The sequence below is a fragment of the Dicentrarchus labrax genome, unplaced genomic scaffold, assembly GCF_905237075.1.
Source record: "Dicentrarchus labrax unplaced genomic scaffold, dlabrax2021, whole genome shotgun sequence".
In the NCBI taxonomy this organism is placed as follows: domain Eukaryota; kingdom Metazoa; phylum Chordata; class Actinopteri; family Moronidae; genus Dicentrarchus; species Dicentrarchus labrax.
The window spans coordinates 30,615,585-30,745,067 of NW_026136718.1; the positions used below are offsets into that span (position 1 = coordinate 30,615,585).

Here is a 129,483-nt window from a genome sequence, read left to right on the forward strand (position 1 = left end):
GTCAATCTAGTTTTAAAAAATGTTCACACTAACTATATCGTAATAAGATCAAAACCGGGAGACTAACCAGATTAACCAGAGTACTTACTACATTAGCACTACATGAACATGCACAGGTCTGACAGAGCAGTGTCAGAACTGACCTGTAGAGGGGGTTGAGTGCGATGATGTCCCTGATGGTCTTCACTATCTCTGCTGTCAATGCCTGTAGAACCGACAGACAGGAAGACAGACAGGAAGACACACACACACACACACACACACACACACACACACACACACACACACACACACACACACACACACACACACACACACAAGTTAGTTTTTAGGTTCTGCCAGGTTCTATTTCGTTTCTACACCTGTATATCCGTCGCACGCATATGCAGGTCGAGTGTTTTTATCATCAAAGTCACCTGTGACCTGGGTGACGTATGCCCTGTGCCCCGGCACAAAAGGCAGGTGCACCCAGGAAGTGACCTCTTGCAACATTTTCACGAGTTTTCAAACAGACTTTGGCGTAGCTGGAAGTCTTGTTACCCAAACGGGTTGGAGCTGTGAATTTACACCCTCCAAAAGATTGCGACTAGCCGCCTTAAAACGATTGCACTCATTACATAAGGTAAGACTGTTTTTTTTTTAAGAAAAGAGTTAACGTTGTGTTACAGCCACGCCGCATGGCCAACTTATAGTCAGCTGTGTCGGTGTTCAATTCAATTCAATTCAATTTTATTTGTATAGCGCCAATTCATTCGTGTTCAGAAGAGAGGTAGGCGACGATACGGCGGAGATTCCCTCCCACAAACTTTCTTTTCTTGTAACAGAACGCAGTAGTGGTCTCGCTTTAAATGCGTTTGTCCAAATTCTCCCAGTGAGTCATCGGAGACTATTTCAGTTGTTTGGTACGCGCTCATAGGTTTATGGAGCGGTGAGTATCATTTACTTGTTATTGTTATTATTGTAGTTGTTAGCGCTGTTAGGCTGCAGGCCAATTAGGCTCAGCTTTTTTTTCTTTGAGAAGACGCTAATAGTGAGAGATAAAGTTGGCATTGGCGGCAGTCGCTCGTGAGCCAAGCCACCCCGTAACTGAGTTGATTAAGAAGCAACCTTTTGTCACTCCCCTGGTTTAATAGATCCTTCTTTGTTTGACAATCGTGGTGCATAATGTGCTCGCTCAGACACCTCACGATCGCTCCGCATATTCCGTTACACGGGAGAAGGAGGTATTCAGTCTTGAAATTCATTGCTGTACAGGAGTGTGTTCGCTCCAGGCGGCGCTACGTTAGGCTATATAGTAGCAATAAGTTATTTCGCGTTAAGCTAGAAGTGATTATCTACATCATATTGTTAGCATCACTGTCAACAATAACAGCACCTGGGACAGTGTGACACACTGGTAACCACGGTGTAGGCTACCTACTTGCAGCATGAGGGAAGGCACGTTCAGTGACAATGTTTATGACATGTGTTGACTGCCGGGCCCCTCTTGAGCCAGATGATGGCCACGACAGATGTCCTTCCTGCCTTGGTATTGGCCACCTTAGACAGGGGCTAATGGAGCTGGCGTGCATGAATTGCACTTGCCTAAGCCGGCGCGGTCAGCCAGACTGGCTCAGCTAGAGAGGACCACTGGGGCTCAGCGGCCTCCGCCACACAGGGACAGTCCTCCACCTCCAAGTCCTCACAAGCGTCGAAGGACTGAGAAATGTCCCTAGTACAGGTAAACCTAAAAAGGTTGCCCTATCACGAAAGGTGGACAGTTTAACGTCTGAATTTGCACAGATTAAGGCTCTCCTTCAGAAATTACAGCCATTAGGTGCAGGGGCAGGTAGTGGTCTCGCTACAGCCCAACGACTGTCGCCACCACCTCCATCAGTCAGGCCCATTTTAAAGGTGGCACTGGTGCGTCTGGGGTTAGATAGGGCACCAGTCGTAGTAACTCCTCAGAGTGCATTTTTTAAGACGCCTCCTCAGTCAACAGCTCTCTGTGTCCCACCATCAGCTCCATACATTGAGGAGCTCCAAAGGTGCTGGGCAGACCCCAGACGTCTCTCTCACCATCCGAGTGACTGTAGGGCTTTAGCGAACATGGAGGATGCGTCCAGCTACGGACTAGGCAATATGCCCAATATAGAGCCGGCTGTTGCTACCCTTGTGCTGTCACTTGACGAAGCACTCAGACCAGACGCTCGCTGTCCCCGACTGCAGTGCCGCTTGACTGATGATTCCATCGTCAGGAGCTATGACACAGCAGCACCCATGGGACGTATTGGAAACTTTATGTCCCACCTCATCCTAGCCCTGTCCCAGTCACTACAGGACTCAGATGCGTACCCGTCTATCGAGAAGTTAAGCGATACCTCCGTGCAGGCATTTGCCTACATGAGCAGGGAGCTAGGAAGGCTTATTTCCTCACTAACCCTCGCTCGACGCCAGATATTGCTGGCCCAGTCTCCGCTTTTGGAGCCATGCAGAAGGGCACTCTGTTCCCTTCCGGTTGTTTCAGGGGAACTGTTTGGCCCTGCAGCACAACAGGCTTTGGAGCGCCGTGTACAGGTAACACAAGCGAGACGGCAGTTCGCAAGTCTGGGCCGTAAATACCCCAGTAGATAGAGGCCCTACTCGTCCAGGGTTACAGTGATACCACAGCCAGCTGTCCAGCAGGTGACGCAACGCTACGCTCTGGACGATTTCAGCAGGCCAGTCCAGTACGGCCCTCTCGCATTCCACAACGAGGCCAGACCTCTGCCCGTCGCCCCTCCAGGCATCAGAGGGGGAGAGGGGGTAGACAATGATCATGCAGTCATGGCGGTCGGACGCTTCACCAGCCAGCAGCTCAGATGCTGGGAAGTGTTAACGTCAGACCCCTCGGTTGTGGCGACCCTGTCCCAGGGTTACACCATACAATTCCGACGCCAACCGCCAAGATTCCGTGGGGTCAAGATGGATCCGACCATGGTCAAGGATCCGACCAAGGCCCTGGCCCTACGCCAGGAGATCTGGGCTCTCCTGGAGAAAGAAGCCATCGAGTCGTTAGACGTGCATACACAGAACAGTGGCTTCTATTCCACGTACTTCACCATACCAAAAAAAGATGGGGGCCCCCGCCCTATACTGGACTTGATGCCTCTCAACGACCATCTCAAGGTACTAAGGTTTCACATGTTGCACACTATAGAGGTCTTACAGGGCATTCGACAGAACGACTGGTTCACAACCATCGATCTGAAGGATGCGTATTTTCATGGCAGTTTCTTCGTTTCGCGTTCGAGGGAAGAGCATATCAGTTCCGTGTACTCCCATTTGGGATTTTGCTGGCACCCAGGGTTTTCACCCGGTGTGTAGTGGCAGCACTAGCTCCACTCCAAGCTCAGGGAATGTGTATTTTCCCTTACCTGGACAACTGGCTTGTATGCTCCCAGTCAGAGCCAGACGCCCTCAGAGAGTCCGCATTGCTGATATCCCATATTACCAGGTCGGCGGCTGACTGTAAATTACAAAAAGAGTTCCCTGTTCCCAGTCGGCAGATAGAATTCCTCGGTATCGAGCTAGACTCCCAGGCGATGAAGGCTGTTCCCTCTCAGCGATGGGCCAGCAGTATCTGCCAGGAAGTCAGGCACTTCAGGGGAGGCAGAGCCCTGACGTTTCAGAGACTGCTGGGGATGCTCGCATCAGTCTCATCTGTGGTCCCACATCCCATTCACCACAGACACAAGCTGGTCAGGGTCACTGCCAGCTGTCTGAGACATTTACAACCCTGGAGGAAGGAAACATATCTCATTCAGGGTGTCCCTTTAGGATCTATACCTTCCTGCAGAGAAGTGGTAACTACAGACGCTTCTCTAGAGGGGTGGGGTGCTGTATGGCAATGTCGGACAGTCAGAGGCCAATGGAATCTTTGGCAGTAAGGGCAACACATAAATGTGTTGGAGTTACATGCGGTTCTGCTTGCCCTGAAGCATTTCCTCCCAGTGCTGGTAGGGAGGCATGTACTTGTCAGAACAGACAATATGTCAGTAGTCTACCACATCAACCACCAGGGGAGCACCAAGGCCAGGCAGTCCATGAGATTGATTCAGCAGCTTTTGTAGTGGGCTCACCCTCGCCTGCTGAGCCTGAGGGCAATATACTAACCAGGCGCCCAGAACAAAGCTGCAGATCTCCTGTCCCGCCAGCGTCCCCATCCGGGAGAATGGAGACTTCACCCACAGGTTGTACAAGCCATCTGGCACAGATACGGCGAGGCGGAAGTGGATCTTTTTGCCTCCCAGGCAATGACACACTGTCCCCTCTGGTTTTCTTTCGGGGAACCAAGTCCCCTAGGCCAAGATGCTCTGGCACACGCATGGACCAGGCAACTGCTGTACGCTTTCCCGCCTCTGCCATTAATATTGCCAACACTGGACAGGGTGTCTGCAGCGGGTCACAAGATACTGCTAATAGCCCCCAGATGGCCAGGAAGAATATGGTTTCCAGTGTTACACCAACTTCTACATGGAGAGCCTTGGTGCCTTCCGGTGAGAATGGATCTCCTCTCACAGTTGGGCGGCCAAATCTGGCACCCGAATCCATCTCAGCTGAAACTTTGGGTCTGGCCTCTGAATTTCTACATAACAATTGTTTATTTGAGGATTTTCAATCAGGATTTAGAGTTCATCATAGCACAGAGACAGCTCTGGTTAAAGTTAATAATGACCTTCTGACTGCTTCTGACAATGGACTTGTCTCTGTACTTGTATTATTAGATCTTAGTGCTGCATTTGACACCATTGACCATAATATTCTTTTAGAGAGACTTGAGCATCAAATTGGCATTAAAGGAACCGCACTAAGCTGGTTTAAGTCATATTTATCAGATCGCTCGCAGTTTGTACATGTTAACGATTAATCTTCAATAAATACTACAGTTAGTCATGGAGTTCCACAAGGTTCTGTACTTGGACCAATACTATTTACTTTATATATGCTCCCTTTAGGCAACATTATTAGGAATCACTCCATTAACTTTCACTGTTATGCAGATGATACGCAGTTATATCTATCAATCAAACCCAATGAAATTAATCAATTATCTAAATTACAAACATGTCTTACGGACATAAAATCCTGGATGACCTGCAATTTTCTGAAGTTAAACTCAGAAAAAAACGAAATTCTTGTTCTTGGCCCCAAAAACCTTAGAGACTCACTGTCTAAAGATATAGTTACTCTAGATGGCATTAACTTGGCCTCTAGCACCACTGTCAGGAATCTTGGAGTTATCTTTGATCAGGATTTGTCATTTAACTCCCACATAAAGCAGACCTCTAGGACCGCCTTCTTTCATTTACGTAATATTAGAAAAATTAGACACATCCTATCACAGACAGATGCAGAAAAACTAATCCATGCATTTGTTACTTCAAGGCTGGATTACTGCAACTCTTTATTATCAGGTTGCCCCAATAAGTCCATTAAAACGCTCTCATTAATTCAGAACGCTGCAGCACGAGTACTGACAGGAACTAGAAAAAGAGATCACATCTCTCCTGTACTAGCTTCTCTGCATTGGCTCCCTGTAAAATGTAGAATTGAATTTAAAATCCTCCTCCTCACCTATAAAGCTCTTCATGGTCAGGCCCCTTCATATCTTAAAGAGCTCATAGTACCCTATTACCCCTCTAGAACACTACGTTCTCTGAATGCTGGGCTACTTGTGGTTCCTATAGTCTCTAAAAGTAGAACAGGAGCCAGAGCCTTCAGTTACCAAGCTCCTCTCTTGTGGAACCAGCTTCCAGTTGTGGTTCGGGAGGCAGACACCCTCACCACATTCAAGAGTGGGCTTAAGACATTCCTCTTTGATAAAGCTTATAGTTAGGGCTGGATCAGGTGAGTCCTGAACCATCCCTTAGTTATGCTGCTATAGGCCTAGACTATCGGGGGATTTCCCATGGTGCACTGAGCTCCTCCCTTCCTCTCTCTTTCTGCACTCATTCATGTCCCATTAATGCATGTTGCTAACTTCACTTCTTCCCCGGAGTTCTTGGGCTTTCTCGTCTCGCAGGTTCTCATGGATCCTGGTGGAGCCTCCTGCCATGGTACTGCTTGACTGCCATTGCCAATACTGTTGTTGCTGTGCACCTGTCTGTTTGTCTGTCTGTCTCTCGCTCTCTCTCTCTCTCTGCCTCTCTCTCTCTCACCCCAACTGGTCGAGACAGACGACCAACCACCTAGAGCCGGAGGATCTGTCCTAGGTTTCTGCCTTTTAACAGGCAGTTTTTCCTTGCCCTTGTCGCCAAGTGCTTGCTCATGGTGGTACTGTTGGGTCTCTGTAATTAATGTTGAAGAGTTCGGTCTAGACCTGCTCTATTTGAAAAGTGTCCTGAGATAACTTCTGTTATGAATTGGCGCTATACAAATAAAATTTTATTGAATTGAATTGAATAGGATATCCAGGTGCTGAAATCACCGCCTCTGGCAGTCATCTGAAACTCATAGAACCGCGGTTACATACGTAACCATCGTTTTGTACTGTGATGCCTATTTTAGTGAGTGTTTTGTACCTTGACCTCTTCAGTTACAGTGAACTGTTCATGTTGAACATTGTCCACTTCCACCATCAGGATGTCGGAGGAGGGCAGAGGCTGAAGCTCTGGACTCAGGTCTGCTTCTGAAATCTGGGCAACAACAGAGTTTAAATCACTACAAACACATCAATGTGGAAAATAATATAAACAGCAAACACTTCTACCACCACCACTAATGAACTACAGGCTAGAGGGAAGACCCCCTAAAGTGCTGTAGTCTTTTAGATACCCTTACCAGAGGCAGAACAATGCCTTGCATGTATTACAAGTATTGAAATATTGTATTATATTTAAATGGAAAAGTCTTTAAACTGACAGCCTATGTCAAAATTTAGCTTGAAGCTGATTCTTATTCTAATTTATATTCTGATCACATGGTGCATATTTCTAACATAATGGTGTTATAGGAGCATTTAAAGTGAAGTACTAATGGTAATAATTGTTGGAATAACAAAATAAACATGCACAGTGGTGCGAATGTGGAAGATGACAGACCAAACATCATTTCAAGTTTCCATTTAGTACACACAGAGCACAATTATTGAGCACACAGTTTTCTTAAGTTTGTTGCAATTTGATTATACACAACTATAACTTTTAAATATGCACTATGTGAGCACAATATAAATAAAATTAATACTTGGCTTAAAAGTAAATTTTAAAAGTTATATATATGAGATAGCAGCAAACAACTGTTAGCTATGTAAAGAAACAATGGAGTCATGGTGTCACACTGCTGTGTGCAGCTGAGCTGAGTAGAGTGACTGAAACTGCTGTTTTTATCATCTGCATCTGTACAGGAGGATTTAAGGATTTATTTCCACCAAACCAGTTTCACTCATGACTCTCAATGTTTCACTAGAGTCGAGGTCTCGCCTATTTTTTTCCGCTAGCTTCCAAGATTCCCAGCAAAAATAGACAGTGAAAAGGGTCTATTTTCTGTTCCAGTTATATCATCATTATTATACCAGCCACATATACACCTTTCACTACAGTTTCAATGTCTGACAGAATCCATTCACATGTTAACAAGGCTTTTATTGTATGGTATTTATCAAAGGCAAACTCAGTATAGAAAGATAGGGCTGTCGGAAGCAGCAGCCACACAACTTGGGCCCAAAACTGCTTCTGTGGTTCAGACTAGAGTTGGGCTCTCACAGATATTTTTGGGCTCGGGTAGAGTCAGGCCTGACTTTTTGGACCCAATCAATTATCATCATCATTATAATAATAATAATAATAATAATAATAATATTATTATTATTATTTGCAAACAGTACCTGACAAATCCTATTCATGCTGCCTTTAAAGACTGAAGGTGTTGATTGGTTGCATATCCTTTTTTAGTGTTTGTCTGAGATAATGACTGACAGCATGTGTAGAGGATTACAGATGTGGGTCACGTTACAGACCTTGTCCTCCAACTGCTCTGTCAGAGCTCCTGGTTGGTCCTTGCGGCTACGTTTTGCTTTCCGTCTCTGAGGTTTTGGTTGGGACTCCGCCTCAGACTCTGACCACTCAGGGGAAGTCGCAGTTTCCTCAGGCTCCACCTCCAGCTGTTTTGTGATGCGGATCCTGACAGACAAAAAGCACTAGTATGCATATAGCAGAGGTCTACTAAAGCTACAGGCAATAGTGTGTCATTGGGAGCAGATTCTACAGATTTTCATTCATCCCCCCACAGCAGTGTTTCTAACCTGCGGTGTCCCATGACAATCATCCTCAGTTTGTCCCCCAGGTCCTGCATCTCATGAATCTGAACAAAAGTTCCTGTAGAGTAGATGGCATCTAGAGACTCCACCACATCTGACTCATTACTGCAAGAGATAGAAAAACTCATTACTAACAAAACACACGCATGGACAACAATGATACACATCAGAAGGATCGCATCAGGTACCAATGATGGCTGAGACATCTAATAGTAATTCGTAGACCACAAAGTCCTTATTCTGTTGGGTAGGCCAATATTTAGAGACAAATAAGACATCTAATAAAGCCCCACTAATCTCAGTGACAAATACATTGGATTCCTGAAGCGGCTTCACAATAAAGGTTTCCTATAGGCACACTGATGGAAAGCTTTTCATGTGAAGCAGCATCAACAAGAAATGTTCAGTTTGCATTACATTAAAAGGAGGCCAGCTATGCTATTTAGACAAAGTTTTCCCAATCAGGTAAACACCAGTGACTGTAAGATTAGTGAAGAGCAAGCACTAAGCACACAGGTGAGTACAGATCTCCTGGTTCTAGTAGAGGATATCTAAATCTTACTTATCGTCTCTCTTCAGGAAGACTCCAGCATACGGCTGAGCCAGACGAACCTTCCTCCTCAACAGCTCCATCAGTGCTTTGTTCTTTACCTGAGAGACAGACAGATACATCACGCACAGCACTTGAATACACATACTGTACCTCAGAGCCTTGGTCTTTGCCTGGAATAGCAGAATTGCGTCTGTATATAATACAGCACCATGGAGTTGGTGCACAGAGTAGCAGATGATGTGGTGATCCGCAGAAGCTGAGGGTTTCCAGGGTTTCTGCTTTTTAAAACCATTATGAAAGCAATTTAAATCTATATATGTCCATACTGACAAAAAAGTAAGGATGACCAATCATCAGGCTTGACAATTATCAAATCGAGTATTCAGTATTTTTTAAATTATTGGAATTCAATTAATCAAAATTCTATTTAAGACATGCTAAGGTTTCAAAACCCTGCAGAGCTGCACAATATCTGGACAGATATTGCACCACGATTCACAATTACTGGAAATTATCATTTCTGCAGTTACATTTGTACGGATTAAAAACGAATAAAATCATGATGTAACATTTGTTGGGTTATGTACAAAACAAATATGAAAATGTTTTTTCTTACATCTGCAGAACAAGATTTGTAGACCAGGGAATCTCTGCAGCACGACAGTACTTCATTAAGATGCTGTTTGTCACACAGTTTACCTTCATCTTTTGCATAGTGCAATTTTGATAATATTGCGATTAATATTCCTAATACACAGCCATACATTTTATTTGCCTATCTTCAATAGCTTTAGCACACAAGTTTCCATATTTAAAGAAACTACTTGTCAAATGTTTAGCACAGAAAGACATTGTGGGAAACACTGATACATCACAGTGACATCATCAGGGTTATTTGATCAGACTTGACCCCGCTCACCCAGAGCCACAGAGCACATTATATAGACCTGTACAACTGAACACCTGAACTTTAACTTAAAACAGGGTTCTATTGAAAAATATGCTCCAGCTGCATGACAGAGGTTTACAGGTTTTTTACAACTTCAAACTAAGAGTCAACGTCTCTGAAGGGACAGTCAGTGAATATATGCGCACAAACCACGTCATTTCCTCCTACATGAACACCAGCAGACCTGCCTGGTGTTAGGGACATATAACAGTGTGCTGAGGTTGCATCATCCGTCGTCCTTGACGCCAACTGAAAGAGCGGACCGGAGGTGGAACGTTACATCATCCTCACCTCTATGATCTTGATGAAGCGGGGGAACACCGGGTTCCTGCTCACAGCGATCAATGGCACATTGGGAAACACCTCTGGGACCATCATGGGGGTGAGAGCCGTCATCTGAGGTCCGTTATACGGCACTCCCCCATCTCCCCCAGACTCTTCTCCCCCTGAGCCTGCACTGTCCCCGCCGTCCTCCCCGGAAAAGCCTGCACCACTGGCCCGATTCCCGAACATTCGGTCCTGTATGATGAAGGGTCTGGAGGTCGGTGTGAGGAGGTCGGTTTGGCCGCGGAGAACGGCCCCCACCCGCATCCAGCGGTGAGACCCGGCGGTCAGCCTACAGCCAGCTGTCATCACTGCGCTGACTCGAATGTTAGGGGAGCGGTGGGGGCATGTTTTCTGGGAGGTCCCGGTGCTGCTGTAGAACCGTGGTGGCTGGAGGCGGCTCGGCGTGGATGTGACGGTCTTAAACGTCCCGGGACGGTTTCGTTTGACAACAAGTGCAGAATTTCTGCTCAGCTGTCTCACAGCGCCGAGCATCTTCAAGCAGACGGCCATGTTGATCTGGAGCTTTCTACAGCATGTGACCGACCTTATTCCGTCAACGTTTGATGACGTAGTACAGACTGCCTTACATTTAAAGCTACAATTTTGATCTGTGTATCGAGAAGGTTCGAGAAAGGTTACTCAACATCCAGTTCTTTTTCTCATTCATTTTCCCCCTTTTTTTGCTGCATGTAAGATTTCCAAAGAAACCTCTTCAACTTTATTACTCAGACAAAGCTGTTGTGCCAATTTCTCCATTGAGCTAAGTTCAAAAGAATCTTCCTGAGGGCAGAGTTACTGTCTGTATGTAATTCCTAATTTTATTTTTATTTGTGCATTTATTCCTGGTAATGTCAACTTCTCCAAAAAATATGTTACTATTAAAGGTCCAGAGTGTATTTAGTGGAATCTGTATTTGATGACCTGGGATTGAGAACAGGCTGTGAAGTGCAGAGGAGAAACTATGGTGGCAGCAAAACTCACTAAAAAGGGCCTATCCAGAGACAGTGTGTGGTTTGTCCCTTCTGGGCTACTGAACCAGAAACATGGAAGTTGACCCATGGCGTCTGTACATAAAACTGCTCATCCTAAGGTAATAGAAACACAACATTTCCTGTATTCAAGGGATTATGCACTAATGAAAACATCCAGGGCCGGCCCAAGGCATAAGCGAACTAAGCAGCTGCTTAGGGCCCCCTGAGTGATTATGATTCATATATTATCAAATGTAGATTCTTGTCCAAACCCCCCCCCAAAAAAAACCAACAACAGTATGATGTTAACAGAGTGTCGTTTCCTACTGCCTCTCTGCTCGAACTGTCAGAGCTCCGTTAGTAACGTGTGCAGAGCTCCCAACCGTGAAGTGCGCACTGAGCATCCAGCAGCTAGGAGCAGCTGAAAGATGTCGCAAAAAAGGACTTAACGTTAACCTTCAGGGGCAGAAAAAAGAAAAAGGAAGAGAGAGGAAGAGGAGAAAAAACGACAAGATAAAAGTATGTCTTGGTAATGTAACATTTGGTGTCAAGGAGATTTTGAAAAGTTCCCTGAAATTAGGAAATTAAGTCTCAAATTATTGTTGATATTTATTTTATTTAGTTCCAAATACGTTAGCCTATAATAGCAAATTTGCTAGCTAACTGTAGTTCAAAATGTCTTACTACTTCTCTCTTATGGGTCAGTTAGATAGCTTACTATTCAAGCTAACGTTGTTGTGTTTGTGTAATACTTCGAATAAGTTGATTCTCAGTGTATATATATTATTCTGGGTCGCTTTTTGGTATCAAAACAACGTTTTTGATAACAACGTTTGATAGCAAATGTTTGATAACTAACGTTAATTACAAACGCGGTGACGTTTGCTAGCAACAGGGTTTTGCATTAATGAATTCATTTAGTTAACTTATAGTTTGAGGTATGTTGTTTGCAATTGTTTGCTGCAGAGCACAGTAGTTTATGTGAGTAAATAAACATATTCCTTTTACATCAACTCCCTATTATGCTAATACGTTATATGAAACTTCCCCAGGAGCACTGTTAAAATATTTTGGAGGAGGCACTGACTCAGCCCAGGGGCAACCCACCTCCTCAGGAGCAGCAAGGCTGATGAATCAGGTGATCAAAAACTGTCACCATATATATTTAATTTCTAGTCAAATGATCTCATTAAGATATACTAATATAAGATATAATCATATGACAAGGGACATGTTTTTCATCTCAGGTCCATCTCTATCCTCTGCTCCATCCACTGTGCCCACTGTCCTCTCTGTAACCTCAGCTGTACCTGGTAAGTTAACAATAAAACAGCCTTTATAATTGCTCAGTGTACTGCAGAATATTCTGAGATGAATAATTTTGTCCAAAAATATTATTTTAATTTCCCAATAGGTCCTTCATCTTTGGTCATGGAGATTGATGTGTCTTCTTCAGCATCCAGTTTGGAGCAGGGATCAGCAGCTCCGCCAGTTGACCCAGCTGAGTGTCCCTGTTTCCTGTCAGACTCAGAAAGGACTGAACAGGTATTAAGAGGGCCGTTGCCTATAAAGGACACATTCACATTCCCAAAAAGACACATGGCAGTAATAGATGGCCCCAAAATCAAATTTTGCTTACGGCCCCATGGAGGCTTGGGCCGGCCCTGACAACAACAATAGTTTTCAACACAAAAATGGATCAGTAATCATATAATAAGATTAAATTGGTTTGTAATCCAGTGAATTATGTTACTAATTACAAAAATTGCCATGTTATTTGTATTCAGTAATTGAGTACTTTTCAAAGTTATCTGACCCAACACTGCATGCATATTATATATTTTACAAACTCGATAAAATTTCATAAAAAGTAAAAGGAGTATTCACATTTAGATATTACTACTATAATACTCCCATACACAAATTAATCTTGTGCTAGTGCTGCAGCGGATGCATTTACTTCAGGAAGTTGTTGTCGCCCTCTTTCTTTGTCTAAATATTACACCAGCGGCAAACTTTAAGGTCAAACCTTACCTGGCTACTGTAATAACCTATATGGAGTTATTTGGTATGTTAGTATTATCTATAAGTGATCGCAAGGGCTCAGAGTCTGTTACTACTACCATAAATATCCTACAGTAAGGCCTGAGTAAAGTCATTATTGTTATTATTATAATTATATCACTATCATCATTATTCTTAGTATTATTATTATTGTAGACATAGGATCTGCTGTCTCCCACGAGATCTGGTTTGTATGCTCCGCTCATTAAAGCATCCATACGCGGCACAGAAGTCCGGCATCTTTTCATTCACAAATCTTCTGTCAGAAGTTCGTCTGCTGATAACATTAAGTAGAATTTGTATATGGGTAGTAAAACCAGCATTTTTAAAATATCCAAGCACCCTGTATCATAACTACATGTGTGACGTTTTCAACAAATCAATATGTTTGGAAATCGGTCCAAAATTCAGCAAATAATTCTACTTTGAGACACAGCCGCCACAATGCTGATTTAATCCAAATATTTGCTGGTAAAAGCCCCCAAATAAAGATATTTGAACACAAAAACATTACATTGTTGCAGCACATAAAGGCTAACGTAAAGCATTAAATACAAATATCTAAGATCTAAGTATTTTATTTCCAAAACAATAAACATTTTTCCAAATAATTTTTTTTCATTGAACTTAAACCTATCAGAGTCTAAAATGTGGCCATAACAGATCATTTAATTAATTTCTTTTTTTTAACATGTTTTTTTTTTTTTTAAATATTCATCATGGAGAAATGAACAAATAAACAATGATACAAAAACAGTTGTCTTTAGTCATTTTTAAAAAACAGGATAATAAAAGAGAGAAGGAAAGGTAGAGAGCTAATCTCTGCATATAACTGGTGGAGCTTGGCACGCTACTAGATGGTGCCGTTTCAGAATCAGAATCTGAATTTCAACAAAGAAAGACATAGACTCATATGTACAGTTTTACATATCTATAAACAAACATTTGTAGACAGTAGGCTAGTGCAATGTTGCAATCTGCCTACACTGCTGAATAGTCCTCTGCGCGATGTGGGGACAGATTTTTTGTGGGCCTCAGCTAATTGATTTGGGATATGGACGGAGGGCCCACAGTTGTCTTACGATAAGATGTTCCTTTATTGATCCCCCTTAGGAGAAATTCAAAATTGACACAGCAGTATGGGGGAATGAACATGAGTACAGAAGTGGAGGTACAACAAGATATCACAAAATAAAATATTACAAAATATAATAAAAAATATAAGACTAAATTAAGGTATATACACTATGCAATATGCAAGTAAGAATGGTGTGCAAATATTTGAGCAGCTTGACTAAAAACTAAACTGTACATGTAGAAATTAAATATAAATAGTTTGTGCGTCTTAGGTTGGAGTTTAAACCAGTCTTTGTCTGCTGGGGTTGGAGGTACTGGGTGCTGTGGCGTTGTGGAGTCTAATGGCAGATGGTACAAACGAGCCTCCAAACCACTTTGAGGCTCGGGGGTGGATCAGTCTGTGGCTGAAGATGCTCCTGAGCTGCCTCAGCTCAGTGTAGAGAGGATGAGAGGGGTTGTCCATGATGGCTTTCAGCTTCCCTTTCATCCTCTTCTCAGTCACAGCCTCCACACTGTCCAGCTCCATCCCCACCACCGAGCTGGCCTTCCTCACCAGCTTGCTCAGCTTGTTGGCACCACTAGTCCAGATGCCTCCTCCCCAACAAACCACCGCAAAGAAGAGGACACTGGCCACTACAGACTGGTAGAACATCTGTAGTATCTGAGTGCACACGTTGAATGACCTGAGCCTCCTCAGAAAGAACAGCCTGCTCTGTCCTTTCCTGTAGAAACATGTCCAGCTCATGTTTGTCTTTGGAGGCTGCTGCCATAGCGAGAAAAACAGCTCTTTCAGCCTCTGCTTTGAGGCATGGTTGTTGACCTTGAAGAAGAATTAGAAGCGCTATCCCCTGGACCAATATTATCATTAATCACAGTTATATTTGGCACAGCATTGTCATCAACTTGATCATCATCTGGTTTGCATTGCTCCCTGGTATTTCTTTATTACTTAAAATGTTTTATCAGTTTTTCTCTAGGCTATGGTCACATTTATCACTGCATTACAGCCCCTAACAACACTACACATTACAAAAAAGAAAAACAGTGACAATGTAACTGAGACAATATTGTCAAATAATTGACAAAATAATTGCCAACACTGCCACAGGAAAAGTTGAATAAAAAGAGGTAATATCCTAACCACAAAGGCATGGATTTATGATTTACAGTCACTCCTTTCTGTTGTGAATATTGTGTAGTAAAATACAGAGGCACCCACACAGAACTTGACTGCAGTAAAACAGCCAGCGCCGACCTCCGTGATTTGTCTCTGTTCTTTGCTGAGTTTCATCCTCTTCAAAACTTTGAATCGCTCAGCTTCTGGATGCCTCTTTCAGTGCCGTTCTTTGTTACATTTAATAACTTTTATTAAAGAAAGACTTAACCCGGAATAGCGCATAAACTCATTATAAAAGAAATCATGGCGATTAAACAAGAACAAGAAAATAAGGCGGCCACGCTCACTGTCCCTCCCACACATTACACTCTGTTGTGTATTACTGAGTGTTACCACCCATATTTTAATAATCACCACCAAGTATTGACAAATATATCAGAAACACAAACTCATGACATATACCAAGAAATATAAACCCATCACAAACCTGATATTGTAAAATTAATTCTTAGTTATTAATTAATGGCTCCTACAGTGTGTTCATATTGTAATACCTATTCTGATCTTCTTAAATCTTGCCACTGACAAATATCCCAATGTTATAATTGAAACTAAACTAAAACTAAACATTTTTAAATAATACAAACTAAACAAATGAACCATCCCACTCTGGAAACTGAAACTACAGTAAAAAAAAATAATTAAATAACTAATTAAAAAACAAAATAAACATAAAAAATCATTAAAAAAATACAAAACTACAATAACTGTGGTTCCTGCGGGTGCTCTGGCTTCCTCCCACAGGCCAAAGACATCCAGGTTAACAAGTTAATTGGTGACTAAATTGGCCGTAGGTCTGAATGGTTGTTGGTCTCTATGTGTCAGCCCTGGGATGAATTGCGGCCTGCCTCTTGCCCACTGTCAGCCTGGATTGGCTCCAGCCCTCTGCAATCCTCCAAAGGATGAGCAATTACAGATAATGGATGGATGACTTACACTGCCTCATCTTTACACTACTGCCCTCTTGAGATATTAAACAATATTTATCTAGATATATAATATATATAATATTTATCAGAGTTTACAATATCAAGCCACGCTGCGTGATAAACTGATTTATTTGGCCAGTGACTTACAAAGAAATACTTGAAAGATCAAACGAAATTTAAAATGTATGACTGTTTTCTCAGTCATCATCTTCCTCCTCCTCTTCGTCTGTGTCCTCCAACTCCTCCTTGGCAGCTTGCTGCTCCTCTAAAGATTCTTTCAGCGCCTGTTCTTCCTCTAGTGATGGGTCCAGGGCCTCTGTAATTTCTGGTCCACTGGGATATTCTTTCTGGGGTGGTGGGGGGACAGGTGGGTTGTACCCTCCCCCTGCATACTTCAGACCCCATCCAACATATATGTTCTCAAACTTCCTAAATAAAGAGCAGCTTACTGTGAGAAATCCAACAGAGAAAGTCAGAATATTCACATTTGTTTCTGACTCTGCACTTACTTTCCACAAGCATATGCATAAGCTCCTGGCCAGAGGTTTGAACGCAGCACAGCTACTGCATGCTGAGAGGTGAGAGTGGAGGACATCTTGGCACTCCAGGGAGGGGTGTTGAACATTTCTGAGAAACACAAAAAAGGTAGCATAGCATCAGAAGTGGAGGCATAATCATGGGATCAACCAGAAAAAAGGGGACTGTACACAGTACTGTACCAGTGCAGTCTGAGTTGATGATGGTTGACCTTTTTTAAACTTGTGTGAGAATAGTAACCACAGAAATGGCATGGAAGAAAACCAGGAGCTTATTTAATCTGAGTTCCTGAATTATAACAGAATGAGGAGATGAAGATAATAAAGAGAAATGATCTTGGAGCAACTTCTGGTTTAAAATTTGATTATCCAGGTAGGGCCAATAAACAATGTATACGATATCATTCAAACTTGCTATATTAATAATATCACATTGATAACCGTTCAGTGTACTAGGGGCAACTGTGGCTCAGGAGGTACAGCGGCTTGTCCACTGATCAGAAGGTCTGGGGTTGGATCACCAGCTCGTCATGTCTGCATGTCAAAGTGGCTTTGGGCAAGATATTTATTATTATTATAATTTTTTATTACACTGTAAAACCTGACACTGAGTAAGTAAATTAACATACATTAATTCTCCAAAAACATTTGAGTCACTCACAACCTAACTCAAAAATCAATTGTTGAATCAACTTACTTGTTTTGAGTTGATGATACAGTATAATTGGACTTTGTTCCATTGACTCATTTTCTTGAAGTAGACTTTATATGATTATAAATCATTATAAGATTCTTAATGATCCCAAGAGTGTTAAGAGTTTATCACATAAAAAAAAAGATTTTGTGTTTTTAAAAAAAAGTGTTAACCTTGTGAGGCAGCAAGATTTATAAGATCACATGAGTATCCATCTAGCATTAGTCACATCAGGTTATGAAAGTTATTTAGATTTTAAAGGTATTTTAAAATTGGAAACAAATCCTCATATCCCCAATGGAAATTACATCCTTTGTTACCTTTGTTATCTTTGGTAGCCTGGTACTGGTTACTGGTTTGACGGGAACATGCCCAAAGCCAAAGACTGACCTGCATCTTGGGACAGGGGAGTGAGCAGAGGGGGACCAACTTCTGGTTCAGGCTCATCAGGCTCCTCTTCCTTCTCCTCAGCCTCTCCTTCCTCATTAGAGTCATCTCCTGGTTTCACAGACAGGTTCACCCAAGTACAACGGCCCTAAAACAGTCCGTATTTACACATTAAATAAGCATACATACATCAGCTGAGAATACTGTCAACTGTGATCAGACTACCTGCTGCAGGATGTGCTGAACATGATGCACCCAGGTGGACAAGGACTCAGCCATCTCAGCAACTGGAACGCCCTCAAAGTCAGGATTTACTTCGTAGCTGTCCCGAGATGCCTCGTCTTCCTCATCACCTTCTTCCTCCCCAGCCTGGAAATAGCCCTGGGGGCTAACCTGTGTGCCAGCAGAGATCCGAGCGATCTTCGCTCTCAGATAGTTGGCTTCATTCCCAGGGAAAGGAGGGTAGCTCACAACTGGGCTGTCCAGCCTCCCAGTGAAGAACTTCCGAATCCTGCGAGCAGCAGTAATCTGTGCAGGACTGACTGAAGGGAGCTTTACCCAGGGAAGACCAGGCTCTTTGCATACATAGTAAAGAAACTTGTTAGCACCTGTTCCTATGGCCTCCTTTGGCACCTCTGGTAGGGGTTTATAGGTCGACTGAGGAAGTGGATACATCTGAAAACAAAGACCAGAAAAACTACTCCCAGATTATTCATTTTTCTTTACCTTGAAAAGATTACATTCACTCTTTTTTTCATTTTCAAAAAAATTATTCATCATGTGTCCTTGTTTTCATGATTTCAAGAGGTTTAGTTAAGATATGTTCACAGTTCATGCACATTTTAATAATAACACCTTAGGCTTAGATATATGGGTACAACTATACAGCAATATTGTAGGGCAGAGTGATATAGATGTGCTATTTCCAGATGATTTATGTGGTTGGGATGTCTTTCTTATATTTAAAGGTTCAGTTCATTTAGGAGGATCAATTGTTAGAATGGAATATAATTAGCGTATAATTGCCTAAAAAAAAGAATTGTTTTTGTTACACACAGGTCCTGTGTACATGCAATATATGCAATATATACAACTGTGTACTGAGAACACTCCAGCCTGGTATTATGAACACTGAAGTTTATGAGAATGGCAATGGTAGTTGATGTACAACCTTATTATTCTATGTGGTTCTTCTCTCTATGTTCCCCTGTAGACCACAATAACTTGAATATTTACCTGAAAAAGAGGTAGGTTACATTGACTTATTTCTGACTTATTATGCAAACCTCAGTTTTGCTTTGTAGTATGATCAAATATATATAAAACAGGAACATACGATCCAAATAAAGGCCTGGTTCTCTCTAGCATGGCTAATTCTCAATTGCAAATTAGTCTGGAACTCCTAAGTTTTATGATTTCCAGGGGATATCAACAGGTGCAGATCAAAATGACTCTGAACTCAACTGTATACATTACAACAAATCAAAGCAACAAAAAGTAGAACATAGCCATGAAAGACGGTGCGGTGAAACAGGAAAAAACTGGTGACCTGGTCACAAACTTAAATTACAGCTATACAGCACACTAAAATATGAAAACATTGGAGGAGAGAAATCGGCAATGCAGTAACAGAATGTTGCTTTATATTTAATCAGCACTGCCTAGCTTTTACAGCTTCAGTTTCGTAAGTCTGTCTTGCCCTGGACGGACCCGCAAACTGGATGCAATTGGACAGACCTACAATCAATCGAAGCAGCAAATCGTGACTTTTCAAATCTGGACTGGTGACACTCGGCTGTCAATCATTGTATAAAGTCCACCCCATATTAAATAAATGGCCGTCATTGGTCTGATTGGATCCATGGTGGAAATCAGTTGGAATGGAAAGGTGGTCAGATGCAAGGTTCTTTCTGCAGCTCAGGCAAATAAAGACCCCGCCATAACTGGAGAATGATTGCAGATTATCTGGTATAATGATTGAGTACTTTTCACTTCCTCACCTCATTCTCCTGAGCCTCAGCCTCTCTCTCCTCTTCCTCAGCATCTTCCTCAGTGCTCTGCTCTTCCTCTTCCTCCCCCTCTCTGTACTCAGCTTCAGCAACGATATAGCTGCTCTCTGTTCCCAGAATCTTGCCCCACAGCCGGCAGCGTGGTAGCGCCTGAGACTCAACGAGCTGCTTAAGTGCAAGGAAGACCCTCTGCATCTCCTCTCTGCCCAGACCCACTCCAGCCTGCTCCAGATAGAAGCCAATCTCACTCACATTGGGAAGAGGTGTTTCCACCTGATGAAGACATTATGCAAATTCAGTTCCACATACTATATAGGAAATACCCATACTTTTATTTACATATTTTCAGGTCAAAAGACATGTATTTCCACAAGGTGATTCATCAAAATAGTTATTCTTTGAAGTGTGATAGGTGTTAAAAATGAAAATGACACTCATTGAAGAATAACTATTTTGATGAATCACCTTGGGTAAATACATTTCTTTTGACTTTGTTATTTTTGAAGCAGGGCCACACACAAAAGTCTGTCCCTGAGTGAGTGAGAAAGTTAATAGAAATAAGTAGGCACAAAGATCCTCAGGACGCTTTTACAATGAGGCGCAGACACAGCTTTTAAGTTGTATTTATGGGCCTCCAGACATGGCGCATTACCTACAAGCGCGCACAGAGACATTTTCATTCTGCTGGCAATAGAATATTTAAGCAAATGTACATTACCTGTTTTTGAAGCATTTAAAAATGACTGGAAGTTATGTGCTATCTATTTGCTTGAACCTACAGTATGTCATGTTCTACAGATGCCTGTTTGACCTTTTGTATTCAACAAAGTGACAACAAAACAAAAAAAACCCAGCAACAACAAAAAACAGCCAACCGACAACCTGCTGGTTCTCAGGTAAGTTCCAATGGACTGAGATACTGCCGTCCCAAACAGTCAATGAAATGCTGTTCAGATAGTGAGTAGTGTACTTTTCCATCAAATGTTACACAGATAAACCAAAATGCCTTTGTGCTCTTTCTCCTACAAATGAAAACAGTGTAGGTGTATAGTACCAATTCCTCCTCCTGCTCAGCCTCCTCTGGCCGAGTGAACAGCAGGCGCTGCTGCTCAGCCAGGAGCTCAGCAGCTGTGGTGTGTGGAAGGTCTTGCAGGGTGCTCTGCTTGTCTTCAAATAAACCCCGCTTCACATCGCAGCTCATGTCCTCAATCACATCCACAGCATTATGTGGGTGCTCATCCATCACCTTTATCAGCAGCCGGGTGAGGTGGTCATAGCTGGAACATTACAGAACAACAACAGTGAAGGATTCTGTTGCTCGTTTTATGGAATGTCAACCCAGAAATATTATTCATACATTAAGCACATGTGTATAATTCAAATTTCCCACAGTACAGAACACAGGTGTTTTCCTTAAAAAGTGTGTTTCATGGTTATCATTATTGTATTATGCCAGCATATGGATAGTAACAGCCATTCTTTCTCTATCAATGTTGGTTGTAAAATTGAATAAAGTCGTGAAAAACTAAGTTTTGGTAGCAATGGTTACCAACCACTATATATACAGCTTTAATTAAACTATTTAGGAGTAATAAAATGTCAACACTAATCAAGGTGTCCAGTGTCAGTAGAAGTATACAGGTTGTCACCACAAACAATTGCCAAGCACCAGGACAAGAAAATACTTTGTAATTTGTAGAATGAAAAGTTAAAATAATATAGGCAGAGAATTTTATAAAAAAGTTCCCTAAATGGGCAATAATCTGCTCAAAATGAATATAACGTTACTAACGTTAATTACTAATCGAATTACTTCTGTTACATAAAGAGTTCACTATTTGGGTTCATTGTACAGTTTTGAAGATAATATTAAATATCCATTAAATGTCACTTTACTACAGTTTACTAAATGATACAAAATTGGTCTGTAAGTATTTATTTGCATTAACAGCTCTTAAGGCTAATCTTGTGTTTTGAGGTTGAGAATGGGTAACTAACGTTAAGTAAGTTAACTCTCGTTCAGTTCACAAAATGTTTTAACCTCCAAGAGAGCTAACTCGACACTGTAGCCCTGAGCTAGCATCATTGTGTCATCCATTGTAACGTTACTTACAGGTTAATGTTGCCCTGTGTGTTATTTTTCAACATGAAAGCCTTGAACGAGGCTGCTGTCTGAAGTCTCTGCTGGCTTCTGTCTGGGTTTCCATCCGCAGGGTCCATCGTTCCTCTCTTCCGTTATTTCCTTTTCCGAATTTTATCTTTCAGTCAGTATGGGAATAGACTGCAGCTACAAGACGTTCAAACTTGTAGTTAGCTAGCATTTAAAAGATTACTCGTGTTACGGGCAAACCGTGGTAGAGTAACATTAGATTAAAATGTCACCGGTTGCCACGGTTACTGTAACAGATCGGTTGCTAGGCTCGCGAGAGTACAACGAGCCCCCAAGAGGAAAGGTAAAGAAAATACGACAACGCGAATACATAACTGTCATTATTATTAACAGCAATGATAATAACTAGTATTACTGTTATCAAGTGTGTCAGGATTATGATTTAACAAGTTGATATCTATCTTGTTCTATTAATGTATGCTTATTCTGTGAATGTACATTGAGTGCAACATAAAAACCAAGTCAAATTCCTTGCGTGTGTGCACGTGCCTGGCCAATGACGTGGTGATTGGGATTCTGATCTATAATATATATATATATATACACATATATATATATATATACACATATATATATATATACACATATATAAACACACACCACACACACACACACACACACTGTTAATGTCCCACATTGATTAAAAGAGACTATAAAAAGTTCCCTCACGGATTCAGACAATAACCACAGATGAATGGTTTCATGAAGGGAAAAGAAAAGATTTGGAGCCATGTGTTAGAAGCTCTCCACCACCATCAACATAATACCAAATTAGAGAATATGTCAAGCTGTGGAGTTTTCTGCAGGAGCATATTATTGCCATTATTTTGACAGTTACTATGATATGATCCATAGCGTGGGAATTATCATTTTTGCACAAATCACGAATGTCATTTTCACTGGAAAAAAATTAAACCAAGTAGATGTGCAATATTGGGTAATCGATTTGTAGGGCAGGGCAACGGCAGTACTTTATTTTAATTCTGTTTGACACCCATTTTACTTTTATCAAACAAAATGTAGCTACTCTGATTTGGATACTGCACTTGGCCACATGGTGATTCAATAATATTTTAATTCATTGTACACTACTCTCCACTGTCCATCATTATCCTACTGTTCTGCTAGTAATACTTTGACAAACCACAGTTAAATACATTGCTTCCATGTTCCTATTCTTCCAAAAGATATTCTCTCATTTGGTATTGTGATGATGGTGGTCCAGAGCTTCTAACACATGGCTCCAAATCTTGTAGAAAGGTAGAAAAAGAATAAGATGGGAGGTCTTCAAATTAAAATCTATATCGCATTACTGTGGAGAACTTGAGTTTAAGGACTAACATAAATTTATATGATGACAGAAAACATAAATGTATACAGCAGTTTTAATTTTACACAATACAGTACACACCTGGCTGTAAATGATAAAACTGATTAAAATGGTTTTCTACAGAAATCTAGTCAAAAAGCAACCAGAGGAGCATGGGTGATTGAGGTCGTACTACAATTTCTCTGTTAATCTGTAGCAGATTACAGATTTACAGTTTTCCCTACAATGAGAGCTGTGTGCATCCCAAAATATTGTATTGTATTTAGTTTGTATTGTAATTAGTTAGAGCAGATGAACATCAGGCCTACTAAACTGTGGTGCAGCCTGGATCAGAAACAATGCTTAAATTTAGAATCAGTATAGTGAACATAGAAATAATTCTGCAAAGGAAAGTTGAAACCATCACATTGGTCAGTAGGGCCTACCTACAACTTCCAAACAAAAGGTGACCAGACAGCGTGAGCAAAGTGGAGGTGTTGTAGTTTTATCTATACTCTAAATGATAGCAGAACAGAAGTATGTGGCCTGGACAAAAATATGAAAATACACTTCCAGGTAAATTGTGAAATCAGTCCTGAGTTACTGCATTCTCCACAAACAAAGATTTGATGTACAGTTAGTTACTTTCTGTTGTCATTGGCTGTAGGGAGAAAAAAGCAAATAATGAATGCACTGGTGTCATGGAGGAGGGAAGAATACAAAAGGACTCTGCTCCTCCTGGTCCCCCTATACAGCAACACCCACACAGCCCAAACCTAAGAGCTCACTGCAGCTCACAAAGTCTTGTTGTTCAAGCTTTAACGGTTTCATTTTTGATTTTATGTGCTGAATACAAACTGTAAAGCTCCATCCCAGAGAGTCCCAGCTGTGTCTGCTGTATAATGTAGTACAATAGTACAGGGAATAGAAAGATCTGAGTGAAAGCTACTTCGGTTTACTTTTAACCCTGTAACCTGACTAGGCCATCTGCATACTGGAACTGGTCACTGTTTTCATACTCCAGCATATCCAGAGCGACCTCACAACTCTCCTTGACAACACGTTCCCTGTCTCCGCGGTAACGCTGCAGCACAGCCAGACACTCCTCTTTGCCGATGGACCCGAGAGCCTCTGCCGCTTCGTGTCGGACCATGGGATTCTCGCCTGAACGTTCCAGAGCTGTGCACAAAGCTGGGACGGCTGCTGGGTGCTGCATCTGACCCAGGACGTAGCCAATCTCATGACGGAACAGAGCACTGGAACATTGTAGGCCTACAGACAAAAAAATTAAAGGTTTATGCCGTGGTCACACCCTGCTCTTATCATTACAGGGCTGCTTTCCAAAAACAGTTTTTACACTTTGAGGTGTTTCACAAATAAAGAGTTAATGCCTTTAAAGCGCCTACACTTTCATTTTGTGTTGATTCTGGCGCACCCTGGGAACAAAACAGACATTTCAGTGATTTCAAGGGGAATCCGACCAAATGCAACCCTATGGCAGTAATTAAGAATCACTATATATAAATAGCCAATCTTCTCATTGATTTACATCGATAAGCTGCATAACACTATCCATGAGCAGCCCCATACCAACAAACTGTGATGCACTGTATGTTCTGACACCTTTCTATCAGAACCAGCATTAACCTTTTCAGCAGTTTGAGCTACAGTAGCTTGTCTGTTCACACCCCACCTGCATCAATGACCCTGTCTCCGGTTCACCTCTTCTCCTTCCTTGAACCACTTTTGATGATAGGTACTGACCTCTGCGGACCTGGAACACCCCACAAGAGCTGCAGTTTTGGAGATGCTCTGACCCAGTCGTCTAGCCATCACAATTCGCTGTTACTGTCATGCACTGTCACTAGCTAAAACCTGATAATACTCCAACCCATATCAGGATTCATATCATACCCTTTCATTTTTACATTTTAAACCCAGACACATACGAACCAAGGAAATAACCAAGGAAATCTACAGTGTAAAAATCATCTCGTCAGCTCTACAGCTAATTCATGATTTAATGATAAACTTTCTAAAGAATTATGAACTGTTTTGAAATATGAATTTCAGGTGAAAACTTCAAGTAAGCTATAGTGTAATATCCTACCGTCTCCAAGTGCCAGCACAGCCTCTTCGTTGCCCAGGTTACGCAGGGCAAACATCGCACGGTAGCGTTCAAAGAGTGGCAGACTCTCATCCAACAGGCTGGAGTGCAGCTCTGACACAGACTTCTTTGCTGCTGGAGGGGCTGGGTCTACAGAGCAGTAGGGGTTCTTATCTGTATTTTCACCATCCGACTGTTTCCCTCCTTCACTCTGCAGCCACTCCAAACGACGAACAGCCAACTGACACGTCTCTGCAACCTGGGAAGCAGATATGAATTTGGCTTTATCGTTGCTACACCAAAGTCAGAAGTCTCCCCACTACTCAGATAATAAAACAGTTCAATAAGTTATGCAAAAGAAACAAAAAAAAATGTTTTTTTATTGGATCGCATGGATTACTACACATCTTTTGATGCAGCCCTATCATGACTGAACTCACTGGTTTGTGGAGTACCATTTTGAAGCCTTGAGTTTGCATTTATAGTCATCGCCATTTGTTTGCAGTCAGCAGCAGTGATGTACAACAAGATAAGATGCTCTTAATGGGTGCATAGATTCGTCTAATTGCAGGATAGAATGGGGGTCACATGTATCTCGTTCTCGTATTCCAGCTAAACAGTACACTTAAATGTGTTTGTGAAAAGATCAGCTCTGCCTAGTTTGACAGTTTGGTGCGTTGAGCTGGATAGACTCTCTGAGAATGACTTGTCAATCACAAGATAGCCACGCCCAAAAGCACTCTCTAAGTAAAACTCTAAGTAAACTCCTCTTTAACGTCTATTTTACTCTAAATTGTATCATAATTTACTAAATGAACATGCTGTATGAACGAGTCTAGAAAATAGAGATTGAGACTATAAATAATTCATTAGGAATCCGTTTACTACGCTAATAAATCAAGTGAGAAGTCAGCTCACAGCTACGGCCATGTGGTTTCCCATCAGTTGAAGGTATGAAGTTAATCCAAAACAAATAGTTTTCACAGCCTTCATATTTGTTCCAATATTCATCCAATATTTCGCATTAAAAGTCTGGACTCACATAAGTTATACCTTGTCGTTATGAGAGGCTGTTTTTGCAATTCATATTCAAAGTTGTGACAATGCAGACTAAACCCTGATTAATCAAGTTTGCTTTGAGCTGTCTGAACCAAATTTGGTGCACGTGTTCTAAAGGTAAAATGGGGTAAAAAGTGTTGAAATATGTCCAACATTGACGACGCAGTGACAATAATTGCTATTTCAGGCTTTATTGCTGAAGACATCATTGAATGATGTCTGATTGGTTTCATTTTTAAAGGCTAAGCCAAAAATGTTCAAGTCGATGCGATTATCAGGTGGCTTTCGTCAGCTGAGGTGTCGCTGGCTAATTTAATCATTTGTTTCTAATTACTGTCTGTGAGCTGGCAAAAATACAAAATCAAACTCTTTGCTACTGTCTGGCTAAGGAGGCATCCCAGTAGCTGATCAAGCTGTGTGTCCAGAGGCAAGTAGCCATGTCTCACACATCACATCTCATTACCATCCAACTGTTCTGAGAGACAGAACTATGGATAATGACATTTCAGCATTTCAACAGCGCACAAAATCTACTGTAAGGCCTCTACCTGAGAGTTAAGAGTTTTTATTCAATAAAAGTGGCTACAATGAAATACCAGGGAACTCACTGCTAACATTTACTCTTAGTGACAGTTAAGGACAGATAATATATAACATTTCTGCATTTAGAATCTCTATAAACATTAGAGCTATGTTCTATATGTAGTTGTGTACTTACATTATCCCAAATGTTTCCAACAATGTTCAAACTCAGAGAAATCTTTCACTTTATTCAGGTAACGCTGTGTTTCACCTGTCAATGGCGTCATATCCCTCTTGTGCGTCAGCATTGTGGTTGTCTGCCAGAAGCTGTTTTTATCTAGTTTGAAGCCACATTTTTAGTATCCACTGTTTAGATCTTGGTGCTTTGTTTTTTTTTGGTTAATTTTAGAGAGGAAGAGACCTCTGTGGATAATTGGGCTCCCACTAGAAACCCCCTGAACAATTTACACTGCAGGAATCCTAACCGTGAGAAGTTGACAATCTTATTCAGTGTTCTTGGTATTTACTGGCCTGATACTACTGCATTTGTGGTTACAGGCTCAGTGTTATGTTCCTACCTCTATCACAGGATCCTGACTGTACTCTTTCAGTAAGTCCAGAACCGTAGGATCACCAATTGCTCCCAGAGCCTCCCCTAAAGAAAGACACAGTCAGAGTGGCAGACAGACAGACACAGAAGTGTTGCTTCTAGTTCTTATGCAGCTCCAGTAATTGTATCCTGTTAAGTAAATACATGTGTTTGTGATCATGTGCTGTTATATCCACACACATTGTCTACATTACTGTAATCATCTGTACATTTTCTGCTGCTAACAAAGGCTGTCTGGCTTATGCCAAGAAAGCAATTTGAGTAATTTGCTGCTTTTCTGTGATCCAATTAATTCCTGATAATGGACCCACTGTCAGTAGGGCTGGGTGATATAGTCTAAAAATAAAATGTTTCACACCACACCTGTTTTAATTGATTTTTTTAAACAAACTACAAAAGACACCATATCTTTTGCAATATAAAACACCACCAATGTCTTATCACTGGAACCCTACCTCTCATATAGGATACCATGGGAAATTGAGTCTACATCTCAGCCATGTCTTGCATTGTACATTTGAATTAATCAATTGATCACCCAGCTCTACTTGTCTGGCATTATCCGTTACATAGTTATTCATGCACAGAGTTCAAAATGTCGACAGTTTGGTTGGTTCACAGTAGCACATCAGCCTTTTTGTAATGGTTGGCTGTGTCTCAGGCAGTAGAGCAGGTCTTCCACTAATAAGAAGGTTGGAGGTTTGCTCCTGATGCTGATGCTGCACATCAATGTTTGTGATGTCCTCTGCCATTCACTGTATGAAATGTGTTCATGTGGCATGTAGTGTAGAAGTGTTTTGAGCAGTTGGAAGACTAGAAAGTAGAGTATATAAGTACAGTCTATTTATGATTCACCATTTAATGTCCCACCACATCCAGATAATGAGTGTGACATTAAAGAGCAGAGAAACTTTATGAAAACTTGAACATGTGTCAACAAAGGCTCCTGCTATTGCTAAATAGCCTGCTAGCCAAACCCAAACATTATTTTATCCCTATTGTGTTCTGTCTTACTGTATCATCTGCAAAACCTTGACAGCTGAACTAGTATCACTGAGCTCAATGGGCTGCTCTCTCTCCTCTCTGCTGCCAGTGCCATCAGGATGACTAAACTGTAATGACTGACTAGTAATGTCACCACATTTTATAATAACAACAACAACAACAATAATAATAATAATAATAATAATAATAATACATTTGTTATTTGAATTTTTGTTTTTTAGCACCACCTTTATTTTTATTTTTCCTTTTTTTTCTATCTTGGGCCACTATTTATGCAAATGTTTCAAATTTAAACACCAAGCAGAGATAAAAAGGGGTGGGGCATAAAGTTAAAATGAACTGGACCAAAAGCAATTGGCTGGGAGAGACAGGGTGGCAGACTGCATCAGCCCTAACTGATGGAAATCCATGAGAGCCATGTGTGCGTTTGTACGTGTTTTTGCATTATGTTCAAAGAATCATAAGCATGTACATGTAAAAAGACAAATATGCATACAAACATACGTGTGTGCGATGTGGTAGGGGTAATGCACAAAGCATGAGCGTGTACATGCATGTGTACCTTTAGTACATGCACTAAAGAACTGTGTTTGGTAGCTGACTCATTTCATTCATCATAGTGCAAGTTCACCTGCTTCATGCCTGACCATTGGCTCCTGCTGTGTATCTTTGAGTACAGCAGTCAGTGAGGGTATGGCCCGTCTGTCCTGCATCTGTCCCAGGCAGTAGGCCAGCTCGTGCTTCAGTAGGGCAGACTCATCAGTGAAGGCCATACTGATCCACTCTATAGCTTCAGCACCTGACACAAACAGGTTACAGCTTAAATAAGCTCAGATAATACATTACATACAAAACATAATACATAAAAGACATTACACATATTTCCTGTTTGAAGTGTTCATCCATTGTTTTAGTAGTTAGGTAAAGTAGGAATGGGCAGATAATAGTTGAAAAGTGGGAAAGGGATGAAAGATGCAAAATACAGTAAGCTGAGAGATGAATTGCATTGCTCCACTAATGGCTGTATGCTAGGGACGTCCCGATCCAGGTTTTTTAGCCCCAGATCCGACTCAAGTAATTTAATATCCAGTATCTGCTGATCCAATATTGTTGTATTCTGTTCATCGTTTATTTCTGTTATATCTACATTTTATGTGCAGATTACATTTAGTAATTACTCTTATTGGCTTTTTGTTCACAAGACTTTTGTTCTAACAGTTGTGAAAAGTGCAAGGGTCCCACTTAACAAACTTGACACAAACACTGGACATTTTGAAAGTTTATCCTAGTAGTGACAGACCGATTAATCGGGCCAATTATTTGGCATTTTGAGGTCTGCGCTCACGAGGCAGACGGACAAAAAAATGTCTTCAGGCAGCATCCTGCTGTAAATATTTGCATGAATTTCTTGTAGAACAAAATAATTTTTCTTCTTTTTTTTATATGGGCATTCTATCAGCCATCGGCAGCCTTGCTCTCTAAATATTGGCATCGGCCAGCCACAACAAAAAAATATCTGGCTTCTTCTTCCAGGGAGACTTCCTCTAACAGACTGAAGGTCAGGTTTTTGGAGTAGAGGAATAAAATATATAAAATAGGTTTTCATCCATCTGGCCTAAAAGTCAATTTGTCAACACTGAGCACTTGAAGAGCGCATTGGCATTTGGTTTGCTGTGACTTGGGCTAAAATCTATTTGTTCTAGAATCTATGGATGTTTAACTGTTTTGTGGACATGTTTTACCTCCCAGGTTCTTCAGGGTGAATAGGGCTCTGAACCGCCGGGTCAGGTCCACTCCTGGGTCCACCAAAACTTGTCCAACTGCTGCCACCTGTCCAACTGCTGCCACCTGCTCGACACTGGCCATACTGCTGCAGAGGGAGACACGTATCCGGTTTGCTGTTGTGAAAACCGCATTACACCTTGAGCTGCAAAGTTTAGCCGATTAATCAACTACTCGATCAAAATAAAACACTTTTGAAACTTTTTGTTTCAAGCACAAATGTCAAACATTTGCTGGTTGCAGCTTAAATGTGAGGATTTTCTGTATTTCTTTGTCATTTATGATAAATGAAGATTCTTCGGGTTTTGAACAAAAGAAGCTGCACTTTGGCCTCTGGGAAATTGTGAAGAGCATTTTTCACAGTTTGTGTAGATTTTACAGACTATATCTGCAGATCAGTTGGAAATGAAAATAATCCTTAGTGTGCAGCCCTAATTACACCCCTGCTGCCTGCTATTATTATCTAACTAGGCCACTTTAGCTGCTCCTTCTTTAAACCACTTCTGCTTTTATATATTGCAAAATTATATGCTGATTATAAAAGTAAAGCTGCAGGGATTGGTCAATTATATGATTGACAGAAAATCAAACAGAAACTATTCTGATAGTCATAGTCATTCTGAAGAAATAAAATCGAAACCTTTTTTTAAAAAAATCCATTTTGTTTTTCCATTTTTCCAGTTAATTAAAAAAACAGAAATCCTCTTGTGTTTCCGGTTTTAGTCTTCAAAATCGGCAGATGGAACAGAAGTTAAACCCAAACAAGGAAACATAAGGTTTTTCGTCTTTATTGTTATATCTATAGTATTTCTACAGAAACACTGTCTTTGGCTATGCATGTTATGGACAGACAGACAGACAGGAAGAGTTAAGCTGATATATTATATTATAGATATATTGGCTTGTGAAAGAAATAATAGAGTATTGGAGTTTATATAATTCTGAAACACTAACCTCACTATCAAAAAGCATTCTTTGACTTCTGTAAAAATGATCTAGGTCTACAGCCTACCTTTGTTGTATACATTAATGCCTAAAGCACACACAGTTGGATGGCGTTTTTCCTTGTTTAAAACAAAAGGAAAAATTAACTGCAGGCTGTGATTGGGCCTGGTCGTCCTTACCAAGCAATCTTGTCAGGGGTGAAAGTCATATCTTAAAGAGCTCATAGTACCCTATTACCACACTAGAACACTGCACTCTCTGAATGCAGGGCTACTTGTGGTTCATATAATCTCTGTAAATAATGTTTTAAAGAGTTCGGTCTAGACCTGCTCTATTTGAAAAGTGTCCTGAGATAACTTCTGTTATGAATTGGCGCTATACAAATAAAATTGAATTGAAATAATCAGCTGCACAGTCAATTGCACTGCTAACCCTTGGGTATCTATAAAAAAAAAAAAAAAAAACACCATTCAGCACAACTTATCCTTATTCCTCACCCCAAGTTCATGTGAACTGGTCTTAGGCCCATAATGGATGTTTTTGTAGGGATGCAGTAGGGGCAGATAATATACAATCAAAGGGGGAAAAAAGTTGTTTTCTGGTTTTGGTTTAAAAACAAAATTTGAATTATATTTTGCTCTGCAAACACAGTTTTGTTATGATGAAAACCACAGTTTAACTCCCAATCAGGACCATATGGCCCCTGATGAAATACTGCAGTAGAAATGTATAGACAATGATAAAGCATGTTATAGTGTAATAGAATCAGATTAAAGGGCTTCATTTGAATTAGTTAATAACATTAATTGAATTCTTAAATTTCTCCAAATTGGTGCAGTATGCTTGATATTAAGTATACTTGTAGTCTTAGATGTGCAGAAGTCAAATATATCATCCATAGCCAGGAATTATTGAGCAAAGTGTTTTTACAGTAGCTCAAATATATGAAAATACCACTTGGAGGTACAAATATGGACTTTTATTGTTGAATTTCTCCAAATTGGTACAGTAAAAATACTTGATATTAAGTATGCTTGTAGTCTCATATGTGTAAAAGTCAGTAGCCAGGAAACACTGAGCAATATGTTTTTACAGTACCTCAAATATGGTCAAATATGCAATCTCTGGAGGCATAAATATGAGACTTTTATTTTGGCATTTCTCCACACTGGTGCAGTAAAGATACTTGATATAAAGTGTTTTTTTATTCATCAGGGGCGCATGAAACACTTTAATGTAACATATTTTATTTTAAATGTAATGTTAGGTTCGAATTATAGCTTACTGTTCTAAATACCTTTATTTTGAAAACCCGAAGTAAATACGCTGTTTCTCCGCATTTACCATAATGCTGAGAATACTTGTACACTCTGAATTTAAGTGCGGCTGATTTGACCACGGAGATCGGACTCACGGCTGGATTGACCGCAGTCTACTAGCCTACTGTTTCTTCTACACAGCACCGTCCTGTTAATGACAACATCCGGTCTCAGAATATGAAAAAACAGGCCTTTTTTCTGTTTCTGTTTTCTAGTGATTTTAATTTTTGTTATATGAAATAGAAAATGAAACTCGAATCATTTTATTAATTTCGCTCATCCCTTTCTGACCATGAAGAAGAAAAACGCCTTGTATTTCAATTTGATTTTTTGTATTTTAAAAGGAAAATCACATAAGCACTCGTTTTCTGTTTTTAATACTCGTTTCTGAAAGGAACATCCAATGACCAAAACATACACGGACCGAAATGGCGCTGAGTTTACCACTTCACTCCTGATGATGAAGTACTAGATTAATCCTTTGAACAGTCCACAGATCCAGCTCCAATAAAAACAGCCAGCCGCCACGTTTCAGGCTGACGTCAGGTTACCAGCTGTGGTTATGAAAGGCTGACTGGACTGAAGCTAACTGTTAGCTTCCTGGATTAATCATTTACCTAAATCCAGATTAACAGTACTCAAACTAATACAGAATTCAAATTCACATAGACTAACACACGGCGGTGGGGCAAGGTTCAAACCTTCAGGGTCTACAGGTTCAATCCCACGGCACTGACCTGGATCTTCCCCGCTGACACACGCCGACTGACTCCTACAACTTCCGCCTCTTCTTCTTTTGTTTTTTTCGGCAGACTAAACGTTGCAAATGCGTATTGCTACCCTCCACAGGTCATTTGTAGACGTGCATTCTTCTTCTTCTTCTTCTTCTTCTTCTTTTTCTTCGGTTTTCTGCTTTAAACCTTCTACAATAGAATCTATCTTTTTCATTATGTATATTAACCTTGTATGACCTAATCTTAACTTTGATATAATTATGTCTTCTTTTCTTCTTTTCAAACTGATTTTTGAATTGTATAATAGTCCCTACCGATGATGTCATTATTCCATATGTTTTTCTATGTTTCAACTATTCCCTGCTGAATTACTGATTTGGTCTCTGACCTTCCAGAACATATTTCTAAAATATCACTATGATTTTTGTTTAATGAACTTTTAGCTAGTTTATCAGCAGCCTCGTTTTCCTCTATTCAAACAAAAATGAACATATACATAGCGGTTCAATAAAATCATGTAAATTTCCAATATTAAATCATTTTTAACTGTTTGTCCTGACTGTATACTTTGAAGTACAGATGCTTAATCTGAACATATTACTACTTTTATAACCTATTACTAATTTATTAAGCAATAGCAAATCGACCCATCTGTAAGTATATTTAAATAGTTTTTAATAATTTTTGGACAAATATTCTTGAGTCAGTCTCTCAATATCAAAGTTCTTAGCCGACCAATCTCTTCTCTTTTCTAATATTTGTAGGTTAACTTTTGGTTGTGGAAATAACCATGATGGAATTGTACTAATGATAACTGCTGGACTCCTTGAATAGTGTCTAGTTTACACTGATTTACTTTCTCATTTATTTCCCATTCAAAACCTCGACCTGAAAAAGTTATATATTCCCAACAGTTCTGTAGAACCGTTGATGCTATATTTCCAGTTCCTCTTCCCTGAATTCTGATCCAATATGTAAGTGATAATGTCGATCTCCTTAACTGTAATGGAAGTTCACTGGATTCCACAAGCAATGCGTTAATGGGTGTGGTTTTAATTTTCAAGTTTCTCTAGACGAATCTATTCTGATATTCATTAAACAGCCTTCTTTTCTCTAAGAAATATGATAACCTATGAACAATAATTTTTTCCATCCATTTACACAGATGAGATGTTAGTGCTATAGGTCTATAATTAATAGAATTAGCTGCATCTTTCCCTGGTTTAACAAATGGTAAAATGAATGCCATCTTCCATTTTATAGGAAGTCTTCCTGCTGTCCATATTTTATTGAAAAGTTTCAAAACTACCTGTATTACATCCTCTGGTAACTGCCTCAAAATGGCATAACATAACTGATCTGGTCCTGGAGAATACCAACTGCCTTCTACTTCTCAATTCCCTCATGGTAAATTCCACATCAATAGCTGAACTGATTTCTACCTTTTTCCCAAGCACCATTTCATTATCTTTTAAAAACTTATCTTTCCTTTGTTTATTGAAATCTGTATGATGATTTCCACTATGAACAATAGCAAATACTCTAAGTAGATGGTTGGCCTTCTCAGTATCTGTAATTGCTACATTATCCCCAGCTGCAAGTACTGGTATCTTATTGGTGCATCTTATTGCCATTCATCTTTTTAATCATATTCCATACTTGACCATCATCTCTCTCTCTTCCAATAGAAGAACAAAACTGTCTCCAGGTATTCCTTTAAGCATTTTTTATTATTTTGCGATAAATGGCACTTTTATATTCTATCAAATTGTCCAAATTCAAATTATTTCTGAGGTTTCTTAGAGCATTATTTCTTTCTTTAACAACCAGGCTACACATTTCATTCCACCATGGCATAATTCTCTTATTCCCGATTATCATTGTCTTACGTATACTTTCTGAGGTTTCTGAGCTTCATATATCATACACGTAACTTCACTAGTACATTAATCCACATTACAATTAATTTTAAGAGGGCCGCTGCCTATAAAGGACACATTCACATTCCCAAAAAGACACATGGCAGTAATAGATGGCCCCAAAATCAAATTTAGCTTAGGGCCCCATGGAGGCTTGGGCCGGCCCTGACTGTTCCCTCCAAGAAATTAAAGGAACAAATGTAATCGTGAAATGCACATTATGCTATTATTTTTATGTTAGATTGAAAGCACCTCATATTGTTACACTGTTCTGTTCAAGTTTTTTTCGTTTTATTTGCACTACAAAGAGTGTATATATTTGTTATTTATTTTTGGTATAGTTCTTAACAAGCATAATTTAATTTTGCCCAGTTGTGGCCTGTTGAGGGGCAATAAATATCAAAGTTTGTATCAATCCACTATATAAACATAATATCTACATACATGGCATTTGATTGGAGGCTAGTCTCACTTTGTCCCAAAGCAACATTAAAATAGTTTAGATTTGTGTACATTGTGTCTGTTAATAATGGACTGTATTAAGTGTCCATCTCATTATAATATTCAGATTTATCATAAATAATTGAACATGCACATGTATTTTAAGTTTCATTAAAGAGAGGTGGAGGTGGGGTCACATTTGAGCATTTAAAAATGTACTTGAGAGTAACGCAATAGTTACTTTCTGAAGTAACTAGTTACTTTTATAATTTGTAACTGAGTAACTAATTTAGTTACTTTTTGGAAGAAGTAACTGTAACTAATTACTTTTTAAAAGTAACTTGCCCAACACTGGTTATGAAGACCTTTGAGAGACTGGTTCTGCAGCATCTCAGACCCCTGGTACGACTACCTGGACCCTCTGCAGTTTGCGTACCAGGCCGACATCAGTGTGGATGATGCCATCATCTACCTGCTTCACAGAGCTTACACCCACCTGGAGAAGTCACAGACCACCGTGAGGATCGTGTTCTTCGACTTTTCCAGTGCCTTTGACACAGGGCCGGCCCAAGGCATAAGCAACTAAGCAGCTGTTTAGGGCCCTGTGACCACTAAGGGGCCCCCAAGAGCAATTAAAAAAAAGTTATTAATTATTTTTTTCCATGTGTGAGTGATGATGATTCATATATTATCAAATGTACATTCTCGTCCAAACCACCCCCCCCCAACCGTGAAGTGCGCACTGAGCATCCAGCAGCTAGGAGCAGCTGAAAGATGTCGCAAAAAAGGACTTAACGTTAACCTTCAGGGGCAGAAAAAAGAAAAAGGAAGAGAGAGGAAGAGGAGAAAAAACGACAAGATAAAGGTATGTCTTGGTAATGTAACATTTGGTGTCAAGGAGATTTTGAAAAGTTCCCTGAAATTAGGAAATGAAGTTCCAAATTATTGTTGATATTTATTTTATTTAGTTCCAAATACGTTAGCCTATAATAGCAAATTTGCTAGCTAACTGTAGTTCAAAATGTCTTACTACTTCTCTCTTATGGGTCAGTTAGATAGCTTACTATTCAAGCTAACGTTGTTGTGTTTGTGTAATACTTCGAATAAGTTGATTCTCAGTGTATATATATTATTCTGGGTCGCTTTTTGGTATCAAAACAACGTTTTTGATAACAACGTTTGATAGCAAATGTTTGATAACTAACGTTAATTACAAACGCGGTGACGTTTGCTAGCAACAGGGTTTTGCATTAATGAATTCATTTAGTTAACTTATAGTTTGAGGTATGTTGTTTGCAATTGTTTGCTGCAGAGCACAGTAGTTTATGTGAGTAAATAAACATATTCCTTTTACATCAACTCCCTATTATGCTAATACGTTATATGAAACTTCCCCAGGGCACTTCATATTTTAAAGTGCCCTATTACCCCTCTAGAACACTGTGTTCTCTGAATGCTGGGCTACTTGTGGTTCCTATAGTCTCTAAAAGTAGAACAGGAGCCAGAGCCTTCAGTTACCAAGCTCCTCTCCTGTGGAACCAGCTTCCAGTTGTGGTTCGGGAGGCAGACACCCTCACCACATTCAAGAGTAGGCTTAAGACATTCCTCTTTGATAAAGCTTATAGTTAGGGATGGTTCAGATGAGTCCTGAACCATCCCTTAGTTATGCTGCTATAGGGTAGACTGCCAGGGGAATTCCCCCTCTCTTCTTCTCACTCTCTTTCTGTGCACATTCATGTCCCATGAATGCATGTTACTTCAGTTCTTGTGCTTTCTTGTCTCACAGGTTATCATGGATCCTGGTTGTGCCTTCTGCCATATCCTGCTTGACCCCCACTGCTAATACTGCTAACACTACTGATATTATTGTCATTATTATTATTCATCCCTTATTGTTGCGGCTATTATCGTCATCATCGTTAGTCATTTCTACTAGTATAGTTGTTGCTATTGTTGTTGCTGTGCACCCTTGTCTCTGTCTCTGTCCTTCTCTCCTTACCACTTATCCCCTCTACCCCCCTACCCCTCCACCCTGCTGTCTCCCCCTCTCTCTCAAACAGCAGAGGCCACCCACTGAGAGCTGGTGTCTGTTGGAGGTCTCTTGGTGACATTGCCTAGTGCTTGCTCATGGTGAAAACTGTTGGGTCTCTGTAAATAATTTTATGTATGATCTAGACCTACTCGAAAAGAGTCATGAGATTGGCGCTATATAAATTAAACTGAATTGAACTGAAATGAACTGCTCAATAACGCAGGCTTAAAAAAACCCTATGGTCACAGTTTAATTCGCACTCTGTGGTTTTGTTGGAACAAGTACAACGATATTAGTTAATAATCAGTGGCATCCACACAAAAGCACCCACACAAAATCAAATGTTCAACAGAATGGACCTTGATAAGCCAACAAAACAAAACAAACAAAAACATCAAAGTCCCCAAAGGATGGCTTGGGTTCATATTTTAGAATATCCTTCCACTTTGACTATTTTGCAGGGTCACTATAAAAACCAGCTGGCCAGTTGTGTTTTTCAGCCTTATGTGTTACAGGCCTCAAGCGTGAGTGACCAGTAAGCTGTTTTGTACAGGAAAAGCAGAGACAGGAGATGTTACTTGTGTTCATATATTAACCCGCTGGAATGACATCTTTTACAAATTATAAATGTACTGTTGAATTAAACAGAAATACTTATTTGTACTATTGTTCACCAACAGTGACTGCTGTTTAGCTCCAAAATCACCTTTACCCTGTAGCATTAATACTGTTAAGCCTTCTTAAACACAAAATATAACAACAATAACAGGCCTCATTATACAAAATACTTTTTAACCTTACCAAAATATTACAGCATCTTTATTCAGTATTATCTGGATGACATGACTTTAATGAACGCGAGACAACCAAACTTTAAATGATCTTACTTTGAAAAGCTTTAGCAAAATAAATACAGGAAAAGGTATGTCAGAGAGCAGTGGACTATTTATTTACTTATTTTGTGGACAGCAAATTGAAAATTAGTTTGAGAAGACTGAAAGCTGTTTTCCACTGATTGTGAACAAAATACCCAATATTTTTTACCCCTCAAATTATAATTGATTTCAACTTGATCTTCCACTACCCATTGGATTAGAGCCACAGACGATAAGCCCTTTAAAGGTTATCCCCAGATGTGATTATGACGGTCTCCAAAGCAGTGTTTGGTGAATACCTCCATGGTTGGAGTAAATTATTATGTTGTGTTTATGTCATGTGTCTTTATGTCAAGTAGTGAAGCAGCAGATATCTTGAGGGGAATGCCAACTGAGGAGGCTTATTCTTGAGAAGCCTGGTAGGGTGTTGCTCATCGCTGTGGCGAGCTGAAGCTCAGTAATCCACCAAGGCGCTACAGTACCAAGTCATAAACAGAATTGGTGACCAGGCCCGACAAGATCCCTCAAAGGATATCCTGAGTGGCACAGTCATAAACCTTCTTCAAGTCCACAAAACAATTGATTTGCAGACTATTCTTGACTCTCAAAATTCCTTGCAAAGGGAAAAAGCTGCTCCACTGTTCTACAACCATGAAGTCTGCATCTCTTCTTGTGAATCTTAAGTCTGACAATTGACTTGAGTCTCCTACCAACACCCCAGCATGAAAACTTTGTTACTTCATTTCCTAGCCAAATTAATATTTTCAGTATGAAATATTACGAAGCTGTTATGAAGCTGATAATTTCTCTTTAAATTAGCTTCAGTAGAACAGTTTGTATAGTGCCAGAAACAGGTCAAGACTATAAAACTATGATGAAACTGATAGTGTTTCAGTTGACATTTTAAAACAAGCTGCACTGTCAAGGTTAAAGTCTAGTGTTTGCTGTTTGACTTGGCCAGCTCTGTGGTTCTGTCCTCATGCTACACCAGTTGTGTGTCTGATCTCATGTCCTTTATCTCTCCTCCTGTTTGCCACTGTCTCCCTCTCTCTATGGATTGTTAACCTTTCCACGTCTATATAATGTCCCTGGCTGCAGTGGACAGATCTAGCTCTTCCTCTACACTATGAAGGCATTACCCATCCTGGTGCTGCTGTCCTCAGCAATGCAGATGTTCAGCGCGGCTCCAGCTTTGGAGCCAGTAACATGCAGTGAGGATAGTAGTGCAACTGCAGCACGTCTGGCAATGCATCACATTGATGAGAACCATGAGCATGGCTATAAGTTCAGACTCAATGAGTTCGAAGGCAACAAAGTGGAAAAGGTATGGGAACCAGAAATAAGTAGTAAATGCATGCATTTACATCTTCTACTAATATGTCCAGCAAAGTGACAATTCAATTTAAATATTATTCAAAGAATAGAACAGATTGTTTTTTCCTTTTTCTCTATGTTAATGGCAAGCCTACAGTACTTTATTTTCTTCAGTTCTTCCTTTTCCATAATTTTCTTCTCTTTATTACTACTGTAAATTATTTTACTATTACTGCAATTCTTTCTTATTTTCTTACTTTCTTCTTTCTCTCTTTCTCTCACTAACTGATCTCAAAGCACAACAATCTCCACAACTGGAAATGTATGAGGAGTAAAACACATTTTAACTGTTAATGACACCATATATAGGACATTTGAGGTTGATTCTGGTGTTAACATTAACAAGTCCCTAAAGATCCATGTTACACATTATTCACATATTTGTCTGACTGCTCTACCCAGGACTGTGTAACACTATTTTTCAAGGGAATAATTCATTTATAAATGGTCCTCTGCTGCCACCCTCAGCAAGAGACTTACACATATTTGAACATACAATCATATGTGTAAATAAATAAATAACCAATTACATTTCTGTCTTCAGCTCTGCCTCATATTCCACCTTTATGAAGCTTATAATAGCCAGTTGTATTTTTTTTTTAAAACCTTCCGAATTCAACTTCAACCTTCTAGGCATGTGCATTGGAATTAGTTGTATATACAGCTATAAATGCTGTGATACGTTGTATTGGATAATTGTAATGCAATTCTCTCAGTAGACTATACTGTATCTGTCCCTATTGAATAAATACATTAGTAAATATGGTGTTGTACTAGATACTGTACTAGATGCAGATGGGAACTGTTGGGTCTCAAAAACACTAATTTTAAATTGCATATCATCAGAACATCTTAATACAAAATAAAGTAAGATAAATAACAATTAAAAACACACTAAAACCATCTTGGTTAGTCTTTCCACTGTTCCAACCAGCACAAAGTCTGGTTTGATGAAAATAAATCTTTAATTCACTGACGTAGATGATAAAACAGGAGTTTCAGTTGCTCTTTTCAGCTGCACACGGAGCAGACCAGCTATGGAAACAAACCACAGAAAGGCTGCAATAGCAACACTGGCTGTAAGGTATTAAAAATTTCAGAAGTTTTGCAGCCACCGCAGTTTCTCCTACATGTTTATTAATGAAAGGAAAAAATGCCTGTTTGGAAAAAACAAGCTACTACATTACCCTATACCTGAATAAATTCTCTGTTGTTTCCAGGTTGATGAAGGCTGTAACATTGAGCTGCAGTTGCACCTTCTGGAGACAACGTGCCACACAGTCAACCCCAAACACTTTGAAGACTGTGAGACCCGTATGGAGACTGATCAGGTAAATGCTTCTTTAATCCAATTCTCCTTTAACAGCCAGTCACATTCACATACATACTGATGTGAAGACTTTGACATCTTTCCCGTAATGGAGATGTGAGCTATCTTCAGTAAAATGTTGTCACTGTCTATGTTCCTGTGCAGGCAGTGGAGGCCAACTGCACCGTGATGATGACTGTAACAAATAATGACGCCAAGGTCACCAAATATGAGTGTGACACAAAGCAAGGTGAACACCTTTTTTTTGTGTATTAAAACCATTTGCAATAGAAGACTGATACTGGACAACAGGCCGGAGCCAGACATTATAAAGATTCTGAGGAAACTGCCTTAAACCATTAATGTTTATTAACAGTTTATCAACAGTTTAAACATGAAACATATTTGATTTGAGTAGGAGTAACTCAAGTATTATTATTAAGGTAAATTAATTGTGCCAATTAAATGGTGAAATGGTAAATGGACCTGTGCTTTTACACTACGTGCCACATTCACCATTTCACACACATTCACTCAGTGATGGCAAAGTCCATCGAACATAAACTAACATTCATACACACTCACACATCGATGCACGGCATCGGGAGCAATTTGGGGTTCAGTATCTTGCTCAAGGACACTTTGACATGTGGCACCAGGAGCCAGGGATCAAACCCACACCCTTCCGATGAAGGAACGACCCGCTCTGCCTCTGAGCCACAGCCGCCCCAATTACATTCATTTAATTGAAGTTACACTCATATGAAGCATTTCTCCAAACGTATTTAAAATATGTTAACAGAATTGATCTGAATAAAGTAACTTATATGGATCTTTATACAAATGTTACCAAGTTTAAATTTACATTTTTTTTTCCATTAAAGCAAATTAATACCTCTCAAAGCAGTTGACGAACAATAACAACAATTTATAAATAACTGATTATCAAAAATGTAGCCAATACATTTTCTCAGTTTTTCTATGTGACTAACATCAAATCTTTACAATTTGGGGGATAATTAAATATTATTTGGATGCATACTTGGGCTTATGATGATTCATAAACTGGAATAAAAACAAAAATTTGAAAATCCTGAGCTATACAGTATTATAATGCTTACATTTTTTTAATGATATAAAGTCAACAAGAAAATGAGTCAATGGAACAAACTCAAATTATATCGCTTATATACTTCACAAATTTAAGTGCACTTAAAACAACTGAGTGGTTTCAACAGTTCATTTTTGAGTTGGGTTTAATTCATGCAGGCCTGGCCCTAACCAATTTGGCGCCCTAGGCAAGATTTTAGGTGGCGCCCCCCTTGTATCGCAGTAAATTCCACTGCCAGTTATATACATACATATACTCACAAACGATACTGAATAGCTTTGTCTTTGACATTTTATTTTATTTTTAGAGAGTTGCTCAATCAAAACGGTTAACAAGAAAATAATAAATTAGAAATAAATAATACAAGAAATGTAATATAAATAGTCTACATAAAGAATAAAATTTAACTACCTACAAAATAAAAACTGTAAACAAGTGATAAAATAAAGGAGGATCACTTGATGCTGTTGAAGCAGCAATGACTGTAGATGGCCCAGGATTAGCAGGAGGTGGATTTAGATATTTCAACAGCGCATCTGAAGAGAGAAGAGGAGTAAGTGACACCGTTGGGTGTTACAGTCTAATAATAAAAGAAATGATTCCAAGAATACAATTCAATAACAAAAATGAAAAACCTAAGAGATGCATTACTTTCACTGTACTGTACATGAATGATATACACTGCAATTTTTTCTGATATGCAAATTAGATTAGATTTAATCTTATTGTCATTACAGTAAATGCTGATTAGCAGAATGCAAAGAAGCAGTAAACTGCAGTATAATATAACATATGGGAATGTATTAATATTAATGATGTGCACTTTAACATGGATGTAAAGTTTAACACTATAAACACACTTTAGACGATACTGAACACAACAAACAAAAAGGCTTACAACTCTAATATATAAAGGTGTGTGAAAGGAATAGCATTTGACTGACTGTTACAAGCAGAGCAAACGTTAGCTAACCAGTAATAAATAAAAATAAAAATGTAAACAAATTTAAACAGCTGCTGAATAGATCTACTCTTTACAAATGTCCCTGAGAAATAGAAGGTGGGAGTATTACTTTTTACCATAACAGCTGTTAGGCCCCATACAAAACATGAACTGACGTTAAAACGAGCTAACGCTATTTATTGATTAGCAACCTGTGTTAGACTAAAGGTTACTATCGTTCTGCAACAGACAAATCATTTCATGACATTATCTTTACTCTATCTCTGTCTTTGTCGCGTTTTTCCTCCTCTTCTTTTCTTTTTTTCCTTCCCTGGGCACCGGAAAGTTTTGGTTGTTTTCACATTGTTAAAGGTTTCTGGGGTGACGTCAGAAAACTCCACCATCTCTCAGAGAGCAGGTAGAGTCTAATCAGTCAGAGGAGGAGGGGGGACGGGGGGCTTAATAAAGTCTTATTATTATGCAGTTAAATTAATGTGGGCTTATTTTTTTCATACTAAGAAATAATAGCACCAAATAGTTTTAGTATAAAAATATTGAAAGTTGCACCTTTTTTTTTTATCTTCCCCCATTGTGGCGCCCGATAGATGGACGGCGCCCTTAGCATTTGCCTATACTGCCTATGCCACGGCCGGCACTGAATTCAGTGACAGAAGGACAGCAATAACATGCATTAATTGGACATGAATGTGTGCAGAAAGAGAGGGCGAGGAATAGATAGCTTGGTAACTGAAGGCTCTGGCTCCTGTTCTACTTTTAGAGACTATAGGAACCACAAGTAGCCCAGCATTCAGAGTGCAGTGTTCTAGTGGGGTAATAGGGTACTATGAGCTCTTTTAGATATGATGGGGCCTGTCCATGAAGAGCTTTGTGGGTGAGGAGGAGGGTTTTAAATTCTATTCTGAATTTTACAGGGAGCCAGTGCAGAGAAGCTAGTACAGGAGACATATGATCTCTTTTCCTAGTTCCTGTCAGTACTCGTGCTGCAGCATTCTGAATTAATTGGAGTGTTTTAATGGACTTATTGGGGCAGCCTGATAATAAGGAGTTGTAGTAATCTAGCCTTGAAGTAACAAATGCATGGACTTGTTTTTCTGCATCCGTCTGTGATAGGATGTGTCTGATTTTTGCAATGTTACGTAAATGAAAAAAGGCAGTCCTAGAGGTCTGCTTTATATAGGAATTAAAGGACATATCCTGATCAAAGATAACTCCAAGATTCCTGACAGTGCTGCTGGAGGCCAAGGTAATACCGTCCAGAGTAACTATATCTTTAGACAGGGAGTCTCGGAGGTGTTTGGGGCCAAGTACAAGAAAATTGCAGCTCATCCAGGTTTTTATGTCCTTAAGACATGTTTGTAATTTAGATAACTGATTAATTTCATCGGGCTTGATTGATAGATATAACTGGGTATCATCTGCATAACAGTTAATGGAGTGATTCCTAATAATGTTGCCTAAGGTAAGTATATATAAAGTGAATAGAATTGGTCCAAGCACAGAACCTTGTGGAACTCCATGACTAATTTTAGTGTTTATGGAGGATTCATCGTTAACATGTACAAACTGAGAACGATCTGATAAATAGGATTTAAACCAGCTTAGTGCAGTTCCTTTAATGCCAATTAGATGCTCAAGTCTCTGTTATAGGACATGATGGTCCTATTACGGGGGGGGGGGGTTAAGATGTGTTGTCAGGTTTTACAGTGAAAGGGGGTTGGGAGATATTCTCCCTCAGAGAAAAAAAATATTTTCCAGTTTTCCTGGATAAAAAAAGAAATCCATGTAGTTGAAGTTATTTCAAAAGCCTGAAAGACAGTTTTGGAAATAAAAATCGTGGGTGGAGCCAGAAGCCTACGAGGATGATTTCACAAATAGATTGGAAGTACGGTGTAAAAACTCAAAGCCACCAGTGCACATAAACTGAGAATGGATGGTATAGTGAAGTAGGAGACATCTTGTGTCCAGCAGGAAAAAAATTAAAATTTACATTTGCCCATTTATAGCTTCTGGAATTTTTAATGAGGTAGGAGGAGTAGATGACTTTTTACAGATTTTGTTGCAGAAAAAATATATCAGACACACATTACTGTTCCCAGGAGACTATTTGTATATATGTCTTAATACATGTCTAGAGGGGGTCTTTAATATTTCCTATTTTTCTCCTATAGGGAAAGTAAGCCTTTTATTTAGCAACACTTAATGCAAATCACTGTGGCTGCATGGGCTCATTTACATTAAGCATTAAAATATATATTTTCTCACTGTTGAACAATGTTCTGGTGTAGAGGTAGACATAATTTAGGTCTACTGAATGTTGTATTTGTTGTTGTGTATGACTATGACTATTATTTTGATGATTATTCACAGACTGTGGAACGTCCACAAAGCAGGCTCACTCATAACAATAACTCTCTGTGTTTAGTGAAGATAATGATGAGGTGCCCTGACTGTCCCATACTGATCCCACTCAACAACACTAATGGTCTCAAGTCTGTTCATGAAGCTGTGACAAAATTCAACCAGAACTCTTCCAACACGCACTACTATGTCCTGCAGGAAGTGGGACGGATACAATCTGGGGTGCAGAGAATCTCACACATACACAAATGCATTTATACCATGTTTCCATTGCATTATACAGCTTGACTCAATTTTGGTACCAGGTACTTTTCTCGATTTTGTTTTTCACAGCAGATAGTACCCCTCAATTTAAGTGGGATTATTTGCTGATCATCACATATTCATGGCATGACATCTGCAATGCAACACAAACACAGCACCTTAATTTGGTCCTTAGGCCTGAGGCATGTCAACAATTATCATTAGGGTTGGCTTTACAAATACTCTGATCCTTCAGAGTATTCTTAGAGTTTCTCTAAGAAGCTGTGTAAGACTGGAAATTAAAGTGTTACTAAGTACTAACAGTGTGACCTTTGCACAATGTACGACAAACAACTATGAATTAATGTTTGCTAAAAATATTGTGTTTTATGTTCCATATCCTAGATAAGACTTAGTTTTCAGTTTAAAAAATGTGTTAAGGCGCGCCACAACATCATGCAGTAGCACATCTGTATTACATCCCTTTAAACCCTGTACCTTTTTCTCAATTTACTTTCTCTTTCTCCTCTTCTCTTCTCTCAGTACATGATGGCGGCAGGGATGGGCTACTGGGCTGAGTTTGTCCTTGTGGAGACTCCTTGCCCATGGGGATCCAGAATAGTTCCTGAGGCATGCAAACCCCTCTGCCATGACAGAGCTGTAAGTACAACTAGAACATACTGACTTTGTGTGGCTCTGTCTCATAACAGCCACTTGGTTATCTTGTCTCACAACCATTTGCTGCTGACAGGCTTGTGTGAGCTTGTGAGCTACTTTAACCACACTTAACACAAGATTAAAAGTCCAATGTGTACGATTTAGGAGTAGAGATTTCATTACTGTATAAGTGCCTGAACATAAGCATTGTCAAGGTTGATGCTAGATGCCACTAAATTCCCACTTACAGGTCCTTTAAAGGGTCAGTCTGGTGTTATTCTGTATTTTTCTTATTGTCACCAAATCCTGTCAAAAGTTTAATGTTTAAAACCATCAAGCATTACTCTCTCAGTACTTCCTGTCCCAATCTCATTGGTTCTTGCTGAAGACATCATTTATTTTAAACTGGTTAACATATACTGTATATTGTTTTACTTTTAAAATGGCCACTCTGCAAACAGCTGGCCGCTGTAGTTTTTTGCAATCATTACTGAAACAGGAGTTGTTGTGGACTATTTTCAGCAGCGAATTAATCCACATTTTAGATAAAATGAAATAATCCCTTACTGCTCCCCAAGAGGCAAAATTTCTGTTCGGTGTTACAGCAGCACAAAGACAGAAATAATTACAGTAGATAGATAACTTATATAAATAAAATCAATCAATCAAAAATCATGAATGCCTGGGTTCCCATTAGACCAGTGGTTCCCTACCTGTTTTTTAAGAGAGCCCTTTTCTATCAAGTAACATATTTCATGGATATTTCATATTATGTTCAATGCCTAACAGTACAGAACAACTAATAAACTGTATGATGAATTGAGCAAATTATATCCTGTGAATATTACATCATGGAGTTTTAACAATCTATTTTTAACAATCAAATATACCTAATAGGCTACTTTTTTTGGACAAATTCAGTGTTTTCTGCTCCATGTTGCTTGCATACTTTTCTAATGCAGGATAAGGCAAAATACAGTCTGTGTTTAGGTCTTCAAAGTTTAGATCTTAAATAAAAATCTAAACTTTCACAATAACAATTCAATCAATTTATGTAAATCTTCCCCACAGAAATGAATGAAATGCTGAGATATAGGCCTCCTATTGCTTAAAATTAAGGCCTCACAACTCCTCGTAAAGCTTTGGCAACTTCTATAGGGGTATCGACCACCAGGTTGGGAACCACCGCATTAGACAGCCAGTATTAGGGACTGTGATCGATCGGTACAGTTTGACAGTCCTAGATCAGAGCTAGGCACTTCATTGTGTTCAAGGATGGTAACAATATGAGTGTGATTTGATTATTTTATTCAATGTTGGTCACTCCACCTCTTACTTGGAACTTCCTACTACTGCTCTCATTCTCTCTCTCTCTCTCTCTCTAAAGCATCATGCTTTCTGTCGTTCATCTTCTACCACTCAAAATGGACTTGGATCCGTTGAGTGCGAGTTCTATCCCCCAACGGTAAGTCCACATTGTAAACATACAGCACAGCGTATGTTCAGCTAATCTGCTTCAAGCTAAAAATCGTATAGTCGTCTCTCCAAAACTCCACTTCTTGTGGAATGTCTTGTTCTACATTATTAATTCACTCTGTAACCATAATTAGGAAATCAGTAATACAGTCACATCATTGAACAATATATTTCAATTAACTTTTTACTCTGTTCTTAACAGAACACTACTGCCCTCGGCCCTGGTGAGCAGGAGCCTGTATGTAGGCCCCATCATGTTCGCCCACATGACCGCCCCGGCGATAGAGGATCCCGTCCCCATAGTCACAGTCATGGGCCCCCTCCCCATAATGGCGATAGAGGATCCCGTCCCCATAGTCATGGGACCCCTCCCCATGCTGGTGATAGAGGATCCCGCCCCCATAGTCATGGGTCCCCTCCCCATGCTGGCGATGGAGGTCGCCCTCCCCATAGTGACAATCAAGATGGCCAGGAAAGACAGCACCATCAGCACCCCTTCAGTTCCCACCACCCCTTCCGACACTTCCATTCCTGCCATAGAATGATGACTGATGCTGACCCAGCTCTCCACCCTATTTGCCCCTGGCCTTTTCCTGAACCCCGCCCCCACCCACACCCAAGAGAGTCCTGAGATACACACAACATGACTGTCACTGTTCAGAAGACTTCTCAAACAGTCTCTTATAGATGTAAGAAATGCTAAAGTCCTTAAGAGAACTTACAGAACACGTCAAATAAACCATCAAGGTGTCAATCAGTGTGATGCTAACTTCTTCTGTTGACCTGCCGTGTGGAGGAATTACAGTCTTTTCCATGTTTAATTGTAATCGATCAATGAATTGATATATCTAAAGAAGCAACTATAAACTTTAGGTATTTAGGTAAATTCCATGTACCTGTGTGACTATATCACGGTTTAGTTTTTGCTCCATTAACATGCAGTTTGCATTTCATGATTGTTTCAATTTAAAGACATGTAATGGATCCAAACGTTTTTCTTTAAGGGAGCCCTTTTCTTGAGTAACATACATATTTCAAGTATATTTCATATTATTTTCAATGCCTAATAATAACAGTACAGAAAAACTGATAAACAAGAAATTTGGAAGAATTTTCTTCTTGGTTGTTTAAACTTTTCTAATGCAGAAAAAGGCTGTTTTTTCAGTGAAGGCTCTGTGAATATAGCTTGTGTTTAGCAGTCTGTTGCAGCAGCTGTTTTAAGTTCAGACTCTACTTAACAAAAATTATTACTAAGTTGTGATTTATGCATTATCAATAAACACGGTTGCATCAAAGAGATGTTACACCTTCACTCCTGGTAAAACCTAAATAGTTACACATGCCTCTAAAGTAGTGAAAATCATAAAAATGTCACAGAATTATACTTACTGATGGTAAAAATGCATTTTTTCTGCCACACAGCATCATTATTTTAAATTAATGGCAGCCATTTTGCAACACATTCATTGAGTAGAGTACAGATGTATTGAGATATTTCAGTATCAATCTAGCTTGCTATGATGTGCTATGAAGTGGCTCATGCCAGCCAGAAAGGCAATGCGCACGGGAACCATGATGGAATATATTGGTCACTGATTGGCCGCTTGCCTTAGTTATGACTGTATGTCCAAACTAGTCATGTTATGCCCAAAGTAATGGTGCAGTTATTGAGCCTCTAGGGTCACCTTAACCCTCACAGAGTTCATGTGAAGTGACTCAGGTCCATTACATGTACGTGGTCAGCGTTAACTGGACACACAAATTATGCAATCCCAGTGAGGGACTAATTTAAAAAAAAAAAAAAAAAAAAGTACAAAGGATATGAAGGAAAACCAGTACTGGTTCAATGTCAGTTTCAATTTGTAGTTGTTACAGCATAGTCAATTCATGTTATTTCCAAAAACATAACACATATTTAAGACAGTTAAAGCCTGCAATTCTGATTGTTGGATTTGAGACATTTTAAGTCTTTTTTAAATTGTAGCATTAAATAACTCTAAAATTAAATCGTAAAGTAGACAAACATTGAACACAACCAATATTTACTGACACGTTTTAAAAAAAATAGTAATAAATCTCAGCAGATATTTATTGACAATGAACACCAATGAGCATGGAATAGCTATTTATTAAAGACTTCATTACTTAAATACAACATGAAACAAAGACACAATATAAACACTTACTATGGCAAATTTAATATACTGTATTAGAATTTTTTTTTTTAATTTGAAGACATATTCACCATGATTGCTGCAATCCACCGAACAGAAAGGTTTAACAGCATTTACTTAAACAACAAATTAGAAAGTAGACATGGAGACATTTAGCACATAAGTTGAAATTCTACTTAAAAACAACTTTATTGAACACAGCAGGTCAGTAACAGTTTCATACGGGAGCTGAAAACATGACATTTGATGAGTTTACTTCCTCCTAGAACTGGAATGAAGACCATTCTGCATCCTGGTCATTATTTGTCTGCTTCATGCAGAGAAGTAAGCAGAAGCCACGGAGGGCTTTGTTAGCTGAGGGAACTCTGAAAAGAAAATCACAATGTCAATTACATTATCCTTAGTCTCATCCCACGTTTATTTTAACAATATGATTAATTAGGGACCAAGCCAGCAACCTGCTGGGAGGTCCCTATTGTTTTTGCTGTTTATTATTATTTTTCAGCACTTCGACTGCATTTTTGCCCCCCTGATCTTATACAAAAAGTAAATTTTATTTGGCAAAGTGGTCAGGCCTGGTGGTGTGGAATTTCAACGACTCGCCATGAAAGACGGATTTGTCATAACTTCTGCGTACATGATCCGATCTCAATGAGTTCACGTTTGATAAGAGTCCCGCCCTGAACACGTCTATGTGATAATATTCAGTAATAGTGAGTGTGCCACCTACTGGTGAAAGTAAATGTCATTTTTTATACTTCCATGTCCTACTACTAGCAGCTTGTCCAAAACTCATGAAACTTTGTACAAAATTCTGTCTTGGCGAAGGCTAAGGTATTGTCTTGGTCCCGCAGATGGGCGTCACATAATGGCTTAGCCACGCCTTCCAGGATCAGCCCCCAAGACACGTACGACCGACATGTACGAAAATTGGTACGCATGTGTATCATGATGGGACAAGCAAAAAAGCCTCTTGGACCCATAACCCAAACCCAACAGGAAGTTGGGCCTTTTGAATTTGGTGTTCATTTTTGGCTAATTTTTCGCCTTGTATTTGAATGAACTACTCCTAGAGAATTTATCGGATCTGCTTCAAAATTGGTCAATACAGTTACAAAATATTGCTAATTAAAAGTTGTGCTATCTGTGACTGTATGTTGAAGCGTGTCTGTGGCATGCTGTCAAAGTTGGCCAGGTTGAATCATATGTCAAACTGTGATGCCATTTCCGGCATTTCAGGGCTTCTATTTTAACTAACTCCTCCTACAGATTTTATCGGCTTGACTTCAAATTCGATCACTGCAATCTAGACCAGTTGGTGATCAAAACGCATAAGTCTTTTGCATGGTGTCTGAAACGCGTGACAATGTAGAGCGGTCTCCCTCGGCTTCCAGCGATAAGGGCTTGGGCGTGGTGTGATGTGGCGTGGCGGGCAACCGCCGTGCAGACCCCAACGTGGGTCGATGGCAAGGTTCTGCCCAAAAGTTTCAGGAATGTTTTATTTTGAGAAGAATCATCCCCCTGCGTGGGTCTCCATAGAGTCACACTTAATTGGCCTACCTCTAAATCTGTACATAAATTCTGCAAACAAAACTAAACTAATTAAAAATATCAAAAACCCTTTTCTAAAAAACACTTTAAAGGGTTTGGCATAACTCACTGGCATACCTGGGAAAAATACAACCTTATCTCTGTTTACTCCGATTTATGGCAATGATGACTTTCAACCTGGTAGAGCAGACCCAGGGTTTAAAGCCTGGGCTTCCCAGGGAATAGCCAAAGTAGCTGACCTTTACCATGAAAACTTGGTTTTTATTTCAGTTGAGGAGCTTAAAACCACAGTCCTGCTCGCCATTATTGGCACCCATGAAGTTTAAGTACTTAATGTGGAATATCTGAAAGAAAAAATGAATCAAGTGAAACATTTCTGTTCTATAGAGAACTTGTGTTTGATACAAAAGAGCAAATGATAAACAACAATTTAAAACAAACAATGGGAAGGAAAAATAGAAAAACTTAAAGCTTGCTGTGTCACTGCTGTATTGGCACCCTTTGCTGTAAATCAGTATGGAAACACATTGTGACTCACCTGTGGTAAATCACAAATGAGAATCACCTGTGATAAATTGTCTGTGCCCATGTGACATGAATTAGCCAGAGAATGATGACTTCCGTGTTTTAAAAAGCCATCTGTTATCCCCGGTTCCTTTGTCACAATGGTGACGACAAAGGAGCTGTCTGAGGACATCAGAAGTGCGATAATTAGCAAACACAAGACCTCCAAAGGGTATAAGGTCATCTCCAAAGACCTTGGTATCCCTGTTTCAACAGTGCGTAATGTTATTAAGAAGTTTGCCAAGCAAGGGAAAGAGAAAACTTGATGAGAGAAGTCTTCAAAGGTTGGTGCGAATGGTGGACAAAACACCACGTCAAACATCCAAAGACCTGAAGGCCAACCTGGAACAGTCTGGGGTCATGGTTTCAACATGTACCATACGCTGCACACTAAACCAAACAGGGCTTCATGGGCGAAGGCCAAGGAAGACACCATTGCTGAGGAAAGACATAAAAAGAAACGACTAATCTTTGCCAAAAAGTACCTGGACAAACCACAATCCTTCTGGGAAAATGTTCTGTGGACGGATGAAACAGCATGGTGGAGGATCCATAATGCTGTGGGGCTGATTTGCTGCATCTGGTACTAGAGGCCTTGACCATATCACAGGAATCATGAAATCAGAATTATCAAGAGATTTTAGAGCGAAATGTCCTACCCAGTGTAAGAGAACTTGGTTTGAGTCGAAAATCATGGGTCCTCCAGCAAGACTGAGACCCAAAGCACTAGAGGTGGGCGATATATATTGTTTGCGATAATATTGTCATTGTTGTTTTGACGATGTGCAAATTTCCATTATCGAGTATTTAAATTACTTCACCAAAAATATTGAAATGCACGCGGAAACTCCTCACATCCACTTAATACAGGGTGCAGCAACACTCTCTACAGCATGGCAGGATTCAGTCACACGACTAGTGTGCCTACGTGATCACATGACATGATCACATGACCTCTCGCTAGCATCCTCCTTGCAACAGTTTAGCAGCGCCTTGTGATGGTAGAGAGAAAGTGCAAGCACCTTCAGTCCCTGAAGCTGCCAGTACTTCAGATGATTTAGTGCCAATACAAATCCTATGAGCTTCAGTGTTCAGAGCGCTAAGTGCCTTCAGCGGTAAAAAGATGTCAGCGGAGACGTTTTTTTAGCGCAGTGCTCAGAGCGCTTCGAGTTGAAATCTGTTCAACTTTTAACACCGCTGGCCGTTGGAAAATGAGTTTTTCAGCGCTCTCAGCGCTAAAAACGCGTTTGGTGGACACAAGCCCTAACTCAGACAATTCCAAACACATTTTAAAGGATATCAACTGATTATCGTTATCGGCAAAATCCCCAAAAATATCGAGATATAATTTTTTGCTCATATCGCCCACCCCTACAAAGCACACATCCAAAAGCACACAGGAATGGTTGAAAAGGAAAAAATGGACTGTTTTAAAATGGCCAGCAATGAGTCCTGATCTCAATCCGATTGAAAATCTTTGGTATGAGCTGAAATCTGCCATTGGGGAAAAGAAACCTGCAAATGTTCAAGAGCTTGAACAATTTGCAAAGAAAGAGTGGGAGAAAATACCAGCTGAGAAGTGCAAGAAGCTTATAGATGGCTACAAGAAACGTTTGGAGGCTGTCATCACTGCCAACGGGTGTGCAACCAAATATTAAAAAGGGGTGCCATTATTGCTGCACATGCTGTTTTTTCTGTTTCTTCTTTGAAATTACAATATGTAAGTTGAAAAAACAATTTTCTTTGTTAAATTACTTTGGACCTCCAATTAAAAGATCCTGATGATATAAATTTGGTACATTTCTATTTATTTCTGAAGATAGTGTAGAGCAGGGGTCAGCAATTAAGTTTGGCCTCGGGCCAGATATTTTCCAAGCCATTACATGGCGGGCCACAACCAAAACAATGGCTAATTTAATGAATTAATAGGGGAGGAGGGGTGATAGTGAAAATGATAGGTGCTCTTTAAATGACAGAGCAGACGCACTGAGACATTCAAGCGGGCTGATGTAGGTTACATTTGTGGACTGACCACTGGGGGGCAGTAGCGCGCCCCAGTGGTATAATTAGTAGCAATTATATGCCTGTTAAAAAAAAACATTTCCTGTTGCTGTTAGCTATCGAAAAATGGCACTATCAAAAAATCTCAAGAGAAAAATTAACAGCGAAAACAGGATCTTTCATGATGAATGGACAGAGAACTATGCCTTCATCCTCCCCAGTTTTATTAATGCAAAGCCCACATGTCTGATCTGTAACGAGGGTGTCTCTGCATGCAAAGAGTACAATATTAGACGGCACCACGAAACGAAGCATGCTAATTTCAAGGTTGCGTTCCCTCAGAAGACAGAGGCACGAAAGCGTAAAATCGAAGGCCTGAAAGGTGCTTATGCACACAGCACCAGGATCCTGGTGCGAGGCCTCACATCCCAACAGAAGGTAACTAGTGCGTCTCTGAAAGCGTCCTGGGTGCTCGCAAAGCACAACAAGCCATTCACTGACGCAGAGGTCTTCAAGGAGATGATGGTGACAGTTTTGGAGGAACTTGATACCAACAAGTCGATGGATGATGTGATCGGGTCAGTGAAACAGATGTCGCTCTCTGCGAGGTCCGCTGCCCGCCGCATAGAAGCGCTGTCTGATGCGGTGCTGGGTGCAATTATCGACGGTGTCAGTCACGCAAACTACTTTTCCTTAGCCATTGATGAGAGCACTGACAACACAGATGTAGCCCAGTTGTGCATTTATGTGAGATACTTTGATGGGAAGGATTTCAAGGAAGAGTTGCTGTCTCTTATTCCATTAGAAGGGCACACCACTGGAGATGCTATATTTGCGAAACTGGAAGAGTTGTTTCAGTTGCATTCATTATCATTTGAGAGGGTTAACCTAATTGTGACAGACGGGGCTCCTGCTATGGTGGGAAAGCACAGAGGTCTGGTGAGCAGGCTGAAAGAACTCGCCCCCCCAAATGCACGGGCTGCACTGCCTCATCCACCAAAGTGTCCTCTGTGCCAGACTGAATGGCGAGCTAAAGAATGTTATGGACAAAGTGATGAAAGTCATTAACTTTGTCAGAGGTACATCAAGCACCCAGCATAGGCTTTTCAGACAACTTGTGGCTGAGTCAGCAGATGCCGCCCACGATGACTTGCTGCTTCACAATGATGTGCGCTGGTTAAGCAAGGGGAAAGCACTGGATCGCTTCTGTGCGCTACTGAATGAGATCAAAGCGTTCCTTGGAATGAGCAAGAGCAAGGCAGCAGCTGACCACCTTATCCTGCTGGAAGATGAAAAGTTCATGTCCAATGTAGCGTTTTTATCTGACATATTTGGCCACCTAAACCTGCTTAACCTTCAGCTACAGGGGAGAGACAAAACCATCGTGGACATGGTTGAAAAACTGGAGTCATTCACGAGGAAGCTTGAGATGCTTGAGGCAGACATATCTACCGGCAGGCTCCTACATTTCAGCACACTGAAGAAGACAGCGGGAGAAGTGACGGAGTTGATGGTTGACTTCATCAAGAGGCTACGAGCCAACTTCACTTCTCGGTTTGATGACTACTCCATCCCAAAAGACATCATTGACTTTATACGTGACCCTGCAGTAAAACCAGCCGACAACTTCTCCTTCCTGGCGAAAGAAATGATCTCCTCTTTGGATCAGGCTGCGCTGGAAATGGAAATTATTGACTTCCAAACCACCTCAGTTGTGCGAGATGCGCTCAGAAGTGCGGAGTCCGTGAGTGCCTTTTGGGTAGGCCTACTATGCTCCGAGGAATACAGCAACCTCAAGAAAGTCGCACTTTACATTCTGACAATGTTCCCTTCCACCTACGTATGTGAGTCGTCCTTCTCAGCTATGAATGCAATAAAAACGCATGAGAGGAATAGACTGACTCACCAAAATCTCGAGAACTGCCTGAGGATTAAAGTGACGTCTATTTCACCAGATATCCAGCAAATAGTGACCAGTGGGAGATGCCACTTTTCACACTAGGTGAGTAATCTAAACCAGTAATTGTGTCTAAAATCTGAACTGTATTTTTAATGAATGTCTCGTTGTAGGCTAGGCATAATTCAGGCAGTAAATGTAGCACGTCTGCTCTGTCGTTTCAGGGGCCGAGCACTCCAGCCCATGGTCGAGTGGATTCAGCTTTTTTGCTTCGTACTTTTTTGCTCTGATTTGCTCCGATTTAACAGTGCAATGCATTGTTATCAGTTTACATTTTTGGTGCCACCACAGTCATATAAAGGCCTAAATAACACGCACGTTTGAAACTCGTGTTTTACATTTCACAGTTCTATGTACGGAAATGCCTATGTTTGATGTCTGGCCTGTTTGAAAGAAGTCGTGTTTTAATTTTCACAATAATATGAAGCCTATGTCCGTTGTTTGAATGACAACTTGTGTTTTAGGGACTAGTTTGGAATTTCAGCACCAGGCGCTGTCCACTGACTTCATTTGTTTTTGCATGTTGAGCGTTCACGCTGCAGCTCGCTGATGTGCGTATTCACTCTGTATCCAGATAAAACAAATAAGCATTTAGATTGAGGAAATTTTTCTGTTCTGGAAAATGAAGGTTCCAATAAAGAGCATTTTTGAGACTGGCAGTCCGATTTTTTAAAAGTATATTTTATATTTTTATTATCATTCTCTAGTTCAAACAATCTCATGGGCCAGATGTTTTTGCTTGCGGGCCACATCTGGCCCGCGGGCCGCCTATTGCCGACCTATGGTGTAGAGGTTAGGCAAAAAATGAAGGGGTGCCAATAATGGTGAGCAGGATTGTAGGTATGGGATTCCTGCAAAACATTTCTTAAAATATTTGCAACTTAGAAGCTTTATCTTGTCCAGACAAAGTAATAGTTTGACAGTCCCCCCCAGATCCACTTTGGAAGATTGAGATTTCTATACTCCAGGGGACAGATTTCCTTACTGTACAAGCTCTTTGAAAGCAAGTCTAAAGAATGATAACTTAACAGAGAAGGAAACAGAAGCATGCTCTCTAGCTCAAACTCAATCAATAAATACAAACTCCATTATTACAATATAAATGGATAAGTAGACTATATATAACACCATCTAAGTTGCACCACTTTAATCCCAACATACCTGATACCTGCCTCAAATGCAAAGACCAAAAGGCTCTTTCACTGTATGTGGGAATGCCCACAGATACTCACATTCTGGAGAAAAATCTTATATTTAGCAAGGCTAAAGGGAATGACATTTTACATGGCTTTGGCAAAGATCAGTTACACTGCAAAAAACAGGCATGATAAGTTTTGGAAGATTTGGGACATCTTTTATAACTTCCTTGAGAGAAACAATATGGATGTAAATGGCTGGATTGATGACGAGCTGAATTTAATTTTTCTCTTCTTTTAATAATATAAATAGGTGATAAATTTACTTGTTAGCTAACTTAGGCTAACCAAACAAAACTGCTAGCCTAATTGTGCTATGAACACTGTGTTTTATGTAGCTGTTATGTTAACGGCAATTTTTAAGAAACTACACGATCCTTTGACCTGGTCACTGTAACACCATACACAACCTGTTAACGGTTGCTATTATATGCATGTAACTTTTAACACGGTTTCTACTACACTTAATGTCCAAGTAAACAGCGGGATGTCAGGCAAGTACATGATACGAGCCATCGTCTTTGAGTAATGCTCCAACAGGGATAATACGGGGGGGAGGACTATACTGCTTCTTTGAATCTTCACTCTTTTGAGACTTCACACACGTGACAGTTCCATCCATTCATAGATGACTTGATGAAAACTTTTTATGCTTTATTCAACAAATAGACACCACATATGTTGTTATTATTATTATGATGATTGATTGATTTATACAGTGATATTTAACCAAGTGAGTGATCAGATGGAAGTCAAAGCCTTTTGCCTTGGCAGGAGCCCTTATTAGGGACCGAGCCAGCGACCGGGAGGTCCCTATTTTTTTTTGCTTTGTTTTTCTTCTTACCTATTATTATTTTGAACACTTTGCGTTTTTGCCCCCCTGAACATATACGAAAAGTCAATTTTATTTGGCAAAGTGGTCAGGCCTGGTGAAAAATTTGATATTCTATGCGTCGCTTTCGGGTCCGCCACTATGTGGCGCTACTATCATGAAAAGTGTGTTTAGGCTAATAACTCCAAGGTGGCGCTCTTTCAAAATCAAACGTTTTTATCTCCGCATCGGCATGTGTGATTAAAATGAAACTTGGTGCGATGCTTGCCCACGGCTCCCTGAGGCTAGCTAATAAATGTGACAACAATCCGCCACTAGGTGGCGCTCTGGTGGCAGTGTAAATCACTGTGCATGAAATTCACAGGGCACGTGTAGACCAGTCCAGCCTGAAGCTCTGTGTCTCAGTGTTTGTAGCGCCCCCTACAGGATAAAAAAAAAGCAGCCCCAGCGCCACGATTCACCGATATGTATGAAACTCGGTAGGCACATGCAACATGCCGAGACGTACAAAAAAGCCTCATGGACCCATACCCCAAACCCCACGGGAAGTCAGCCATCTTGATTTTCATTTTCACTTTCGGCAAACTTTTCGCATTGTATTTGAATGAACTCCTCCTAGGGAATTTATCTGATCTACTTAAAAATTTGTTCGTAAAGTCAATAAATGGTGCTGATTCAAAGTTGTGCTATTTGTGCATGTACGTTGAAGGGCGTGTCTGTGGCGTGCCGTTAAAGTTGGACATTTTGAATTCCTTGCTCATTTTCGGTGAATTTTTCGGCTTGTAATTGAACGAACTCCTCCTAGGGAATTTATCTGATCTACTTAAAAATTGGTCAGTACAGTCAAAAAATGGTGCTGATTAAAAGTTGTGCTATTTGTGCATGTACATTAAAGGGCGTGTCCGTGGCGTGGCATCAAAGTCAGCCATTTTGATTTTTTTCGTCATTTTCTTAGATTTTTCGTGTTGTATTTGAACGAACTCCTCCTAGGGAATTTATCGGATCTGCTTTAAATTTGGTCAGTACAGTCAAAACATGTTGCTGAGTAAAAGTTGTGCTATTTGTGACTGTACGTTAAAGGGCGTGTCCGTGGCGTGCCCTCAAAGTTGGCCAGGTTGAATCGAATGTCAAACTGTGATGCCATTTCCGGCATTTAAGGGCTTCTGTTTTAACTAACTCCTCCTACAGATTTGATCAGATTGACTTCGATCACTGCAATCTAGACACATTGGTGATCAAAAGTTGTGCTATTTGTGACTGTACATTTAACCGCTTGCCTGTGACGACGTGTCGAATTCCACCGATTGGCCATCAAACAGACAGTACTCATATCTTTAGTGTACAGTCCCACCCTGAACACGTCCTCATAACTTCAGCGTACATGGTCCAATCTCAATGAAACTTCACACGTCCCGCCCTGAACACATCTACATGACAATATTCAGACACAGTGATCGTGCCACCTACTGGCAACCGGAAGTAAGCGCTGTGTGGCGATTTTGAGCTGATTTACGTGAAATTTTCATGTTGTGGTCTGCACGTGTTACGACGGCACGTGACGCGGCCGCAGCACGCCCCGAGTTGTGTGGAATGTGAGGTCCCGCCCAACGCTGCTTGCAGCTTTAATTATTATTATTATTATTATTATTATTATTATTATTATTATACAGACAATGCAAACTCAAACTACCTTAAATTCCAAAAAAAGGGTCAAAGGGCAAGTTTTGACCTCAGTATTGTATACAAATAACCTCATTAAAAACACAACCACATTTCATATTCTGCAGACAATTAACAACTTTAAAGTAATTTTTCTCAGTTCTACACTCTGGCAACTTGAAGTCTTTTGCATTTGTAGGGCATTACGCTACAGTATATGACAGACTGAAGTGTAATGAATAAATAGCATTAATGAGTACTGATTAATGCTGAGAGCTGAATCCTTAAAAAATCAGAGTCAAAGTTGTGATGCCAACCTTGGTAAAAATATTTTGAGAACCACAATAGTGTAATACTGAGTTCAAAGGCTACCTATCACCAAGTTGTTCAACATATAGATCAGCTATGAAGAAAACAATAATATCCCTTTTAGGCTACTTTGTACTTATACTCCACTCCATTTTTTTTTTACGATATAATAGCATTGTTATAGATTAAACTACCCAAAAGTAGAGCTTAATTGTTAATAGTAGTAGTAGATTTTGCTGCCAATACTGGTAAGATTTTAAATTGGAGTATGTAGTAAATGGAGTGACGGAGTATCTTCACATTGTTGTATTGCTACTATTTAAAGCTAATGTGTGTTTTTTGCTATTTTTAACTGTTTTCTTACTTTCTTACTACTTTGTTCACGTCGCCTAAATACTTTTTTGGCGTTTTTGAGCACTTCTTATTTTTTGTTTGCACGGGTCTCCATGGCGATGGCGAGTCGCATTGTTTACACCCGCCACCAGATGATAGCCCTGAGGTACCATCCTGACTGGAGAGAGACCCTCCATACCGGAGGAGCTGAAACGGAGGATGAAGAAGAGGAAGTTTAAACCCTACAAACGTGGCTACACGAGCAGATACCGGACTCCAACGTCACCATTCCCGGCTTCCAGATGGTTCGAGCCGACAGGGACACCACCGCGACCGGCATGAAGAAAGGAGGGGGACTTGGCATGCTCATAAATAACAGGTGGTGTAACGCCGGGCACATCTGTGTGAAAGAGCGTCTGCAGCCCGGACATCGAGCTCGTCGCCGTCGGACTTCGTCCATGTTATCTGCCACGGGACTTTCCAGTGTTATTGCCATCACTGTCTATATTCCTCACAGTGGTCTTCATCATCACCATCACTGTTTACATTTATGATGTCCTATTTATTCTCCTGTACAGCACTTTGGTCAACTTTGGTTGTTTTTAAAGTGCTTAACAAATAAAGTTGGATTGGATACTTACTGACGATACACTCCTGAGCCACAGCTGGCACACAAATGGGATTCCCGGGTATCCCGTTAAAACTCTACACCAAACATTTTGCTATCCATGTACTACAAACTAGGGATGCACCAATCCACATTTTTTCACTTCCGATCCGATCCCGATACCTGAATTTGGATATCGGCCGATACCGATACTATTCCGATACCAGAGCTCTGTTTTCTTTAATATTATTATCATCATTATTGTTGATTTTATATGAGATAATATGAATAAACTCCTCAACAGGCAAGTATGATATGTACGTATGTATGCATGTATGTCCCAAAAGGCAACTTGAGGTAAGTATAAGGTCAGAAAAGTCAGAAAAACAGGAAATCCTGTTAACAGGAAAAATCCCATTCTGAAAACAAATATGCAACTGTTAGGGTTTCAAATTTATTGTCATGTCAATATTTATTAAATTCCTAAAATGTCTTGAGTCTTGAAATATAAGAAAAGTGCAATAACTGTAAACATCTAACAGGCACGCACGCACGCACGCACGCACGCACGCACGCACACACAAACACACACACACACACACACACACTCGGTCCCTTTAGCTTTCACGTTGTCTGCCTGGAGTTTACCTTGTTTTTGGAATGACTCCAGAAGTGATTCCTGACAGCTCGCCTAAAAAATCCTCGTGCTGTTTCGTGTGGTGCTTTTTTAAATGTTTGATTGCGTTCGTAGTGTTGTACGACGCGAGGACGCTTCCACGTCTCTGAACTGAATTGCGGCTTTGCAAACATTGCATTTTGCTGTCTTGCTCTGCGGTGTTTCCAGTGTAAAGTATTTCCACACAGCAGACATGTTGGCTAGCCACAATGCTGCTCAATGCTATCCAGCTAGCTGGCTGCAAACTGCGGAATGTATTTCCTAAGCGGAGGCGTGTCTCATAACTCTGTGTCTCATTGAGCCGCGCCTCCGTTCAGGAAATCCATTCCACAGTTTGCAGCCAGCTAGCAGACAGTCCGGCAGGAATCACCTGTGGAGTCATTTCAGCAGACAACGTTAAAGCGCACACATGGCTCATGGATATCGGAAATCTGCGCAGGTTGGATCGGGAAATTCCGATACGTGAATTATGCTGGTATCGGTCCCGATACCGATACGAACGCTGCAAGACCTTCTCAAATGAAACCAGTATTTAGTGTTGTGGTGTTTAGTAGTTATGTGGAATATTCTTAAGCTTATTGTCCATGCAGTGCACTGAATAATGAGCGCTTTTACCTCTGCGAAGCTGATTAGATGACAGACCATAGATTGGGATGCTATCATCTCTCCTCTCAAAATACTTAGAATCCAGACCCGCACGGTCTCCACTGAGGAGAAAAAGAAAACAAAACCGAGAAATGTTTTTTTCAGCCCTACTGCCTATAGCTATATAAACACTTATACATACACAAAAACTGTTTATACACTCACATCTGTTGGTTTGCTGTCTGCAATGCTCGCTGATCAGCAGGAGTGACATCAGCAGCAGCCACAGGAGATACAGCAGGTTTGCCTGTATGAGGATAAAACTGTGCCTGGAAAAAATACAGGGATATCTTAAACTGCATCAGTTGCAATAGTTGGTGAAAGGTGTACAAATGTACAGTATGTCATATGTTGTTATTCAAGTGAGGGTTTGTGATATAAATAAGCACCAATCATTTTACTGAATTAAGTTGCAGTCTATATTTGATGGAAAATAAAGTTGTACTGTTGATGTTTATAAATGTCCCGTCTATTAATCAATCATTTACACCTAAAAGCTAATTTACATAAATTAGCTAGCTAGTTTATGTAAAGACATAAACGCAGCTGTATGTGTCTATATATTTATATATGAATATACATATATAAATACATATACCGATCAGCCATGACACCACCACCTGGATACCCATATATATATATACATACACATACATACATACATACATACACACACATACATATATACATATGGAATGGCGCCGGCGACAACGGCAGCCTGTCATGGCAGCTCCTTTCATTGTTGTAGTTTTAGTGTGTTTTCAGTGTGTTTTTGCTATTTTGAACTCTTTTCTTACTTTCTCACTCTCTTACTACTTTGTTCATGTCGCCTAAATACTTTTTTGGCGTTTTTGAGCACTTTTTATTTTTTGTTTACGCTGATCTCCATGGCGACGGGGAGTCGCATTGTTTTCACCCGCGACCAGATGATCGCCCTGAGGTACCCGAGCATCCTGACTGGAGAGAGACCCTCCATACTGCAGGAGCTGAGGAGACGGTGAGGCTGCAGAGCGGGGGTTAAACGGAGGATGAAGAAGAGGAGCTTTAAACTCTACATCCCTGCAATCATCGAGCAGATACCGGACTCCATCGTCACCATTCCCGGCTTCCAGACGGTTCGAGCCGACAGGGACACCACCGCGACCGGCATGAAGAAAGGAGGGGGACTATCCGTGCTCATAAACAACAGGTGGTGTAACGCCGGGCACTCTGTGTGAAAGAGCGTCTGCAGCCCGGACATCGAGCTCATCGCCGTCGGACTTCGTCCGTGTTGTCTGCCACGGGAACTTTCCAGTGTTGTCGCCATCACTGTCTATATTCCTCACAGTGGTCTTCATCATCATCATCACTGTTTACATTTATTATGTCCTATTTATTCTCCTGTACAGCACTTTGGTCAACTTTGGTTGTTTTTAAAGTGCTTAACAAATAAAGTTGGATTGGATTGGATATATATATGTACACACACATACATACACATACATATATATGTATATATATATTTTCACATATAGGCATTGCATAAAACATGCACAATTATTAGGCAAGTGAGTATCTTGACCTCATCATTTTCATGCATATTTTCCAACTCCAAGCTATATAAACTTGAATGCTAATTGGATTTAAGCATTATCAGGTGATGTGTACATTTTGTTGCAAATAGTCAAGAAATGCGCGGAGAAAAAAAAGGCGTAAATTAACTGTTAAAGACTTGAGAAGAATTAAACATGAAGCTACCAGGAACCCATTAACCTCCAGTGTTAATATATTCCATATTCCAGCAATGCAACCTACATTGAGTGTCCAGAAGTACAAGGTGTTCGGTTCTCACAGATATGGCCCAAGTAAGGAAGGCTGAAACACTACCACCCCTGAACAAGACAAGTTGAAACGTTGAGGCTTGGCCAAGAGATATCTGAAGACAGATTTTTATGGTTTTTAAGGTTTTATGGACGGATGAAATTAGATTAGATTAGATTAGATAGATACTTTATATTTTTAACTCTTGACAGACCAGACGGATGGGCCTGTGGCTGGATCACTAATGGGCACAGAGCTCCACTTCTAGTCAGACGCAAGCAAGGTGGAGGTGGGGTACTGGTATGGGCTGCTATTATTAGGAATGAGCTAGTTGGACCTTTTCGGGTTGAAGATGGACTTAAAATCAACTCCCAAACCTACTGCCAGTTTTTAGAAGATATTTTCTTCTAGCAGTGGTACAGGAAAAAGTCTGCATCATTCAAGAAGGCCATGATTTTTATGCAGGACAATGCTCCATTCATTTCAATTCAATTCAATTTAATTTGTATAGCGCCAATTCATAACAGAAGTTATCTCAGGACACTTTTCAAATAGAGCAGGTCTAGACCGAACTCCTTATAACATTATTATTTAACATTATTATCCATGCATCCAAGTACTCCACTGCGTAGCTAGCCAGCAAAGGCCTTAAAGAATACTGACATGGCCCCCTTTCTCACCTGACCTAAACCCTATTGAGAACTTGTGGGACCTTCTTAAACGTGATATTTACAGTGAGGGAAGACAACACTAGGGAGGCTGTGGTTGCTGCTGCACAAAACTTCAATCATCAATAGATCAAGAAACTAAGAAAATCCATTGGTGGAAGGCTCATGTCAATTATTGAAAAGAAGAGTGGCTATATTGGTCACTGAATATTTGTTGACATGTCAGAAGTCTATATATATATAAATTTCGAGTTGTTTATTAGGGCCCGAGCACTGACCGTGCGAAGGTCCTATTGTATCTGTAGGAACTCTTCTTTTTAGGGCCCGAGCACTGACCGTGCGAAGGCCCTATTGTAATTGAAGGAATTCTTTTTAGAGCCGAAGGTCCTATTGGATCTGTAAGGATTATTAGGGCTTATATAAGGGATTCTTATTTTAGTAACAAATGAATCGCATTTTTGGAGGCCTTCCCAGGCTCAAAAACTGAAAATGAAAACGTGGAAGTCGTGACAAATATTTTTTTATTTCCTATTTCCTGAGCATGGCAAAATGGCCCCTCGGGGGCCCATAAACTGTACCACCCGGGGCCCCTTTCACCGATATGCATAAAAATCAGCCCACGCGTAGATCTTATCTTGACGCACAAAAAATCAAGTGGGTGCCATATCCCAAACCCAACAGGAAGTCCGCCATTTTGGATTTAGCAGCCATTTTTGGCAATTTGCACACGTATTTGAACGAGCGCCTCCTAGGGAATTTATCGGATCGACTTCAGATTCAGACACAGCCATCTGAAGACATTCACGATTAAAAGTTGTGATATTTACGACATTCCATCAATATTCTCCTGAGAAAGCTAAAACTCAGTTTTCCTTTGTTAAATACTCAGGTTTGAGGTTTATTAACATGTTGGATTGAGTGAAAGCACTGTACTATTGAAAATAAAATGAATCCTCAGGAATACAACTTCCCCAACAATTGTGCACGCAGTGTACATATATGTCTATCTTTTAACCATGTTCAAAATGTGGTTGTCTTTTCAACATAGATGAGCTTTGTAAAGAGCATATCAAAGTAAAGGAAAGGAGGAAGTTGACTGAGATTCTGACTGCTCAACTGTTATAGGAACACAGAACACAAAAACAGTGTTTAATTAGGAAGTATTTTGGCTCAGCCAGGAAGTATCTCCTACCCTCAGTCCTGTTGATGTGGATAAAACTGAAGGATTCTCCAAAGATTCAGGAGACTGTGGCTTTCTGGACAGCTGCTTGTCATTTAGCTGTTTGTTAAGCCAGCTTATCACTGTAGTAAAAAGAAAAACATAACAGGATGTTACATTGGTGTTAAAAACAGGCATACCTGACAAGGAGCTTTGATCCTCATACTTTTAGACTTTAATTTGTTAGCAATGTGATATTTCAAGAATTGCAAAATCACTGTTTTGACATACCCAGTTCTCTTTAATTTGTTTCTTCTTTCTAATGGCAGGAATACACCATTGTTTTTCAGGCTTACTCTCATGATACAATATAAGAGATTATTAACACATGTGCTGCATACATGCTTCTGGTCAACAGTTTTCATTAAAAATACTTCATAGTTCCTAGAAAACTACTGAAGGTGAAGTTTGTGGATTGTACAAAATAATAGAGAAACCGTTTCTGATAAGAGATGTTGCTGTTAATTTTGAGTTTGGCAGGCACAGTAGTTTCTTCTACAAACTTCACAGCCAATTCTCATTCCCTGTCAAATACAGTTAGTTTTAATCTGCAACTTCACCACTAGATGCCACTAAATCCGAGACAATGGACTGTTATATTAAACTACAAACTTTTCAGCCTAAAACTTTTCACAAATAGCCTATGTGTTTTTGATGTTTCATGAAACGTAGAAGGTGCTAAAATAGAATACAAAAGATTTCTGAGCATTTATACCTCTGACCACCACCACAGTATATAGACCACAGTTGCCATTTACATTATTATTCACAGAGTAGCTTTAAAGCAGTGAATGAAACAGACATTATGGTATATTTTACTGCAGTCAAGTACTGTATTATTATATATATTACATTTATTAATCATCTAATACCGGGAGGCTTTGTTGTTTAATAAGGTGACTGAATGACGGCAATATATACTCATCTAACCAGCCAGGTATGTGTTCAGTGTTGGCTGGGCATAGTTTTATGCCAATTTTGACCACTATCTCTTGTCCCTGTAAATTTTAGTTGTTTTTTTCTACTGCTGGAGTTTACAAGAAATTATAGAGCAATTTCTGTTAATGATTGAAAGGTTTTTTCTTGGCAAATCAATTATTCAAATGTCAACAAGTTGAGTGTGTGTTTTTGAAAAAGAACAAAAAAAAAAAAAAAACGGACTTTTACCCATTTAAGGCTTCACCTTTGGATGGCATGACAGTAGTGGAGGGAATGAAATAGACTTTATGATATATTTAACTGCAGTCAATGCCGACAATGCTAATTATACATTAGTGCAACAAAAAGAAGAAAATAAGACTCATTTATTAAACACCTGTTTAACAAGCAGAATACAAACTTTCAGACTTTGACCACCCAGCAAGTCCTGTTTCTACTCGACTCCCCTGCTTATTTTGTAACTTGTAATTTTTTTTAATGCCGAAATTCAGGTTTGGGTCAGGCTCTGGCCCAAAACTTCTCTCGTTGTTCGGGATCGCACAGAATATTTTGTGCTCTGAATTTTTGGGCCTGAACAAAGCTCTAATCACAACTAGTTGGAAGCCAATCCTGGTCCAGTGTGCAGCTTACACAAGTGTGCTGTTGAACCTGACACCTAAAGTGCACATACATTGGACTTTTCAATGAAAATGGAGGCGTCTTGTGTTAGTTAACAGTTAAACCTTTGAAATGAACGATATATACATATTCATAGCTTCCTGATTTTCAGTGAGGGAGAACATGCCATTCTTCATTGTTTCTTTATAATTTTTTAACAAGGTAATTGAACTTTTATTTCAGAGTATTTTTATGTTTTTTAAATCATGGCTGGAGTGGGTTTTCAACACTGAGGGATGAGAAGGAACCTTCATTAGTATCATTGGTAACACTTGTGTTTACGCTACTATTTAATGTCAAATTGGCTGCTGTGAGAAAGGTTGCAGTGCCATTGGGTGACATAACTATAGTTAGTCGATTAATCACTGAAATGAGACAAGATGAAATGAGAAGCTTCCTCACCATTCTCATTGGTTTTTAACACCTCTCTGCTTTCATTTAACTTCTGTACCGTAGCCTCCAACTGTTCTTTCAGTTTTGAAACCTGTAACATACAAATGATAGCATCATTAAGTTAATATTAAATAATTTCTTTTGTATAAATTAACCTATATCTAGTCTACAAACTGGTGTCAGTGGTGCATATTCTGTGTTGGCGTTTGTAAGTCAGAGTTAATGTGGGTTGTTGAAAAGCAATTTGATCTGTGATTTTCCTCTGGATGAAAATCAGTTCATTAACTCCGACACATTTACATTGCTGTGTAACCTTGAATACTGTTTAATGTGCATTGCCCCTGGTAATTGAAATAAAAATCAACTAAATAATACTGTATATTAAATCATCTAAACATTGCACCAAATGCATTGTGGGTGATTTACACCTTTGGAGTGACCATCGTTGTTGAGTCGCTCCCTCACCTCCCTCAGTCCTCTGAGGGGAGTGTAGAGGGGAGGTCAACGATAGCAAGTTAAACGACTATTGAAACGCAGCTTTGGTTAGTAGACAGGAGGATTTAGTATTAGACCCACACAAATGTACACATTCACCGAACATTGCTACCGTAGTTGGTAAATATATAATTATTTCATGAACAGCCTGAACTATATTGGGTCATTGTAAGGTCGCTGATGTTAGACCATGAACCAGAAAATCCAGAGGACAAGCTCAGATGTCTGCCTTCTTCTGCAGTGATCCACTATTTTCAGGTTAGAAAATAACTGTAATTGTGTTATTTAATTTGAAAATGTAATAGTTAGATTGCTAGTTACGGCCAAAAGTAACGAAAGTACAGTAATGTGTTACTTTGAAATGCCAACACTGGTCTCTAGGATTAATTTTATCCCATAGGCATACATAATAAAATGTCTCTTACATCTCCATAATGGAAATATTGGAATTGGGATGTATAATATGGATTTTTTGGGGGGATTTTAAAAGGTTCATAACCTGTAGTTTATGCACACTTGGATGATTTAATATTCTTAATTATTATTCTCTTAGCTCTGTTCTAATCAAATATAACATCACTATTGTTAACAAAACAACAATAAACACCAGTTCTGACTCTTGAAATGGTCTTTTATTCTTTTCTAGTGAAGTTCATCAGAAAACATCAAAAACATACTTTGGCTTTCATAGAACATAAAGCCTATCAAATGGTTTGGATTAGAATTCCAAATAAATTATTATTAATATCAAATGCTAATTTATTGGGTGTAGGATCATTTAGAATAATATAAATTTCCCACTAACGGCTGATAATTATCGCGCATCCCTATACTGAACTAAGAAAAAGCAACTGCAATATTTTTCTTTTCAAATCTATAGCGTAACAATCCCAAATCTGGTACATCAGAATTTGAGATGATCTGAAATTCCTAACCCTAACAGATGAAGAAAGGCCTGAAGATGTTAAATGCAGTGTGTGCAGTTTCCATGATTTGAAGACATACCTGCTCATCCTTGCTGACGAGCTGCTGCTGAGCACTCTGTAGATCCTTTTCAACATTTTGAAGTTTTTCTGACGTGTCCTGGAGGACCTTCTCCTGTGACACAGTCACAGTGTTTTTTACTTTTATTTTTCCAACTAGGCCTCGAACCTCTCCCTGCAGCTTCTTAATGATACCATTAGCCTGGATAAGAAATTGAATAAAGGAGGTAAGAAACTGGAGTATGTTCAAACATAAGGTGCAGTTAAACAGTATACTAAGTTGCCAGTTTATAAGGTACACCACACATCTGTTTCTAATATTTTGTCCACCCAATGATTATCAATAAAACTAAGTCAAGTAACAGATAACTCCCTCTAAAATGCAAAAGCATTCAATAGCAACATAAAGTACATCCTCAAAACTGATCATAAAGTTGAATCAACAACTCTCTCAAACTGTTTCAATAAAAACTGAACATTACAACCTTCATGAAGGTTTATTACAGGGCTGTTCAGTTAGACTGCATTGGTTTTGTGTTTTTAGAATGTTTACAGATATAAAAGTACACACTGCTTTTACCAACCTTTATCAGCTCCTCAGACAGTGATTTCACCGTAGCTTCAAGTTTTCTGATCTGATGTTCTTTACTTTCAGCATTGTCTTCCATTGATTCCTACAAAACAAAAAATATACAATTACAAAATTTAGAATTATTAGAAAGAGAACCTACTTAAAGAATAAGTCTATTTTTCTTACTTACAACAATGTGTTAGTGTTTCTCACTAATTTCTCTACGCTGTCTGTGGCTCTCACACCTAAAGGATTTTCTTGTTAGCAAATATCTATCTTTAGGTGGAGAATGTGAGTGTGAGAGTTCATGGAACTAACTATGATACTCTCTCAGATGTGTCTTCAACACCTGTGTCTGGTTTGTAGTTCATGCTGCAAAATAGCAATACCAAGCAGTTTCTTTTGGTTTGTGTCTTTTTCAGCAAATGAGAGAGACAGTGAGAGCACTGGTAGTGAGAAAATCATTGTACCATTATCACTAAAGGAGGAATTGCAACATTTAACTCAAACCTACGTGATGTGAGTAAGGAACAGTCTTTTATGGCCAATTTTGACAGCACCACGCACAAACCTGCAGCTATCACCACAATGCCTGAAGAAGAATCCTCCCCTCAGCAATGTCTTAAATTATTTAACATGATAAAGAATATTAACTTCTTTTTATATACACACACACACACTTATATATACATATATATATATATATAAAATTTAAGAAAGCAGCCTTCCGAGTACCTTTGCAGAGTCATATCTGTGCACAACTCACATATTTTCATTCAAGCTCAAAAATTAACTATATAGACTGCCATACTGGTAATTGCAGAATTTACACCTCTAAAAGACAGCAGCACTATGTATGCAGGATTGTCTCAACCTAAACTACAGTGTGTGTTCATGGTAATGAAGGAACATGTCACCTAGAGGAATGAGATACAAATTAGAAACTCACAAGATGACAGCTTTAATCACACAATGCGAGGCAATACAAATGAGGAACCGTGTCTCAAAAGTGTATTAGGTGGATGTGATAGTGTGTAGCATAAGACCAGGACATGCTCAAAGTGTCACTGAAGATTATTGTAATTGTGCTGCATTTTTTTTCCCAACGTGGCTTTTCAGGTGATTGAAAAAACACACATACAGTTACAGATCTTACCTTCTGCTGCTGAGTGGCTTCCAGCACCTCTTTTGTGCGGTGCATGAGCTGGTCCTTATCCTTGATCTCTTGTTCCAGAACAGCTACTCTCATCTGGAGCTGGCTCACCAAACGCTCCTTCTCATGGACCTCTGTATCCAGAGTGCTGTTCTCCCTCCTGAGAGACAGGACCTGTTGCTTCAAACGCTGGCACTCCTACACACACACACACACACACACACACACACACACACACACACACACACACACACACACACACACACACACACACACACACACACACACACACACACACACACACACACACACACACACACACACACACACACACACACACAAATCAGTTTTTAAATTATAATTATCATCTAGGACAAAAGAACAAAATAGCTTACACCTCAGTATACCCAACCAGAGGACATAGTTTGTAATCTGTATTACAAATAGCCCTTTAAAAAGGTCCAGTGTGTAAAGGCTGTTATATTCTCGCCGTTCCCGACCTGTAGCGCGACAATGTGACGTCACGGGAGCGCCGTAACTACTTATACTTGCGCGTGGTTGTCGCGACACTAGTTGCAGTCTTCTCCTGAACAGAGTAGGAGTGGGCGATATGGGCAAAAAATAGTATCTCAATATTTTTTGGGATTTTGGCGATAACGATAATCAGTTGATATCCTTTAAAATGTGTTTGGAATTGTCTGAGTTAGGGCTTGTGTCCACCAAATGCGTTTTTAGTGCTGAGAGCGCTGAAAAACTCATTTTCCAAGCACCCAGCGTTGTTAAAAGTTGAACAGATTTCAACTTGAAGCGCTCTGAGCGCTGCGCTAAAAAAACGTCTCCGCTGACATCTTTTTACCGCTGAAGGCGCTTAGCGCTCTGAACACTGAAGCTCATAGGATTTGTATTGGCACTAAATCATCTGAAGTACCGGTAGCTTCAGGGACTGGAGGTGCTTGCACTTTCTCTCTACCATCACAACGCGCTGCTAAACTGTTGCAAGGAGGATGCAAACGAGAGGTCATGTGATCACGTCATGTGATCATGTAGGCCCTCTAGTCCTGTGACTGAATCCTGCCGTGCTGTAGAGAGTGTTGCTGCACCGTGTATTAAGTGGATGTGAGGAGTTTCCGCGTGTGTTTCAATATTTTTGGCGAAGTAATTTAAATACTCAATAATGGAAATTTGCACATCGTCAAAACAACAATGACAATATTATCGCAAACGATATATATCGCCCACCCCTAGAACAGAGGTGTGGCAACTGAGGAAAGGCTACCGACTTTGCTATTTCTACACACTAGAAGAAGAAGAAAAAGGTAAACAATGGCGACCTCTTATTTGATTTTCCAAATCGGTCGTGGAGGTTCTTCCAAATTTTCCAGCATATGGCCTCTTCTTTTCCAACATTCATGGCGAGAAATCGCACCTATGGGCATCTCTGTGTTCTCTGTGTTCCTTCATCGAAGGAGCGTACAGATGCCTGTAGAGGCGCATTTGCTCGGAAAGCTTGCCCTCAAACTTGTCCATTTTCCTGTTTCCGCATTGGCGCTCTCACCTGAAAAAAAAAAAAAAAAAAAAAGGGGTGCGCGACCTGGCCTAAATCCTAGCGCACCAGCGAGAGCTAGGTCATTTTGACGTCACATTGTCGTGCGACAGGTCGGGAAGAGCGAGTATATAACAGCCTTAACATTTAAATTAAGTTAAGACACTGTGTGACACCTGGGTAACAACTCCAAATGTAAGGCACTACCTTCTGTATCTACTATCAACTACTATCAACTATGTTTAGTGGTTAATCACCTTAATATAGGAATCGTTATGTTTGTGTTTTATATCCACAGACACTGAGGGCCCACCACATTAAACCACCATGTTTCTACAGTAATCGGGAGGGACAAACCAAACACTGGCTCTAGATATAGCTGTTCACCTTTTTTGTGCATTTCGTGGCCATAGTAGTTTCTGTTTTGCACTTGGAAGAGGAGGGTTAAGCAAAGGGGTTGCAATCTACACCACTGGATGCCACTAAATCCTTCTCCTATCCTATTAATCCTTAAAAGATTTGTGTAAATGAATGACCACATTATGTTGACATGGTGTTTCCCAGACAAAAAAATGCTGTATTAAGTTACTGCCAACGAAAACCTACTGCTGCAGCTTCTCATCAAAAGTATTTAACTGCCGAAACACGAGTTTACAAGGCAATATTGATCATAATAATCTTGAAAAAATAAAGAAAATCTGTTATTTGCAAGTTTAAAACAACCAGTAATCTGGGTCCAGTCATTCCTCATTCATCCTCGTCATACACTTACCTCCTCTGCGCCCACTAGTTTAATCTTCAGGTCTCTAATGGCAGACTCGTTCTTGTATTTTTTCTCTGTCAACTCCCTGCAGGACGCCTCCAGCTCTGTCAGTTTGCTATGAAGCTGCTGGCTGCTCTTCTTATGGGCACTATCCAGCTCCTGACGGAGCTGCTCAGTCTGCTGCTGCAGCCTGCTCTGTAACTGAAAGACTTACACAATAAACATCTCAAAGAACTCCTGCAGCATACTCCACCTCTTGGCTGTTGATCCTTATGCTTTGTATGTTCCAAAAAAACCCTGCCTCCTAACACGCAAAAAATGCACTACAGAGCTTCAGAGCTATGAGAAAGCAATAACATAACAAATAGAGCGGTTGTCTGTGTTGAAGAGCAACAAGATACAAACCCCTTTTCAACATGGGTCTTTAAGAGGATTTTTGTCATTTCATGTCATTTAATAACAAACGCAATAGATACATAGTCCAGTAAAGATAAGGAGCCTTACCTCTACAGCCTTTTCTCTTTCTGATTGTAACTCCTCAGAGTGACGTCTGGACAGACAGCTGGTCTGATTCGTCCACTCTGAACGCAGTTTGTCCAACTCTTTTGTCTTCTCAGACAGAGTCTGTAAGAGGATACAGATATGTTAAGACAAGCACTGTTCCATTTTTAACCACTCCAATAACAGCCATTGTTATTTTTTCATTAGACATCAAAAATGAAAGGAAATCAACCCTTTGCATTGAAAGGATATAATATATATTGGAAAAACCTTCACAAAGTTGCATCTTTTATTTAATTTTTCTTCATCTTTTGATGTTTCGTTCCATTCCACCATCCCAAACAGGGTCAGGGGGCTGCAATTGTGAATGTTGGCTCACTGGAAAGGCTGTTAGGGTTAGGGCAACTGGAAGAACATATCGTCAATTCCATCACCGGATGCTTTTTAGCCAAGAGCCGCTGCTCAGTGGTGCAGTATACACGATGAGCCAAAGAAGAAGTGAGAGGTAAGGGGAAGCTGTAAAGCCAGAAGATTTTTGCATCCAACTCTGTGAACTCTTTTTCAACCAGTTTGATAACAGGGAATATACAGTAACAAGGTGATTTACAGCAAGTCCAACCAGATCCAAAGACACAGTGGCAACAGGCTGGGATAGGAGAGGCATTATGCAGGAGAGGAGCAAGAGGGACGTCAGGCAACACAAAGCGTGTAGAGCCACAATATTTTCACATGTAATTCTGTTTATTTGCAAGAATCCACCAGGCTTGACTGAAAACAACTAATCAGAGCCAAGATAGATAGAAAGACACTTTGGGTTGGAGGCTTTAAGACAGTTGATTGTTGACTTTATTTCCCAGCATTGATATTTGAAGATCTGGGAATGAGACTCAACAAATAAACTCTTTCTCAGCTCTGATTGGTTGTTTGCTTTCAGGCCCGGTGGATTCTTGCAAATACCATTAGGAGCACTAGAAGGAGCCAGAGGAACCTGATTTTTTTCACAGATTAGCTGCCTCATGTACTGCTGTCAGGATATCAAGAAAGGTAAACATTTTTTTTAAATAAAAGTTAACTACTGCAGCTTTAATGGTGCAAATGTAAATATTTATGTCCTATTTCATGCCTGGCTATAGTGTACAGAGCATTACAAAACTGAGAAAAAAGTTTGCAATTTAGACTGTGGATTGCAATGAAATAGATTGTGATATTATGTTTTGGCCAGATCACCTGCCCCTAATATTACATGGATATAATATTTAGCTAACAGTGAAATAAAACTAGCAACATAAACAAGATGTAATCAGACTTCCGAGTTGTGCTTCTGTCTTCACCTTGTGTCACTCTGCACCATCCAAATAATACTATTTCTTGGAGAAACTGTTTCTCAATTGGTTGATCTATGGCTGTCATTGTGTGTATTGGCTGATCTGTTTCAAAGCTGTGTGATTAGTGATCTGGTCGGATCGATATTCGATCTCACCCCAGCACCTTTTGGACATAGCACTGCTGGACCTACCTGCACTTGCACACAGGATTAGCGGAACACAACTCGAATGAAAAAACACACCTGTTGAGCATAACTCAGCTGCCTGGACAAATCCTCTTCAGTCTTCTTAAGCTTCATCTCTAGGGCCTGCTTTGCTGCCTGAAACATTGAGATGACACATCTTTATAAACATAACTTAAGAAATGGAAGATACTGTAACTATTACTTATAGCCTTCTCAGGAAAGCCTACATTGTTCTAAAATATAATAATAAAATATGGGAAGGTTTATGTATTTATTAACTTTTCAAGAAGCCTTTCCTCTCCTGATCTATATACTTTTTTATATTTAATCTTAAAAAGAATGGTGTTGCAGGGACTATTTATTTTCTACCCGAATGTTAGCATTGTCCTGGTTGCTTCGACAAAAGGCCAATGTGATTTTTCCATTGGATTTTACATTAAACATAAGTAAAAACCTAAAGTTTAGTCCATTTATAGCCTACACCATAGTCACATGACTTCCAACATCACAACCACTAAATTTCCAACTTGTAATTAAAATATACAAGTTGGAAAGTTTGCAAGAGTGCGAGTATTAACACAAGGCAGTAAAGATAGACTAGTGAGTTGATAAGTCTCCATGTTTTAATGTCATCGACAACCTCTGTAGTCTCATTAAGCTATGTGTTAGCAACTGCCCTTTTGTTGTACTGTAAAAGCTTCAAAATTCACAGGTGGAGTATTTATTGTATTAGTATGTTACGTAAAACATAAAAATAATTCTAAAAATCCATTGACTTTGAGGCAAGGGAAATAGAGATTCAAATATGCTAACTCATTTCCGTGTTTTATGAGTGATTCCTGCAGCACTCTATACACTGAACTGCATTAACTCAACCAGCTGAAATGCACAACCAAAACATAAGCAATGATATAAATCCCATTGCCACTGTTTGGCTTGGTGTCTCGCTTTGCAGAACTCCACAAGCCAACCCCAGTTTGATCACTTGAGTTTTACAATTTAAACCTCTATTCAAAAGGCCAGACAGTATCGTGATGATTAATTATGGTGAATGAGCCAACCTTCAGGGAGGAGAGACACACTGCCAGATAGTCTTTAACCTCTTTATCAGAGCCGTGAGCGAGCTGTAAAGACAAGTGGTTCAGATGTTTAAACGCATTTGTCTCTACAACACTGAAGTTGGCAGGGCCTTCCAGCACTGGAGAATGACATGACAAGTGCAGAAGAAACCTGTGGAAAAGACAATGAACAGCCATGTAGTGTATGATGTTGTTTTACTGGAGTACATTATAATGAAAGGTATAATATATAATATTTTGTCTACCCCACAGATTGAACCAGATAAGGTGATAAAAGCAACCACATGCATGCCATTGTCTAATTTTAGCATTATTTGCTATTTTATCTGTATTTTACAATATTTATGTAAATAAATTGAATTATTAGGACTGATACAAATCAGTACACAGGGTGGCTGCACATTTTCCATTTCAAAATTCCAGACTTTTCCAGACCAAAATTTTCGACTCTTCTCAGAAGACTTTTCAGACCATTTTTGACATCTGAGTACAATAGCTAGATGTTTATTATGTGAATAAATGATTTTAAATCCTACTGTAGTGTATTCACTGTGTCCATGGAAACAACGATGAGCGCAGCCATCAACGTTTCCATACGCAGAAAAAATAGGCTGTTTACTTTTCTAATAACTACATCAGTGGAGAGCTCAGAAATGTTCAGACTAGCTTAATATTTTTTTATTTGTGATTAGGCATGGGGCAATGTCACGATTATCTTGGCCAAAATAAGTGCAATATACGATATTATCACAATATTCTTGAAAATATACTTCCTACTTTCACAATGACACTAAAACATACTTTTACTTTTTAATTTTATAAAACATAAAAGGGGCAAGAGTCTGGAAACACAAATATTTTTCTATACTCTCTTTTTCTATTTTCAAGACTTATCCAGATTTGGAAATTACTAAAAATCAAAATCCATATTTTTCCATACTGCGTGAGAACCCTAAAGCTGTGATGTCATGTGGTGGTTTGGGTTTCATTGTACCTTGGATTGTCTGACTGTTGTTCAGAACAGCACAGATTAAGCAGGTCAATAAACTTCTGGGGAAATGACGCAAAGTCTATCAGCAGCCCCTGCTGGACTTTCAAACTACACAATGACAGAGAAAGAAAACATCAGTGAGAGTTACAAGGAAGCTTGTATATGACATCCTAAATACAAACACTGAGAAACCTTATTTATACATTTCTACCAATACTTACCTTTGGAAATCTTCTTCTGATATAGAGAGGTTGAAGAGAAAATATGGGTCTAGATCATCAGTCAGTTTTACAAGAAGATCCTGATATAAACAACAGAAAGTTAGTCGCCTGGAAGAAACCCTGTCTTTAATAACAGTTATACAATAAAGGCCTGGAGTGTACAGAGTTGAGCGCTGGCTATTGTGACATATACCACGATCTAACTTGTGTCATGTCAAACTCCTACTCACCCTTTTGTGTACTGGACTTGTTGTCAACTGAAGCTCAATGGTGACACGGATATTTGCTTTCCTGTAAAATTAAACAGTTAATGTTGGTAATTAACAATCTGACTTCAAACTGTATGTTTATGTAATCTTAACAGATAAATAGATACTACTTCCCTTCTAATTATGTTATTCCTCTTTGCCATACCTCACAGACATTCATATTGCCCATACTGATCCTGTTATTGTTTACAATGTGGAAACTTTCATCTTTTGTCTTGCTGTACGTTATTTGTATGTGTATTCAGTTTGATGTCACATAGTAATCAATATCACCAATGTATCATATATGCCACCAATAAAAAATAAATAAAAAAGAGAGAGCGATATTATTGGCAGAATCATCTCAAACCATTTAAACATGGTTTCTGACATGGTTTCACACAACGGACATCAACTAGTACTAGTAATCAACTACACTCAAATCTTTTTTGTAAAAAGCAATGCCGATGCTGTGTTCTTGTTTCAGGTTGATGAAGACAGTTGGAGAACAATTTGACATAAAATAGGATGATTTGGGTTTTTTTCTATATAACTATCGTGTTTTTCCCAAATGATGTTCAGATTTGTAGACAATCTATTATCTCAACTGGCGTCGAGCCCTCGCTCCTTTTTGGGTGAAAGCGTTCCCTCCAATTTGGCTGGCAGTAAATGTAAATTCTGAAGTCTTTGCCAATTTAAATAAAGAATAAATAAGATAAAACAAATAAGAATACCGTACTGCTTTTTAGCTATTGGGAGCCCAAATCCTATGGCAAGGCAAATAATTATGCTGATCAACGATCACTTTCATTATATAGACAAAATACAGAAATAGTTACTGATGAGTGTCCTGACATATACAGCTACCTTACTGAATCTCATATTTGTGACATCTGTCACTGTTCCTGTCGTTCAGACTCTTTATTTTTCTTCTTCGGTTGTCTGTCCAATGTAGCCTTCCTGTAAACTAATTACATGCCTGTTTTTGGTTATTAATCAACCTTTTACCACAAGCCGACAGAAGTAGAAAACATGTTGGTTTTATCTCCACTTCCTACGTTACTATGCTGTTTACAAGGTTAATTATTAGAAGTTAGGTCAGCTCAGTTTATGTGAATTATTATGGTTAAAATACCCTCAGCTCCACAGTGTCTCACTAAACTCCATTTTAAAAGCAGGGGTGCTTTATGGTAGGGCATCACTAAGACTCTTTACTGATTCACTTCAATCTACAGTTACAATCAGCATACATGTCATTTACTCAGTAAGATCATTAACTAACCTGTGATGAAGTATTTGCCACAGACAAACACATACTGACTTTCCGGGTCATTTTTATCCTCTTTGTGGATTGCCTAAAGCCACAGATCACTCTTTTACTGCAAAAGGCAAAGCAGCAGCTTTGAGGCAAGGTACCAGGCATTAGGCACTTTTACAGGCTTGTTTCACCCAAAAGGGGGCGTGGTCGTTTTGAAGACAAAAAAGTGAGGTATGGCTGCTGTAAACTGTAAAAAAATTCCCTGGGGGAGCATGCCCAGACAACATCTGGCTCTGCCCCTGTTGCTGTGTATCTAACAGACTACATTTAAACATCATGGTTGGTCACCATTGTTAATGTACACCTTAGCTAGGTGTTATATTAATATTCTATCTTTTGTTTTGCACTAATAAACAATGCAAACAATTGCTAATATTAAGATGACACATTAAGATGTCTTCGCCCTGGTCTACAGTTGAAATGTACCGGTACTCTCTGATTTACGTACACTAGCTAATGTCAACGTCCGCAGTCTTACCTTTCCTCACAGTCCCTGCACCTCACGTTCACTTGTAACACTTTGCTGAAGAGTTCCTCCATGATGTTTTTCTTTATCAAACTAAACAAGTCTTTAACTGGAACGGTAAACTGACTCGTTAGTAAATAGGTCAACGTTAAAGGCACAAATATGAGCAGAGTTTGATACTGAGAGGCTTCCACGGACCCTTCACATACTCACTGTTGTCCCTTTGTATTTTTGGTTTGGCGCTTTTTGGCCGCCAACTGAGTCGCCCTGGAAACGGAACATGAACTATGTTCTTCTTTGGGTTTTAATGGAGGTTGGTCAATCCGGTTATAGGCGCATTACCGCCACCTACTGGACTGGCAGTAGGTTGGCAGGAAACAACACAAACAAAATGATTACATTCTCTTTGTTATTCCTGTTCTAAATAATAAATTAAACATTGGTAAATGTAATAATATGTCCCTCATCAAATATTCTAATATGATATTAATCCCCTCCTTTCTTGATCATATTTGCTGCAGTCTAAACATATTTGACATTGTTCAGTTTGTTACAATGAGTGCATAGCCCACTGTGCCTATGATATGGAGAGTATCATTTAATCCTGTGTGTCCTATTCTCAGATGGGTGATGAGTATCTCTTCCTTTGGGCTTCTGCTCTCTAATTCACCAATGCTTGCATGTTTTTGAATATTGTAAAGATGTCTTCCGGTTTCACATAAGTCCCAGTATTCCTGCCAAGATCCTTTATGATCGTTTTAACTTCTGCTTTACTTAGTGGTACTTCTATATCAATTTTGCCAACATATCCATCTTCTCATTTCCAGACATCCAGTCCCCAATTATGTAGCCCATATAGTTTGTGATGAGATCTATTCTATTCTAAGATTCTAACTCTGAGCCACAGCCACCCCCCAGCCGTCTACTTATCAGAAGGTTAGCAATTCTATCCCTGGCTCCTCTCAATTGCATGTCAAGTGTCCTTGAGCAAGATACTGAATCCAAAATTCAATTGTCAAGTGTCCTTGAGCAATATACTGAACCCCAAATTGCTTCTGATGCTGTGCATCTATATTAGGTTGATTATGTGTGAATGACCTTAGTTTCTGTTTCTGATGAGCAACTGGCATGGCAGCCGCAGCTGTTAGTGTATGAATCAGAATCAGAATCAGATTTCGTCTGGTGATGATGTTGGTCGATATAATTTTGTACTACCAGTTTAGGTTTCTCTTTTAGTTTTTGCTGCAGACTTGTATCTATGGATGGCATGCTGAATCTTCAAGGAGGTATAGCTGATGATTGAACAGTGGGGTTTGTTTTAGATTACCTAGGTCTACATTATGTGCCTTAGCATTCCTTATCCACCTAAAACTGTAACAAAACCTGGACTCCTTATTCAATTCAATTCAATTCAATTCAATTCAATTCAATTCAATTCAATTCAATTCAATTCAATTCAGTTTTCATTTGTAACAGCGTAACAATAATAGTGATAATAATAATAATATCAGTGATATTAGCAATGGCAGTCAAGCAGGACCATGGCAGGAGGCTCCACCAGGATCCATGAGAACCTGCGAGACAAGAAAGCACAAGGACTCCGGGGAAGAAGTGAAGTTAGTAACATGCATTAATGGGACATGAATGAGTGCAGAAAGAGAGAGGAAGAGAGGAGCTCAGTGCATCATGGGAAATCCCCCGATACTCTAGGCCTATAGCAGCATAACTATGGGATGGTTCAGGACTCACCTGATCCAGCCCTAACTATAAGCTTTATCAAAGAGGAATGTCTTAAGCCTACTCTTGAATGTGGTGAGGGTGTCTGCCTCCCGAACCACAACTGGAAGCTGGTTCCACAGGAGAGGAGCTTGGTAACTGAAGGCTCTGGCTCCTGTTTTACTTTTAGAGACTATAGGAACCACAAGTAGCCCAGCATTCAGAGAATGCAGTGTTCTAGGGGGTAATAGGGTACTATTATGGAGTTAGATTTGTGTCTTTATTACATGCGAGAAAATAAATGATCTGAGTAAAAAAAAAAATAGCAAAAAAGCATTTTATGAGAGAAAAAAAAAATATTTGAGAGAAAAAGTTTTCATACCAATAGCAAAAAATAATAATATTTGAGACTAAAAAAATATTTTCGCATAGAACATAAAAAATATAAATTTGAAAAATTTTAAATTATTTCTGAGAAAAAAAATCTCTCTCAAAATACTTTTTTCAACTCTCAAATATATATTTTTTTGCTATCAGTGTGCAAACATTTTCTCTCAAAAAACATGTTTCTCTCAAAACGTTTCTACGGAAGCCCTAAAGGGCCATGTATTCATACATTTTATTTCCTCCGTTTTCCCGTGATAACGAGTTAATTTTCTCGAGATCTCGAGATAACGACACTTTGTTTTCCCGAGATAACGAGATAATTAATTCGAGATCTCGAGATAATTGTTGCAGTAAAAATGCTTGATATTTAGTATACTTGTATTCTTATATGTATAGAAGTCAAATATACCATCCATAGCCAGGAATTGTTGAGCAATATATTTTTACAGTACCTCAAATATGAGAAAAGATGCCACTTGGAGGTGCAACTATGGGACCTTTGTTTTGGCATTTCTCCACATTGGTGCAGTAGAAAGTGTCTCATACAACCTCAGCTGTACCTGGTAAATTAACAACAAAACAGCCTTTATAATTGCTCAGTGTACTGCAGAATATTCTGAGATGAATAATTTTGTCCAAAAATATTATTTTAATTTCCCTATAGGTCCTTCATCTTTGGTCATCGAGATTGATGTGTCTTCTTCAGCATCCAGTTTGGAGCAGGGATCAGCAGCTCCGCCAGTTGACCCAGCTGAGTGTCCCTGTTTCCTGTCAGACTCAGAAAGGACTGAACAGGTATTAAGAGGGCCGCTGCCTATAAAGGACACATTCACATTCCCAAAAAGACACATGGCAGTAATAGAGGGCCCCAAAATTAAATTTTGCTTAGGGCCCCATGGAGGCTTGGGCTGGCCCTGAATAACACCCATTATACATGCTATGACTTATTCCAAACTCTAAATTAGCGATCCGCTAAATTACTAACTTAACTTCTCTGTTTACTCAACAAATTACCCTTAACTAATGAGAAATACTACAAATACATGTTTTTGTTTTAAGCACAGTGAAGGTGGTAATTAAAGCATTACTTCCCAAGTTTTTCTTTCTTTCTTTTTAACTGAACTTATAAAACTAACAATTAGCTTGAACACTAACAAACAGCTGTCCTCATTTAACTCAAAGGCTCAATTAAACTGAAAACTGTCCAAAAACTCTCGCACTCAGTGAGCCACCCACTCGCCATACTTTGCTGGTGGTCTCTGCTGGCGGTTTGGCCTTTGAGAACGATGGCTCTGATGATGTTGCTCCTCTACATCACCCCCACTATCCTCAGTGCCTCAAGCAGAAACAGGGTCCAGGTGAAGAGAGGTGGATGGGAGTGAAATGTCTGCAGCTAGATCTGATGAGGTGCAGCTGGAGACTTCCTCAGCCTCCGGGGTGGAGAACAGCTGGGACAGACCCAGACCAGGGTCAGCAGGATCCTCGTCCAAGGCTGGGGGTGACACCTCCTCTGGTGTCCAGCTCCGAGCCTGCTCCAGGGCCCAGGTGTTGTCCAGTGGGTCGCGGCTGCGATAAAGCTTCAGCTGATCATGGTGAACCACTTTAACTTTAGCCCTTGGGCCTTTCTGGATACGAAACACCAGATCATCCAACTGTCCCAGGACGATGTAGGGTCCTTCATACGATGGCAGAAACTTCCTGACCTTGTTCTGTATTTTCCGGGTGCCTTTTATGAGGTACCACACAGCATCACCAATCTTGTAGTGTGTATGGCAACAATTCTTGTCATGTTGTCTCTTTGCACGTTCCACAGACTCACCCAGTGCATCTCTGGTGATTTGGTGTGCCAGCTCCAGTCATTCTCTGAGGTGCTTGACATACTCTGGGGCTGAAGGGGCGGTGTCAGGGTCCAGAGTTTTCTTACAAGAGATGTGTGAGAATTTAAATGCCTTTTTAGTTGTAAATCCCTATGGAATGGACATGGAATGTGTTTGCATCTCCTTTGATCTAAATTGTACCACCTCCAGAGAGAGGTTCCTTCAAGGTCATTTATGAGAGGTCCATTTGCTAGAGGACATACCAATCCATAGCAATAACAGCACTGGCATTGATATAGATTTAGTTCTGTTGGAGTACTATTGTAAAATTTCATCTTCTCCAAATTAACAGATTGCCATCCAGCATGAGAAGGTCGCAAATCTAATGTTTTTCTGATGTTCACATTCCCAGGTTGGACTAAGTTACAAAATCATGTGTAAAATGTCTGAATGTTTGATGGAGCCACAGTGCCAACTTTTGGTAAGATTCTGGTATAGCATAAGGTATCCTCAAAACGGACTTTGTTTTATAATTGTGTATTATTCCAAATGATAAATGCCTGACACATAATTTTATAACAAGAATTGAGCTAACACTATAAGAAATATGTACAAACCATTAGTGTTGCTTCATATGCATGTTTGTGACATTTAAACTAGTTCTGCTTTTATTTTTACATCAAATAATTTCGGTTATGTTATGTTTAAACATGTAAACTATGTATTAAGTCATGGTGGGTTCTGTGAATGGTGAATTATGATTTTGAAACTTTAAAACACGATAGAAGTAAGTTGATAAAGTTACAAATATCAAAATATCGCTAAAGGAAGTGGCGCGATTAATTCAATTCAATTCAATTCAATTTTATTTGTATAGCGCCAATTCATAACAGAAGTTATCTCAGGACACTTTTCAAATAGCAGGTCAGACCGAACTTTTAACATTAATCAGAACCCAACAGTACCAATGAGCAAGCACTGGCGACAAGGGCAAGGAAAAACTCCTTTAAAAGGCAGAAACCAGGAAATCCGGCTAGGTGGGTGGGTCTGTCGACCAGTTGGGGTGAGAGAGAGAGAGAGAGAGAGGGGGGGGGGGGGAGAGGGGGAGCAGACAGACAAAGACAGGTGCACAGCAACAACAGTATGGCAATGGCAGTCAAGCAGGACCATGGCAGGAGCTCCACCAGGATCCATGAGAACCTCGAGCAAGCACAAGAACTCCGGGGAAGAAGTGGAGTTAGTAACATCATTAAAGGGACAGAAAGTCAGAAAGAAGAGGAGAGAGAGCTCAGTGCACTATGGGAAATCCCCGATAGTCAGGCCTATAGCACATAACTAAGGGATGGTTCAGGACTCACGATCCAGCCAACTATAACTTTATCAAGAGGAATGTCTTAAGCCTACTCTGAATGTGGTGAGGGTGTCTGCCTCCCGAACCACAACTGGAACTGGTTCCACAGGAGAGACTTAACTAAGGCTCTGGCTCCTTCACTTAAACTATAGGAACCAAAGTAGCCAGCATTCAGAGAACGTAGTTCTAGTGGGGTAATAGGGTACTATGAGCTCTTAAGATATGAAGGGGCCTGACCATGAAGAGCTTTATAGGTGAGGAGGAGTATTTAAATTAAATTCACATTTATAGGGCCAATGCAGAGTAGCTAGTACAGGAGAATGTGATCTCTTTTCTAGTTCCTGTCAGTACTCTCTCACGTTCGAATTAATTGGAGCGTTTAATGGACTTATTGGGCAACCTGATAATAAAGAGTTGCAGTAATCCAGCCTGAAGTAACAAATGCATGGATTAGTTTTCTGCATCTGTCTGTGATAGGATGTGTCTAATTTTCTAATATTACGTAAATGAAAGAAGGCAGTCCTAGAGGTCTGCTTTATGTGGGAGTTAAATGACAAATCCGATCAAAGATAACCAAGATTCCTGACAGTGGTGCTAGAGGCCAAGTTAATGCCATCTAGAGTGACTATATCTTAGACAATGAGTCTCTAAGGTTTTGGGGCCAAGAACAAGAATTTCGGTTTTCTGAGTTTAACATCAGAAAATTGCAGGTCATCAGGATTTTATGTCCTTAAGACATGTTTGTAATTTGGATAATTGATTAATTTCATTGGGTTTGATTGATAGATATAACTGTATCATCCATAACAGTGAAAGTTAATGGAGTGATTCCTAATAATGTTCCTAAAGGGAGCATATATAAAGTAAATAGTATTGGTCCAAGTACAGAACCTTGGAACTCCAACAACTTTAGTATTTATGGAGGATTCATCGTTAACATGTACAAACTGAGAACGATCTGATAAATATACTTAAACCAGCTTAGTCGGTTCCTTAATGCCAATTTGATGCTCAAGTCTCTGTAAAAATATCATGGTCAATGGTGTCAAATGCAGCACTAAGATCTAATAATACAAGTACAGAGACAAGTCCATTGTCAGAAGCAGTCAGAAGGTCATTATTAACTTTAACCAGAGCTGTCTCGTGCTATGATGAACTCTAAATCCACTGAAAATCCCAAATAAACTAATGTTATGTAGAAAGTCACACAACTCTTGGCACTACTTTCTCCAGAATCTAGAGAGGAACGGGAGGTTAGAAATCGGTCTATAGTTGGCTAAAACCCGGGTCAAGAGTAGACTTTTAAGAAGGGTTTAATTACAGCTACTTAAAGGACTGTGGTACATATCCGATAATAAAGAAAGATTAATCATATCCAGTAAAGAAGTGCCAATTAAGGGAACAACTTCTTAACAGCCTAGTTGATCGGGTCTAACAGACAGGTTGATGGCTTGATGAAGAAATGATTGAAGTTAACTGATGAAGATCGATAGCAGAAAACAGTCTAAATATACATCTAAGTTTACATTGACAGAAGTCCCAACTGGAGAGCCACTGATAACCGTTATGGCAGTTGGTGATTAATTTTTCTCTAATAGTAATAATTTTATTATAAAAGAAGCTCATGAAGTCATTGCACTAAGTTTATGGGGATATGTGGCTCGATAGAGCTGTGACTCTCGTCAGCCGGCTACAGTGCTGAAGAGAACCTAGGGTTGTTCTTATTTTCTTCTATTAGTGCTGAGTAATAGGCTCCTCTGGCATTACGGAGGGCCTTTCTATAAATCTTAAGATCATCTTGCCAATTTGAGCGATATTCTGATAATTTGGAAGAGCGCCATTTCCTTCAGATTTCCTAGCTATTTCTTTAACTGGCGGGTTTGGTGGTTATACCAAGGTGCTAGTCTCCTATGTTTTAATAATTTCCTTTTTATAGGAGCGATAGAGTCTAATGTTGATCGTAGTGAGCCTGTAGCACTATCGACAAGATTATCAATTTCAGAGGGACTAAAGTTGTTATAGGACTCTGTTAAATTCAGACATGGCATTGCATTAGCCTTTCCGGATACGCCTCCAGACTAAAACATATATATAATATAGACTCCGGTCACTCCCTCTCTTCTTACTTTTACTCTTCTTACTTTTACACTTCCAAAACTCTATTCTTAAATTTGCTTTGGATCCATTCGTTATTTACTCATGTTCTACTTTTAATTTTCCCTCACGTAATAATTTGCGGCGCTGAAGTACTTTTTAGTACTTTTTTTTTGAAGGCTCAAGACACGAACAAAGTTAATTCTTTAATACGTTTTATTTGTTTATATATATTGTCAAGTATTGTCGCCTTATTCACAGAAAGTGAACTTAATTTAACTCTTGGATTTATTGACTACAGAGGATTTCCAAGGCCAGCGTTTCGTCCTACAGTTATTTTAGACAAGAAGTTGGATTAGTTCATAATCAAAGCCGAAGACCAACCACTCTGAGGAACTTCTCTTAAGACATTTATCATAAGCCAGAAGGACATCGCAGTGGTTGACCGCTCAAGGAGAGGTATAAACGTTTCAGCCAGACAAAGACATTATTCTCCAGACTATCTGCCTCCAACGCACTCAAAGCGCAAAGCCGCGCTGGGCCTTGGACTGGAGCGCTTTGGTATCGGTGACAACACGTTCTTGGACCTGAACAGCAGCCGAGCAGTACCAGCCGGAGGAGAAAGATCCTGAAGTCCCTCCATCTCTACAAAAAGTAGGCTGAAACCCACATACACTGCCGGGGTTCCACACACTTCCCAAGAGTTGCTGTCTGTCTGTGAGCTTTGATCCCCATAGTTTGAGCTTAGAAGAGTTTTCGATTAGGGCCTCGAAGTTTAAAAATTGACTTCCATAATATTTTTAATTTACTGCCGTATCGCAAAATCCACCATTGCTCCTGAATCACCCAATATCAATAATTCATTTACTGTCCACATATTCTGTTGTTTGTTGTCATTTGTGTCTACATTATCATTTCATGCTATTTACTCTACATTAATTTAGTTAATAAACATATATAACTGTCCTTGTCCTTGTCTGTGCGGGTTTGTTTGATGTGGAAAATCGATGAATCGTGTAAAAAAAATCACTACTTTAGAATATGAGATTGAACATAGATTTTGGATTGAAAAAATTGATTTGAAACTGATTTGATTAGGTTTGTAGAATAACTTCCTCCAGATTATTCCAGTAACTAAACAACGGAGGTGGTGCCCCATTTACGAGTGTATTATTAATCACCAGTGATTAATTACCTTTCATATTAAAGGAGCATTTCACCCGTGGGAACATTAATATTTATTGAAAGTGGGTTATATATGTAGTCGAAATGTAATTTGAATTTGGTGCCTATTTGAGAAAAGACAGAAAGTGACTTTAGGGCGCATTTGTATAAAAGACAACAACTCCCACAATGCACAGCTCCGCAAGCCGCTCCCACCAACACTATCAAGGACTACAACAACGTGAATGTAAACCATTTATTTACAGAAATATATCAACAACAACAAAAATAAATATGTTAACAATGACAGTTATAGTTCCTCCTGAGCGTCCTCAACTTCTTGGTGCCCGCAGTACTGGCCATCTGGAGCTGGATACTGTCGGATAGCCTGCACCACATCAGCGGGTAAAATGACACGATGGCCTCGACCCAATCTCTCGCCTTGCAGGACCCATTCCAGAAAGGCTGTTAGGCGATATTGTCTACAAGACATTGAGCACACAGTTAGCGATGCATGGTCTTTGTGTGTAGCGTGCCACAGTAGTTAGCAATGCAACTGCAAGCTGTTTGTGCAGTAAAGAAGCTAATGTTAGTTCAGTTGGCTGACGTTACGTATTAACCGGGAATAACTTTGTGATAATACTTGAACAAATTGTGTACATACATGCCACGTTGTTATAAGACAGAAAATAGAAACACTCACTTTACAGTCAGACGTCCGTGTGTCCGTAGGCGCACAGCGAGAGCACAGGCACCAGCAGTCCGCCCCAGCTCGAGCCAGTCCGGGCTCCTCGTCCGCGACAGGCAGGTCCTCTGCCTCGGCTGCAGAAGCCTCAGCCGCCTCCTGTTCAGCCTCAGCTGCTCTTCGCTATATTGCGGCTCATAAAGGTAGCCACGAACATCTGATTCGACCATCATACTTTTGAAATTTCTTCCATATTACATTGATTACCATAGTCGTAACGTCTGGCTCGTCAGCGCCTCCGCTTAGCTTCCAAACAAGATGGCGGTTATATTTTTTAGTTTCTGCAGGTGAAGTCCCACCCACTGATCTGTAATAGGTCTGTAGCGTGAGTGAAAAAAAAATGAGGAAGTAGTGTAGTCTCACCCCCTCTACAGAGATATGAGACTTCCTGCTTCCAATGACGCAAAATGACGATTTTTACATCATTGGAAGCAGGAAGTGCAACACTAAAATTCTTATTTCTCCCCTCTCAGGGAAAGTGAGGGAATGATGCACGACCATTCAAAAATATGACTGGGGTTCTAATGATACAAAGCTTAATGCAAATGGGTGAAGTGTCCCTTTAAATAGTAGTGTAACCCCTACAGAGAGAAACCGGTAGCACTGTGCTTTGTTGCTCTGTAGGACATGATAGCATAAGGCAGTACTTCTCAAATAGTGGGGCACGCCCCCCTGGGGGGGCGCAGTGAGGTGTCAGGGGGGGCGCGACAGGCAGGGGTGACTGACGGGGGAGGAGAGATGGAGAAGTTTCTGACAGGAGTAAAAAGAAAAACGAAGGAGGCGTCAGAGGCAAGAATAGCAAGTGACGGTAACCGGCATAAACCTATTAAGACCAGGGAATACGACGAAGCCCACATAGCCCTGGGTTTACCGTGAATACGGTCGGAAATGAGGAAAGACCTGTGTGTGTTTTATGTTTAAAAACTCTGGCAGCGGACAGCATGAAACCAAACTAATTAAGACGGGACCTGGAGACCTTACACCCGAGTTATGTCAATAAGCCCCTGGACTTTTTTCATCAGATACTCGATGAGTATCGCCAACAGGCTGGTTATTTAGTGAGCACGGCATCAGTAAATAAAAACGCACTGTTATCCTCGTACAAACACCGCCACATCGCAAGATGCAAAAAACCTCACGCAAATAGCAGAGGAGCTAATACTCCAGCAGCATTGGACATGGTCACAATCATAGGTGAGGAAAGTGCTGAGACACTGAATACTGTCCCTCTGTCCAATGACACGATCGGGAGATGTATATTTGACATTTCAGGCGACCTCCAAGAACAACTCACAGAACATCTAACAGACAAATGTTAAATATAACCAATATTGTTGCAAATTTTACACACAAAAAACAAATGTTAAAAAGTCATATACCTTTTTGAAAAGGAATAAGCTGATGAAGTTGAAGGGTGAGAAAGGGTAAGAAAAGTTTTGAATGTTACTGTGTTAAGTCTATAAAAATGCACATCCCAGTGAATCATTGCACTTTTTTCTCTGTTTAGAGAATCACACAGACTGAGCAGTCTTGTTTAAATGTTACAAATTGAGTTAATAAACTGAACTTGGAAATTGTTTTAAGTTGTTGCAGATCTTATCTCAGCTCATTTTATTAATCTATTTTGATAAACAGGTGATTGTATGCAGAATGCTGGTGCCAGCAACTGGTTTGTACAGATAAATAAATAAATATTATCAGGTTGTCAATAGTATTAAAATTCAGGGGGGGCGTGAAAAAAGTTCTGTTCTCTAGGGGGGGCATGACAGAAAATAATTGAGAACCACTGGCATAAGGGATCATGAGGTCCCAATCCAAGTGGCAACGCTCAGCTGTTGTGGCCACAATCTTTTGCAGGGTGGCATTGAATCTTTCAACTTGGCCATCGGTTTGAGGTCAGAATGGTGTGGTGTGTGTTTTCTCGATATCAGTGTGCACATTTTCTGGAACACTTCAGACTCAAAGTTTTGGACTTGGTCACTATGCAATGTCTGTGGTGCTCCATAACGACACACCCACTCTGAGGCGAGCACTTCAGCCACAGTTACAGCCTTGTCATTGTAGGGGAAAAGCATCCACCCATTTGGTGAAATAGTCCTGTATCACAAGCACATACCGGTTGTTGCGCTCTGTCTCGTTCAGTGGCCCCATAATGTCCAAGGCAACACGCTCCATTGGGGCTCCCACTCTAACAGTACCTATGGGGGCTTGTGGTGTCTTAAGTGGCCTAGCTTTGGACGCACAGCTGGTACAGGTGCCACACCAGACAGCAACATCTTCTCTCATCCCGTACCAGAAGTATCAGGTCTGCAGTCGGGCTACGGTGTGCTCCACACCGAAATGCCCACCAACCTGCCCCTCATGCATCTGTCTCATGACATCAGGCTGGAGGATACGAGGCAGCACCACTTGTGGGTAGAACTGGGTGTCGTCCAGGCAGTAGAACCGCCTAACCAGTATTCCATCACGGATGTAGAGCCGCTTCCATTGGCTCCAATAGGTCTTTGTGGCTGGGCTACATGGTGAGACGGTTACCCATGGGGGGCGCTCTTTGCTGGCCTCCATCCATGTCTTGATAGGTGCAATATCTGGATCAGTTTCCTGGGCCTGTCGTAGCTCCTCCAGGGACCAGCCACAAAACAGTTCAGTGTTATTTGTCCTAGTCAGGTAGATTCTTGCAGGGGGCTTTAAGTTGTCTGTGTCAGCAGGGAGAGCTTCGTCCACCCCCACTAGACTCACTGCTGTGGAAGCTGGTTGTCTGTCTACCCCCACTGGACTCAGCATCACCTGGTTGATGTCAGAGTCCAACTCGCACTGCACAGCCTGATGACTGACATTCACTGGCTGAGGGGAGGGGTTTGGCAGATTTCATGGACATGACTGGCGACAGGGTCTTCTGGAGAGGCTGTCTGCCTTAGTGTGCAACCTGCCAGGGCGATGGATGATCTCAAAGTTGTACTCACCGAGTCTCTCGAGCCACCTGGCAAGCTGTCCTTCAGGCTCCTTCATTTTTGTTAGCCACCGAAGGCTGCTGTGGTCGGTGTGGACAATAGAGGGCCGCCCCAGGAGATACTGCCGGAAATGTGATGTGAACTCCACCACGGCTAGCAGTTCCCGCCATGTGGTGCAGTAGTTCTGTTCAGTCTTGGACAGTTTGCGACTCCCAGAGGCTAGCACACGCTCCCTGCCCTGCTGAACTTGGGAGAGGATGGCACCGATGCCAACATCGCTTGCGTCAGTGTCCAATATCATGTTGCCCTGGTCAAGTGGGTACCCCAAGACTGGTGCAGTAGTTAACAGACGCTTGAGTTTGTCGAACGCCGCCTGGCATTCCTCAGTCCACTGAAACCGGGGCGTATTTCTTTGTCAGGTCATGGAGGGGCTCAGCTATGGTGGCAAAGTCTTTCAAAAACCGTTGATAGTATGATGCAACGCCAATGAATCGGCGGACCTCGTGGATTGATGATGGCGTGGGCCACTCCTGCACCTTCTGGACCTTGCTGGGGTCAGTGGCCACATCATCCTCCGAGACAATGTTCCCCAGGTAGGCTACCTGGCAGCGGAAGAGAAAGCACTTGGCAGGTTTTAGTTTCAGGTTGGCCTGGTGAAGACGGTTGAAAACCTGGCCCAGCCGCTCCAACATCTCGGACACATTCCGGCCTAGCACAATGAAGTCATCCGAATAGACCAGACATGTCTCCCACTGCATGCCAGCCAAGACATGGTCCATCAATCGCTGGAATGTTGCCGGGGCATTGCACAGTCCAAACGGCATAATGTTCCACTCAAACAGTCCATTTCTGGTGCAGAAGGCTGCTGCTTTGTGTGCTCTGGGGGTCAGTTCGACCTGGCAGTAGCCGGAACCATTTGGCACTGGAGAGGGTGTCTGGGGTGTCCTGGATGCGGTGCAGCGGGTATGCGTCTTTAATGGTACAGTCATTCAAGGCTCTATAGTCTATGCAGAGGCGGTAGGTACCGTCCTTTTTATGTACCATCACTATAGGCGATGCCCAGCTGCTGTGGCTCTGGCGTGCCAGTCCTGCTTTCAAGCTCTGCTGTATCTGGTGGTCAGCACTCTGTTGTTTCTCACACGCCATCCGGCGTGGTGGCTGCTTGACTGGGATGCCTGGCCGGGTTATGATGACATGCTGCACCAAGCTGGTGCGGCTGAGGTCATCCGGAGCAGTGGAGAACACAGTGTCATAGGTGCACAGCAGCTGTGCTAGCTGAAGCTGCTGTTCTCTGTTAAGCTCAGTGGAACTCTGGGTGTAAAGCTCCTGCAGGTGCTGGGGAACAGTGGGGTTGCTGCTGACAGTCTGCTCGGGCTGAGTTGTGGTCTTTGTGGATGGCTGGGCTTTAGCAGGCTGGAGAAACCCTGCAATTGCCCCCTCTTTAATGGTTACGGCTGATGCGGATGCGGGCAACAAGCACTTTGTGTTTCTCTACGAAGTCTTTGGTGGGGTTCAACATCACCTCCCCTTTAACAGGTTCCCTGTAGTGAACGTTGCCTCGTACCAGGTACTCTTGTCCAGCCTCCAACACCACAGTCTGAGTCACTCTCACTGCATGCGTCTTTGGTTCGTTTCGTGAGCGGAAATAGGGCACTTCCTCTCCAAACAGCACAATGCGGTGGTTCCCAAAATCAAGGTGTGCTTGAGCTTGAATGGCCTAAGAGAGCCTCATCGCCAGCTATGTCAGAAACCAGGAAATGCACACTCACCTGCCGGTTGTTAATGTGTACGGGAATGTGAGCCTCACCAAGCACAGGGACGTCACCAGGCCCGACACCAAGCAAAGTCTCTACCTCTGATGGCTGTAGTGAAGGCAGGACATCTGGATGAATGGCGTTATAATGGCACAGAGGCATCACACTTCTCTGTGCCCCACTGTCCAAAACAGCACACACTTCCAGTTCATACACAAACATGTTAATGCTCATTTCTTGACCTTGGGCTTTAAGATGAAGCACAGCAGACTCAAGGCTTTCGGGGAGGGTTGTTGAGGCTTGAGCTCTGAAGGTTTTCCTTGGTGAGGGGCAATTTCTCTTTATGTGACACAGCCCTGAGCAATTGTGGCAGCGAATCTCCTCACTTTTGTCTTTTTGGCCCTTCCATTTACGTGGTGGATGGCTGAAGCTGGGAGACTCAGGCTTCTAGCTGGCTACTGGCGATGCTACACCCGCCTCGGCTCCCTCTGTCACATCCCCCTTTCTGATTACAGCAGCACGGGACCTCCATTCAGCCATGCTGCGTGCCCCTGACTGCATGAGGTTAGTGACATATGACGCTGCCCGCTTGGTGGTTTCATGGCGGCGAGCGATGTCATAGGCTTGGGCCAGTGTGTGTGGCTGTTGTTTTAACAGTTTCTGTACAATTTCTGCATCTCCTACAGCATTGGTGAAAACTTCAACGCCTATGGCGTCCTGCTCAGTCTCTGTCCTGTCACTGTAGGCTACTGACACTTTTCCATATATGTCATCTCTTAACATATGGAGAGCCTCACCCAATCTGCAGATACGCTGTCTCAGTTCAATAGCTACTGCAGCTGCATGCTCTGACGAAGGGCCGTATGCAGTCTCCATCTCCTCCACCAGACGGCTGTAGTCCCACTGTGAAGACCGAGGATTTCTGTGGATGATTGCCCCTGCAGCGCCCACCAGACAGAACTTCAACTGGACAGCCATAGTCTTTTCTGGACTGTAATTAGCTTTGGCACAGCTCTCGAACCGGTGCAGAAACTCTTTCCATGGAGTGGTGCCATCATACTGACCAGGACGTAGAGTGGGGACCCTCTCCCTGTTGTCGTAGTCTTCCTCAATCTCAGACGAAGGCTGGTGGCGTGCACTGTGAAGCTGACGTGTATGTATCTTGGCCCGCTCATACTTGGTGGATATGTCCTTTAACTGTACAGTCTGGCTATGACAACGTTCTGGTACATGTCCATAATTATTGTCTTTTATGAGGTCATAGCAAGGGGTGTGTGGCCCTGGGCAGATGGAGCATGGGGGATAATAGCTGGCAGGCGTGCTGTGAATGAAACTTCCAAGGTGGACAGAGGAAAAGGGGTTTGTATGGGGTGTTGAAACTGTGGCAGCCGGTGGCATGGCTAGGTTGTGCAGCAGGGCAGAAGTCTGGTGGTTATGCACATGGAAACATGGTTATGGGCTTTGTATGTCAGTCACGTTGTCTTGAAGGCAGTAACTGTCCATATTAGCACCAAGAAGGGGGTTTGTGCTTGATAACCTGGGCTGTGTTGGTTCATGGGGCAAACTAGCTTACATTTAGGATAGCTAATTTAATGTTTAATCTTCAGTGATGTTAGCTGAGCTGAACTCCACATTACTAACCAGTTAAACATCCTTTAATACCTCTGATCTGTTACTCTCTAACCTGTTAGTTCTAGACAGTCATTCCTATGATGGGAATGATTTTGATTACCAACTTGCTCAGCTAGCTACCCATCGAGTTGTGTGTGTCATCACCTTACCCAAACATTGGAGTCTCCACGCTCAACTAAGGCAGCACATCTATGCCGGTGAATCGACAATGGTGTAATGACTCAGTTCTACTACCAAGACGATTCTCACCCATGACATCATTTTCACAGCGAGAGCAAAATCCTGACATGAGAGCAAGAAATTGCATCGAGAGCAAGAAATGAGAAAAAAGTGAGAAAATGTTTTCACACTAATAGCAAAAAAATATATATTTGAGACTTTAAAAAAGGATTTTCAGAGAAATAATTTAAAAAATTTCTAATTTATATTTTTTTATGTTCTATGAGAAAATATTTTCTCTCAAAACTTTTTTAGTCTCAAATATTTCTCTCAGATCATTTATTTTCTCGCATGTAATAAAGACACAAATCTCTTTTCCTAGTTCCTGTCAGTACTCGTGTTCCAACGTTCTGAATTAATTGGAGCATCTTAATGGACTTATTGGGGCAACCTGATGATAAGGAATTGCAGTAATCCAGTTTAGAAGTAACAAATGCATGGATTAGTTTTTCTGCATCCGTCTGTGACAGGATTTGTCTAATTTTTGTAATATTACGTAAATGAAAAAAGGCAGTCCTATCTGATTTTACATTAGTTAAAGTTCCTGAACTTGGAGAGCCACTGATACCTGTTGAGGGCATTTGGTGATTAATTTTCTCTCTAATAGTAATAATTTTATTATAAAAGAAGCTTATGAAATCGTTGCTACTTAAGGTCATGGGGATATGTGGCTCAATAGAGCTGTGACTCTCTGTCAGCCTGGCTACAGTGCTGAAGAGGAACCTAGGGATTGTTCTTATTTTCTTCTATTAGTGCTGAATAATAGGCTCCTCTGGCATTACGGAGGGCCTTTTTATAAGTTTTAAGATCATCTTGCCAAATAGAGCGATATTCTAATAATAAAAATTATGCTCCCAACACTCCTGTAAAATGGCCTTTGTAGGGTGTGATCCACTATGTGGTTGATGATTAGCCCAATGAATTTTCTTCTTCTTTGGGTTTTAATGGAGGTTGGTGAATCAGGTTATAGGTACATTACAGCCACCTACTGGACTGTAATGGGGAGCAGCAGTTTGGCTGGAAAAAGAAAACTACTTTATCAAAATATAGTTTTTAATGTGATTGGGAGGAATTTGTACCTATAATATCGTCCGTGTGTAATCCAGTGACCCAGAGCTCCACAGAAATTTTAGACAATTTGATTTACAGGGTTTAAGAAAATTTAAGGGGAAGGACTGGGAACCACTGGACTGCATGACTGCGTTTGTATTGTAATACCTATTCTGAGCTTCTTAAATCTGACCCCCATATTATAATTTGAAAAAAAGCAGCAAGAAAAGGTTATAATTCATGTAAACAACCTTCTTACGTACTATCAATAAGCAGTAATTGAGGCTTAGACAATGGGATAGTAGTTGTAGAACACAGTCATGCAGAATAAGGCATTAATAAGTGCTTTATCAGTTTGTAAATGTTAAAGATGAATCCTCCATGCACCAAAGTTAGTCACAGAGTTCCACAAGGTTCTCTGCTTAAAACAATTTCATTCATCCTTATCCTTTAGGCAGCATTATTAGGAATCACTCCATCAACTTAACCCAGTGTTACCTATTGATCAATCCTGATGAAATTAATCAATTGGCTAAATTACAAGCATGCCTTAAGGACATAAAAACCTTGATGACTGGATTTTCTCAGACAAAACTTAAGGTCTTGTACTTGGCCCCAAACACCCCCGAAACTTATTATCTAAAGATATTGTTACTCTTGATGGTGTTACCCTGGCCTCCATCACCACCGTCAGAAATCGTGGATCTTGTGGTAAAATGGTAAATTGTAAATGGACTGTACTTGTATAGCGCCATTTCTAATCTTCTGACCACCAAGGTGCTTTAACACTACATGCCACATTCACCCATTCACACATATTCACAGCAAAACAGAAACAAACTCCTTCATTCATATTCACACACCACTGCACAGCATCAGGAGCAATTTGGGGTTCAGTATCTTGCTTAAAGATATGCAGCAGGGAGGATCAAACCTGCCAACCTTCTGATTAGTGGACGATCTGCTCTACATCCTGAACCACAGCCACTCCAAATATATGTTATGATACGTCCTTCAACTCCCCAACTCCCACATAAAGTAAACTTCTAGGACTGCCTTTTTCCACTTACGTAACATTCTAAAGTCTAAACAGTCATCATGATAAGAACAGATGATGAAATGAACAAGCACATCTTTTGGCTGAGTTGTGGTATAGCTTGTTTATTAATGGTATATTTTTGCATAGGGAAACATTCTCATTTCCAGTAATGAATTCATCAGCATTCGCTGACAGCAATGGCTAAATGTGGTTATAATGACATATTATCGAAGATGTTAATATCCCCCACAGCAGATGAATAACATTAGGTCAGAAACACTTGTGTCACTCAAACATTAATTCAAACAGGAACAGTCCAACTTTAAACAGACAGACAGAAGTCCATGACTTCAGTGGCCATGAGAACACGTAACCACAGTGCCACAGTGTTGAGATCATTTCCTGTCCCTGTCTAAATGTAGTCCTAGAGGAACAGTTTCAACATGCAAATAAAGGCTGATTATTGACGTTCACTTCGGATGAAAAACATCCAAAGGAAAAAGTACTAAAAGCTCTTGTTAAAGCTGCTACAAACTAAATCCAGTCCAGACCAGCAGCCCTTTCCACAGTGAACATCTCAAGCCAGGGTTAATGTCAGCAGCTCTCCCAGGCTGGAACATAACAGACTTGGCGTAAAACCCAACTTGCCTCTACCGTGTCTATTATTTTCTTATATTGGGGTCGTATTGTGTCTGATTGGCTGTAACATTTAAAATAGAATTGTATGTTTGGACAGTAAGTCAAGTTGACAAGAAAGTCCTGGCATACTATTACTGCGAAAAGGCCTGTGGTCTGTGTGGGCTGTAGTCATGCAATAACTGATGAAAGCTAATCATGCCTATGCTCTCTCTGATGTAAGGGATATACGTATATCTGGAAGCAAGCAAAGCAGTCCTTTACTATAATATCTGAAAAGGTATGAGAAACAAAATCCTTAAAATATGAAACTGCATTAAAATGTTCTCTGAGAAACAACTATTTTGTTCATTACAAACTGTCTTCAGCACATGGAGTAAACAGTATGCAGAAACCATGTAGGAATCAATGTTGCATCACTGTCACAGGAAAACTTGTAGCTCTACAAAATCTCATTTTCAGTAACTAAGAAAGGTTTCCAAACTGCTGCATGTCTCAATTACAGAAATGGTTCCAAAGGGCCATTGCAAATAAAAAAAAGCAAACTTGCAATTCAAGTAAGAAACAGAGAAAAGAAACATACTGGAGTTACAAGGTTTTTCAGACAACAGCAGCATTCAGGGGGTTGAATAACATTGACAGTTTATAGAAAAGAGCCCTCTATGAAAACATCCCCCAAAAACCTCCCCAAAACGTAATAGTTAGACATCCAACAGTCCCTTTGTTCCTCACTCAGCATTCAGCCAATGATCTGATCCACAAACAAGAATCACATACAGTGCTTACAATACTAACCATAACCCACCAATGAAATACAGCTATTATTCTGAAAGGATGCATCTCAACAGGAGTTGTCCAGAAGTAGTTTGGTTATTCTCTGTTACACCTCAGTGCTAACAGAGGTCAGAACAGCACTTGGTTTGTACCACAGAGTAAAGACAAATCTAGAGGCCACTTCACACGTTAATCCATTAATCGATCCCAATAAATAACGACATCTTATTCAACGTGTAGTCTGCAAATTTCAAAGATCTTTGACAATATTCTTTTATAGAAACTGACCATTAGTTTAAGACGGATTATGAATTTTTCAATTTACCATTGGGCCAAAACAATCATGTCAGTTTAGCAGCTTCAACCAAGTTAAAATCTGTGAATACTATCAAATCAGAGTTTTGAACTGTCAAGTGGATTCAGTGGTTACTTTATTAACATTGAGCAGAAAGACAACTGCATGGGACATCCTGGCTCCACATTTAGGCAATCTAAAGGTGTAGTAGTAACACTAACTGTAAGTATTTCCTAACTGGATGAAATTAGTAAATGCTGATTAATGCTATGGATTAGTATCCACTGCATACTTAAATAATTAAGGCTGCTGTAGGTAACTTTTATCAAAATTAATTTTGATCAAAGCAAATATGCTAAAAAGTATTTTTTTTTACAAAGGTTACCTACTATAGCTTTAACAAATTTAGCTGAATAGCTCAAATGCACAAATGATATTGAAATAAAGCCTAATAGTATATAACTAATAACTAAACTCTGCATCTTTATCATGTACATATTAGGCTGTATTTACATGTCTCTCATGTTATGTAGTGCATTATACTAAGCTGTTACTTAGCACACATTATTTCTTTATTAATGTAAATGTGCACTACAGAGTGCACATTACATATGTCCATCTTATCTTATTTTAGATTACTGATACTAAGCACCATCCCTTCCTTCAGCAGCATTCAAAGTTAAGCACAAACTTGGACAACATCAGTCATCTTTCTGATCTAATGTTAAAATTATGTTTTACATACTACAAAGACATTTTGACGAAGCTCAAAAGATGTGTCTGGGGAATCCAATAATACTTAGTACCTTGATCATATGTACTGCATTCTATGTATTATTGAAAAGTGACTCAAGTGGGAGTCCCTGACAAATTGTTGACTGAAAGCTGTTCAACAATAAATAAAGGACACACAGGGTTGTTTCAGTCATGATCGAATGTTGCCTTAAAAACATACAGAAATGGTAATATAAAGGAAAATTAATCACAAAGTAACGATGCATTCAAAGTAAAAACTCAATATGATGCAACAACGTATAATACTATATTACTACAATTGCTGCAATAATTAACATGTGTGTAATAATAATGCAATGATCAGTCCAACCCAGTATCACACTAAAGTGTATGATATACACACCAGTCCACCTGGGCAGTGTCACGGTTTGCCTCGCCTTGGCCTGTCAGATTTTCAACATGTGCTCACTCCGCTTTAAGTTAGCAATAATAAATATGCAATGTCTGGTTTCACTTTCAAAATAAAGCTTGCTGAGATTGGTTAGGAAAAACCTAAAAAGGGTTAGGAAAAGGTGATGACTTTTGGTTTCAAACAGGATTTGAACAGCTGTTCAGTGTGAACCTATCGTTAGTGTCACCCATTGATTTGTTGAATACCATTCTGAAGCCTGGAGTTCTGCATTGACCCAGCGACACACATTCTCATATAACTGATAAACAGTTCACTAAAATATGTTTATGAAAAGATTTGAGGAGAGAAGTAGGTAATGCAGTAACAGAATCTTGATTCATATTTGATCAGCACTGCCTAGTTTGACAGTTTGATCTGAGTTTGGTGCGTTGAGCTGGACAGACTCACTGAGGATGATTTGTCAATGACAAGATAGCCACACCCTAAAAATATGCTGCTTTATTGTCTATTTTTACTCTAAAGGGGACCATCATTTACAAAATCAGGCTTTATGGAAGACAACTTGAAACTAGAGATTGAGACCATAAACTCATTAGGAAACTGTTTACTAAGCTAATAAATCAAGTCAGAAGTAGGCTCATTTCTCATTAAGTTTCAGACTCAGACCTCTTTCTTGCACTCCATTGAGCTTCCTCCTGCTGGCCAACATGTGGAATTTGTATCTCTTATACTACTGTTGGTACTGCACCTTCATACATATGTACTTTTACCACCTGGGAGAGGCAAAACGTGACATTGACACGGTATCCTCTGGTGGATTGGCGGGTCTATTTTGTGTTGTATCTGGAGCTGCTGCAGCGAGAGAATTTCCCCAGTGTGGGATCAATAAAATCTATCTTATCTTATTACAAGCTTTGGCGTGAGACTAGGTGGTTCATTTACACCGATTAGCCATAACATTATGAGCACTGATGGTGAAGTAAATAACACTGATTATGCCGTTATCATGGCACCTGTCAGTGGGTGGGATATATTAAGCAGAGAGTGAACATTTTGTCCTCAAAGTTGATGTGTTAGAAGCTGGAAAAATGGGCAGCGTAAGGATTTGAGTGACTTTGACAAGGTCAAAATTGTGATGGCTAGACGACTGGGTCACAGCACCTCCAAAACTGCAGCTCTTGTGGGGGATTTGCGGTCTGCAGTGGGCAGTATCTATCAAAAGTGGTCCATGGAAGGAAAAGAGCTGAAGTGGAGGCAGGGTCATTGGGGGCCAAGGCTCATTGATGCACATGAGGCTATAGCTCAAATTGCTGAACAAGTTAATGCTGGTTCTGATAGAAAGGTGTCAGAACACACAGCATCACAGTTTGTCTATGGGGCAGTATAACATTATGACCACCACGCCCAGGTGGTTTTTGGAATTAAAATGCCTGATTTAACAACATTGCAATGCATGTTACAAAGTTTTTATTAATTTTTTAGAATAAAATCAGGTGAGAAAATAAAAACTGTAAAAATTGTTGCAATTTTTAAATTATTTTTTTAGAATTCATTAAAAATATAAAGTTTTGCAACATCACAACTTCCCAAAAACGGCCTTTGAGGTCTATGTGGTCAGATAAAAGAAGAATCATTAAGACTCTGGATGACTAATGCTAATGCTTCAATGCTACTCAGAAAATCCTGCTGCATTCGGAGCCTTTTTTAAGTGTAACCTAGAATGGAGACGTAAATAGAACACAACTTTAGTCCCTGAACATAATCTAGCTTCAAATGAAGAACCATGAATCCACTGAACATCAATTTCCTTCAAAATATCTATCAGCGTTCCTCTAGATTTTCTTCAACTCTTCAGGTTGTTTATGGCTTGTTACCTCAGTACCTGCACAGCCCATCTCCACTGACCAGGGCTGGTGATGTTCTGAGCACCAATCACTGGGGTGAAGTCTCACACAACCATGTAGTCTTTGAATGCAACACATACTTAAAAGCACAGCATACAAAATAACTTAAATTAAAAGAGCAGTAAAATGATAGGCACTGCTTGTTGAAATCATTTTGGTTGTAGTTTTTTTCAGTTTCCATGCTGCTGACCTGCTGGTTTATTTGAACAGAGCAGAGAAAGTGATACATTTGCATCCCAGTGTTTTGATACTCGAGGGGCTGCTTTGTGTGAAAGGCTGAACTGTTGAGATGAATACATTATTCTCACTTCATTAACACGTTTAACTTGAGGTGGAGAAACTACAGATATCCTGAATACAATCCTCAATTGGACTTCTGCACAACTTCTCGCCTCACAAGAATTGGAAAGATCTCCACTTTGATTGCAACAGTGAGAGGCAACATGGTCTTTAACCTTGTTTGATATAGAGGCCTGGACATACTGTATTTCTTGTTATAATAATCAAATGTCTTCAGTTAGTACATTAGGTAGAATGGGATGAACAGGCAAGCTGAAACACAAATGTTCAGAACACAGTAGATTCCACTTAGCTGGCTGGTATAATGGAATGGAATCTATTTGGCTCTCTTTTTGTGTGTGTTTTGTTGTCAGTTATAGAGAAAGATAGAGAGTGATAGAATTAAAAAGGATTCACACTACATAACCACTTCGACACAGAATCAAACCTCTTAGGACCATCCTCTGAAAATACACTGCTTTTAGGAACCTGCCTTTAAAGCTGCAGTTTGTAACCTTTTTTTTTTCCATATTTGCCGAAGCCTTCACTATATCCTGACAGTAGTACAGAAGACAGATAGCTCCTCCTAGTGCTCCTAATCATATAAGCAGCAACCAATCAGAGCCAAAAGAAACTCATCCCCAAGTCCTTAAATACAGACACTTTGGGACCTGGAAATGAGACTCAACAATCACTTATCTTTGTCATACATTTTTATAAAAGTGCATCTACTGCAGCTTTAAATAGTGCGTACATCACAAAAAAGCAGTAATACGATTAGTACAATGTGCACAGTAATCTTGGTCATCAACTGGAGGAGACACAACAACCACAAAGCCACTTCAGATTCTGTAATCCACTACGTCAGCCCAACAATATAACCCTTTTACATCTTACATTATTCTTTTTTGAGCTTTTTGGTTGTAGTTTTTGCTATTGTATTGGGTTGTGCATGATGGTTTTGGTTTTATGTGTCTACTACTTTAAATTTAAACTGGAGAGATGTTAGTTCTGTCCAGCCTTACTTTAATCTACATCTAGTGACTCTGATTCCTTTATTCTCCTGATTGTAGTTTTAGGTGACAGCAATGTGAGTACCACAGTCCAGCTTCATGCTGCTGTTGCTGGTTGCACAGTCTCACCATCACCATCATATTATTTAACACATTATTACAGCCAAGATATCTTTGACTGAAGGAGAGAGTGTAAACGTGAAATTTTAACAACAACTTGGCCTGATATACTTGAATCTAGCCAAGTACTTTTAAGGTTAACAATCACAATCAGCACTACTGTCAGCTTCACCCCAAGCTGCTGTTACTCTGCAGTGGACATAAAGCTCACAATTATAACCTCCAACTTCTGTTTTTGATCCTGCAACACTGAAAAGTGTTCAGTACATTTCTGTGGAAAGAAACAGACTGTACCAGTAGTGCCATCATTTGGACATAAAGCACTTTTCACTTTGGGTTATAATTTCTAACATAACTCCTAACTCTTAACAAAGCTCTTTATCTTTCACTGAGTTCTTAATATCCAAGACCTAACCAGGTCCTGAGTCAGCCAGGTCTGGTAGTGTTCTGTTGTATTGCTGCAGATCTCAGTTCTGGGTCTCAATATGTCTAATACCTGAGGGATCCAAGCAGACTCTAGATCAGCTCACAGGAGACAGAGAGTGAACTGTGAAGTGGAGGATAAAGACCATGTATTGATCTTTTGTTTAACTGGTGGAGCAGCAAGCTGCTGCCATCTCTGTTTAGGTCTGTTCAGGTCCACCACATTTCAGATCAGATCTAATTAACAATTAAGACAAGGTCTGACTTTCTAATTTCCCCTTTTCCCTACTTCATTCTATTCATACCAAATGTGCCATGAGATATTTGGGTGGGATATTCATTAGCTTTTGATATGCCACATGACACACAATTTCTTTTAGGTATGGCCTAAGTGACATAAACGATTGACCACGTTGAGCAAGTGCAAGAAACTTAATCTCTTAATCTATCCACACCTAATATGCAAATACAAAACATTTGTAACAGTGTGTAATTTTGCACAATTCACCTCATACAAAGCGCCAATATTTCAGGACACTATATAGATATTTAAAAAATGTTGCTGCCAAGCAACAATCGGCATGACACCAGTGTCTAAAACTGTGTACTGATTGACATCTTTATAAACACTGTCCGTTATTAAAATAACACATTTAAAAGGATTGTGCAGCCTTAGTGGCGGTATGCACTCTTTGAGTGAATTCTACCCTAACTTCTCCCATTACCATTTTCACCCATCATCATCCTTCTGGCTGAACTTAGCTACCAGCCCACCTACAATACTTCCCATATCATGGGTCCTGCTGCGGTCTGGCCGCTATCTTGAGACAGCCAAACTAAAATGCACAAACACAACCAACTTAAACATTTTATACATCCCTTGTTTTTAACTGGTAAGTCCATGTTGGACATATTTCTATACACACTGCTGTGTTTAAAACAAATTCTACAAGCAACAAGCAATAACAACAACTCAAGAAATAACAAAAAAATAAAATAAAACACCTAAAAGCCAAGTTAAGTAAGAATAGTGTTAAGTGCATGCATCCATATAAAACTAAGACTCATCTATGGCCTTTTGTACTATGTAGTCACGTGGGTAAAGTCCTCATACAGGCAAATGGATGGTGTTGTAATGGCCAGTCATAGAGCGGCTGAGCCTTGAAGCCCAAACCTGAACATGCTTCCATTAGATGGGCTGTGGCTTGGCCATGTTGACTAAATGCCTGACAAAATATTCACAATACTTTTCCTTGCAATAAATACTATCAGATGTGTTTGCATGTATTTAATACTTGATATTAAACCAGGATATACACTGAGCAGTATTGTGAGCATTATATTGTGAACATTTAGGTAGGACTTAGAACCAGACTTTACCTTCAGAACAAATGTATTTGCTTTTGCAAAGTGGCATTTTCGCATAGGTAGCCATACTGTACCCACACCCCTAAAACAGTGTTTACTTTACAACACACAGGTGTACACATTTTGGGACAACACATATCTAGAATTTAACAGTGTGTTGGTGATGTATCACACACAGCAACACTGTCAATGTTAATTTGCCTCAGTCCACACACATATATATAAGCCAACACTTTAGCCTTAAACAGCAGAGCTTCAGAACCAGACCAGCTCCATGATTGCAACCAACACCCACTTGTGTCAAATGATGTCTCTAAAACACCTAAAGGAACCATCCACCATTTTGGGAACTACAGTTCTTTTCTAGTTTGACTAAAATAGGATGACAATATATTTATGTGTACAGATCACGCATGAACTTGGAAATTAGTTTGACAAATTATATTATAATCTTATCTTAATGTCCTAAAGCAGGGAATGGGTTTAAGATCTCCCCTATATTCAATTAAATTCCATTTTATTTGTATAGCACCAAATCATAACAGAAGTTATCTCAGGACACTCTTTGATATAACAACTTGATATCATTTGACCTACCATAAGTTCTATACTTATGTCACAGGATGACACCTGAGCCAACCCAATCAACTGATGGAACCTGTGTGGTGTGGTTGAAAGCAACAGAAAAAAGATAGTTAATGCACCCTGAGTTAAAGGTGCTGTAGGTGAAATGTTGGCTAACTAAGACAGGAGGGACCCATGTTAGTACGGAGCTATTGTACACTTATTTTAACAGACAAATAATTCTTACCACACCTTTACAATAGCAGGGGCAAATGCTGGGATGTGTTTAGCTGAGCTTGGCACAAAAACATTGTCTGCACCATGTGTCCTGTGGGATAAAAGAGGTATCATCCTTTTTGTGTGACTCTGAGTATGACAGCAAACTAGTGTATTTCCCAAAATGTCAGACTGCTCCTTTCACACTGTAAAGATTTGCTGTGCCTTTAGTTGAATGGAAGTAGAGAATAAGCACTGACCCAGTGTCTGCTGAAGCTAATGAAAGCTTTCATTGAGCTTAAACTCAAGTTAGCATCTGAGCTGGCAGTTCATACACTGCCACTGTTTAACATAAAACTGTTTACCTGCTACACTGCTTAATGTCAGGCAATCACACATGCAGCTTTTTTTGTAGTTTTTTTTAAGCTTCCAGCTGTACCATGAAAAGTATCAAAAGTATGATCACTTTCCGTAATGTATTATTGTTCTTTAACTAATGGCAAGGCACATAATGTGTTTTATGAAATATCGTGCAAAATAGAAGTTTAACAACAGGGCTATTATTAAAATGTAAAGAATAAGAGCCCTTCCATCCACTGCCCTCTGATGTAGCACAGAGTGGAGAGGGAGGAAGGGGAGGAGGAGGAAGAGCAGGATAGAGAGGAAGAGGTATCATCAGTTTGAGCCATGCATTCATTAGGTCAGCACAGCGACCAGGGCAGCACCATGCAGTTTACATCAGCTTTAAGCCAACTTTAACCAAACTTTAAACCTTATCCTACCAAACCCCCGCTCGTATCAGCACCTTCAGTACAAAATCTGATTCCCTAGTAGGCACTGACCGCTGTCAACTTTAACCCCAAACCATGGGAAAGGAAAAGAGAAAGACATGGACACCTGTGTTAAGACTGAACGCAAAGCCAATTCTAAATTCAATACAAAGGAAAATGTTTCAACTTCAGCAAAACCAAATCACACTTATTCCAAGACAATTTGACACTAAAATGTATAAATACACAAGATGAAAAAGGATGAGAGCTGGAGGAAAATATCAGACCCCACTGGAGTCCCTGGTGAACGTTGAATTGAATGAATGTTCAATTCAATTTTATTTGTATAGCGCCAATTCAAACAGAAGTTATCTCAAAACACTTTTCAAATAGAGCAGGTCTAGACCGAACTCCTTATAACATTATTTACAGAGACCCAACAGTTCCCACCATGAGCAAGCAGTTGGCGACGGCGGCAAGGAAAAACTTCCTTTAAAGAGGCAGAAACCTCAGCCAGATCCCGGCTTTAGGTGGGTGGCCGTCTGCCTCGACCAATGAATGTTACTCTGTGAAACTTGTGGGAAAAGTCAAAATGTTATCTTTTGCTACAGGAGGCTGTAATCCCACAGATTTAGTACCATATATGTCTGCTTTCTGCTCGGAGTGTAAATATAATAAAATGTTTTCCTGGAGCAAAACCAATGTATGAATCCAATATTTGACTGACCATACCACACTGCTCTACTCCCTTCCTTCTCCACTGCTCAGACCACAGCAGTGGTCTGAAATATTGGATTTAGACTGCCCTTGGAAAACATTTTATCTTTCCAGGCAGATAGAAGTTGTAGGATCAGGAAAATCTGTTCCAAGATATAAACCAATGATGTACAACAAGCAACAATGATATTTTGACTTTTCTCTGCTGTCTGCGCACGGAACACAAGTGACCAAATCGTTGACTAACATCTGCAGACTGCAGAAACACAAAGCAAAATTCACTTGCCGTTCTATCTGATCGCACCTCAACGCAGAATAACCAATCCACAACCCCAGGCAACACATTTCAATACACTGCTATACAGTTGCAAAACCTTGGAGGTTAAAATATGGCACTGATTATAAAATATAAGTGTCTAAAAATCTAATTAATATTCACTGTTTTTATCCCCAAAGAGATGCAAATCTACTACTGTTGTATTGAACAAATATCAATGGTGATATGTTTAATAATTTGATTCTGGATGTTGTGTTGTGTCTACAATCCGCTCTTGATTGATACTGAGTTGTTGCTATCCCTTGAGCTGACATCTCACTCTGTTGCTCCTATGAATGTGCTGTTTTGAGATGCCACCATTGGTGAGATAAGGATTAATGTTTGGATTCTATTAAATGCTAACCTTGTCAAATGTGACAAGAGCATTCTAATCACATTTAAAATGCAGCATGTAAGATTTGAAACTATTAAATGCCTTTCAAAAGATTATTGACTAAATGATGCTGTGAAAAGCCAGCCACAAGGGAATATTGCTTTACTTCACAAATTCACTGTCATAATGCAAATATTATGTCAAGGTTGGATACAAAAAAGGTAGCTCATGGCTTAAAAAAAATCTGGTTTTAAATGCTAGATTTGTTGCGTGTTGTTAGTAGTGACTTGAAACCAACCCTGGCACCAGCTCACTCCTGCCTGAACCCCTTGAGCGAGTACTTGGCTAAAATCTTGTGATCAAAAACATTGCTCTGGAGCTCTATTCTGTAAAGAGATTTTCTAATAAATATAGCCCCCCAGATAAGCCCCTCCCACTTAGAGTTTAAGCCACTGACACCCATGTTAAGCCCCACCCATTCCAAGTATGGCTATAAATACAGATCATTTAGCTGGCTGAAAAGATACAGATGCAATAAGGGTGTACTCGCTCATCGCTAACTGTCCACACATTGTTCAGGTTGGGTTGAGGTTAAGCTACACAGTGACACAGAACCTGTCAGGGACACCTTGTAGACCACCACTTATTCTAGAGCTGGACAAGAAACCTGGATTTTGTGCTCAGGTCAAGGCAGTATGCACCAGACCTGCTGTCATAAACGTTGACATCTTCAAGAAAAACATACAACAGCCTGCAGGGTTTGTAACATCATCACTTTCTCAAAAAGGAACTTAAGCATAGTGCAATACCTGCTTTTCTCTTTCTAATCTACCTACATACAAGTACAAACCCCGCCACTGTCCTTTCTGAGACACAAACAAAATCTAGACAACATCTCCTCAAAACAGAGCGGGGAGGAGGGTGGAAATGCAGGAACCTTCTCATTCTTACACACACACTGTCTCTCTCTCTCTTTCACTCACACACACACACACACACACACACACACACACACACACACAAAAGAGACAAGCACACCACACTGTGCTACAGTTTCAAACACAGAGTTCAGCAACCAGTTTACTGATACTGGTTTTAGTGCGACTTTGCCTTTTCTCGGTTCTACTGAGGCCTTTCTTTATGGCAGGTGCATGTCTCATCAAACACTGTGCCTTTGGCTGTTTGAGTAAGTGCTGTCCTGACAAATTGATCATCATCTGAAGGGAAGGAAGCAGCAGGATATTCATATAAAAAGATGTCCTGTGCTAGAGACAGATACCAGTAGCACTGGGCATAACTCTACACTGGTGTCCAACTGTAGCATTGTGTGTTGTGTTTTAGGAGGCATAATTATAGCTCTTATATTCCACTATTACTCATTGTTATCTGATAAAAAAGCACAATCAAACAGTCTTAAAAACATGAGCAAAGCAACTTAATGGTTTCAGGCTGATGATTGTCAATAAAAAAGACAAAGCCTCTGTCTTTTGGTGGGAAGAGAGGAAAAAACTGCAATGTCCAACTCTTAATTTTCTTTAGATGTATCTATAACATATTAAAAAGTGCAAATAAACATTACATTTTAACAACAGGATCTCTCTTGCTAGTCGTTTCAGAAAATAAGGTAGGCTTATTTGCATATATTATAAGCAGCACCTGCAGCGGAGAGGGGCATTCTGGGAGTTGAAGGGGGATGAGGTCTATGTCTGTCCCAGGGAGGAGGCCTTATACTAGATTTAGTGTAAAGACCCAGGATACAGGGGCAAAGGCTGACATCCATCCCAGGGAAACAGGCCTCATCCTGGGTACACAGTTAGGTTACAGGCTTCTTAGGATCTGGTGTTTTGAGGCCTGGTTCTGGTCTGCAGTTCTTCTGGACCAACCAGACATCTGCATCACTCCATGACTTTGACTTGAAAATCTCATGTCAGTGGCCATTAGTGAGAACCATTTAGTGTCATATAGCATAGTTCATTCTTTCTGTGGCTGCAACAATAAGTGAAAGCAGCATCCTTCTTCCATCCAAGCTGTGTCTTCTGGGTATATACACATATATAAATATATCACACTGAATATTTATATATATGTATGACCACGTTATCATTCTACAAAGCAGAATATATTTTTCCTCTGGCAATGTCTTGACAACATTGTTTGCTTTCCTCCAGGACAGTACTGCCTTGACAATCACCTTTCCTCCAGAGTTCACTCAGTTGCCCAGATACCAAGACTGCAACAGAGACAGACACACAATATATTTTATTCAGATATTAATATTCAGAAACAATTAAAATCCCCAAAGAAGCATGTGTAAATGGTAACATCTTTTATTATTTCTCAAATATATGTATATATTTGACAATACAAATAAAGTGATTGAATGTGCTGTTTTATCTATAGAAATAATAAAAAGTTTTTTCACTGAGAGATTTGAGTTTAATCCTAAATTATGTTTAACTAATGAAAACCAACATAATTTAATTTAAACTGAGACTGGATTTCAACCTCTAAGAATTTATCTCACCATGTATTTGGTTGTGACATACTTTAGAAACACACAGAGACAGACAGAGGGGTAGGGAGAGGACTCCTGGCCCAGTAGTGTTATCTGAACTGTTTCTGGAGCAGAGGCACTGCAGTGCAGCAGCAACAACACGATCCACACTTCACACAGAAGGTCCAGCTCTCCTCTTTATCAACACCTACCACCTTTACTGCAGACAGTCTCTGTCTCTGTAAACATTCATCTGCCAACCAATGGTTTATTGTCAGATAGATTATAGGTTTTTATTTCTATGATTTTTTGAAATTTATATTATTATCCAAATTGCTATATGACCAAGTGCAATTTGATAAAGGTAAAATGTGTCAAAACAGAACAGAGATGCCTTGGTCTACAAATTCATGTCTCCAGATTTAAGAAAATCTGGTAAAAAAAAAAATCTAAAAAATGTCACCTAAAAAATTTTCAGTGGAAATTAAATTTGTGGTGCAAAAATATTTTCCACACTAAATGGGAATCATATTGCAATCGCAAAGGTTTAATGTTTTGCCACATTAGCAGCCCTAATTTAAACCACAGGGCACTGACTTTTTATTGAAAGCTATCATACTAATACTTAAAAGTGTCAGTAGAAAGCGACATGAATTAAAGAGCTACGTACAAAGTCTATAGTGGATGCATAACATCATATTCAGTCATCCTAATTAAGCACAAAGGGAAAGACAAAATTTGTTTTCTTTCATTCGACTTTATTATGCTATGTTAAAATATAGCAACATAATCAAGGCTTTGAGCACCACACAAACCATATGTTATTTGTATTATTTAACCAAATGTAAGTTTTGCACCTTCTAATTTGGAACCACTCCCTTGGAAGTCTTAAAGGCAGATATATATCGAAAGCTCACTTGTTAGAGGCATCTTCTGCAACTATTGGCATTGCTAGATACTGCCAAAAAGTGGGAATTGATATGTTTTATTAAAACAGATCCTGAAGGCTGATAACCCTCCAATAAAGTGGGTGCTGGATCTCCCCTAAATTTAGCTTGACAATGTCAAATGAACCATACTAACCTGGGCTTGGTAGAGTCCACCTGGGTCTCGAGGGGTGACTCCAACGAAGGAGGTGCGATTAGCAGGGGGGGTCCCAGGGGCCGAGTATGCTGAGGGTGTTTGCGTTAACAACATCATAATATGTCTATCATAATTCCATGTCACTTTGTACCAAGTTGCATGAGAGAGTACTGTTCAATCAACTGTTCAAAATCTGTCAAAATCTGTTCATATCACAAAGGACCTACCATATATATTTGTGTGTGTGTGTGTGTGTGTGTGTGTGTGTGTGTGTGTGTGTGCATGTGTGTCTGATGTACAATTAACATCAGTCCACCTCTACAACCAACCTCTAACACCATCTACGGTACACACACACACACACACACACACACACACACACACACACACACACGTCTTTGTGCATTCCTAAAGTTTGTCACAGCTACATTAATGGCAGCTAGGACTGCAACCTGGGCTCAGTTTGATTTATATAAAGATGAATCCATCTCTTTTTTCATTTACCATGAGGTTTGTTAGACTTTCTTTCCATAGTATTCTAAGTGGTCCTAAAGATAACAAAAGTAATAAGACTTTAAAGGACTAGTGTGTAGGATTTAGTGGCTTCTAGTGGTAAAATTATAGATTGCAACTAACTGTATACTGCTCACGTCTGCATGTGAAGACCTGGGAATGAGAATTGGCTGTGGGAAGAAACTACAATGGCTGTGAACAATGCAAAAGGTCCTAACTGCAGCCAGCGTTTGGTTTGTCCATTCTGGGCTACTGTAGAAACATGGTGGTTAAACATGACTGTCGTCTGTAGATGTAAACGGCTGATTCTAAGGTAATAATAATAAATAAATTAAAAAAAGATTCTTATATATTATATCCCATTTCTGCCAACTGATCCTCCTAAATGTTACACACTGGTCCTTTAACTGCGGTCGAAGTAACTTTTGATCATTCTTTTTTAAACTTAGTGAGAAATCGTAAAAAAAAGGAAAATAGTTACTGTCCAGATATACAATCCATATAAAATTAATCCCTGATAGACCCAGTACAGATAGAAAAGATTTAACTAAAAAGTTCTTTATTAAATTGGTGTCTGTACTCCACAGCTGCAGTTTACATCTGCATACAGTAGCTGTGTGTTTTTCTAATACATTTAAAAATTCTGAACACTTACTGGGTGATGTGGGGGAGTGTGCCCCATCAGAGGATGTGGTAGTGGCCTTTGACTCTGCAGGCAGTGTCGGCCTGGGGAGGGAGGATGGCGGAGGAGCCAGGGAGGGTGCTGGTCCAGGGGGTGCCAACATCTGAGAGGAGATGTAGTGAGTGGGCACTTTAACCTGGTTGCTGCCATTTAGCTGAAAAAATCAGAAAGGCTGTCAACCACATATACTCATATTTAACATGTGCTGCAATACTGCTATACTTTCAAACAGTTGGTCTGTGTAGTTTTTTTTTTTTCATTTGCACTCTGAAGCTTAATGTTTTTTATAAGTAGTTTTCCCTCATGTTTGCAACTCTCAAACAAACCATGATTCTGTGTAGAAGAGAACTCACAGTGAATGGCACATGCATTGTCCTGTGCATGTCCAATATATAGGAAACTAGAATTACCACCCCGTGGCTGAATGTGTCTGCCAGCCAATCAAGTTACAGTTTACATCATGTCAGTTCAGACTCATAATATATATGGAGTGAAGACATGTTAGGAATTATGTAAGAGGTATAAAACTTATATTTTGGCTAAACAGAAGTTATCACTATATTTTTTGTTTGACATGTAGTGTAAAGCACTTGGAGGAATTTCACAGTTACTCTGACTAGATCTATAAATGCAAACCTGCACCCCTTACTGTGATCTCTGAGTGCAGGGCTACTTGTGGTATAGTTGTTGCTATTGTTGTTTCTGTGCACCTTTGTCTCTGTCTCTGTCCTTCTCTCTTTAACACCCATCCCTTCTCTCCCTCTACCCTATGTCTCTAAATAGACCAGCTCTATTTGAAAAGTGTCCTGAGAAAACTTTTGTTATGAATTGGTGCTATATAAATTGAAATAAAATTGAATTGAATTGAATTAAAGGAAAGTCAAGTGCCAGCAGTGGCAATGGAAACCTAAACAATGATTAACTGCTGCAAACAGATTTGCAGTAGGTTACAGCTGCATTCTGCAGTTCCATTACTGTTTCTTCACTCTCTCTCTTTCTTTGTGTGTATATGCATGTTTGTTTGTTTAGGTTTTATGACTAAAACTAGCCCCAGGCCACATAGTGAGTACTCTATTGGAAATGCAATCTAGCTTGTGGTTGTAAAGCCGAAAATTTCGTCTTTTTTAAGATTTTGCATATGAATGTCTTTCCTTCGCTTTCAAACAAACATTGGGTTTTATCAGGCACAGGATATCTTAAAAGTCATACGATCCATATCCATATATTATATATCCATAAGATATAGAAACATGAATATAGCAGCAAACAACTATTAGCTAAGCAAAGATGTAACCGAGTAGCAACAAAATAAACAAAGCAGAGCCGACAGAAAATAAAAAGAGGAAGAGAAGAGTGAGTTGTCATGTTTTCGAGTTAGGGCAGGACCTGAATGTTATATAAATTGACATGCACTTTGGAATAATAACAACTTCTTGTTTTTCTGTATTTATGATATTATATACTGCCGGTATCCTGATTATTAATTTTCATGAAAACCCAAAGCCTCTGTTGTACACATTACATTTCCTCTAGATTGTTCTTTTTGTGTCTGTACCCCCAAGTTCAAGAAGACTTTAGTAGTTTCTGTAGTAAAACGCTAGCTGTTAGCCAGCTAATGTAGTAGTGGAGAAAGGAAATAGTATTTGGAGCTCTGTGACACTTTTCTTAGAGCTGACCTTTTGACTGGCTGTCCTTACCGAGCTGGACGCTTGATTGGCAGGGTCGCAGGCCAGTGAGACGAGATCTTTTAGGGGGTCCTGGGCCAGGTGAGGAGGATAGCGGATTGCTCCATGGGGGAAGTAGGAGGAGGACGGGAAATGAAGAGATGAGGAGGGGTGAGGACTCCGAGACAGACCTAGACAGAGGGAGAGATGACACAGAGAGGGAGAGAGAGAGAGAAACAATACAGTAAATTACATTTTGTTCTTGTGTGTGTTTGTGTGTGCAGAGATGCACCAATACACTTTTTTTTTTTGTTTAGATCCGATTCCAATACCTACATTTGGATATCTGCAGATACTGATAATAATACATGTAATTTAATTGGTAGTTCTGTACGATGTAGGATAACTTCCACCTGTCTCAATGTAAGCCTTACACACATTACAAATTGCTGTCTTGCTATTCTGTGTTTGGAGACTAAAATATCTTCAAAATATCCTCAAGACATGTTGAGTTAGCCAACTTTTTCTAGCTCTCCTGTTACGTTATGTCAGGTTCAGGGTCCAGCGCTAGCTCTGTCTGTAAGTGGCACCTTTAGAGAACAGTTTAATTACTAATTAATTTATCTCTGCTACAACATTTTGGTTATGAGCATAAAATTATTAATTCATAAAAGCATTACGCTATGGAATCTGGATTGGTGCATGGATCGATGCCATCAGTCCTATATCTAAAATGTTCCAATACGAATATTGGATTGGAATAGTCTCAGCTGTGTGTGGGTGTGTTTGTTACTGACCACTGTGAACAGCTATGACTGGTCGATGATGCTGAGTGAAGGAGCCCAGTCTTGGTGAGTCTTCCTGGGGGGAAGGACTGTCCAGCTCTGCCTTCTTCACTGGAGGAGACAGGCCTAAAAAAATACATACATATAAAAACACTGCACTGCACTTCAACACTGCAAGAACCAAAGGTGCTGGGACCCATTTATTTGTTATGTTGGTTTTAAAGAGCAACTTAACAATCACTAAAAGCTTACCCTACTTTATCATCTATTTTACTCTAAATGGGGCCCATAATTTACTAAATAAACATCATGTTGTATGGAAGAAGACTTAAAACTACAGATTGAGATGGAGCTCTATCAGACATGTTTGCAACCCATGGAGCTCCGCTGGCAATCTTTCAATCAAAAAGGAATATATTATTGGTTTGGACAAAGAGGTCTGTGGTGTGATACATGCACAGTGGAATGTTAACAAACGTTATCTTGTAACCTATGCTTTAATTTAATAGGTCTGTAACGTTAGCTCTTCATGGTTCCCTCCTCCAACTTGACTGGATGCTGTTGGATTGGTGGACGACTGCGGCTCAGAAGGTAGAGCAGGTTGTCCACTAATCAGAAGGTCGGCCGTTCGATCCCTGGCTCCTCCCACTGCATGCTGAAGTGTCCTTGGGCAAGACTCTGAACCCCAAATTGCTCCTGATGGTCAGTCATCGGTTTGTGAGTGTGTTACTTATCTGATAAGCAATTGCAGCTGCCATCAGAGTATGACTATGGGTGAATGTGACATGTACCGTACGAGGTCGTCAGAAAACTAGAGAGTTGCTAAATAAGTGCAGTCCATTTACCATTGGTTCTAACAAAGTAGATCTGGGGAATAAAGTGTGGACTTGCTGAGAATGTATAGCATTAGTGTTAGAAATTAATTTATTTGTGGCACACTCTTTAAACAACATACTCTTTTAATCTTTGGGCTTAGGGGAAGAAATTTAGTATTTTCAAGTCAAAAGCCGAAGTCGAAGTGAAGCTACAAGTTACTGGTATTAAAGTCCATGTCACGTTGCATGGGAGAAGCCAGGGATCAAACCGCCATCGTTCTCATTAGTGGACGATGCACTCTACCTCATGAGCCACAGCCGCCCCACTCATGTGACTCCACACCTCTGTCAGTGATGACTCATTAGCATTAGATTAATTGAGAGTGAGATTAATTATATCGGGGGGGGGGGGTGTAATACAATAGTGTAATACAATTGTGTCTGTAAACTGAGATATTCTACTCAACTGTGTAATAATGTTATGTAAGTATTAGATCATGTTAGTCTTTAAGAATGTGTTGATGATGAGTTGATATTTGTATACGTGTTAGTGCTTCGATACAGGTTGATGTTTGCTGTTATTATTCAGCCTGGGAATAATTTATGTAAAAAAAACTGAGTAAAAGGGATGCATACAGTACATTTTCTAATGTTATTATGGATGAACAGTAAATAAAAGACAATGACTCACTGTTAGTACACCATAGACACACAATGATTTCAGTATATGTAACATGTTCAAATAGGTTCATTTAGTGATAAATTATATTTGTTTTTATTATTACAGACACTGGACACTATAATGCTGATTCTTGTTCTTATTCTCTTACCTCCCTCCATGTCATCGGTCCAGTTTCTGGAGCTGCTGGCAGGAGAGGAAGGTGAGTGGTAATACTCCCCTCCTGGACTGTCAGCCTCTTCCTCCATAGAGCCAGACTTATGACGCTTACTCCTGCAGACACATATAAAGACACATATACAGACATTTAGGATCATGGTTTCATGGTGCAATGTGTTACAAGTGTGCTCTGTCTACTGCCAAAGGAGCCTATTTCTCTCACTTAATAAGTGACAATAGACACAATCCAAGCCACACTTGGAAGCTGCTCTATGGGCTGATTTTTGTGTCAGTAGAAACTGAATTTGAATCATTTAGAACTGAATCTGAATTGCTCAACTTGAATAATTGCATTAAAAAACTGAATTTGAATAGTGTAGTATAACATTTAGTGTAGGTTAGTGCATATTATAAGTAGGTTAGTGCATATTACAAGTTAGTAATCAATTAATCACACAATAATCACACAAAAGTTTTAAGTTTTCTTATGCACTGTTGTTTGTTCACACAGATAACTGGAAATCAAGTAGAGAGCACTATGTTTTAAGTAATGATGATTTTGAGTGTTAAGTAGAATAGATTTATATAAGCTCACAAGGATGTTAATGAAGGCATGTGTTTTAAGTTTATATGATTTCATGAAAAGCACAAATACAAGTTTTCTTATCAGTAGTAAGCACCATGGTTATTTAGTAAAGGTTTGTTTTAATGTGTGGAACATATAGAATGTGTGGTTGTAACACAAGTTTTTCTTATCATATCTAGAAATGAGCACTGATTATACCAAATGTGTGTCAGTGGTTTTAAAAAAAATTTTTTTTTTTATAAAATAATTAATTTAATTTTTAAAAAAAAAAAAAAAAAAAATTTTTTAAAAAAGGGGGAGGGGAAAGGGGTAAAAATTTTTTTAAAAAATAAGAAGACAAATAGATCAAGGTGAAAAAAAGGCCTAAGACAATGGGGCAGTGAAAGAACAAGGCCTAGCAGGCAAGTAAGACACCAGTAGGATGGAGCGTGAGCAAAACAAAGGCAGGATAATTGGGATGATAAGACAACCACTAGGATGGCGCATGGGCCCAACAAGGGCAAAATAATTGGGACCCACGTACTGGTGGAGATTTAGGGTCTTTTCAAAGTAGATATACACCATTATGTCGTGGATGGAAAAGGTAGAAGGTGGGCAGGACTTGTGACAGGAGGGCAAAAGTATAAAAGAAGAAGCTTTGTGAGGATGAATTCAGTCTTTCCATGGATGGCTCGGGCTTTGTTTGTCTGTCAAGATAATAAAGCTCTATTCTACTGCCAACTTTGATGAATCCTGATTGTTATTTTTCCACCAGAAGGAGAATAACTTTTAGACTAATTTGGACTTAGAAAATCGTATGTTGGACACAATCTTCTGATCAAAAAGAGAACTTCTGACCCAGACCCAACATTCGTGGCGAGCCAGCCAGGAGGTCGAGTAAAATCGGATGGTGGTGACCTTGGACGTTCCAGGACGGAGCCATCCGGGGGCGCACCCTGACACTCACACAAAAATTATAGAGGTAAGCAGAGCCTTATTTTTCTAAGAAGTCTGCAGATTTGAAGTGAGATGTCTGGGAGCGTGTCTGGATGATCCGCCCAGGTCAGACCCCGCCGAACTCGTACCTCCTAGAACCTAGATAAATTTAGAAATTGCTAAAAAGACTATAAATAACCATTTGAATAATTGCATGGGGATGAATTAAGTTGGGAGTAGATCTCTCTGTTTGTCTGTTTCATTGTCTGTCCATTTGTTTGTGCGTCAATGTTTGTCTTTTATCTGACGGGTTGACCATGGTGCGAAAGAATGACTGATTTTGAAGATATTTTGTTGCAAGTGTGTATAGTTTGTTGGTTGACTGCCTGTTTGATTTTTGCTGGAGGACTCATTTGGTTGACTATCCAGGTGGAAACATCAAAGCGGGGCCAGTAACTGATAGCGGACAGGCAGCAAAAACTCAAGGTCAGGCCAATAAATAACTGTGTGTAGGTAATGAGGGTATAAATCATAGGGTGAAATCATCTCTAATTAGTGTCACCGTTTGGATTTATGTGTTAGTGTTATGTGTTAGTGTGTCTTGTCTTATAGAAAAGAAGAGAGAAGCGATTTAAGGTGCACAGTGGTTTTATTTTATTTTATTTTTATTGTGAAAGATATGAGTCGACTAATGCGATTGTGGATACCACTCTGCGTGTGTTGCCAGTAGGGTGGGTAGCTGAGCGCTGGGACAGCCTGGCAAACATTACAAAGAGGTCTGAACAGGCAATTCGCGACAGGTCATTTGCGTGGATACCGCTGCACGTTAACTTGCTGCAAAGTTTCAGCTGGGTGCTGGGATTTTTCAGAAACAAACGTCAGGACTGTACGGGCGCAAATAGATAACTGTCAAAGTCGTTTGCGTGGATACCGCTGCACGTTAACTTACTGCAAGGTTTCAGCTGGGTGCTGGGACTTTTCAGAATCAAACGTCAGGACTGTATGGGCGCAAATAGATAACTGTCAAAGTCGTTTGCGTGGATACCGCTGCACGTTAACTTACTGTAAGGTGTCAGCTGGGTGCTGGGACTTTTCAGAATCAAACGTCAGGACAGAACGGGTGCAAATAGACAGCCGGCATATAGCGTGCGTCGCCTAGGGACGGCGACAGTCACCAGGAGAGTGACTTGTGGTGCACAGGGGTTTTTGTTTTATTGGCCAATGTTGTCAGTATTGTTTGTCAGTCTCTGTTCGTTTTGATGAAGAGTAGGAGTGCATGAGCATAAATAACAGTCAGGCAAGACAGGAGTGGTTTGAATTGTCAGTGTGGGAGGTGGAGAGAAAGAGAGAGAGAGAGAGAGAGAGAGAGAGAGAGAGAGAGAGAGAGGAAAAAATAGAAAGTTTAGAGGAGATAAGAGTGCAGACTCAAAGAGGGCTTTTGAATTTTGGCCTTTGTGCCCTCATAGCCTTTTTATTGTTCTTTAGTGGAGTAATTTGGAGGATGATTGAAGTTATAACCTAAGCGAAGGGGTATTAAAGTGAAATAGAATAAAATAAGCATTATTTAGAAAACCATATAGAGTCTGATAAGTTGAGTAAATAAACCAAAGCTTCAATAAAGGAACCTAGCATCAAATAAATCAGATAAATGATGGCTTAAAAGTAAATAAAAATAAGAAGAGAATAATTAAAACTTTGAATTGCAATATTATAAATTATACAGTATCATAATAAATTGAATTGAATGAAATAGTACGGTACAGTCAAATCAATTAACAAAACAGGGATAGAATAATTATATGGAGATTAATGGAGATAGGATGAGATAATAACACCTGATCATTTTGTAACAGAAGGAGATCAAGAAACACGGGGCATTAGAACACACTTCTGGTTGGAACGAACCTACAGAGACGACGAGGGGTTTGAGCACTGGCAAGACGAACAAGAGATTAACCAAAAATTGTGGCAATTAACTAGATTTGTGAATTTGCATTACATACAGGAGGACTTTCCCCTGGTACCGTGGAAACAGATTCTGCGCGGATTGTGGTCCCCAAAATATTTGGCCATACCATTGGAGCAGTTGTGCAACAATCCAGGTAAAACAGTGACAATTCCACTAGCACCATTTTTAAACATTCCTGAGGGATTGACCCTAGCAGGAAGAAATAGGGAAGCTGTAGATCCAAGAATAGTGCTAGACGCAGTATTTAGAAAAGTACAGTGGGAAACAGGCAAGTTCAGCTGTATCACCAAAATTGACGGAGAACTAAGATATAACCCTTGGAAAGAACAAAAATTAAAAGACGGAATAACTGTCAGTAAAATAATTGTACAGATAAGAACAAAAGAAGAAGGTGATCCAGAGATCCCTAGACTACTAGAAATAAAGCAGGGATACATGGGAGCAAAAGTGGCAAAGGGAGGCGGAGAGCCAACGCCCATAGAATTGGTGATCAAAAGGCAGCCTGACCATGAGAAACAAATAAGAAGTTGTGTGAAGAAATGGCATAAAAGGATCACAGGAAAACTACAGTGGCCAGAGGATGGGACCTTCGAAGCTGCCTGGTGCAACGAAGTGGAAGCCAACATCAAGCACTACAAAGCCAAAGACACAAGTGACAGCAGAGAGAGAAAGCGAGCTAGTGAAAGGGAAGTATTAAGGTGGTTCAGACAGGAGGGACGAAGGCTAGTAATAGGTGTGAAACAAATGCCAGTACAGGGACAGGAAGAAAACACAAGGCAGTCCCCAAGTCCCACAGCACCCGAACTGTCCATGTATCCACCCCCTTATACCCCAAATGAAGAAAAGCGACAGGGAGCTCAGTGTCCACTCAGAGGGAGTGCAGAAGGAGAGCTGACAGGCAAGATTAAGGTAACATGGAAGACACAGCAGGTTGATGATAGTGAGTTAGTGGATAGAGAGATGCAAGATAGGGAGAGTGTTTCAGTCAGAGGTAGCGACAGAGGGAGTACACGAACTGCAGATATTTTGCCAGTGGGCAGACAGAGCCAATGCACAAATGTGCAAAGCAGTCACGCCAGCGAGACATCAGCATTACAGTGCAGAAAGATGTATGCGAAAGCAGAGGAGGAACAGCAGGCTATGGAAAGAGAAAGGAGACGGTACGAAGAAACAAGAGGTGAAATGGAAGAAGTGAGGAGGCGTCAAGAGATAGAGAAAGTAAGTCGACGAGAAAGGGAAATGAAGCAGGGAGCAAGGAGAAAGGAAACCAGCACAAGCCAATGTCAGGACTGGGTAGAGAGTCTCCCACGCCAAATGGCTGATCATGACATAGACCGACAGCGCGAATACAATGATGAACTAAGACAGCTGGACGAAATGCAAACAGAGGTGAACATACTAGAAAAGATCGAGCAAGAAGTGGCTGGACTCAGAGAGAGCCTGAGGGAGATGCAGGAGACCCCACAAAGAGGATCCGCCCCAAATAGTGGGCCACAAAAACTAAGAGTGCAATTGGAGGGGACCATGACAACGGATAACTGCAGGGACCATGATGGGCAGAAGCTGAGTGACATGTTCGAGGAGTTGGAACTGCAAGAGGAAAGGAGGCAAAGTGAGCAACACCCCCCACGAGGTATGAGACTCAGGAGTGGGAGACAGCTGGAAGTAACTAACCCATTCCTTAACCCAACAGGGCTGCTGACCCAGAAGACAGCAGTGGGAGCCCCCACACAGAGCCTCAACTCCTACGATGACATGCTGCGAGACGAAGTGAGGCATGAGTTCAATAGAACGCAGCAGAATGAAGGACATATACTGGAGTCCTCTAATGCAATGTGTCCCATAATAATTAAGGGAAGCAACCAGCACTATGTGCCATGGCTGTAAAACTGGCATTGGGGGACATCAAGGCACTGCTTATGCATATAACAGGCAAACACATGGCAGAAGAGGTACTACTAGGAGCAAACTTGGGGAAACTGGTGGATGGAAACACAGTGGATCACGTGGGTTTCAATGCATGGCGCAATGCAGTCCGGGCTGAGCTGAGAAAGAAATATCCAGAGAAGATGGATCCCTCTAAGCTAGAGGGAGAAACACTGAAAGGAGATGAGTGCCCAGCCAAATTCCTAAATGCGTTCCAGAGAAAATGGTGAGAGGAAACAGGAGGAGCCTGGAACGCTAATGACACCACCAAAAGTCTGTTCAAAGTAATGGTGAAGAAAGCCATGCCACCAGAAGTCCAGAAACGTCTGGATAACGTGGTTGGGTTTATGAAGATGGAATGGCCATTGTTCTCTGAACATCTCATACATCATGTGGAAAGTGTCAGAAAAGAAAAACAGAAAGAAGAAGAAGAAAACAAACGTCTGGCAAACAAGCTAGCCCAGCTGCAATTAAATGAGCTGCACACCAAACAGAAGAAAGAAAAAGGTAAAATGCAGGCTCCTGTGGTGACAGCAGAACAAGTCCAGATGCAGCCAGCAGTAGTCACAGCCCCACAGTACCCTGCTGCACCATACCAAGCACAACCAGCGGCAGCCACATCACCACAGGTCCAGGCAGGGCCTCAGCCAGTACCACCAAGACCAGAACAGGCAGCAGCCACATTGCCACCAATACATGTCCATGTTAATCAGCCAGGCAATAACAGACCAGGTTATGGAGGACTACGGGGACGTGGTGGAGGTCCATACAGACGAGGAGGGGGTAGGGGACATCCACTACAACAATATGGACGAGTCCTGTCCATCCCCAATCTGAGTGAGATCCCACAGCGACCAGAAGGAGTGTGTTGGGGATGCAACCAACAGGGGCATCGACGAAGTGATTGCCCAATCAACCCATGGACAGGCCCAGCCAGAGAGTGGCTATAGGGGGACCTAGAGGAGCTTAAAGCAGGGGAGCACATGACACCAGTGGTTTCAACACAGCCTAAAGATGAGCCTACAATTGAAGTAGAAATACATACTCAGAAGCACCAATTTATGGTAGAAAACAGGAGCTACTTATTCCTGTATAGGGAACGAAGGCTCCGGACTCCCCCTCTCAGGCTCATCAATAAAGACTGTGGGCTTCTCTGGGAAAACCCAAATATTTCCCCTGACACAGCCTGTACCTATGAGGATAGCAGGAAAATTCATATCAGCTCCTTTATTATATTCAGTAGACACCCCAATGAACTTACTAGGAAGAGACATTCTATGCCCTTTAAAAGCAAAAATAATGTGCTCTCAAGATGGTCTGTGGATTGATTTCCCAGAAGACACCACACATAGAATGATGCTAGCACAATCTTCAGAAGAAATAGACTGGTCACCAGCTTTAGAACCAAAGAAGAGAAAAGAAATCTGTCCAGTAGTATATTGGATCAGATGGCAACAACCATCAAGATCACAATTAGGTTGTTCCTGGGAGCCATACAAGAAATGAGCAATGTCAATGTTTGAAAAAGCACAAGAGCCTCAATTGCCATTACACTGTACCCAGATGTATGATGGAACACGGTCTCATGAAGACTATGAAATTTGCTGGGAAACAGTAGTCAACCAGAAAGACTTTTATGTAGACAGTAAAAGTATTTACATTGGGCCACAAGGAGTAGCAGCAGAAGTATCACTCCCAGATAAACTGCAATCATGGTTTCAAGTCCAAAACTCTGTACCTCACGTTACCCTGATGATAGCAGATGGTTATCAATCTCATGATCTAAGTCTAATGGTAAAAACAGCCCAAATGCAAGACTGGCACCCAACATCCACTAAAGGCGTTCAGATCTCAGGTGACAAACAGTTCCTCAGAATAAAAGCATCATCAGTCAATGAAGGGAAAGCAGAGAGAGTATTATTAAGCCCTAGACCATTAGCGCAAGCACCATTATTAAAAGAACATGAAAAACTTTTAGAACAAGTGTCAAAACAAGTGTGGTCTATGCATAAAACAGATGTAGGGATAGTAAGATCACGCATAAAACTAAGATCTCAAATAGTCTTACCACATAAAAAACAATATCCACTCAAGCAACAGGCTGAGGAAGGCATTAGGCCTATAATTGAGGGCCTTGAAGCTGCAGGAGTGTTAATTAAAACCAAAAGTCCCTGCAACACACCCATTTTCCCGATACAAAAGCCACATTCAGATGATTACAGTTTAGTGCATGATCTAAGAGCTATTGTTGATGCAGAAAAACCTCTCGTCCCAGACCCACATACTTTGCTCTCAAATATCCCACCAGATGCAAAGTGGTACACGGTGATAGACTTATGTTCAGCATTTGTCAGTGTACCTATACATCCAGACTCACAGTATCTCTTTGCTTTTACCTACAGAGGACAGCAGTATACGTACACGAGGTTGCCACAGGGATACGTGGAGAGTCCTACGCTCTTTAATAGAGTGCTGGCTAATGATTTACAGCGTCTGGATGTTCAAAGTACTGTCATACAGTATGTGGATGATCTTTTGAAATGTAGTCCCACCAAGGAACAGTGTGAGAAAGACTCAGTCTCAATATCAGCACTGGCAGAGGGGGGACACAAAGTAAGTAAGAGCAAACTACAGTTCTGCCAACCTGAAGTAGAATATCTGGGCCGAAAATTAAGCGGAAATAAAAGAGCTATTGCTCCTTCCCAGATTGAAGCCATGACAAAGGCCCCAAAACCACAAACAGTTGGTCAAATGTTAACATTCTTGGGTATGGCAGGTTACAGCCGACCTTGGATCTGTGATTATGCAATTAAAACCGCCCCATTGTGTGCATTAATTAGAGCAGTAGGTCAAAATAATAGCTCAACAGCATTGCAATGGACAGAGGAAGCTGAAAGTGCTTTTGTAGCTCTAAAAGTGGACTTGCGCACTGCTCCAGCGCTGGGGAACCCAGACTACACTAAAATGTTTGATTTGTATGTTGCAGAAAAAGGAGGATTTGCATGTGCAGTGTTGATGCAAGATACACCCACAGGCAAACAACCGTTGGCGTACTATAGTACCAAAATGGATAACATTGAGTCTGAACTGCCACCCTGTTACCAAGGGTTGGCAGCGGCAGCGTTTGCGTATCAAAAAGCTACAGCGGTAACTATGAGTCATCCGGTGACTATACACACGTCTCATCGATTACATGCAATGCTAACCAGCCCCAGGTTCGTTCTAACTCAGGCCAGGAAAACAGGATATGAAGTGATTCTCTCGGCGCCAGAAATAATAGTTCAGCGCTGCAGAACAATTAATCCAGCAACTAGAATGGTGATACCTACAGAAGGTGAACCACATGTTTGTATCCAATCAACAGAGAATTTCCTGAAACCCCGTGATGACATGTACAATCAACCTATAGCAGCAGATCTCACCTTGTTTGTAGATGGATCCTGTTTCAGAGATGCAACAGGTAACCATGCAGGTTATGCTATAGTGCAATTAAATCTAGATAACACCTTTACAGAAGTGCAGGCGATGAAACTCGCCCAGCCGTGCTCAGCACAGCTAGCAGAAATTAGAGCCTTAACAGCAGCATGTAGACTAGGAGAACACAAACGTCTAAATGTATATACAGATTTGCAGTATGCTTATGCAGTATGTCATGTACATGGTAACATCTGGAAGCAGAGAGGTTTCCTGAGGGCTGATGGAACCCCAGTAACACATGAGAAGCCATCTCAGCTCTGCTAGAAGCTATTCACCTCCCAACAGCAGTAGCTATTATTAAATGTGCAGGCCATAAAAAACAGACTCACTAATTGCAAAAGGTAACAATCTAGCAGATGAAGCAGCTAAACAAGTAGCAGTGAGTGAATGTGTTGGACCAGTGTTGGTAGCTGAAGACTGTGAGCCACTCACAGACATGGCTTCATTGATAGCTGCACAAGAAAAAGCAGGTGCATTTGAGCACTCAGTATGGCTAAAAAGGGGGGCTAGTAGAAATAGCCAAGAAGGGCCTCAGAAAGGACTGTGGAGAAGTAGTCGAGGACATTTTGTGTTGCCAGCAGGGCTGTTAAAGATTGCGATTCGTGATGCACACGGAGCTGATCATTGTTCAAGGGGGGAGGTTATCAGACAACTTCAGGCAGTATGGTGGTCGCCATTTCTGGCAACCACAGTGGACAGAGTGTTGAGTGAATGCATTGTATGTGCGCAGTACAATGTTAGAAAGGCTTTTACAGCACCAATAGCACATATTCCACCCCCAGATGGTCCATTTAGGCATCTAATGATGGATCACATTGACATGACAGAGCGTGTGCAAGGTTACAGATACATTCTTGTAGTAGTGGACAGGTATAGTAGATGGGTGGAAGCAGTTCCAACCAAAGGTCCAGATGCTAGATCAGCAGCAAAGTTTTTGTGTAAAGAGGTGTTCCCAAGGTTTGGTTTCCCTGAAACCATCAGTATGGATAATGGTAAAGCGTTTTTAGGTGAATTAATGAAGACAGCACTAAAGATGCTGGGGATTAAACAAAAATTTGGATGTGTGTATCATCCACAGTCACAGGGAGCTGTGGAAAGAGCAAATGGCACACTTAAAGCTAAGTTAGCAAAAATCAGGGTAGATGCTCAGAATAAGCTAAATTGGGTAGATGCTTTACCACTAGCCCTGATGTCCATGCGGACACAAGCTAACAGAATCACGCATCTAACACCGCATGAAATGCTTACGGGAAGACCGATGCCGGTCCCCTATCTTAGAGGTCCATATGAAGGGCCACCATTGGAACAGTGTGAAAAAGAATTGACTAACTATTTAAAGCATTTGTCCCAAATCCATAAAGTTGTGTTTCAACAGGTCAAAGGCGCAACAGAGAGCAGAAAGGATCCAGTTCCGGAACAACTGCAGCAGGCTGAACCTGGTGATTGGGTGTACGTCAAAGTATTCAAACGAAAGTGGGACAAGCCTAGGCGTGAAGGACCTTATAAAGTCACTCTGGTAACCCCCACTGCCCTAAAGGTTCAAGGTAAGACCGTTTGGTTTCATCTCAACCACTGCTGCAGAGCAGGCACAACAGCACCACAAAGAGAAGGACCGGCATGGGACGGTGACACCGCCCAGCAGGCCAGATACCGGTCCCAGAGTACACAGGGAGAAGGCGACGCCTCCCGCAGGGACAGAGACGATCCCAGCGATTAGTCGAAAGACGACAGCCGAGAGGCGGTCCAGATCAGGATAGAGACAGTTCCCCAAGCGGCGGATCGCTGCCGTCGAGAAGGAGCCCAGAGAGTAGCACGACCACAAGTGAAGGAGATGAAGTATCATCCCCAGGGTCAATTGACCCAGGGGAAGGACCCTCAGCAGCAGCAGCAGTTCCCACAGAGACAATTAGGCCAGAACCAACAGCAACATCCCCCTCAAGGGATGGAGCTGAGCAGCCAGACCCCAGACAGTTTGACCCAATGTGGCATTACGACTTGTACACCAAAACATGGCAAAGAAGCTCAGAATGAGAACAGGACAAGGATAGGTTTTGGGTGTATAATGAGGATAACATTAATCTTTGTTTGGGTGAACACAGTAGTGTACCTTATCAATGACACAGAGACCAGCACAACACAAAAGACATCCCAATATCAGTTAACAGAATGTGCAGTGGCTACAGGAGTGATAGCTGTGATGCAGGGAAGGATAACAGTCAATCAACTAACTGCACTCACATATGTAAGGTCCAATGTGCATGATCAGACCCTGACGCTAGGCCCGAATACTACAAAAATATATGTAGTTCCTGTGCATAACCAGTGTAAGATGGAGAGGATGGTGACAGTAATGGTGAAGTGTGCTCAAGATCAATGTACTGACGAAAATGTGCAAGTGACAGTCACCAAGGAGGCAGCCCTCAAACTGGTGAAGCCTGGTAATGGAAGTCGTATCCGTAGAAGCATGACTAATAAAGGAAAAAGAGTGAGGAACGTATGGCAAACGAGTAATTGGGAGAAAAACATGTTTTATCAATGGATGAGATTTTCAGCTAGACAAATAAGCAACCAAACTTGCATTACATGCCACAATTCTAAACGGATGCCAAGAGTCATGCCAATCCCAGGATTCAGGTCAAAGAGATGT

At 40.4% G+C, this 129,483-nt stretch overlaps 7 protein-coding genes across 13 annotated transcripts in view; 2 read left to right on the forward strand and 5 right to left on the reverse strand.

Annotated features, from left to right (window-relative positions):
• The window catches only part of lonp1 (lon peptidase 1, mitochondrial), a 28,384-nt gene extending 17,699 nt beyond the window's left edge, over nt 1-10,685 (reverse strand). Inside the window, exons 1-6 of one of the 2 annotated variants that reach the window (XM_051377771.1) lie at nt 10,072-10,685; nt 8,841-8,929; nt 8,264-8,383; nt 7,979-8,141; nt 6,543-6,656; nt 144-205 (exon numbers count right to left, since the gene is read on the reverse strand). In XM_051377771.1, the coding sequence (XP_051233731.1) occupies nt 144-205; nt 6,543-6,656; nt 7,979-8,141; nt 8,264-8,383; nt 8,841-8,929; nt 10,072-10,617 (1,094 nt within the window). In that variant the 5' untranslated portion in view covers nt 10,618-10,685. Of the gene's footprint in view, nt 1-143; nt 206-6,542; nt 6,657-7,978; nt 8,142-8,263; nt 8,384-8,840; nt 8,930-9,447; nt 9,961-10,071 lie in introns of those variants that run through there. The other variant, XM_051377772.1, reaches the window with a different exon arrangement.
• Nucleotides 10,686-16,436: 5,751 nt separating this feature from the next.
• rsph4a (radial spoke head component 4A) lies at nt 16,437-22,598 on the reverse strand. Its single transcript, XM_051377820.1, has 7 exons — nt 22,065-22,598; nt 21,006-21,228; nt 19,943-20,224; nt 18,168-18,617; nt 17,946-18,090; nt 16,835-16,952; nt 16,437-16,754 (listed from the first exon to the last, which is right to left on the reverse strand). Exons 1-7 carry the CDS (start codon nt 22,169-22,171, stop codon nt 16,523-16,525), a joined length of 1,557 nt encoding a protein of 518 aa, XP_051233780.1. The 5' UTR covers nt 22,172-22,598; the 3' UTR covers nt 16,437-16,522.
• Nucleotides 22,599-23,488: 890 nt separating this feature from the next.
• Nucleotides 23,489-33,613, reverse strand: dohh (deoxyhypusine hydroxylase/monooxygenase). 4 transcript variants are annotated; one of them, XM_051377853.1, is made up of 6 exons: nt 33,517-33,613; nt 30,476-30,603; nt 29,365-29,532; nt 27,697-27,773; nt 25,541-25,796; nt 23,489-24,702 (listed from the first exon to the last, which is right to left on the reverse strand). In XM_051377853.1, the coding sequence occupies exons 2-6, from the start codon at nt 30,597-30,599 to the stop codon at nt 24,392-24,394; spliced, it is 936 nt and encodes a 311-aa protein (XP_051233813.1). In that variant the 5' UTR covers nt 30,600-30,603; nt 33,517-33,613; the 3' UTR covers nt 23,489-24,391. The 4 variants fall into 4 exon arrangements, with proteins under 4 accessions (XP_051233813.1, XP_051233812.1, XP_051233815.1 ...); XM_051377852.1 differs by having other exon boundaries at nt 33,481-33,583; XM_051377855.1 differs by having other exon boundaries at nt 30,476-30,600; nt 33,517-33,582.
• Nucleotides 33,614-39,861: 6,248 nt separating this feature from the next.
• On the forward strand, nt 39,862-49,026 carry ahsg1 (alpha-2-HS-glycoprotein 1). Its single transcript, XM_051377837.1, has 7 exons — nt 39,862-40,104; nt 41,375-41,485; nt 41,629-41,713; nt 45,961-46,118; nt 46,683-46,799; nt 48,184-48,261; nt 48,475-49,026. Exons 1-7 carry the CDS (start codon nt 39,907-39,909, stop codon nt 48,901-48,903), a joined length of 1,176 nt encoding a protein of 391 aa, XP_051233797.1. The 5' UTR covers nt 39,862-39,906; the 3' UTR covers nt 48,904-49,026.
• A 1,354-nt stretch (nt 49,027-50,380) lies between these two features.
• Nucleotides 50,381-80,572, reverse strand: sass6 (SAS-6 centriolar assembly protein). 3 transcript variants are annotated; one of them, XM_051377818.1, is made up of 16 exons: nt 80,307-80,572; nt 78,493-78,553; nt 78,263-78,342; nt 78,045-78,149; nt 77,033-77,201; nt 76,029-76,106; nt 74,465-74,584; nt 73,970-74,161; nt 71,658-71,852; nt 70,515-70,604; nt 69,953-70,045; nt 68,462-68,543; nt 66,437-66,546; nt 62,942-63,045; nt 62,747-62,838; nt 50,381-50,811 (listed from the first exon to the last, which is right to left on the reverse strand). In XM_051377818.1, the coding sequence occupies exons 1-16, from the start codon at nt 80,366-80,368 to the stop codon at nt 50,759-50,761; spliced, it is 1,686 nt and encodes a 561-aa protein (XP_051233778.1). In that variant the 5' UTR covers nt 80,369-80,572; the 3' UTR covers nt 50,381-50,758. The 3 variants fall into 3 exon arrangements, with proteins under 3 accessions (XP_051233778.1, XP_051233777.1, XP_051233779.1); XM_051377817.1 differs by having other exon boundaries at nt 69,953-70,132; nt 80,307-80,571; XM_051377819.1 differs by lacking the exon at nt 80,307-80,572 and adding an exon at nt 79,793-79,797 and having other exon boundaries at nt 69,953-70,132.
• On the forward strand, nt 55,540-57,292 carry LOC127350823 (SCAN domain-containing protein 3-like). The gene is made up of 2 exons (XM_051377848.1): nt 55,540-56,564; nt 56,684-57,292. The coding sequence occupies exon 1, from the start codon at nt 55,605-55,607 to the stop codon at nt 56,562-56,564; it is 960 nt and encodes a 319-aa protein (XP_051233808.1). The 5' UTR covers nt 55,540-55,604; the 3' UTR covers nt 56,684-57,292.
• A 17,747-nt stretch (nt 80,573-98,319) lies between the features above and the next one.
• Nucleotides 98,320-118,136, reverse strand: LOC127349858 (nuclear factor 1 C-type). The gene is made up of 6 exons (XM_051375875.1): nt 117,956-118,136; nt 116,323-116,436; nt 115,559-115,716; nt 113,835-114,015; nt 112,667-112,755; nt 98,320-111,319 (listed from the first exon to the last, which is right to left on the reverse strand). Exons 1-6 carry the CDS (start codon nt 118,119-118,121, stop codon nt 111,299-111,301), a joined length of 729 nt encoding a protein of 242 aa, XP_051231835.1. The 5' UTR covers nt 118,122-118,136; the 3' UTR covers nt 98,320-111,298.
• Between the last annotated feature and the right edge of the window lie 11,347 nt (nt 118,137-129,483).

Excerpts from the sequence above, each read along its gene's own strand:
- rsph4a (XM_051377820.1), bottom strand. The coding sequence starts at position 22,171 with ATGGACCCTGCGGATGGAAACCCAGACAGAAGCCAGCAGAGACTTCAG. Across the intron at positions 16,953-17,945 it reads TCCCCTGTCCCAAGATGCAG|AAATGTTCAACACCCCTCCC; the intron begins GTCAGTCTTTGG and ends TGTGTTTCTCAG. Across the intron at positions 16,755-16,834 it reads TATGCATATGCTTGTGGAAA|GAAGTTTGAGAACATATATG; the intron begins GTAAGTGCAGAG and ends CTCTTTATTTAG.
- dohh (XM_051377853.1), bottom strand. The coding sequence starts at position 30,599 with ATGGCCAGTGTCGAGCAGGTGGCAGCAGTTGGACAGGTGGCAGCAGTT. Across the intron at positions 27,774-29,364 it reads AATGGTCAGGCATGAAGCAG|GGGAGGCTCTGGGAGCAATT; the intron begins GTGAACTTGCAC and ends GTCTTTCTTTAG. Across the intron at positions 24,703-25,540 it reads TGTGCTGGCACTTGGAGACG|GCCTACAATGTTCCAGTGCT; the intron begins GTAGGATATTAC and ends TTTTGTCTGTAG.
- ahsg1 (XM_051377837.1), top strand. The coding sequence starts at position 39,907 with ATGAAGGCATTACCCATCCTGGTGCTGCTGTCCTCAGCAATGCAGATG. Across the intron at positions 46,800-48,183 it reads CCCTCTGCCATGACAGAGCT|CATCATGCTTTCTGTCGTTC; the intron begins GTAAGTACAACT and ends CTCTCTCTAAAG. Across the intron at positions 48,262-48,474 it reads GCGAGTTCTATCCCCCAACG|AACACTACTGCCCTCGGCCC; the intron begins GTAAGTCCACAT and ends TGTTCTTAACAG.
- LOC127350823 (XM_051377848.1), top strand. The coding sequence starts at position 55,605 with ATGGACAAAGTGATGAAAGTCATTAACTTTGTCAGAGGTACATCAAGC.
- sass6 (XM_051377817.1), bottom strand. The coding sequence starts at position 80,368 with ATGGAGGAACTCTTCAGCAAAGTGTTACAAGTGAACGTGAGGTGCAGG. Across the intron at positions 78,150-78,262 it reads TCAGAAGAAGATTTCCAAAG|TTTGAAAGTCCAGCAGGGGC; the intron begins GTAAGTATTGGT and ends GTCATTGTGTAG. Across the intron at positions 62,839-62,941 it reads CAGACAGCAAACCAACAGAT|TGGAGACCGTGCGGGTCTGG; the intron begins GTGAGTGTATAA and ends TTTTCTCCTCAG.
- LOC127349858 (XM_051375875.1), bottom strand. The coding sequence starts at position 118,121 with ATGATCCTAAATGTCTGTATATGTGTCTTTATATGTGTCTGCAGGAGT. Across the intron at positions 116,437-117,955 it reads GACCGATGACATGGAGGGAG|GCCTGTCTCCTCCAGTGAAG; the intron begins GTAAGAGAATAA and ends GTATTTTTTTAG. Across the intron at positions 111,320-112,666 it reads GTGGACTCTACCAAGCCCAG|TCTTGGTATCTGGGCAACTG; the intron begins GTTAGTATGGTT and ends TCTCTGTTGCAG.